This window comes from Sciurus vulgaris, assembly GCF_902686455.1.
Source record: "Sciurus vulgaris genome assembly, chromosome: 10".
NCBI classification, from domain to species: domain Eukaryota; kingdom Metazoa; phylum Chordata; class Mammalia; order Rodentia; family Sciuridae; genus Sciurus; species Sciurus vulgaris.
The window spans coordinates 114188907-114305809 of NC_136470.1; the positions used below are offsets into that span (position 1 = coordinate 114188907).

Sequence of the window (116903 nt, forward strand, 5' to 3'; positions counted from 1 at the left end):
GGCAGAGTTATCTGTCCTTGAGCACACATTCAGCACAGGAATGAAGTAATTCAGATTGAGGAATGGCACCAGAATGATCTAAGAACCAGAAGATCTAAGAACAAGTGAATTACAACTCAAGACAGAGAGAACATAGGGAATGTAGCCTTCGAATGACCTTAAAAAAAAAAAAAAAAAAAAAAAAAGCAAAACCCTGTTCCCCCTGATGGTTAGGATCACAGCCTTTGGGATGGGAGTCCCCTGTGTTTTTCCTTTGCTAGCAAAGCAATTAACTTCCTTTTTCTTTTTTTTTTTTTTTTTTTTTTGGGGGGGGGGTGCTGGGGATCGAACCCAGGGCATGCTTGCAAGGCAAGCACTCTACCGACTGAGCTATCTCCCCAGTCCCCCTTTTTCTAAAAACTGTCCTTATTATTGGATTGTCATAGGGGACAAGGACCAAGCTTTCAGTAACAGTCTTATATGTAGAAAACTACAAAGAATCCACAAAAAAATTACTAGACTTAATAAATGCATTCAGCAAAGTAGCAGGATATAAAATCAACACAATTTAATTGTATCTCTATACACTTGCAATGAGAAATATGAAAAGGAAATTTTTAGTAATCCATGTACAAAAAAATCCATGTACTATTGCTTCAAAAGATGATATAAATGGGAATAAGGGGAAAGCTTTCAGTTGTTTTTTTTTTTTTTTATCACTGAATATGAAGTTAGCTGTTTTTCATATTTTGCCTTTACTATGTTGAAGTAATTTCTATTTCTAGTTTATTGACTGCTTTTATTACCAAACAGCATTGAATTTTGTCAAATTCTTACATTATTTGTATAACAATAATATAGCCAATCTGGCTCTCTTCTGGTTACTATTTGCACGAAGTATCTTTTTCCATCCTTTTGTTTCAGGGAAACAGACTGGTAGAGAAGTAGCAAGCAAGCAGCATTCAGTTAGAAGAACTCCAAATTTTATGCAGGCGGGCCCACAGGAAAACAAAACTCCAAATCCTGAATACCCATCCACAGCTTCTCACAACATTTATAGGCTATCTATACATTTTCTAGTCTTCCTGATATACAGTTGTGCATGGGATTTCTAGCAGGACGCATGTTTACAGAAGCAGAACATGATGAGGGGGAAAACTGGCTCCTCTTACAAGGTTTTTTAATAACTTCTAGCCTTGAGCCCAGAGCCTCCACAAGTGCGTTTACATTTCAAAGGGGGAGTAGTCAGAATCCCAGGGGAAGTTATCTACGATCCAAAAGTTAGGGGCCCATGGTCAATCAGGCTTCCTGGAGAAAGGCTGAGAGAAGGGAACTGACCCCTCCCCCGGCATTGGTTTCTTAGCATAACGTTTTTATAAATTTCATTTTACAGCCAGGTCAGGTTTTGCCATCACACTATCTATCTATATACATATATATTATACCCTTTTTTTTTCTTTCTTTTTGGTACCAGGGATTGAACCAGGGGCACTTAACCACTGAGTCTCATCCCCAGCCCTTTTTAATGTTTTTATTTTGAGACAGGGTCTCACTAAGTGGATGAGGCTGGCTTTGAACTACAGGCGTGTACCACCACCCCCAGGTTTGTTTGTTTGTTTATACTGGAGATTGAACCCAGGGGCACTTAACCACTGAGCCACATCCCCAGCCTTTTTTTGTATATTATTTAAAGACAGGGTCTCACTGAATTGCATAGGGCCTCACTAATTTCCTGAGGTTGGCTTTGAACTCCTGCCTGAGCCTCCAGAGGTATTACAGGCATGCACCACCACACCTGGCCCAACTTTATTTTTATTTTGAGATACCCACAGAGCAGCCCAAAGAAAGGTCATGTACATTGATCTGTGAAGGAAGCCTTTATCATCAATGATAAAGAGGCTCCTGAACAACCAGACATGATGGTGTATATCTGTTATCCCAGCAATGCAGGAGGTTGAGGCAGGAAGATCTTAAGTTCAAGGTCAGCCTGGGCAACTTAGTGAAAATGTCTCAAAATATTGTTTGTTTGTTTGTTTTTTTCTTGTTGTTGTTTGGTACCAGGGATTGAACTCAGGGACACTTGACCACTGAGTCACACCCCCAGCCCTATTTTGTATTTTTATTTAGAGACAGGGTCTCAATGAATTGCTTAGTGCCTCACTTTTGCTGAGGCTGGTTTGAATTCACAATTCTGTCTCAGACTCCAGAGCCTCTGGATTACAGATATGTGCCACCACACTTAGCTTCAAAATAAAAATTTAAAAGGGGTGGGGTGAGAATGGAGCTCAGTGGTAATGTGTATGAAGCCCTAGGTTCAGCCCCCAGTATGAAAAAGAGAAACAGAGAGAGAGAGAGAAAACTGAATATGCCTTTAAGACTCCTAAGACTCCATGATCCTAAGCAATGGAGTATTTGGGATCCAATATCAATGGAATGTTCATAGGTTCCAGTCCTCCTCTTTCTTGGGCATTTTGATCCACATCAGATGACAGAAAAGAGAATCCCCAGCAATACCAATTACTAGTCAGTTGAGTTTCTTAAATTTGTGTACCCTATCCCTTGAAAGTGTAATCTCTGTAGGACACACAAAGATGAAGTTAAGAGGATAAAAAAAACAGCACATTTTCCTGTGGAGTCACATAGGTTGATATATTTGAACTGACTGGAAAAATACTGCAGCTTTGAAGTTGGGAGTAAGGGACCCAATTTTGGCGTTTTCTAAAGGCATTTTGTTATTAATCCTTACAGATCTCCCATTGTTCTCTTTGATTGCAAGATTATCTTTCCATCTCAAATAATTTTTCTTCCCCTTTCTTTATATTCTCATTCTAGAAATTCCATAATGGATATATTCTACTTAATAGTGTCCCATAGGTCCTTCAAGATCTGTTCATTCTTCTTCATTCTTATTGATCCTCAGACTTGATAATTACAATTGTCTTATCTTCCAGTTCAGTGCTCCTTTCTTCTGCCTGTTCCAGTTTGCTATGAACCTAGAAAATTTACTAGAGTAAATTTTTCATTTCAAACATCATATTCTTCAGTTCTAGAGTGTGTTTGATTTCTTCTTAAAATTTCTCTTAATATTCTCATAACTGGTATTCTGAAGTCCAGCACAGTGGTGCACACCTACAATCCCATCTATCTGGGTAGCTGAGGCAGGAAGGTTGCAAGTTGGAGGCCAACCTCAGCAATTTAGCAAGACCCTGTCTCAAAATAAAACATAAAAAGGGCTGGGGAATGTGGGTTGGTGGCTAAGTGCCCCTGAGTTCAAACCCTGGTATTAAAAAAAAAAAAAAGAACTGGTATTTTGAGTATTATGTGTGGTATCTTTGGAAATCCAATTATCTCACTCCTCAAGGATAGTTGATTTCTGCTTATTAAAAAGATGGGACCACCATCTTTTGTGACTTTCACATACTATTTTTGCAAAATGTATGTTATTTTTGTGTGTAGTCACTGAAATTTGTTCCATTGTCTTAGGTCAGTAAGTAACCTGATAAAGATATCCTAAAACATCCGGCTTCCAAAAAGAGAGAAATACTCTATCTTTAGATTTCCTGCAACTGGGAAGTCACTTCAGCTTCCCAGCTGCAGGGATTGAAACAGCGGAAACTCACTAAACTTTACCAATTTCTTTATCAAACTATCTCCTGGATGCTACCAGTGTTCATCTAGACTTCAGAGTTCCAAAAAGTTGGTTCAGGCAGTTTCTGCAAACTCAATACTTGTTTCTATGGAGGGAAAATTCATGAAGTTTTCTAGTCCACTCTCTTCTGTGACCTCACACCCCTCTTGCATATTACTCTTATCACTCAAAATGAAAAACCTGATGTTATTAGAATTGCATCAACTCCAACAATTTGGGGTGAAGTGCTTTCCTGGACAGTTGAATGACAGTTCCAATATCAAGTTCTAATTTCATTGGGTGTAACAGTTTCTTTCAATTTATATCCCTCTTCTTACAGTTACCATAAGTAGCAAGAATCCAGAGTGAGTGGACCTTCAACACTTTGCTTAGAAATCTATGCTGCTTTATATCCAAGTTTATAGTTTACAAATTCTACTTTCCACCCTACTATGGGATTCAATTCCACTAAACTTAACAAGGATTCTTTTTCCTATAACTTCTAAGCCCTCACCAGCAGAATCTTTAATATTCAGATTTCTTTTAACAGTTCATTGAAGGCAATCTTGGCTTTTTCCTGTTACGCTTCTCATTATTCTTCTGGCCTCTGCCAACTGCCCAGTTCCACCTTTTTGGGAATTTGTGTGTGTGTGTGTACCAGAGTTTGAACCCAGAGGCACTTAACCATTGAGCAACATTCCAGACCTTTTCATATTTTAAGGACACCTTTTCTTTTTTTTTTCAGTGCTGGGGATCGAACCCAGGGCCTTGTGCTTGTAAGGCAAGCATTCTAGCAACTGAGCTATACCCCCAGCCCCACTTTTTGTATTTTAGAGACAGGGTCTCACTGAGTTGCTTAGAGCCTTGCTAAATTGTTGAGGCCAACTTTGAACTCACAATCCTCCTGCCTCAGCCTCCTGAGCTGCTGGGGTTACAAGCGTGCACCACTGCACCAGCATGCTTTTGGAATGGTTACAGCAGTATCTTATCCTCTAATCTCAATTAGTTTTCTATTCCTACAATAACATATTACTCCTGGGTTGGGGGTGTAGCTCAATGTTAGAGCACTTGCCTAGCATGCACAAGGCCCTGGATTCAATCCCTATCGACATATATACACACATGCAAATTAACACAGTGACTTAGAACACAAATTTATATCACAACTCTGTCTCTGCAGGCTAGAAGTTCAACATGAGTTTCATTGGGCTAAAATCAATGTATCAGCAGGGATTCAATCCTTTCTGGAGGCTATTGGAGAAAATTTGCTCATTAAAGTTGTTGGCAGAATTCAATTACTAGTGGCTTTAGGAGTGAGGTTCCTATTTCTTTGCTGTCACCTGAGGGTCTTTTCCTGCTTGTAGAAGCCACCTGAATTCCTTGGATCCTTGGCCAATTGTGGAGGATCAAGTCCCTCTCATACTTTGAATTTCTGACCAACTCCTGCTTTTTCAACGTTTTCCAACTCTTCCACTTTCAGGCTCATGTGATTATATTGGGACCACCAAAATAACCCACAATGATCTCACTATATTAAAGTCCTTTCCCCTAACTTCATCTGCAAAGTACTGTAACATATTCAGAGGTTCCAGGGATTAGGATATGGACATTGTTAAGGGATCATTATTCTACCTATCATACCCTCTCTAGTAGACACCAATTCTTGCTCCTCCTTAGACCCCTCCTTCCTGCTTTCCAGAGCACCTTCTTTCCCTTGATCTCCTGATCACCTTAAAGTTCCTTTAACAGGTCAAGTTGTCTCCCCACTAGGCACTTGAATGTGTTTGTCCTTCTGAGTGGAACTCTCTTCCCTCCCTCTGGTCATTCTACTCATCCTTCAGGTCCCAGCTGTCAGCCCACCTCTGTACCACCCCAGCTGGGCAGCATACTTTACTTCAGAATAATTGCCTTTTCAAGTCTGTTTCATCAGCACTATACCTCTATTTGCAGTAGATAAGGGAGGAATCAGGTCTATTATGCACATTAGTATATACTCACATCCACACAGAGTCAGCAAACAGGAGGTGTTCATTAAACCTTTTTTTTTTTTTTCTTGAAGATTTTTTGTAATTTTTTTTTTTATTGTAAACAAATGGGATACATGTTGTTTCTCTGTACATGGCGTAAAGGCATACCATTTGTGTAATCATAAATTTACATAGAGTAATGTTGTTTGATTCATTCTGTTATTTTTTCCCTTCCCCCCACCCCTCCTTACCCTCTATACAGTCCTTCCTTCCTCCATACTTGCCCCCCTCCCGTTCATTAAACCTTGAGGAGTGCAGTGGTGGATCTCACAAGAGGCAAATGAAGTTTGGCCTTCAATGTCCTTTACTTTCAGGCCTTGAGAAGGGCCCCAGTAGTGTGTCCGGGGGCAAATATTTTTGGAAAACATACAAAATTAAGATAATCTAATTGCATTCATTTAGGACCTTTGTCCTTTCTGCTCAGACTTGTCTCTAGCCTCATGTGGTAGGACATTAGAGAAGCTGTGGCATTTTAGAGTAAATCCAAGAGGAAGGTGGGTTGGGGATTCCAGGTTGGGTTCCCTGGAAAGCTAGCTCTAAGAGGGAGATTAGCGTCCAAGATATTTACCAGAGCAGTCAACTGGGATCAGTACCTGAGGAAGAATAGGGTTGGGTAGAGGAAGAAATGTAGGCTCTCCATGGCTGAGGCAGACCTGTCTTCTGGTTGCCTTCCCAGTGGCAGGTAGTAGCCAGTCTTTTTTGAAGGGGACTTAAGTGGCACATCTGTCTACCACAAGGAAACACTTGGTTTGGGTTAGGAGGGACATATTTATGTGATTTGTTCCACTCCTGTGTAAAGTTAGCTTATTAATCCTCTTCTGGAATGTAGCCTGCAGGAACTCCTACAAGGTGAGAACTCCTGACAGAAGTACAAAGTCTTAATGCACTAAGAAAGTGCCCCACAGTTCCGAGCACTGGAAAAATCATGAGACATGAAGGAAAAATAAGGTTTGAAATATGTGGAGCCAGAAGTCCACCTATGGAAAATTCTTCCAAATCTTACAGTTCCTGTATGAAAAATGGATGAGTTTCCAAATTTGGCAGCAATCCTTATATCATCAGTTGTTGGGGGCTATGCCATGCGGACTACGCCAAGATGGCGCCTGGCAGCCAGCCAGAGGTTGTTTTGATCACATCGGTGGTGAGGAGGTTGATTAACATAAGCACACCCAGGTGATTTATCATTGGCCATATTCAATTAAGTCCATGCACACAACGTGCACAGGTGTTCCCCAGTGCTCCTGATTGTGCCTGCTCTTTTTTTGATCTTTACCGTGATTGGACAGCTAGCTCCTCGCCTAATCTTCGCATAATTGGCGTCAGCCCTACCCTTCACCTCCTGGAGGGGATATAAGCCGAGGAGAGCTGGGGTTCCCAGGTTTCCTGAATCAACAATAAACCATTCCTAAATCAAGAGCCTCGCTACTTGTTTGTCTCCCGCACCAAACTGACTCCGCTGGACGGCATCAATCAGTAACAGGTTAGAAAGTAAAATAACTTTCCTAAACTATCAAATAATTAAAACTCAAATTTTAATCAACCGTTAGAAGGAAGACTGAATTATCTTTCCCTTTTCTAGTAAAAAAATTCTCCCCCTAAATTACAAAATCCTTATTGTTTAGAGGCCATCAGAGTAAGAAGCCAGAAAACAGAGGGGAAAATTATAGGAATGTGTTATATAATATGTACCATAAAAGATATATTTCCAGATTCACTATTATAATTATCAACTTAAAACCATTTTTAATTTGTCATCATTTATTTTTTTTTTTCAATGCTGAGGATTGAACCCAGGGCCTTGTGCACATGCTCTGCTACTGAGCTAAGCTTTTTCACTTTCTAGTGTTCGATTTATTTTTTATTTATTTATTTTTGTTGTTCCTAGTATTCAATTTGCAATGGCATATTCTTTTTCTAAAACAGGGACCCCCAAAATGCATGTGTCTCAGGCCCAAATCCACATGGATCATCTTTAGTAGGACAGAGGGAAGGGAGTAAGTCTGGGGAAGTTTGACCCTTACTCCTCTTCCAGGGACCTTGGAGCAAGAGCCCTCAGGTATCGGAGAATGTTTGAGGTGGCTACAAAAACAAAGGTAACTAGGGCTGCCTACCTGGCTCCAGGTTGGTACTTTTGGGCCTGAGCTGGGGATGGGGACAGTGGGGGACCTGAATAGGTGCCAAGGATCTGGAGAGTGGCTGCTATAGGAGACTCAAGAGCAGTGACCCCACTGGAGTAAGGTTATGCCAAGTCCAGGGAAGAAGGAAAAAAAAGCCAGCTGCTTTCAGGTGGCAAGACTAAAAAGTCATGAGGACGTCTCCCCCACTGACCTCCCAAAGGTGATGATGAAGGTGGAGGAAGTAAAGGATTGGATGATACCCCAGAGACTGGGGGGTTCTCAGTCCCCATCAGAGATCCTTGGAATCTGGTTCTAGCCTCATCACTACCCTCCTCAGATGACCAGGCCCTTTCTCTGTACCCCATCTGCACTGGAGAAGCCTGGACCCTTCCTTGGCATATGAAGTCTTCCACTAACAACCACTTCCCATCCTGACAAGAAGCATGGAACACCAAACACAGCTCAGACTGAGGTCTCCACCTGGAGTAACCTTTCTCATACCCATTCCTCCACAGGACTCAGGCACTTTGTCATTTCCTAGACTCCACAGACCTGCTAGTTCTAAGAATAGAAAAGGGCCACAGGGTGAAGAGAGGCCGAGAGAGAACATTTGCACAGGCTTGAGTCCCAGCCAGGGACCTCAGATTATCCCCACCTTGGCTGGCCATCAGGCAGAGAGAAATGTGTTGGATCACCCATACTAGGTGGGAGTCTCCTTTATTTGAATTCGTTGCTGGGTAGCTAGACGCTGCAGGTGGCCCTCAATATGGATCAGGAGGGCATCCAGCATGTGAAGGACCCCAAGGAGTAGGGCACGATCTGAAATTGGAGTCCGCCGTTTCCAAGGTCCGTAGGAACCAGTGGTCACCTGTGGATGCTGGGAATAGGAGTGCAAGCCTTACTCCAAAAGGTAGGAGTGATTGGAGGGGGGGGAAGGGGGCCTAGAAAGTGGCAGCAAGGAGAAGGGTGTAGGGTTATGGGCTTGTGCCCCTAGGAGATGGGAGAGATGACTTACGGTGATAAATCCCTGAGGGTCTCCTATAGGCTAGCAGTTCATGGGACCTATGGGCCTGGATGAGAAATGGGTATACAAAAGGAGGACAAATTGGGCAGGGTACTGACCATGGGGAATAGTCAGGATGGATGGGTTCTAGACATGCATTTCATAGAGATGTGTGGACAGATGCAGGGACAATAGGGTATGGGGCTGGGTGATGTTGGGCAGGAGGCCCGTGAGACCTTATAAGGAAGACTTATTGGGGAGGGATGGGTGGAAGGTATGGGCCCATTGGGCATGAGTGGACAAAGGAGCTGTGGGGGAGGAGTACTGTGCTCACCTTACCCTTAGTGACCTGTGAACGCCACCGCTGCAGCATCGCACGGCTGATCACCAGCATCATGGTGGTGGTTATTGTGACTCCAGCCACAGGGTAGATGCGGTTCCCTCCCAGGCCCACCCAACTGCCAGGACAGCCCAGGCTGCTCCTGCAAGAGTCCAGGCTGTTTGGCTGGCAGCCCCAGGGCTGCAAGTCCAAACCCACCTGGTACCAGAGGGGCCGTGACCAGGCATGGGTGGGAGCAGGTATTGCCAAGAGGAGCAGTGACAACAGAAAATACAGTGAGTGCAGCATGGCTGTGGCCACTACCAGAAGTCGGAACCTCTGCGCTTGGCAACCACCAAACACCCCTCCCCCAAGAGCAGGCCCAGCTCTAAGGTAACAGGTTCCAGCAGGGCCCATAGCCTTTCATGACCAGCCTGGACAGAAAATGGAGGTGGGGGACTGGGTTCCAGGGCTGAGGGAGAATGGCAGGTCTGGGGCCTGGCAGGCCCAGGACAGAGGGAACATCTCTTATCTGCTACCTTCCCTGCTTCCACATCACCTATCATCCCTTGCTAAAATCTGAATACCCATGGCCACTATAGCCCTTTGTTCTTCACCAGAGACAACACTCCCAGGTCAATCAAGCAGTGTGTAACAGAGCTGCTCACTGACCATGTCCCAACCCAGCCCAGCTCCACCATCCATATTGCATGAGGGCTCAAAAACATGGTACCCCTCAGTGAAGTCTGAGGGTTTACACTGGCCTGTGAGATCTCCCTCCCACTCATTTGTGCTACACCTGACTCATGCACACATCTGCTATTCCCTATGTCAGGAGCAATCTGTCTCTTAGTCACCTCCTTCTGGCTAGAGTTTCAGTTCAACTGACACCTGCTCCCTAAGCCTCCCTCCCATGACCATCTTGAGTAACACAGCCCTTTCTAAGTGACCCCTACATTGTTAATGCTTCAAAGTCCTTCTACCTTCAATTTCATATTTGAGGTCTACCTTCCACTCCAGCATTCAAGTCTCCATTCAATCAATATTTACAGAGCACCAGTTCCTGGTACCAGAATGAAGTGTGACAGCAGACAAAAAGCTCTGATTTCCTGGACTGAGGTGAGGTTCTAGGGGGAGGACAGATGATTTGTAAATATAGTGCCAGGCACTGACATAGGCCATGATAAAAATAGGCCTGGGCAAGGGTGCCTGGGTGATTTGGAGGGCAGAGCAGTCTCTGTGGTCAGTAACTGATGAATGGCAAAGTTCACATGTTTTGAGCAGGTGATTCAAGTCCTGCACTCCTTTAAACATTTCCCCACATTTGTTCATTTAATATAGAGTAGTTCATGAGGTGAATGCTATTGCCACTCTACTCATACTGAGGCCCAGAAAGATCCTAGTGCCCCCATAGACACTCTGCCAATCTACTGTGTCAAAGTCCCCATCTGCTGGGTCATATGCCCTGATGTTGGCATTTACTGGCAGAAATCAACAAATGCTTCTTGGCTGACAGTACTCTGCCAAGTCCAATGATCTAATTATGTAAATAGGCAATCAATCACACTTATGGATGGGGAGAAACTTGAGCCTGGGATGTCCCCACATTGGGTCTGGCTCCATAGCTCCCCTACTTTGCATACTCTACCTGACCTTCCCCAACAACCCCTTTCCTCTTCAGTCTCTACCTCGGGGCATAAAAAGGTCAGAAGCCAGAACTGTGAACCATTCAACTCCCCAATCAAGCTCCTACCATGCCATTGCAAAGCCTGGAACTGGTTGAACAAATCTTTATTCCTGAGACTGAAAATAGACATTGGTTCCCTCCCCAAACCTGGCCAAGGCTAGTCTGACCATAGTACCCTCTCTCAGGCCTATAGCCTGAACTTGGATTCCTAAGACCTCCATCCCTGAGGATGTGTGCACCAAGGGGCTCCTGGGTGGACCAGGTGTAGGAGAGCTTCTTGACGGTCCTCTGTCACAACCTCCAGAGGTGAGCAGTCTTGGACAAGGTGGAAACACAGTCAGAGTTTGGTGGCCTGCGTAAATGGAGGAGGGGAGGTTCTAGTCAGTCTCCAGAGGATATATACCAAACACTTTCCCCAGGACAGCAACCCCTGCTCCCAGAAGCAGCTTAATCCAAAGGCAACAGGGGCAGGAAATGGTCCACTGAAGGCAGAGCCTGGTCAATAGATGGACTTCCTGGAGTTGGGGTCAGGTTGGGGACAAGCAACAAATTAACAAAATCAGCCTAGTAGGATAGAAACAAGCTTACCAAAACAGGGCTGACAGGGCCAGACCTGGAGTGTTGGAGGGCAAAGGTCACAGCATCATGAACAGAGACAAAGAGATGCTGTTTTGTTATAGATGCATCGAAGAACCGCCCAGCCTCAAGCTGGGTGACCACAGGACCTGTATGCAAGAAATAGGTCTCCTCTGACTCTCAGGACCACTACGAATTCCAGTCCTAGGCACCCATAGAATGTTCTGATGTCTGCCATACCATCTTCCACCCCAGACTGCAGCTAGACACCCAGTTGCTCCTTACACTTGACTCTTTCCTCCCAGGGCACCTTTTTTTTTTTTTAAATAAAGGTGCTGGGAACTGAACTCAGGGCCTTGTGCATGCAAGGCAAGCACTCTACCAACTGAGCTATATTCCCAGCCCCCAGGGTACTTTTTTTTTTAAATTGTTTTAGTTGTAGGTGGATACAATACCTTTATTTTATTTTTATGTGGTGTTGAGAATCAAACCCAGGGCCTCACATGCTAGGCGAGCATTCTACCACTGAGCCACAACCCCAGCCCTGTTGCTGGGGATTGAACCCAGGGCCCTGTGCTTATAAGGCAAGCACACTACCAACTGAGCTATCTCCCAAGCCCATCCCCAGGGCACTTTTGACCTCTAGTTTCACAGACTTTCTCCTTGCGATTTCTGGCAAACCTCTCAGCAAAGAGTCCTGACCTCTTCCTAGATCACCCTGTTAGCCCAAACAACGCACTGTGGCAGGATGCAATGTACACCTCCACTTCAATCTCCCGGAAGTCACGGAAAATCTGCAGCAACAAAAGAGGCTGAACTCAAGGAAGGCTCAGAGACTCAGAGGGGATACTTGGGTAGGTTTGGGAGAGCAATCTTTGAGGGTGAGATTGCAGGGTTTGGGGGCAAGCTCAGAGGGATCTCAGGGAAAGTTACGGAGTCAGCGTGGAGGCCAGGGGGGCCATGGTCTGCCTGCAGCTCCTTACATTCTTTAGGCTCTTGATGCACACAGTGTCTACAAAAGAGAGGGCACCCAGGTCCAGGATGAGGCTATGAAAGTCTGGCTGAGGCAGGCCCAGGGCCTTCAGCGTAGGTACTTCTGGAGCCTTGACATCTTCTTGACCACTAGCCACAACCTCCTCCAGCTCATTCTCTGGCCTTGCCTGCAGGGGAACCAGACATATGGAAGGATAGCCCATGAGGAAGTGAAAGCAGGGAACATACAAAGCACCTGGGGACACATGGGATCAGACATGACAGCATGCATGTAAACACCCACATATAGGGAAATGCAGGAAATACATGAGGACATAGACATGGGGGAGTCATGTATATATGCAAGGACAGGCAGTGTAGATACGTGGGGACATACAGGAGGGCATGCCCAGATATTCACATACAGCTGTTACCTCCTGGGTTCAGGCTTAAAAGGGACACGAGAAGGGAGGATGCTGGGAAACTATGTTCTATCATCAGCCAGACAGGGTGGAGTGGGTAGGGGTACAAGGACAGACCGGAACAGACAAATGCATTCATGTGCACACACTCACACAGACACCTTGGCAGCCCGTTCTGTTTGAGTCTCTAATTGAGCAGACCATCCCTGTTCCCTAGATTTTCCCCATATAGTCAAGCCCTTCCCTCTATCCATGAGCACAGACTGTGGGATCTATAAATTAAAGGTCTTTATCTAGGCCTGAGATTATAGACAAAGAGAACAACAAGCAGAATTCTGTTTTGCCAGCAGTCTTTCCACAGAGTGTCAGAGCCCTCACCCTAGTCCTGCCATTGTCATATCCTTGAACCCACCATTGGTGGAGTTCCATGAATTTCCTCAGATGTGTGGGCACCCACATCTCTGCAGCTCATGGCTGACCTCTCCTCTCCCACCTCTAGCCTCACCTTGGTCTTAGAGCCTTCTACATCATTGCTCTTGATGTCTCCAAGACTGGTGTTGACATTGGTGGAAAGTGAGTTGTCCCTGGAAGAAGTGGCCTACGCCAGGGAAGAGTGGAAACAGGAAAGAGTTATCCCAGCTGTCATATGACAACATGTCAGGCAGGTTTGGTGTTGATCCCAGGTTCTGGGCAAGTAAGTGGGCCAGGACTGGAAGCTGTGGGATCTGGGGCAGCCAGGCTGCAAGGCTCTGATCAATCCTGAGAACAACCACAGAAATGGAAGGATTATGATGGTACACACTGTCACTGGTATAGGAAGAACAACAAAAGACCACCAAGAGCCCTGCCAGGGAGTGAAACAGGGAGGCTGGAGAAAGGTTGGGGGAGGAACACTGGGGCAGGGACAGAGGTCAATAGTGAGATAAGTTGGCTGGGGTCAATAGCAGGAGGGGGCAGGGGCCAGCCCAGAGCAGGGCCAGGAGTCAGCCACTGGAAGGGGCCCTGCCTGTTCTTGGAGCAGCTTGTCTTTCTGCAGGTGCTTCATCTTCAGCTCCTGCTTCTTGAGCAATTTCTTCTTCTGGGAGATGAGGTGGTCAACATCCACACCACACTAGAGGTGAATGTAAAAGAAGATGGGGCACCCTGGGAAGGCAAGGGGCCCTCAGACAGTCCCCAGGGGCCCCAGTCTCACCCTTTGCTTCAGTGTGTCACTGTAGAGCTCAGCGTTGGCAAAGTATATGGTGGCTGAGGAGCGAAAGACCTTCACACCTGGGACCTCCCTGGCCTGAGGATGGGACAGGGTTGTAGGGGAGCTGAGTCCTCTTGCTCCACTGCATCCTCTTCTATCTTTCCTCCCCAAGGGTACTCAGTGCCTACTCTCACCTCCCACCCTCTGTCCCCAGCCTGTGACCAAAACCCTGCCCAGAGCTTGACTCCCCATCCTGCTTCTTCACCCCTGCCCAGGCCCTCTCCCCTCTCCTGCCTTTTGCCACTACCCAGGTCAGATTTTGGTGGTTCCTAGGCCTCCTCTTAGATCTCCAACTCCCATCATGTGGGGTTTTTTCCTGGGCGCAGACTCCTCTAAACTGTCACTCCAATCAGACCACCCTCAGTTCCCACCTCATTCACAACAGTCAGATCTTTGCTAGGCCTGTGCCACATGGTGCTCCCTCTCCATCCAGCTGAGTCAATCCCCTCATGTCCTCTCCCACACTTTGGATTCCTTGATCCCATCCTTTATTCTGCCTATCACTATGCTCACCCTTTAAGTCTCCATGTCAGGGGGAAGTAGCTTACTTTATTCCTGGCCCCATCAGCTGTTCCCGTCCTCACAGGAAGCAAATGAATGCTCAGAGATTTAGTAGATCAACTGATTAGATCAGGAAATAGCCTCTCCTACATTTGTGACCTAGGACACTGCCCCTCTATACTACTGACCCAGGGCTTCTCCTCAGGATGAGACTTACACTGTTAGCTCCAAGATTGACCCTTCACCAGACCCCTAGACCTATCTCTCTCCACTCCTTCTGTCCCTACCCAGCCCCTCACCCAGAGTGGGGGCTATAGACCCAAACTCCTCACTTGAAATTCCAAGGACCAAAGTCACAGTGCTCTCAGTCTGCTGGGTCCTTGCCAGTGTGGAAGGGATTGACAAGGGCCTGCTCTACCTGTCCCACCCAACTCATGCTGTCCTCCTACTCAGCCTCTGCCACTCACATCTGAGTACTCTGCCACATCTCTGTAAATATCCGTGTCTGACACCTGCCCCAGGACAGAGTAGTGAGGTCTGTGGAGGTGAGAGTGAGTATAAGAAGAGAAGAAAGGGAGACATGAGGGCACACTGAGGAGTCTATGGTTCCCCCTTTCCCAGAGATATGGGGAAAGCTGAGGGGAGCCAGTGTGCAACTTACTCCCTCCACAGCTGGAATGAGCGGGGGACCAAAAGGGTTGACTCACAGCTGTGTTCGGACCACTACAAGCAGCAGGGAGAAGCCTACTGCAACTGCCAGGCCAAGGTCCAGGTTCAGCAGGATGGTGGCCACAAAGGTCACCAGCCAGATGAGCTGAAAATAGAAGGGCAGGAGTTAAAGGGTCTAGAGAGGCTACTGGGGCTAAAGGCACCAATCCCATCTCTTGGCTCCCAGGCCTCTTACCAGGTCCACACGATTTGCCTTCCAGAGGGAACATATGTCAGAAAATTGCATCAACATGCCCTTTAGGTTCACGATAATGGTGGCTGCCAAGACTGCCTGAGGTAGAGGGAATATCACCAGGGCTACTGATAGGTGTCTAGATACTGACCTCAACCACCTAGGCATGATCCAGACTGATCACAAGAACCTGGTCAGAACTCACCGTGACTCTAACAACTTGGATTTGACTCTAAAAAATTCTAACACCTGACCCTAGAGGCCAAATCTCACCCCACCCTTGAAAACTAGGGCATGATCTTGTATCCCTGCTCCTTACTTGGGTATAAACCGAACTGAGACCCTGACCTCACCAAAGCCCTGAAAACTGGTTGGGTGGGATGGGGGCTCACCCTAGGTAGATCTTGGAAGAGTTCCCCAAGTTTGAGAATGATGAGGAGGATAAAAAGGGAAGAGACGGCTCCAGCAACCTATGGGAGAGGGGTGAGCAGTGGGTGGAGATGAGCAGGGGTAAACTACCCTGGCAAAACAATGTGCATGCATAGGTGTAAGTACACCCTCAAGCCCATACCCAAAACCCACCTGTGTGTTGCCCCCAGTGCCTTCCTGTACAAGGCTCCGGGACATAGAGCAACTCACAGGGAAGCATTGGAAGATACCCCCAATGAGGTTACTGAGGCCAAGGGCCACTAGCTCCTGTTGGGGGAACATGGGTTTAAGGAGACTTCCCAGAGATGCCTGGTCACTACCCCACTCTGTTTAGGCTGATGCATCTCCAATCCCCAACCCCACTTAAGGGCCTCCAAAGACTTGGCTGCTGTACCACACATCCTTTTCTTCCACCCTCAGTCCCACACAAATCCCACCAATCCTCCCTCCCCTCAGCTGCTGGGGACTCTCTATGTCCCCTATATGTCCCTCATCACCAAGACCTGGTTGCTGTCCACACGGTAGCCATGTCTCAGGGCAAAGATCTTCCCCAGTGAGATGGCAATGGCAAACCCAACCACAGCGATGGCGAAGGCATTTCCCACAAGCTTTACAAACAGCTGGGGGTTGGGAGCCACCGGGGGTACAAGTCTGAAAGAGGCATCTGTGAGGTCAGAGAAAAGTCATGTCCCTGGCTACCCAGCCTTTCCTTCCTTGACAGAGTCCAGAACTTACCCTGCAGGGATGTTGCCCACAACATCCACCCCAAATCTCTGCTTCAGGCCCACACCATAGGAAATGCCTGTGGCCCCAATGAGCTGTGGGGAGAGGAAAGAATCAGGGGAGGAAGGTGCAGGTATTATTGTCTGGGAGAATGGATAAACCCCCTTGGGAGAAAGAAGACATTGGAGCAAAATAATCTTCTGAGGGATGGGGGAGTTGACAGAGTGAAACAGACATCACCATTTTGGGAAGGGGAGATGCCATCAGGGGTAAGGAGAAGTCAATGGGTTTTTTTTGCTGAAATACTCAAGAACCCTCACAGTGACCACTTCAACCAGCTCTCAAATACATGGAGGCTTCCCACATAGCTGGGATCTATCCTCACTTGCCCTCTTCCCCACTGCCCTCTGACACCCAAACCGCAAGCAGTTCACCAGGAAACCCGAACCGTGAGCAATTCCCCAGGTATCGGCAGGGGCAGATACCGCTGCAGCTTGTCATTCAACAGCTTCACCACCACAAGTACCACCCCTGCCACAACTGCGGTGACCACGGTGCCGATGACACTCTGGGACAGCTTCCAGCAGACCTCCAGCACTGTCTGAGGAGAGGTGGGGTCACAGCCAGCACTCAAGTTCATGGGGCACATCTATTCACCCCTTATCCCACCCTTACTCACATAGATGAGGGACAGCGGCCCGGAGTGGCTCTCCAGCTGGAGACCAAACACATACTTGAGCTGTGAGACAAAGACCTGCACAGATGCAGCTGTGGTATAGCTGCGGACCAGAGGCTCTGACAGGTAGGTGACCACAAAGCCAAAGTGCACCAGGCCCAGTCCCACCTGTGGGATGACAGGGGAGAGTCAGGACAGGCAGGAGTCCTAGGGGTGGTCTAGGACAGATGGAATCAGAACCATAGGGGATAAATGAACGGGGAGGGGGGAAGGATGGTGATAGGAAATCTGGGGGCTGGGGAAACATACTTGGAAGAGCCCAACCAGGACACTGAGTGTGGAGGCCAACTGCACACGGGTGGCATCTCTGGCTGTTTCATTGACTGTGGAATTTGAGTCTAGCAGGAAGTCCTTATCTGGGGCTAGGGATTCTGTCACACTGCCCACCATCACAGACATGACAGCAAAGGTCCCTGCAGGGCAGAGCAGGGCAGGTTTGAAGAGAAGAGAATGCTGCCCTCCCCTGGAGCTTTGGTCTTAAGAGAGCCAGGGGACATCCAGTTCTAGACAAATGTCCTTAGAATAAGGCTGTGTAGATGAGGGCAGGTCAGGAGTCAACCCTGAGGCTCATGAGTTCTTAAGGGTATTAGAAATGCTGCCCTACATTATGTACCTTGCACCACTTGTGTCATTGGCCTAGAGAGACACAGGCTCTCCATGAATTGGGGAAGGGGAGACAGCCTGCATTGACTGCCCCACATTCCTGGCCCCTTGATCTGCCTCATCCACTCACATTCTCCTGGAGCCAGGGCTTTGAGGTACCCTGCATCTGTGCTCCCACAATCAATGGCCTAGTCCTGCCTAGGAATGACCCATGGGCCAGGCTCCTAGTGACCCAGCAGCCATGCTATTCTCTCCCCTACTTCCCTGCCCTGCTCAGCCCTTCCTCACCCTGTCCTCCATGAGGGATATGGGCATCCTCCTAGAAGTCTAGGTGTGACTCCACTTACCCACCGAGATATGTCGGGAAGTACCAAACAGGAAGTAGATGAAGACTGGGTAGAAGGAGCTATAGAGGCCAAACACAGGAGGCAATCCAGCCAGGAGGGCATAGGCTAAGCCTGGGTGTCAAAAGATAGCAAAGCAGGTTTGAAGATGAGGATCTAAAAGGTTGGGGGAATCCCAGCCCTGGTTAGGGCTGGATCAGAGATCATGTGTCCAGGTTTGGTATATCACAGATCACAGGGATTCCAGGTCAGGGCCTTGAATATGGCTCACCCTGTGGAAGCTGCATGATGGCAACACTCAAGCCAGATAACAGGTCACCCAGGAGCCAATCACGCACAGGATAATGGGGTAACCAGCCCAAGACGGGGAGATGTTGGGTCAGAAGGGCACGGGCCCGTGAATGGGAGCACCTGGGGATGTAAGGGGTCTATATGAGGGACAGGGGCTACCTGGGCCCTGCCAGAGTCCCCAGGCCTCTCTCCCTGGCCTTACTGCAACCACGTTCTCCAATGATGGGTCCTAGGTGCTGAGCCCCAGCGCCCCAGCTCTTCCAGTTGCTCCTGGTTCATTAGTGGTCGTTCCACATGATAATCTTGCTTCTGCAGCTCCATTGTCTGTGTTGCAGACAGGAGTGCCTGTGTGTCCTTTGGTCTGGGGTAGCAAGATCAGAGATACAGATAAGGATACCCCTTACCCAACCTTCCCTATACTTACACCTGGGACCAGAGTCACATACCTGATTTTTCCAGGCCCTAAGATCTAGGTAGATCCAGCCCCCAGCTGGTCCCTGCAGGCCCCATGCCCACACCCAGGCAGAGGCAGTACCTGAACTTTGGCTGGTGGAAACCTCTTTCTGGGCCAAAGTCCCTCATGAAGGGATGAACAAGACCCACACTTTCAGCCTAGGTGTGGCTGCCCAGCCCTGAGTACTGGTCCAGGTCTAGGTCCAGGTCTAGGTCCAGGTCCAGGTCCAGGTCCAGACTGATTGCTCTTATTAGCCCCTTCCTCCCAGTCCCTTACCCTCCCTGAGTCAATTCCTGAGTCCTCATCCAGCTGCCACATAAGCCCAGGCCTGGCTGGCAGAGAACAAGTTTAGGGAAGGAATCGAGCAAACCAGAGGTCCAAGTTTTCAAGCAATTCTGTCCAAGCTTTCAGGCCTCCAGATGAGACCCTCCCCTCGAAGGGAAGGACTACTTTCCCCTGGACCTCTAGCCCCAGGGTCGAAGTTGGGGCCTACTCGGAAAGTCAAAGGATGGCTCTCACCTGTGGGAATCTCTGAGGAGAAAGGGGTCTTTCCTGAATTTGGAAGGTCTCACTTGGGAGGAAACAGTCCCATCTGGAAAGCAAAGCTTTTCCCTTAAGTAGGGAAAGTAACCTTGGAATAGAAACTTTCAGGGGCCACTTAGAGGGAACTCTGACCTAACAGGAAAGCCTTCACCCATCAGGCAAATTCTAATCTGAGGTAAAGTTCTGACCTGGAAAGAATCTTTTATCTGCCTAATGGCTCCCCCTCTGAAGTGAAAGACCTTATCTGAGAATAGGAGATAGAGATGGGTGGGTAGGAGGGGGAAGTCTTATCTGGGAAATACTCTCACCTAGGAGAGGCCACACATGGCTTGGGAAAAGGGTCTCTTGGGAATAGCTCTCAACCCGGTAACGGTGGTAGAGGGGGTTCTGGGGCGGGAGGGGTTCTAGAATATTAGAAAAGTTTCCACCAGTCAGGAGAGTTTTGACCTAGGAGAAGCTCCAACCAGGGGAGAGGATCCCACCCGAGGAGCAGGAACTCACCTGGGAAAAGCTTCTAACCTAGATGTCCCTGTAGGAGGAGGGAGTAGAGCTGGTGCAAGTAAGATCCTCAGAGGGCTCCGCTGTTTCACGGAGATCTTAGAGACACCTCTCCCCTCCTCGGGAAGTCACTGAGGTCTTCTTAAAGGGCTCCCTCCCTCGCAACGCGTGTCGCTTGCCTAGAGGGCGGAGCCTTGATCCTTGGCCCCTCCCTCTGGGAGGGCACAGGGCCCTGTTAGGCCAGAGCTCTCATTCCCTGCTCAGTTATTCAGTTAGGCTGATTCGGGTCCCAGCTGATCCACAGGTCCCAGCCAGAAACTCTCTTGCAGCGATCTCCCAACCCCAACGCACCCCAGCCAGCACACCTCCTGGGCCGGGGCTCCTCTGTACGCAGCTACCTCCCTGCGGCCCCCTGTTAGCCCTCGGACAGAACTCCAGTGGCTTTACGCATAGCCCTCAGGGGCTGGGGTCGCGCCGGCTCCCGCCCCCATCCCTCGCTGCAGATGGGTAGCCACCTGTGGGAAATTGTCAAAGCAGTGAACCAGTGATTGGCAGAAGGAAAAGCCTACTAGGGACTTAGCGGTCTCTCTTCGGAAGCCCAGGCCGGGAGACCGCGAGAAGACCACGAGTCTACCCGCGCCTCTTGGACAAGCGGAACCCGGGCCATGTCCAGCACTCACCCCGAAGCATCCGACAGCCCCATGGCCCTCAGGCTGCTAAACCGACTGCTCCAGCAAAAGGCCGCTTGGGGCCGCAGGTGGCCCGCAGAGAAGGGCGAGGTGGGCCTCAAGCTCCCGAGGCTTATCCAGGGGCAGGGGCAGGATGGGGAAGGTTTGGGCCAATCAGCGTTCTGGGGGCAGGGACTGAGTCACGCTTTCTGGGCGGGGCGAGCCGGGAGAAGGGAATTTTAACCCCTTCTTCACCCGCGGCATGGCTCCTTGCTTGCTCCCCCTTGCGGCTTGCTTAACCGCCTGCCCCGAGCCTGATGGAACCGCAGAACTTGAACCAAGAACCGAGCAGGACTGGCAGCGCAGTACTGGCCATAGCCACGCCTCTAGGGCCCTGAGTGTGATGGAGCCGATCCTGGTGCTGATTTTGCCGAGGTTCGCTGGGTAGTGTGACCTAATGGGTATGTCCAGTGACCTCAACATTAACTCTGAGGAATGCAGGTCTTGTGGGGCCTCTCATATGTCCAAGCTAAGGGTGCCACCCTCAGGCTTTCCCTTGGAGACCAGAAGGCATGCTTCCGAGACCAGCAAAATGTCAAGTCCTCTTCAACTCTGGCTGCGAGGATCCCTCCGAAAGGTGCAGGAAGCACAACCTTCCTGATCCATGGAGGAACCCAACATTCTGCCAAAAGGCTGGTAGGGATTAGTGCTATAGTGAGCAAGGCTGCAACTGCAAGATGAGCTCCTAGGGTTAGTTGACAATTCCTGGTGCCTAGGGCCAGGGAGGATCCTGTAGCAGTGGTCCACTTTATGTTTTGAATATAGCCCTTGCTGCTCTGCCACTGTAGCCAGGGCTGCAGGCCCTGAACACTAAGGAAGTCCTGCCTTGATCAGGGAAGAGGTTTCCCTTGGCACCCTACTCCCAGCACCTGTACTCCAACTTACTTTTTAAATGGACATGTTTCTTTCTCTTCCTCTCTCCCTGCTCCTCCCTAATCTCAGGGGAAGCAGGATTACCTTTCTTCCCCATCCTAGACAGTTATCTGTCTCTGAGGAAAGAAGGAATCCAGATTTTGGGGATGGTACCAGAAGATCTCAGAAATGACTATCTCCTAAAATAACAGTGCTTTACAATTTCAGACACAGAACACATGGAATGTAGCCTTCGAATCACCTCTTTAAAAGCCCCCTGTCCTACTGATGGGCAAAATCACAGACTCTGGGACAGGAGTCCCTGTGTTTTTCCTTTGCTAGCAAAACATTAAACCTTTTTGCTTTTTCTCAAGACTGTGTCCTCATTATTGGTTTGGCACTTGGGACAAGGACTGAGCTTTCAGCAACACCCTGAGCAAAAAAGTGCTCAGTTGTTGGGCATGGTGATGCCTGCCTGTAATCCCAGAGGCTTGGGAGGTTGAGGCAGGAGGATCACAAAGTTCAAAGCCAGTCTCAGCAACTTAGCGAGGCACTAAGCAACTCAGCGAGACCCTGTTTCTATAAAAAGGACTGGAGATGTGGCTCAGTGGTTAAGCACCCCTGGGTTCAATCCCTAGTACCAAAAAAAAAAAAAAAAAAAAAAGTGCCCAACAAGGGTTGCAAGCCCTGAACACTAAGGAAGTCCTCATGCTGCTGCCTTGACCAAGAAGAGGTTCCCATTGACACCTACTCCCAGCACTTTTGCTCCAATTCCAGCCCCAAACACAAGGTAAGGGACCAGATTTCAAAGAGAAAAAGATGAGAACCTGGTCCAAATCTCCCATGAAATGAGCAAAAAAAAAAAAAAAAAAAGAAAGAAAGAAAGAAAACAAAACAAAACAAAACAAAAACAAAAATGCCCTAGATATTCTTGAGGGAGGAGGGCTTGGAGTCCTTCCAAAGATCAGTCTGACCTGAATCATTCACAGCCACCATCCTACCACCACCACCTCCAACAGAAAGAGGCAACAACTGTTTTCTATAGAAGTTTATTCCCAAAACAGAGCGCGGCTTCACGGAACAATTTACACAGACAGGAAAGAGGGCCGCTGGGCTTGAGAGGGGGAACCCCAGAGAGGGGAATCTACAGAACCTAGGACATAGCAAGGATACCCTCTCACCCACAGCAGGCCACTCAGCCCTTTGAGGGCTGGGGTCATTTTGGGTAAGAAGAGCTGGGGTCCTGGCTGGTGGGATTTGAAACCAGTCAGTGAAGTAGAAACTTTTAATCTAAGGAGATTAAACTGCCTCCAAGAGCATGCATGGAGTGGGGGGTGGGGAGGTGTCTGCACAGACCCAACCCAACACAACCACTGTTGATAATGGTATAAGGATGCCTACTCTCAGACCTTCTGGGCCTGCAGTCAAATTGGGGGCTCAGGATTGACCTTTGGCCTGGGAGAGCTAGGAGTTAGAAACCCCTTCAAGATGACCAGGCCCAGGATCTTCACAGGTGGGTCCTCTAAGCCCCTCTCCCACTTTCCCTACCTTTCACTTGTAAACAAAGGGGGAAAAAAATTCTCAACTGTAAACAAAATGTTAAAGTTCAAAATTTTAAGGTGTAAAAAAAAAAGTTTTTAAAAAAATCTCACCTGTAAACAAAGTAACAAAATTTTAAAGTCCCCAGTTCTGGACATCAGACAAAGTAACAAAAGTGAATTTTGTGAACAGAGTCCTAACAGTCATTTTTCCCTTTAAAAGGGAATAAAGGAGGGGTGGAACTGAGTCACTTCTGCAGCCCGGTGCCTAGGGCCAGGGAGAATCCTGTAAACATGGGAGGCAGTGGCACCTACATTCTGGGTCTTGAATTCCCTTGTTTCTGCTCCCTTTGTTCATTCTCCCACCCACCCCTCAGGGGGTAGTGCGGGGGAATCAAATGGCACCACAGACAACTTTTGCTTGGGCAGGGGCAGGTCAGTGACCCCTCAACCTACCCAATACTGGAATGTCTGAGTAGAGGCCTGGGCCCCTCCACAAGGGAGAAAGGGAAGCCTTGCTCTGTAAACATGACATCTGCTGCTCCACCAGTGCCCACAGCATCAGTCCTAGGTCATAAGGCAGTAAGTGGCAGGGACTCCATGTAATAAACACACACATCCACGGGGAGGGGTGGTATAAGCAAGCCCCCATGAGGGGATGAAAGGACCCTTGTTTCCAAGACCAACTCCCAACCCCAAAAGTTAGGCTAGTGGGGCATTTAAGAGAAAATGAAGATCAGTTCTGTACTTTGGGCCCTGACAATCCTCAGATCAAGCTGGGGGTGGGGTGGGGTGGGGGAAGGAGGGCATCTGTCCACCTCAGTAAGATGAGAGAAAAGAACATATGGTTTGCTAGGGACCCAAATGGGACCCAAATTCTGCAACTCTCTCTCTCTTTTCCCTTCCCTCTCCCAGCCCAGTCTCAAACCCCCAGGGGAGACAGAAAAGCTGAAAAATAACAAGCATATCTCTCTTGTTACAAAGGTACAAAATGTATAAAAGTCTTCCCTTCAGTCCCTTACCCACCCCGAACTTGTCACATTCATGCTTACTGACGCACATGGAACCTCCATACTGCAATAGAGGGAGCTGGAGGGAGGGCATATAGGATGCTGCCTTAGGATGGGCTCCCAACTCCTGGATTTTCTCCTGTTGCCCTGTTGTTCCTCATCTCACGTCATCCCTCAGGAGTGACCCTCACTTCTGGGAACCCTGCAGAGTTGAACATGGACATCAAAGTTAACTGCTGAAAGGACCCTAAGTCAGGTGTCTTCTGGCTTCTCTACCACACCTGACTTTCTCCACCTCCCCCATTACCCTTGCCTCTCAGTGTTCAGCCCTTCATGGCCTCTTTGGAGTCCTGAGTCCTCCACCCATTCTGAACACCTGAACTTGTCAATAAGTCTTCTTGACCACCTAGGTCTTTTCTCTTAGCTCTTAGCAAGCACCTACCATGTATAGACACTATGTTAAGCACTTGGCACACAATGTCTCACAAATCTCCACATCTCAAAGAATTTGTTACTATTGACCTTTCTACAGATGAGGAAACTGAGGCTCACAGAGGCTTATACCCTGCCCAAGGTCACACAGCTAGTGAGGTAAGAGAACTCAAACTCAGACTGTATATTCTAAAGCCTGAGTCCCTACTCAGTTCCCCAGTCCTCCTCCTAGACAGCCAGACCCTAAGGCCAAACTGTAGGGGGACCCAGGTGTAGGTCAGCTCCTTCTCATCCTCGCCCTTTAGTATCCTCTAGAGCCCTGGGTCCCCCAACCCCACTGCCTCTCCCTCCTTTGTCTTCTCCCAAATACTGGGTCCTGCTCAGTTCTGTTGGCCCCCTGTCCCACCCCCAGAAACCCCTCAAAGCCATCTCTCAGCCTATAGACTCCCCACTCCTCCAGAGCTTGACTGAGCTGTTCTCTTTGAAACACAACTCTCCTATTGGCATACAAGACCTGACATCTCCTGGTTTCTCCCCACCCTACCATTCCCCTTCAGGCTCTTGTGTATCCACCTATTTCTGGGCAGGTCTGCCATCTTCTACCCCACAAATGACTTGCAGGCTCCTGAGATGTACCAGATCCCAACTCAAGCCTCTAACCCTCACAGCCCATAGTGCCCAAAGGTAGGAGGAACTTAATATTGACTAAATACAACAATGAACGAATGATTTATACTCAAAGTTAGCTCTTCAGTCTGACGTATCTGGTATCCTAGGATATGACCCCTTAGGCAAAGCCTCCGAAGCAAAGCCTCCTTCACTCCTCTCTGCCATTTGAAAATATGGGGTTATCTTCTACTTCCAGGCCTTGACTCCTGCCTTGCCCCTCCAATAGCTCCAGCCCTTTAGAGGGCAACTATTTTTTCCTTAGCAATCATACAGCTGGTGAGTCCCTGGTAGTTACATTCCATTTCCATGCCAGACTTCTGTGCCTAGCCTGTGACCTCCTGGATGTACTGAGCCCACACCCATCTGTCAACCCCCACCCCATTCCATGCTGGAACCCAGGGTAGGAGGCTATCCTAAGCTAATAAGGGTGTGAGTGGATGGCTAGGTCATGCTTACTCTGAGTCTGGCGACAACTCTGAGATGCTGTGGGATGTGGCAGAGCGAGGTGTGGAGGGCCCAAGTGCAGAGGCTGTGGCAGACTGGGTGGCAGTGGTGTGAGGGCCAGAGGGCGTGCTTGAGGACTGCACAGAGGAAAGAGCTGAAGAGTTGAAGGAGGCGAGGATAGAGGAGAGAATGTCCAGTTGCTCTGTGGAGGGGCCATGGCTGGGGCCACTGGTTGGCTCCTCCCTAGCTCTGAGCAGCTGCAGGGGTGGTCCAAGGGCCTCTCGTGAGGAATGCCTACTAGGCACCTGGTCCAGCTGCTCCCGGGAGTTCAAGCTCCTGGACAGAGAGACCAGAGGCCGAGATGGCAAGAGGGGGTCCCTTGAGAGTTGCTGCTGGGGAGACAGGGGCAAAGTAGGGTGCTGTGGGTCAAGGTCTCGGGTGCGTCGGGGTGGGGGCAGTGTGCTCAGCCATTCTCGGGGTGCCCCTAAGTCAAGTGCATCCCGTGACCCAAAGCGACCAGCTGTGGCTCCAGGGTAGTCTCGGGGTGGCTGCCTCCGGGGTAGGGTACTGCCCCGATCTCTGGCCTCTAGGCGGCTTGATGCAGCATCCAGGTGTTCCTGGGAACCCGGCCTACTCAGGGGACGCAGTACAGGGACAGGGACTTCCTCCAGTCTCTCACGGCTCAGCTGCCGCCGTAGGAGCAGATCCAGTTGTTCTCGAGAAGAGTAGCGACTAGCTGGCTGTGAAAGGCTACCTGTGCCCCCACCAGCATAGATGCGACCATAAGAGGCAGCTGGCACAGCACGGTGACCCAAAGTAGCTGCACGGCACCAGGACAGCTCAGGAGCACCTCGGGTCTGTGGCACCAGTGGGTATTGCAACCGGTTCTTCAGGATGCCTACAGGAGAAACAAAATGGGGGGCAGGGTGGTATTCCCTTGGTCAAGAGATGGGGCAGCTGCTGAGACCCCTGTCAGAGTTGGGAATAGAAATCCCCTAGATTAGAGGATTAGAGGCAGGAGTAGAGGCAACCCTGGGGGTCTCAAAGATGCAGCAAGACAGGGGCCAGAATGGAGAGGTAGTAATCCTCTGGCTCAGGTGAGGGCAGTCAAACTTTCTTGCTGAGGTCAAAAGAGGGGCAGCAGCCAGGTACTGGAAATGAAGTGTTAGGTCAAAGAGGAAGTTCCCAGGGCTGGGGCAAAAGCAGTCCCCAGGGTCCCTGTAATGCAAAATTGAAGGTAGAAGTGTCTTGTGTTGTGCAGGAACAACCTCTGGGGGTTCCTATAAAGCAAAGTAGGGAGACAGAAACTTTCCAGATGAAAGGGGCTCTTGGATCTGGGGGGCAACAGCTCCTAGGATCTCCTAGACTTGGGAGTAGAGAAGAGAGAAATCCCTTGGGTTGGGGCAGCACTGGCCTCTGGATGTAGGATAGGGCACAGGAGGAAGGAATTGCCTAGGTCGGGATAGGTGCAGTTCCTGTGGACCATGAAGCAGAGTAGAGGAACAGAAACCTCCCAAATCAGAATCAGAGGAGTTCTCAGTTTGGAATCAGGAAGCTGCAATGGCTTGCATAAGGGCAAGAGTAGCCTCCAGGGTTCGTGCAATGAAGGCCAAAGGTCAGAGACCATACCTTTCCTTTGGCGCTGGGACTGGCCCAGGGATGTTTCATCACCACTGGTCAGGGCCAGATCTGGCTGGTTATTGTTGGCTGCATCTTTGCTGGTGTCCAGGCCTAGGCGTCTTTCAGAGCCCCATGTCTGCAGAGCACAGGGGGATACCTCACATTCCCCCAGGGCTGGCCAGTAGGATAGGAGGTCATTGCCATCCATGTCTGTGGAGCCAGGACAGGTTACATAACCCTCTGATTTGACCCCAGTGACTCATGACTTCTGTGACCCAGACTCAGTGACACTCAGTGATTCCTGACTTTTGGGACCTTTGGGACCTTTGGGAATCCTGGCTGTTCTCATTGAGTAGAGGTAAGAACAGGGAGGGGGTTACAATAAGGCCTCAACCCTAACTGAAAGTGGACAGATACTAGAGACAGGGTAGCCTAATGGCTGAGGGGTCAGGAAGACCAGATTGGGCCCCAACCCACAGGGACAGAGAGGCTGAAGGAATAACATGTCATTCTATAACATCCCTGACTTCATCATTCTATTGCTCAGGCTGTTCCTGTGTCATCCAGACACTGCTGGAAAACTGGATGGGGATGGTGCATGTGGTTCCCATGAAGACTCCAGAGGGTCCCCATGTGTCAGAGTCAGACATCCTGAGGAGATGACAGGGTCCCTGAATCACATCTAAGTGGAACACAGGGTATTCCTCAGTCACTCATGGGGTCAGAGTGTTCCCATAACCTTTGGGGTGAGTGAGGAGCCTCTCACTCTGGGCTGCCCGTCGGAGTGGACGCTGCAAACGACCTCGTGTCCGGCCATTGTCCTCGCTTTCTGAAGATGGGATAGACAGACTCCTCTCTTCCTCCAAGGACAGGTCACTGTCAGAGTCAGAGTCTGCACCTAGAGTTGGGAAGACCAGAAGGAGGAATATGTGGCCATAGCCTGGGGAGGCAAAGGACTTGGGGGGTAAGGAAGAGGCCTGGAGCTAAGGGTCTGGAGGTGGGCACAGCAAGGGAGTTGGGGACGGGGGACGCGGGTAGAACTTGAAAAGGGGATAACAGAAGGGCTAGAACTTATCAGGTATAAGCTGGGTTAGGAATGGGTTGGAAGAACCAGGGCTAGATGGGTAGGTGCCTCCTAAGACAGTGACCTGGGGAGAGCTCATCCCATCCCAGTCAACCACTGCTCTCAGTTTGGGGCAGTAGAAGGATCAGGAAGAGACCCTCTCCCTCCCTCCTTCCTTCCTGATCCAGGGCTCCAACTCCACCAGCATCTCGATGGAACATGGCCACATCCAGGTCAGTGGGGCCAGCATGAGCCTGGAGGCTGTGGTCAGTGTGGTCAGCAGCTGAGCCATGTCGAACCAGAACATTGTCCCTAGAAATACAGGAGACCCCACCAATCAAGGACAGATGTGATGGGGTGCTTTGGGAGCTGCAATATGTTCAAGGACATGGCCAGCTGAGAGTAGAATGGCTGAAGGTATCCCTGGATATGTAGCAGAAAACATCTGGGCAGAGGCAACAGCAAGACCCCAGGTGGCTGAGATGGATGAAGTCACCCGCCTTAGGATCTGGTATTGCCAACCCCCTGGTGAAGGGGGACTGGACTAAACCACATATGGCCACTCACCTGAGGTAGCTGCGGCCCCGCTGGCTGTCCTGGTCCTGGGTCCGGCCAGAGCGGGCACTACTCACTGAGGAGACGGTGGAAGCACCAAGAGTGATGCGGATGAGGCCACTCTCTTCGAAGAGGGCTGTGTTGTTGTAGGCCGCAGGTCCCTAAGGATGGTGGGTGGGACAGGGGTTTGAACCAGCCCTGAAGGAGCCTCAAACTCAGGCCTCCCAGAGTCCCCAGGCTGACTCCCCAATCTTGGAAACTCCTCACCGTCCCAGGTGCTGGCCTTATCTCCTCAGGTACTGCCTTCCTGCCCAGACAGGCTGGTGTCCAGGCAGCCCGAGCATCTGCATTCAGGACACAAAAGAGCAGCAGCACTGCCAGGCCCTGGAGGTGAGCAAGGACCAGGGTGGGGTCATTAAAAGTCACTAAGAGATCAAAAAAGTCAGACAAGGTCAGAAGAGGGTCACCAGATATGTGGGTCAACAAGGAGGGAGTCAGTTATTGCAGATTAGTTTGAGCCAGTGAGAAGTCCAAGTGGGGCTTAGAAAAGTCAGCAAGATCTGAGCAACAGGAGTTAACTAGAGTCAGCGAGGGACCAGGAACACAATGTTAGTGAAGGTCTATCCAGAATCAGCACCCAGCCTGATATCAATGTCTAGTTGAGAGTCTGCCCCAGGTCTGGAGCTCACAGTTAGGGCCAGTGTCTGGTCTGGAGTAAGCACCCAGCATAGCAATAATTGTTACCCGCTCAGAGTGAACTCCAGGCCTGGGGGCAATGCCTTCCCTGGAGCTAGGCCCAGCCTTCTGAAGCTCCATCTAGTTCTGGACAGAGGAAGGGTGCAAAAGGTACCTGAAGGCCACAGAGTCCAGCATGAAGGTAGTGGAAGGCCAGGATGCTGTGGTTGACTGCCAGGAGGCCAAAGAGCCAGGAGGCACTGACCAGCAGGAGGAGCAGAAAAGAGCTGCGAAGGGTCCTGCTGCAAGGACATGGGAGGATACAGGAGGACACAAAGGGGTCACACTGGAAGAAAAGGAACTTATACAGGAACATGGGAGGTCTCAGAAGAACACAGGGGAGATGGGAGGTCACACAAAGAACCAGAAGAGTACTTAGGGAGCCATGAGAGGACATGGGGAAAATGGAAGAGTGTAGGTGCCATGGAAAAAAACATGGGAACATATATGGGGCAGAGGGAAAAGTCAGTCACCCAAGCCATGGGAGACTCTGGGAAGGACAAGGAAACAAGGAGATGGTATAATGGAAGCACATGTGGGACCAAAGACAGACCACAGGGCAGGGCAGGCATGACTTCATCCAGAATTTAGAGCCCAACCTATACCAAGGATGCTCTGGGAGCTCCATATCTCATCCAGGAGGGGTCTTCCATCTGTGAACCCACCCTTTTCCCCTAGTCAGTCAACTCACAGCACAGAGGTCTTCTTGGCCTCCCTTTGTCCTGTGGAGCAGGATGTGCGGGCAGCAAGGAGAAACATAGTCCCATTCATCTGAACCCATGGCGGACATGTGGGGCCCAGAAGGGCAGAGAGAAAGAGACAGAGATAGTGAGAGATAGGAATGGAGAGAGACCGAGACTACGCAGAGAGGCAGAACCTCACACACACACACACACACACACACACACACACACACACACACACAAAGATACAGAGATCAGAAACATAAACAGAGAAGCTTAGAATCATGGAAAAGCTGGAGATAGGGAACCAGAGAGGGACTAAGAGATGGAGACAGAGATGCAGAAAGAAGCAGAGAGAGTACCCAAGTCTCTGACCTCATGCCCTTCATCTCCATGCCAGTTGAGTGGGGAATGGTCACTCTGTGACCAGACAACAGAAGTAAAGAGAACCCAGGAAGCCTGTGGACTGCCACCTCAACAGATTGTACCACACTTGCTGCAAAGTCCTCTCCCTTTGTCCTGGGAGGGAAGCACATGGTGGCATCAACTGCCGGGCACTCACCACAATGACCAGGACAACAGGGCCAGCAAAACTCCAGATGAGGGGTTCGTGGATGGAGATCCAGCAGAAATCAGGATTCCCATAGCCCTCGGGATCAAGGCCAACAGCAAGGCCTTGGAAAAAGAAGGGGAAGGACCAAAGGGGTGTCTTCTAGAACCACTGACAACCCCTCGTATGTGGGGAGTGGGGATGAACAGGTTTTTCCTTGAGTAGATGGCATTGGGGGGCTGGTCAGGGGTCATAATCAGGACTGGGGACATCGTCAGTTAGAACATGTGATAAATGGAGATTTTTGGGTCACATCCTTGAATAGACAAGTGGGCAGGGCCTCACCCAGCAGCACAGCAGGGACACCCCAGCCCAGGGTGTGGTAGAAGCGCATGGCACCACGGTCCACATTGCGGGGCTCAACCTGCATGCGATAGAGGTGCAGGCCCTGTACCAGGAGCCATGCAAAGGTGCTGAGGAAGAAGTAGTGCAGGAGGATGGCAACCACAGTGCACACCAGCTGAAGGCAGGAAAGGAGACATAAGCACATTTCCTGCCTTGCCCTACCTCTGACCCCACTGCAGGCATCTACTTCCCATCTCTGACTCTTAAACCATAGTATCTTACCCCAGCTTATTGTCTCAAACTGCCCACAACCTGAGCATCCCTGACCTCAGCTTCTGAACTTTGGCCCCAGGCCTTCCCAGATTAGGTGGGATCATCAGAACACAGGTCCCCTAACCCTGATTCTGCACCTGGTTATGGGTCCTGTGAATCCCCAGCAGGAAGAGAAGTTCTGCCACCCCCAGGGCGGCGGCTACATTGGCATGGATCCCACGCACATTGGACTTGAGACTGCGTAGGCTCAGCAAGACAGCTGCAGTCAGTACCAGTGCAGCCACAGACACTGCCACAACCACATGGGTGAACACAGCCAGAAGCTCCAAGTCACCTTCTAGCCGCTGTGGAGACAGAGATGGTTACTGGGGTATAAGGCAGAGCCTCCCTACCTTTCAACTTCCCGCTTCCTCAGAACCCAGAACAGAGCCCCACCTCACGGGGGGAGGCATCCATGAGGACACCAAAGGTGCCCGTCCGGCTGCAGCGACACCGTGCATGGGACCCATTCCTGTGCACCAGCTCACAGTCCCGTGCTGTCCACATGCCATGCTGGTCCACCCTGCAGCCACAGGACAGTTAGATCTACCTTTCCCAACAGGGAGTGCCCACTGCTAGGAATTGTAAAAGATGGTGGAAGGGGTGGAGGGTGCTTGAAGTTGGGGAGCAGCATTCCTCATGGGCCTACTTGCAAGGCAGCAAGGGTAGGGAGCTCAGGAGCAGGCTGGGATTATCAGTTGGCCTCCCAGAGGCTAAAAGAGGGATCAAGGGTTTCCAGAGCAGGGGTCCTCACAGGCCAGGTGGGTCCCACTGCACGCAGATCGCCTTGCTCCGATTCGCTGTCTGCAATAGGCGGAACTCAAGGCTGATGGGGGACTCCAGAACACCCCTTAGGAAATTGCGTCCATGGAAAACAGCCACGCTCACCACCGGGGAGTTCATAACAGGGTTCTGGGGGAGCCTGAGGAGATACCCCATTTAAGCTTGGTCACTGTTGACTGCTGATCTTTCCAAGCTCTAAATAGCTATCTCGCCCCATCTTCATACCACTTGCCATGGTTGATCTGGGGTCTAGGATGTCCCTAAAACAGATGCTGCTTCTAAGAATGCCTTCTTCCCTGGTCAGCATGCCAGGGGGCTTCAGATTCACTGCCCAGATTGGGGTCTGAGCAACTTTTGATGGTCTGCAACTGTTTGACTCAAACTTCTTCACTCTCACCTCCATCAGACCATCAATGCATCTGTCAATATATGTCCCAGTCAGTTGCCCTGTCTGTACCTGGCTCACATACCCCTCTTGTATAAATGACCCATCTGTGGCTCCATGCCGATCAGTCTTCACCTACTCTACTCTGCACAAGTCCAGAGAAAATTCACATCGTACCTAACTTGGATAGGTCTTGGAGCTGTGTACAGGGACATCTTTGTATATCTGTGAACTTACACATCATTCCACCAAAAAAGAGGGTACTAGGCTAGGTAGAAGCTCACAGCAAACTCAGAAGTAAGGGGCCTGAGAATAGTTCTACTCATAGTACCTGGCGCCCCGGCGCTCAGCTTGGAACTGAGCAGGCAGCAGTCCCCCCAAGGTGCGGTACATGAGGAGAATGACAATGGAGATCCCAGACTCAGGTTCAGGCTCTGGAGGGGCTGGTGGAGGGACCACACTTGAGGCAGTAGAGTTTTCTAAGTTGATACTTGTGGGAAGAACTGACAGAGGGGAGGAAAGAACCACTGTTGAGTGAACTCTAACCTATAGAATCCACAAACCCAACATTGAACCCAACCCAGCATCAAGCACAGGGATCTATTCCTTGCAGGTCCAGAACTGGGAAGTATGGGAGGCGGACACCCATGAATGAAACATTCAGGACTGTGAAGGATCAGCTGTGGTGAGGGAGAGGATCTGGCAAGTGAGATTGGCAACATGCAGGGTAGAAGGTTGACCTGGAAGGGTCATATTTAGGAGGTCTGAGACAGAGAAAGTCTAACAAGGGGAGAATCTGCAAGAGGGTAACATGGTGTCTGTCTTGAGAGAACAGGGAAACAGGACCTGGTCAGGGATTAACCAAAGGCTCTTACCTTCAGATAGGAATGGCTGTGGAGTCTGGGAAGGCAGCAGCACGTGGGTGTGAGGATCCCAGGCATCTTGGCCCCGAAAAAGGTTACTGTGGTAGCGGGGGTAGCGACGGGCCCCATGGGTTGAACTAGGGTGCTCCACACGGTCAATGCTGAGCACTGTCCAGGAGAAAGAAAGGTTACATCTATCAAGTAACTCCCATACCAAGAGTCTCATTTCCACCTACCCCAATCCTGCACCCAAGTTCCACAAGCCACATTTTCCTTGCCACTAGTATAGAGACTATCACCACAAAGCCTGATATAGCCTCCTGCTACTGTTGGCATTAGCATTTCTAGCCCCTCAGTACTCCAGGCCCCCTGCCTTTTGTAGCCCCAGCTATACCCTGCCCCACCCACCACGCACTGATATTGGGTGTCACCAGTCCCACAGGATTCAGGTATGTGAGTTCCATATTCCTTGCGAGTGTGGCTGCATATTCCTCCAGATGCTGCATCAGCCCTGCGCTGCCTGGGGAGTCCCCAGGGGCTCGCTGCCCCAGCGCTGCCCACAAGTCCCCTGTCTCTGGAGCAAGCAGTGCAGAGCCAGCCCACAGCAGATTCTGAGAGGATGGAGATAGAGTTGAGCTCAGCCAGATGGTGAGAATGTATGAAGGGAAAGGGCAGGCATGAGGGGTTTGGTAGGTGCTCAGAAGAACCCCAAGAGGTAAGAGGGCAGGGATTGGAGAAGGGAAGAGAGAATGTCCAGGTCCTTTACTTCCCCAATGATCAGGAGGGACTGAACTGGGGATCCAGGGCTGGAAGACTAGGGAGTCAGGGTACATAGAGCTGGGAAATAGGGCCAGGGATCTGGAAACATAACACACAGTCCTACCTCATTGAAATGGGCATCTTGCGTGGCTGTCAGCCCAAAGCCCTGCTGATGGCTTTCAAAGGCCAGTAGGTAGGCCAAGAGGCGGGCAGTGACTCGGACATCTTGGCTAAAGTAGTGGTCAGTGTGGCCAGTCACCTCCCGTAGCCGTTGAGCCAGTTTCTTGGCCTCTGCAGTATCCAGTGTTGTCTTGTTCAGCTCTAGGCCATCCAACTATCAGGACAAAATGGGAATGGTTGTTCTGTCATCCTGTAGGCTTTTCTCAAGTCTTATAGGGAGAAAGACTTGGCCAGATTAAAGGACAACTAGGAAAATCCCTGTAGGTCAATGACTTAAGATATGATATTTGGTGCCCACCACAGGCCTGGGGAAGTTGAGTCCAGGACCAGGGCCAGGGAAGGTCTAGGCAGTCTCACCAGCAGACTGAGCTCTCGAAAGGCAGGGGAGGTACAGTTGAAGAGGTCAGGCTCCAGCCAACCCCGATCCTCATCACATAGCCTCACAGCAGCACCTAAGGGCAGGCAATATTGGGTCAGGCCTGGGGCCTGGATACCTTTGCTGACGGGGTGACCATAGCACCCTCTTCTATCCCAGAGGAAACCCTGAGACAGAGTGATTGGCATCTATGGCTAGATGCCTGGATGTGGCAGCCCAAACCCAGGTGGGCCCCAGCTGTGTGTTGGTCAATTCCTGAGGGGTCTGTGGAACATTCTCACCACTAAGCACTTAAAGAAGAGCACAGGATGGGGCTGCAGACACACATGTACACACACACACACACACACACACAATTCTCATACAGGCCAGGTCAGGACACACATACTGGTCAACAATTCATACTCATACACTATTGCTTAGCTGCACATACAAGAGACATGTGGACCAGGACAAATGTGCAAATACTTGATGACCTCTCATACACACACAAACATACTGATTCAGACAAGGTCTTCCAGGAGTATAATGTAACACAAGTGAGATGGAGTTGGGGTTCTCACACAAGTTTTAACAGCCCCAGTGGTGACTTTACTGTCATCACTCTCCCTTAGGATGAAGTTGAATGAGAATTGACCTGGGTCTTAAGCAAGCTTATAGCCACGAACAAAAGGGACCCTAAATTAAATGTAGTACCCCATTCTCCCAAGACAGACTCACAGACACGTGCACAGGCACTGTAAGACACACACATGAGCATGCGTACACAAACAATCTCTATCCAGCCACTGCAGAGACCTCAAGCAGCAGAGAGGGTTCTGAGGGGCTCTCAGGCAACAGGAAAGAGCTACTGGATCCTCAGTTAGAGGGGAGGGGTATTTTGTGACCTCAGTCAGTACAGAGAGGCCTACAGGGACCTCAGGAAATGAGGAAAGGCCAGTACAAACCTTAGGAATTAGGGAAGGGTTGGCAAGGGTCTTAGGAAGTGGGAAGGGATCTCCAGGGTTTTCAGGTGACAGGGAAGGGTCTCTGAGGACCTCAGACATCCTCAAACAGCAGAACGGGGTTTAGACAGGTGGAAATAGATTTTAGAGACCTCAGGCAGCAGGGAGGGGTCTGCAGGGACCTTAAGCAGCAGGAAGGATCTGCAAAAGCTCAGGCAGTGGGAGGAGGCAGTGCACCTGAGCAAACACGTACCCCTTACCTGCACCCCGCAATCCTGCCCAGAAGCCAAGAGAAACAGATGAAGGCTTAATGAAGGTATAGGGAGGAACCCAGAGCCCTAGGAGGTAATAAGAGGCCCACCTGGACTTCCAACCCACTCCCACCTCTTTCCAGGTACAAGGTCACCCGACTAAGGAAAAGAAGTAGCTCTGATAGTCAGAGAATAGCCCCCCATCAGCAATGCCCCTATCTCCCATACTCACCTAGGGCCCCCCGGGGACAGGGCACTGTGGCCAAGACGCCAAACTTGGTTTGGGGCCACCACACACCCGATCTCAGGGACTTGGGGCAGGCATCATAGAGCACTAGGGAGAGAGGAAGCTCTGAGCCAGGCAGCCAGGGTCTAAGGAAAGTGACAACCACACCTACTACCCCTGTAGCACACAACATTGCAGACCCACCACTCCCCTGCTGACTTCTTAAGAGCTGGCCTATCACATTCTGTGACAGGTCAGCAAAGTACTTGGGGTAAATGTGGGGCTCCCTGGGTACAATTGGTCTCCCCCAGGGGAAGCTTCCCAGAGCCCCCCTACCCCAAAGTTAAGTGTGCCATTGATCCTTTGGTGGCAACTTGCTGGAACCAGCCCTCTACATGTGGAGCTGGGTGGAGCTTGCTTACCCCGGCAGCCACTGGCTGTCACCTCAGCAAAAGGACTGTCACAGCTGTTGCACTGGCGGCCAAGGGCTCCTGGGCGGCAGGGGCACTGCCCACTGTGGGGTGCACATGATCGCGAAGTGGAGCCCACCGGGTAGCAGTCACAAGGGAAGCATGAATCACTGCCCCGTGGTCGGTAGTGGAACTCCTGTTTGAAGAGGGGTCAGGGGCCTAAAGTCAGAGCTCAGGGCTTAAGGTCTTAGGTCAAGGCTTGGGGAACAAGTGGAATTAAGGGCAGATGGTAAAGACAATAGGAAAACTGGTCTCAAATGAAGATAAGGAAGAGATTGTGGGACAAGGATAAGAGATGAAAACTAGGTCACAGAATTCAGGTAGGAGGTTAGGGTCCAAATCAGGTGGCTGAGGTCAGCCAACTGGACAAGAATCATAGATCATATTTAAGGGTTAAAAGGTCAGGGTTAGGGGCCAGGCAAACCTTGCAGTGACACTGCCCATTTGTCTTGTTGCAGCTGGGATCAAAGCCCTTATGAACATCACAGTTGCAGGGGCCACAAGTTGGGCTCCCCCACCAGCCCCGTGGGCACTGCTGGTCCATCCTAAGGACGAGATGAGGTGAGAGATGCCTCCATAATACTTCAGTGACCTTCCCTGTCCCCACCAGATCTCTCCATCATCTCAGCCCCCAGACTCTCACCTGTGTTCACAATGGTGACCAAAATAGCCACTTGTACAGTCACAGGTATAGCCATGGGGGGCTCCTGGGAGGTGCCGGCATGAACCCTTGTTCTGACAAGGGTTCAAGAGGCAGGCATCCACACAGCCTGGGCCATAGTAACCTGAAAATTGGGTCAGGAAGTCCAGATCACTGGTCACAGAGCTTGGAAGGAAGTAGGCATTCTTCCTCTTAATTCCTGCCTCCTCCAGGCCCTGCAGCCTCCCAGTCTTTCCCATAGGCCCCTGACTCCTGCCCAAATGACCCTCTCAAGGCCCACCTGGCCAGCAGGTACAGGAAAAAGTCTGCCAGAGATCTCGGCAGTCAGCGTGGGGTGGGCAGGGCCCAGATGCACAGGCGTTGGTCACGATACAGCCAGGCTCTGCATTCACTCGGTGGCTTGGGGGTAACAAGGCTGGGGACCCCAAGGGTGTAGAGCCGAGCCACACCCCCTATGGACACAGCCAGCAAGGGATAAGACCCATGTCAAGGCACCTCAGCATTAAGTCCTGTAGAGCCAGCCACCCAGTCTGATGACCTCTGATATACAGTTTCCCTCAGGTCCCCCCAAATCCAAGGCCCCCCAAAAAACCCCAGTTTAGCCCCCCCCTACTGGGCCCCAAATTGTGCTATTTCTGATGGAGATCACTAATGATCCTTGATTATCTAACCTAGACTCTTACCTTCAACACCACAGAAAGACTTGACTAGTCTCTGAATGTTCTGGGTCATTTATCCCCCACCCCCCATGTCAACCCCTACTTGAATGCTATTTTTCAGCTCCACAGGAGCCCCTGATATCTGACCACTGACCCTAATGCCCCCATATCATGTTCCCATGCTGACCCCCACCTGGATACAGCCGACCAGACCCTGAGGAACCTCCTCCTTACTGCTGTGGGGCAGGCCTCCCACGTGGAGTTGCTTTACCTTCAGGCCTTGCAGCTCACTCCCCACTGCCATGGTGTCCTAGAGAAGGGGGACAGTCAGCACGGAGGGAAGGGGGTGACTAATGGACCCCTGCCATCCCCCAGAGTCAGTATTTGCCTTTTTCTAACTCATAACCATGCTTTGTCCTCCTAAACTAGGGGAATAGTGTGGGAATAAGCTACTCCTACATATGAAGAACCTGCTAGGGCATGGAGGATGCATAATAAAAAGGTTGCAGTCAAGAACTGGGCTCAGACAGGCCCCTTCCTCCTGGACCCTGAGCACACCTTGAAGTTCCATGATTTTGACCTGAAGTAAAGATTGGGGTGCAGACCAGAAGGACCTTTTAGGAATCAGGCAAAGTACTGACTACAGAGGTACCCCAAGACAAGAAATCTGGGTTGTCTCCCTGACATGAGGAGGGCCTTGACAGTGGCTGGTTGGGTGGACTTAGAACAAGGATATGAGCAGGGAGACAAACTAGGGGAAGAACATTAGATTTGGTGCAGTGGACGGAGTAGAGAGGCCTTGGATTCAAGGTGGGGTCAAATAAGGTAAATCTGATTGGAAGTCTGAGAATAGACTACATTGGGGTCAGGTCAGACCTGGAAGAGGCTGAAGTCCAGCGAGACCATGAAGACATGGTAGCCCCGGCGGCCACCTGGCTCCTCCTGCAATTCCAGTCGCAGATCATGCCACCGGCCATCACTGACAGTCACTTGGTCCAGCAGTAGGTGAGTAGCATGGCCTGAACCCCTGGTTACCATCACAGAGAGCAACCCTCGATCTAGCTGTGGGTAGAGATAAAAAGTCCTGAGGTTAGAATCCCAAACTGAATTAAGACTGGGAGATGAAATGAGATGAGAATATCAGAGGTCAGAAGAGAAAAGTCAAGTCTATACCTGCCACACAGGGGACACCTGTGCCAGGCGACACCATGTTGCTGACATGGGTCAGGGAGCAAAAGACAGGAACAGAGGGTCATGGATTGGAGCAGTTAACATAAGAAAAAGCTATGCTTGTACCCTGCACCTGCAGAGAATATTGTGGTAGGGAAGAGTCAAGGGTCAGGGTCCAGAGTAGGATCCAGTGTGATTAGGACATCTGGCAGAGAAGTATGCTATATGATCAGAACTGAACCCATAGGAATGTTGCTGGCAGCATCAGAAATTGATGGCTGAGGGTGTATAAAGGGATCAGAAGGACAGACACACCTGGCAGAGAAGCGTGCTGTGTGGCCCAACCTGTACTTGCATCAGGACCCCCTGTGTCGCCCGTGTCCGAAATGCTAGCCCCAGATACCATGGCACAGTCACAGCCATGTCACTTCCAAAGTCCCAACTCAGTGTGCCGTTGCCATGGAAATGGTAGGAATGGGCCATGGCTGAGGAGATAAGAGAAGCAGGGTCACAGACCCTATTCTAGGAAGAGACCTTACCCTGCAGACCCCTCCTGCCCTATGCTGCCCACTCACTGAGCCGACAGTCTTTGCCACCGAAGCCCACAGGGCAGTCACAACTGAAGCCACCCCAGCGCTCTGAGCAGAAGCCACTGTTCTTGCAGGGGCTTGAGTCACAAAAGTGCAGCTTGGCCTGGCAGCCTGGGAGAAAAAGGCATATGGAAGATATGAAACCATGGGGTGAGGGCATGAGTGCTAGGAAGGATAATTAGGTACAGAGGGATCAAAAACCAGCATGATCTCTGAATCATGTTTTCTGGTGGAGAAGGGGTTGGTAGGAGTAAGTCCCTAAAGACTGGGCTCCAGGAGCCTAGCCATAAAAGGAGACTGGTTGGGGTCAGATATGGAGCCACCTCATGCAGTCCTCCAGAACCCTCTTATGATAGGGACAGAGCCACAAGTGGGGTTAGTGGGAGCTTTGAACCTACCTGCCATGGTGCCATTGTTTGCAACGAAGGCTGCCATGTCCACTCGGCGGCCATCAATATGCAGGTCTCGCATACAGCCAATGAAGTCCTTGTGGGACACGGGGAAGTTCTCGGGGAGGTTGGGGACACCCCCCAAAAGCAGAGGGCCCGTCAGGTCCAGGGACCTGGGAGTCAGGGGCCTGGGTCATTGGTGGAACTGGGGCCAAAGTAGGATTGCTCCTGGGGGCCACATGAAGTACGGGATAGGACTCAGAGGAAAGGGTAAAAAGTAGGGAGGAAAAGGCCAGGCTGGGGAGGGAACAGGGACCTTACTTCAATTGTGGGGGTACAAAAAAGGAGATATGGTGTGAGGACAAATGGTGTGAGGAAAGATGGGAGAGATAGGGTCAAGGGTCATGATGAAGGAGTGAGACATCCAGGTGACTGGGGCAAGGGATGGAGAAGTGGGTTTGGAGGGTGAGATTAGCAAGTTCAGAGATCTGGAAAGCTGAATATGAGATTAAGGAGCTATAGATGATATGTGGCATTAGATACTTGGATGAGAGTAGAGACTTTTTAGAGGACTGGGTATCTGGGTACTTACGTGTGGGAGCAGGGAGTCAGGGATAGAATACAAGATTGGGGGCTAGGGTGAGTAGGCTTCTAAGGTCTTTAAAGGGAATGGGAAATCTGATGATTGGGAGAAAGGATGGAAAGTTTGGCTCTGACAGGATGGGTTGAGGAATGGGGTATATGAAGGGTTGGAGTGGGTTTTTGTAGTCAGAAGACAAGGGGATGGGGGCCTCACTTCTTGGAGCTTGTTTGCACACCAGCAGCAGCACATGAGTAGTTGCCAATCTCAGCACCAAACTGCAGAGCTATAGCCACATTGCAGTCATCCACGCTTAACACAGCCACCTTGTCCTTGGAGGGGCCCTGAGCACCCCCTAGGGCATCTGTCCGGGGCTATAGATGCAGGCACACCAGTCAGCTATGCCCAAGGATAACCCCTGAGAAGCGAACTCAGAATCACCCCCCACCACACACACACACACACACACACACACCAAGCCAGGGGTGGCACCTACCTTGTTGTAGTATTTTAGATGCACTGTATGCCACTGCCCATCACTCAGGCCCCCTGGAATTGTGGGGCTGACCACTGTGTTGGATTCACCTGTGGGGGATATGCACATGGAGTGTTGTTTGGAGTTGCTGAGCTGCTCTACCCCTAACTGGCTCATACAGCACATTCCCATAGTCATCACTGGATGCATCAGATCAGTATATCTCCTGGTGACCACACTGGTTGGAACAGAGTGGCCCTGAAGAGATAGGAGAAACACACACCTCTTGGAGAGATGGACCTTCACGCAGGGAATGGTCATGGAGATGGGTCCTTCACTATTGTCTGTTTGGCACTGAAGTGTGTTGAACAATGCCACAATGAAATAAACCTGAGGGGACCCATGGATTGCATTTTCCAGTCATTCTGTGCACACACTGTCACATACATTCCAGGGAAGCACCCACCAGTGGAATATGTGAGCCGCACTTGGCCAGCCACGAGCTCCAGGGCCAGAAAGTCATGCTTCTCGTTCAGGCGCCCATTATAGAACAGTAGCCCGCTGGGCTGCACTGTCGCAAACCTGGGTGGAGTGGGAGTGGGGGCATTAGGAGCTAAAATGATCTCACACCCACCATCCCTGAGAGGAGGTTTGCTGGTCACCCGCCCAAGCTGGAGCAAGAGAGGAAGACAAGAGATGCCAATGTACTAATGGCCAGCTAACTGATTCTCTGAGACACACTAGCTGGCTTCAGGGGAGGGGCAATGTCCTGTGGGGACTTCGGGATGGGGTAATCAGGAATCTGCGGGTCATGGAGGTAGGGACAGAATGGAGGTGCACAGAGACAGGGGCGGGCACCTACGAGAGGGACAGCGTGAGGTGGAAGCGCTGCCGCAGGCCACGGAACATGACGAACGAACTGGGCGGGAATGAGCGTGCAGCCACCTCACAGCGAGGGCCCTCGAAGGCGCCGCCTGCAGGGCACTGACAGCGGAAGCCACCAGTGGGTGCTTCGGTACAGGTGCCTCCATTGCGGCAGATGCCCGGCACGCAGCGTCCAGCTTCGGTGTCCAGCTCGCAGTCTTCTCCTGCAGAGCAAGACGCTGTCAGAGGCCATTACCGCCATGCTCTGTCCACACTGAAGCAGGATCAGCCCCTCCAAAGACTGTGAGCCTCAAGGCGGGTTCCAAGACCTCTGATGGATCGAGCTGCCTGAGCGCATGCCTTCATTCCATCTAGCCTCGACCCACTCTTCCAGCCCATATCTGGTCACACCCCTTGTTGCCTGGCCCTCGACCACACATCCTTCACAGCTCTTCCAGTCTAACGCTTTTATTTCTTGTGTTTTTAGGCCTTCTCTAGGTTGAACACTATGGTTGCAAATCTAACTGCGCCCACACCAACCCTATTGCCTCAAAAGTGATGTCCCGTCTACGCTTATACTGTAGTCCCACCCCAGGCTTTGCCAGTGTTCACCCAGCTCTGGTCCGACCTTCAGCCCTGTATGGGACTTACCAGTAAAGCGTGGGCGGCAGACGCAGGTGTAGCCTCCCTCGCGCCGCGCGCAGGCGCCACCATTCCGGCATGGGTTTGAGTAGCAGAGGTCCAACTCAGTCTCGCAGAAGTCACCAGTGAAGCCAGGTGGGCAGCGGCAGCGCAGGCCGGCAATAGGCTGGATGGGTCGGAAGAGCGTAGAGGCGGAAGCCAGGAAGGGCGCGGATGAATCAAAGCGGAGTACCGACACACATTTCATGTAGTTCTCACAGGGTTCACGCAGACACACGTTATCGTCGAAGGGCAGTACGTCCAGCAGAGAGCGGGCAGCAAGTGCAGCACGACGCACGTAAAGCTGCTCCTGAAGTTCCTCTGAGCTGAACCAGGGCCCTGCAGCGCCCGCCCCCGCCCCACGCGGTGCTAGCGCGGAGAAGCTCACATTAAGCACTGTGCCCCCGACATCTGTGTCGTTCTGGATGTTGAAGATGAAGACATCCTCGGTGGGTGTGGACAGCACTGCGGCCACGCCTTCAAGGAAGTGGCCCAGCAGCGGTGAAAGGAAGCGCTCCTGCCACATGTTCTCCAGACGTACAGTCAAGCTGTTAGCCAGTAATTCCTCAGTGATGATGACCACCCGCAGCACACACTGCGCTGTCACACTGTGTAGGCCATCTGTAGAAAAAGGCAGGGACAGTGGTCAGCCTGGGATCAGCAGTTGCCTTTCCCTGGGACACAAGAGGGCTATGGCTAGTGATTGCCTAGTCCCCAGCACCTCTGAGTCAACAGGTTGACCCCTACCAGGACACAAGTGAGTCTGGGACTAGTGACCAGCACCAAGGTGTCCGCAATTTGCTCCTTCCTCCCCAGCCCCAACACAGGAGGGGGATGGGTCAGCAATCAACTAGTGCCCAGGGGTTGGCAAGTCACTCCAACAACACACAAGATGGTCCCTAATGCTGGGCATGGTGGCACACCCCTGTAATTCCAGGGACTGACAAGGCTAAGGCAGGAGTATCTCAAATTCAAGAACAGCCTGGGCAACTTAGTCAGACCCCCATCTCTCAAAATGAAAATAAAAAGGGCTGGGGATATAGCTCAGGAGTAGAGCACCCTGGGTTCAATCCCCAGTATTGGAGAGGGGCAGGGAGGAGAAAGCAGGTCCCTAAGTGCTCACGCCCTTATTCCTGTAAAGATCAGTAGCCTACTCCATTCAGGACACAAAGAGAAGCAAACTTCAATGACTACCCATTTCCAACTTTCTCCCTCACCTATTTCCCAGCATGAGAGAACCAGCAAAATACCCACTCCAAGAAACAAGTAAGGTTCCAAGCCAGGGATCACCCACTACCTCTGGTCAGCAAACTTGAAGGAACTCTGACTCTGGGAACACTGACTGCCACTCCCCAGAATCATGGGTCAACAAGCTGGACCCTGACACATCTACACCTCCCCCTACAAACACAAACACACCCCAACATTCTTCAGTTAGCAAGCTGCCCACCACCCTAGACTTGGTTTAAGTGCACAGCCCCAGAGATGAAGGTAAGGTGCTTATCTGCCTTGTGCATTTTGGTCCCAGACCCTGGCACGTGTTGGGTGATCAATAAAGATTGGTTGTTGAGTGAACTATGAGTAAATGAAGGCTATGCTTTCTCTACAATGCCAGGACTCCCACCTCCAGAATTGAGGAATGAGCATTACTAAAGCCTGCCTTCCAATCTCTGCAGCCTCCAGTAGGTAGGACTTCAAGAGCCTCTTCAACTTGTTCTCCCTTCCTAATAGGAGGGGTTCATGAAAGTCTGGAGCAGTGGAGACAAGAAAGAGGCAGGTAGGTCTCTGGACATTTCCCCAAAGACAAGGGCCTTAAGCAGCCAATCCAATGTGGGCCCACTCTCTGCTTGAAGCTGCCATAGTAAGCTGCTATTCCCAACTATTAAAAGTACTGGTCTCTTTTTCCTAAACAAATTGGGTAAGGGTCAGTCTGAATCCAAAGTAATCATTCATCTAAACGTGGGCATGGTATGGACTAACTGATATTCTGGCTCTGCCTGGGACCTCTAGAGCATTATTTGAGGACCTCCACTGCCCTTTAGGAATAGCAGAACTATCCCTAGGGTAGCAGACAGTTGTTTACAACATGTATGGTGTCTACTAGATGCCTTAGAATTTGGGTAGTTTTTTTTGGATTGAACCCAGGGCTTTGTGCTTGCAAGGCAAGCACTCTACCAACTGAGCTATATCCCCAGCCCGAATCTGAGTAGTTCTTAGGATACTGTCCAAGAACCTAAGCAGAGTTCTTGTGAGGTCTATGGCAGATCTGTGGGGCACAGGAACTTGGAAGACTTGGAATTACTATTTGATTTGAGGGACTTTGGAGTTCCTGAGGCCATGACAGGTTAGGATCACTGGGTCACTAGCCTGTCCCCTGCCCCTCACCTGTGACAGTCACCAACATGGAGGCCACTAGTGGACGGTTGTTGTCTAGCTTTCGGCTGAGTCGCAGTTCCCCACTTGTTTGGTTGACCATCAGCAGCTGCAGCTCATTGCCACGCTCAAAGGAGTAGAAGAGGTGATCAGAGACATCAGGATCATAAGCTGGGATGCGCCCAATGATGCCTGAGGGGAAGGTGTCTGAGTGGTTTGATACATAGTTGTTGAAGAGGATCTGGAAGTTGTTGAGCACAGGACTGTTGTCATTCTGGTCAACCAGGCAGACATGAACAGTGGCCCTGCTGACCAGAGGAGCAGATGTGGCCTGCACCACAATCACATATTCCTGACGAGCCTCATAGTCCAAGTCAATGAGTGCTGTCAGCTCTCCAGAAAAGATGTCCATTTGGAACAGCTCAGGGATGTTCCCCTCTACAATCTGGTACATTATATGGGCATTGGGCCCTTCATCGGGGTCTACTGCAGTGATCTGGGCCACCACTGAGCCCACAATACTATTCTCCTTCACGTGCACTTCAAATTCCTCAGCTGGAAAGACAGGTGCATTGTCATTCACATCTTGCACTGTCACCTGGATACTGACTGGAGTCCTCAGTGGAGGCACACCACGGTCCACTGCATAAGCAGTCAACTCATACACTGGCACTGCCTCTCGGTCCAGCCGCCTCACAGTCCGGACAATGCCAGAGGTGGGCTCAATAGTAAAATCTCCATCCCCATCTTCCCCATTCTGGAAAGTGTATTGGACCCGGCCATTGGCATGAGCATCCCGATCAGTGGCTGAGATCTGCAGGACACTGGTGAAAGGTGGAGCATCCTCAGAGACCAACCCTGTGTAGTGGGAGGCCACAAACTGTGGTGCATTATCATTCACATCATTAACCATCACCTCCACATAAGTGGTGTCTGCTTTCTGTGGGATGCCATTGTCCCGAGCAGTAATGGCCAGTGTATAGGTCACCTGGTCCTCATAGTCCAATGGAGCCTGTAGTGTAATGGCCCCTGAATCTGCATCAATACGGAACTGGGGCAGGTTGTCCTCCAGAAGATAGGTGATACGAGCATTCTCACCCACATCATCATCAGAGGCACTGATGACCACCACAGTACTACCCACTGGCCGATCCTCATTCATACTCACTGAGTAGTGAGCACTTTGAAAGACAGGCCTGTGAGTATTGGCATCTGTGATATTAACGTGCACATAACAATGGTCATGAAGGGCACGGTCAGATGCAGTAAGCACCAGCTTGAAATAGCGTTCCTGTTTGTAATCCAGTGGCAGAGCCAGTGTCACCAGACCCACACCCCCTTGGGTGCTGATAGCAAAACGATTCCGGGTGTTACCACCCGTGATCTGGTAGCTGATGGCACTGTTGGCATCCCGATCTACAGCAGTCACGCTGACCACACTGGTGCCCACAGCTGCATCCTCATTTAGCCGAAGGTGGTACTCTTTCATGGTGAATTCAGGCCGATTGTCATTAACATCTAGCACAGTCACTGTGACACTGGCTGAGGCAGACAGCGGGGGTGAGCCATGGTCTCGGGCCTCTACGCCAAAAAAGTAATGCTCCACAGACTCACGGTCCAGGGGACCACTCACAGAGACCCAGCCAGTGGCGCTGTTTATTACAAATGGTGTATCAGGTGCCACACCAGTTAGGGAATACTCCAATCTGGCGTTTTCCCCATGGTCTGCATCCACCGCCTGAATGTGGATGACTGAATGGCCCAGGGGTGCATTTTCCAGAACAGAGACCTGGAAGGGTGTGCTGACAAAGATAGGAGTATGGTCATTGATGTCTACCACCTGGATGCTGGCCAGGCCTGTGTTGTTGGACAAGGGTGGCCGGCCTGCATCTTGCGCCCGAATACGCAAGGCATACTCTCTCTCTGCCTCGAAGTCCAGAGGTGCCACTACCTGAATCTCGCCGGTGAGGCTGTCAATGGCAAAGTGGCCACGGCTGTTGCCACTGATGATGTTGTAGTGCACCAAACCATTGGCGTCCTTGTCCTTATCTGTGGCAGTGACACGTAACACCACCGTATGGGGGCGCACATCTTCCCGTACCTGCGCCACGTAGCGCTTCTCACTGAATTGGGGCGCGTTGTCATTCTCATCCAGCACAGTTATATGTACACGAACGGTGGCCGAGCGTGGCCCTGGCTCCTGGCCCTGGTCGCTGGCCTCCACCACCAGTTCGTAGCTTTCCATGTGCTCGCGGTCTACACGGCCGCTGGTGCTGATGAGGCCAGAGCGCGGATCAATCTCAAAAGCGGCTGGTGCTGCAGTGTGAGCAGCCGGCGACCCCACGAAGCGGTAGCGCAGGTTGGCGTTGGGGGGCGCATCGCCGTCCGTGGCACGCAACTGCAGGATGGGGTAGCCCTCTTCCACATTCTCACGAAGTGTTTCCCGGTACTGCGCCTGCTCAAACACTGGCGCATGGTCATTGCGGTCGGCTACTGTCACTGCTACCATGGTGGTGGCCGAAAGGCGTGGTGAGCCGTGATCCTGTGCAGTCACACGCAGGTAGTGGCGCTCCATACTCTCCCGGTCCAGAGCGGCAGCTGTGCGGATGAGGCCACTCTGCGGGTCAATGCTGAAAAGTTCCAGCGAGCGGCTATTCATGAGTGCTGCCAGCGAGTACACTAGGCGCCCGGCCTCACCCATATCCGGGTCCTGCGCCACCACTCGTAGCACTGTGGTGCCTGCTGCCTCATTCTCGGGCACCAGGGTCTGGTAGTTGTACTGCGGAAACTGCGGGTGGCGGTTTGCCGCACGACGACGGCGTGACCTGTTCGTTGAAGGTATTCGCCAAGTTTCAGAGCCCGCCGGCAGTCCCGGGGGGCGCGGCCCGGGGCGCTGCGGAAGGAAGCGGCGGCGGAAGACTCCCCCGGAGCGCATGCGCTCGGGCGGCAGCTCGGGAGCTGTCCGAGACTTGTGGGGTGCTGAACCCACTGTAGGAGCTGTCCTCGCCGCACGCGGTGCTGAATCCAGTCCAGGCCCAGAACCCATAGCCCCGGGAAGACAGTCCCGCCGAGGGGCTGCCCTCTCAGTTCGGGATGCTGTGGCTCTCTCGCCCTGACCCCTGCGCCCTGGTGCCCACAATCCCCCGCAGCAGCGTAAGGTTCCCACTCTTTTGCGGGCGCCTCTCCTAGCGTTACGCTGGGAGGATACTGGCTTGGGACCACCAGGCTGGGCCAGAAGGTCCAAAGGGAGGGGCAAGTTGTTCCCTAGACCTGACCCCCCTGGGGACAGAGCCTCTGTCGGCTGACTATCTCTCCGCCCGCAAGAGGAGACCTCTGAGCGCCAGCATAACAGAGGCCCTGGTCCCTGACCTGTCTCCCGCTGCTCAGGGGGCCCTCGGGCGCCCCAGGCGCTTTGCTTTCCCCCTCGGAGCCCCAGGAAGACAGGCTCTCTAACTCCCAAGCCAGACCCCCCATTCGCCCGGACCCCAGGCGACTCGGGACAAAGAGCCAAGGCTCCGCCGCCGATCTGTGCCCTTCGTCCTGTAGCAGGAGCTATCCCCGGGTCCCAGCCCTGGTCCCCGCCGCCCCCCAGCTCCTCCTGGCTGAGGGGGAACAAAGAGAGGAGGAGAAGGAGCAGGAGTACCGGGGCCAACGGTCCCCTGAGACTCTGCCACAGCGGCCACCTCGCCATCACCCCCCTCCTCCCTGCACGGCCTCCACCTCCCCCCGTCCCGGTCCGGGCCATGGGCTCGCCCCGCCGCTCCGGCCCCCTCCCGGGCCCCTGCCGCCGCCCCGGCCCCCTGCCCCTCGGCCTGTCGCTCCGCGCCGCTGCCTCCTTCTGGGCACCATCTACTCCGCGGCCTGAGCCCCTTTGACATACGGCCCCGGCTTTTGCCGCCCCCACCACAGCATCCCCGACGCTGCTGCCACCTCCCGCTGCACCAACATGGCTCCCGGACGCCCCAATGGTTCGCTCCACCTCCGCCCCGACGCCCCAAACCCTGTGGTACATCCCGTTGCGCATGGCAGCTCCGACTGTCGAAGCTGTTGCCGCCATCTTTTTTGAGGACCCAAGTGCTGCCCACAGTGTTGAACTGAACACAGAGGTTCGCGGTTGTTAGGTCCGCCCTCCCGGCTCTTGGCCGCCGCCCTCTTCTCCCTCTCTCCTTCTGGGGCGCTATCCCGCCTCCTTGTTCTAGCCTTTCTTCTGCTTGTGGATATCTTGTCCCCCTTCCTGAACCCTATGTCCGTTTTTGATCTGAAAATTCGGTGCCCATGACGTGGTGAGAAAGTGTTCTTACAGATGGGCAGGGATACCATGTGGAATCCTGGGGCAGAGGAGAAGGCCGAACCGCGGCCGGGAGCCCCTGCAGCCTGAACAATAGCTTTAACTACCTGATCCCAAGTTTAACTTCTGAGACACATCGCGACTGCTTATTAGGAGCAACCCTACGTAATAGAGACTGGGGATGAACCTCCTGACCAGGAACAGAAGTGAAACTCTTCCCTGTCTCGCCCGCCTCCAGCAATCTCCCGGGCTCGGTTTCCTCCCCTGGAAGCTACATTTCCTCTTCAGGACACAGGTCCCAAGTGTTCTGGGATGCCACGTGGAGCCCAGTGCTGCCCCATAGCTGTAAGCCCAAGCTTCCTCAGATCCCCGCCCCTCTCATACGACGATCGTTTCCCTTAACCCCTTCATGCGACTGACAGCAGCTTAGTTCTCCAGGGTCCTGGTTCAATCGAACTCTCGGCGCGGTCCAAGTCCTGGCACACGCGGGTCTCGACTGGCCAATAGCTGGACGCGGCGCAGCAGACATCACAGAAAACCAGGGGAGGCAGGGGTAAAAGCAGAGCATTCCAATCAGCGAGTCATTGTTTCTATTGGCACAATGGAAAGCCCCACCCCTCACCCTCACGGCCGACTCATTGTAAGGGGGAGGAGGCTTCGCAGGTTCCAAGCTAGGTGGGAGAGAGAACCCAGGAGGCTCTATACCACCAGCCTCCACAGATGGCAGCGATAACAGGCTGCAGCGTCAGGCGTAGAGCACGCAGGCATCCTGGCACCTAGGAGAGGGTCAGGGCCAGGATCCGGAACGCTCCCCTGGGTGCGGGTCTCCCAACTGGGTGGATCCTGCCTGCTTCAAACTGTCCAAGAACTCCAGGCCCAAGACCTCCAGCCCTCCCAGGACTGTACCTATGACATCATTACCAACCAATCAGACAGGGCATTCTGTCGACCTTAGACTTCTTCGTTTCCAGGAGGCGGGTCTTACGCCGGTTAAACCTTTCAAACGCCCCACTTGGCTGCTGGCAGAGGGGCTTCAGCTGTGACCCCCGCCCCCCACCTAACACCCTCCCCAGGATCAGAGCTCCGTACCAGTTGCACACTCTAGGTTCCTACAGGTTTGTGTGCCTAGAGGTGTAGTAGAGGTGCTGAAGGCAGAACTTCTTTGAATGAGGACCAGCAGGTGCGGGAAACAGAGGAGTGAGAGCCAAGATATGGCTTTAATAGCACCCACTGCTCTTTGGGTTCACGGCATAACGAGTGGAGGGCACAAAACCTGATACCGAGGAAGGATAAAGGAGGTAGAGTGCTGGTGGGAAAGAAAGCGAGGAGTTCCTGAGAAGTGATGCACCTGAGCCACCTTGGTGGTTTGGGAATGCTTCCCGCAGAAGATGCCTGAGTAGTGCCTTGAATGACCATCTTTGAGGAAAGGGGTATCCATCCTAGATCTCAGAGGCCCTATGGGCAAATGTGCAGAGACATTTGCCCATAACGGGCGGGTGACTGAGGGAAATCAAACCTTGCCCTATCACCTAAGAGGGTTAGTTCTGGTTTCTGTGGGTACTCCGAGTGCAGAGAAGTGCTCCTTGACACCTCTGAGCAGGTTATCCACAGCAGGTGGCTCTCTGTGTTGCTCCCTGACTTACCTTCCTTCACTGTTTTCCTCCTTTTGTGGCTGCTGTTCTATGAAGGCCACCTGCTGGCCTTGCCATCCTATCTGCACTCACCTCTGTGCCCCCATCCCCAGTGATATCTCCCAATGCACTCCCTGTAAAGTCAAAAATCAAGTGTCAATGATAATTCCTCCCTCCACCTCAAAGTTCAGCCTTGCCCCTACATTCCAGGAGCAATAATAAGACCCCTATATGGTTCATCCTCATCCTTTTCTCATCAGCTTCAAACTAGAAGGTGCATCCAGGACCCAGAGACTTTAAGATTTGAGGCTGCTGTAGAGGAAATGGACATAAGGCCAAAAGACCAAGAAGGTAAAGGTGTAGCCTTCTCAGCTCCTCACCTTTACCTCATACAATTCAATGCCTTATAGAATCCATACTATAGTGCATGCCCTGGGTTCAATCCCTAAACACACACACACACACACACATATATGCTAGAACCCAGCACTATAACTGGCCAGCTCTTTGCTGGGCTAAAATGTAACCCTACTTAAAACAGACTATTCATGTATTCCTCACTTCTGGAGTGGCAGAACACTGCTAAAGAAAAATATACAACCCTGATTATTAGCTTAATTTTACATTTGTGATCAAAAGCCTCAGTATTATATTGAAGAGCCAATGTAATGAAGTAAGGCAAGAAAAATAATAAAAAGAGATGAAGATTTGAAAGGAAAAAATATGAAAACTCATTCACAAGCAACAGGATTGTGGATGTAATAAAAATCCAAAGAAACTACAAATAAATCATTAAAAGTGAGTTTAGAAAGTTGTTGAACAGAGTCCATATAGAAAAACCAGCCTGGCACCGTGGCCCATACCTATAATCCCAGCGGCTCCAGAGGCTGGAGGGAGAAAGATCGCAAGTTCAAAGCCAGCTTCAGCAACTTAGTAAGGCCCTAAGCAACTTAGTGAGACCCTATCTCATAAAAAAGCATAAGAAGAGCTGGGAATGTGGCTCAGTGGAGAGAGAAGAAAGAAAAATATGTTGTAATTTCTGTTATGTTGGCAACAGAAAATAAAACTTTTTAAAAACTTTTTAAAATACTATTTACAATAGCATTAAGTAATAGCATATGCCAAGGAATAAATCTAATGGAAGATCTGTAAAGACTCTACAAATACATATATAAAAAACTATAAAACCTTATTGAAAGAAAATAAATGGAATTAAAACTGGAAGATTAAATATTGTAAAGGCACTATATTTCTCCCCAATTGACAAATTTGAGTTCAAACAACTCCAAATGAAATCCCAACAGATTGTGTATGTGTAAACTGGCAAACTAGATTCTAAAATATAAGAGGGCCAGGAATACCCAAGACAGTCTTAAAGGAAAACAAGATAACAAGATTTAAAAAGCAACAGAAATCAAGACTGTAGGGTGCTGGCACAGAGATGGGTGCACTAATGGAACAAATCCAAGGACAGGCCTAAAGATTTGTGTAAACTTTAATTTTGAAAACAGTGGCTCTACAAAGCTAACACAAGGAAAGGATGGACTTTTCAGTAAATGGCCATTTGGATATCCATATAGAAAAAATTAAGTGAGAACACTACCTTCATAACAACTGCATAATCAATTCCAGATAGATCTGACATCTAGATATGAAAGGAAAGACCATACAACTCCAAGAATAGAGTGCAGGAGACAATCCTAACAATAACTTAGAGCAAAGATTTTTTAACAGGACATAAAATGCACCAAATAAACCAGGTGAGGTAGCACACACTTATAATCCAAGAAATTTAGGAGACTAAGGCAGAAGGATCTCACCCTGAAGGCCACCCTCAGCAACTTAGTGAGATCCTGAATCAAAATAAAAATCACTGGGGGCTGGGGAGATAGCTCAGTCAGTAGAGTGCTTGCCTTGTAAGCACAAGGCCCTGGGTTTGATCCCCAGCACCCAAAAAAAAAAAAAAAAAAAAAAAATGACTAGGGATGTAGATCAATGGTAAAGAGCCTCTGGATTTAGTCCTCATACCAACAAAAAGTACTAAAAACTGATAAATTCAATTACAATTAGCTACTTCCTTTTATCCAATGACAAACATTAACAATGGGAACCACCCTGGTTCTATTCCAGCTACTTTGGAGGCTAAGGCTGGAAGATCACTTTAGCTCAGGGCTTTGAGACCATTCTGAGTCACATAGGAGACCCTGTCTCTTTATGGCTTTTTTTTTTTTTTTTTTTTAATTTGCGGTGCTGGGGATTGAAACCAGGGCCCTTGTGCTTACAAGGCAAGCACTCTACCAACTGAGCCATATCCCCAGCCCAGAGACCCTGTCTCAACATATAAATGAATAAAAAAGATATTATAAAATATAAAACCTAAGGACTCATATCCTGAATACCTATTACAAATCAATGAAGACAAACTAATATATAAGCAGTCAAGAGGATTTGAATAAGCACATCACAAAAGAAAATATCCAAATGGAAAATAACAAAACCTAATGAAAAGGAGATCATCTTCTTTAGTCATCAGGGAACTACAAATGAAAAAAATATCAGTGGGGCAGGGTGGGCTATAATCCATGCCTGTAATCCAGCCACTCAGGAGACTGAAGTAGTTGTATCACAAGTTCAAGGTCAGTCTCAGTAACTTAACAAGACTGTCTCAAAATAAGAAATTAAAAAGAAATGGGCATGTAGCTCAGTGAGAGCACTTGACTAGCATATGTAACCCTGGGGTTCAGTACTGCAAAAATATATACCACTATACTAGAATGACTAAAATAAAAATGGCTGAAATACCAAGTTTTGGAAAAAATATATTTGTGTGTGTGTGTGTATATATATGTGTGTGTGTGTGTTTGTGTGAAATTTTGGTGCTATGGATTGAACTTAGGCAGTGCTCTACCACTGAACATGCCCAGTCATACCAAGTTCTGGGAAAGACAGGAGGAGCATAAATTGGTAGAAATATTTGGAAAACATGGGCTAGGGTATAGCTTAGTAGTAGAACACTTGCCTAACAAGTTAAATGTCCTGAGTTCCATCCCCAGCACCATAAAGAAAGAAAATTATTTGGCAGTATCTGCCAGTATCTTGTAATTCTACTCTTGGCAATAGGCCCTCTCAAATAACACACATGAGCTACAAGGAAACATGTACAACAATGCTCCTCATAGCACTATTTATATAGAAATTGAAAACATATAATATAAATGAAAATAGAATTGAAAGGTCACCAACAATGGATGGATAAATATGGATATTGTTCATAGAGCTTGGGAATGAACAAACTGCAACCAAATAACTATGGCAGATGAATCTCAGACATTTAAGGGTAACAGAAGCAAGACACTAGAGTTTATACCATATGATTCCAAGCTGGGGGTGTAGTTTAGTGGTAGAGTGCTTGCCTCTGATGTACTAGGCCCTGAGTTTGACCCCCAGTACTGAAAAAAATCTGTATACTATATGATTCCATAGCAAAATCTATTTACTCCAGGCAGGAGGGAGGAGTCAGTGACTGAATGATTAAATGAGTTTGGGGACTGTTAACATTCTATTTCTTTGCTCAAATGGTAGTTACATCAGCATTTTCACTGTCTAGGTTCATTGTCACTCTTTAAATATTTTTTCATAGTATATTATTCTTCAACAAAATCTCAGTCTGCATCTTTTGGGGATTGAACAGGCAGGTGATCTCTCCACCTCTTAACCTGGAATTGCCTCCTGCATATGGCTTGTAGTCCAGTCATGTCCAATAGATACAGTGCCAGCACCTTTAAGCACCCATTTCTAGGTGCCATTTCTAACCCAGAAGTCAGCCCCAAACTTCTTCACAAACTCCTGCAATTTTTTGAGTTAATCTTCTCAACCTCACCTAAACACTCCCCTTTGAATACTCTCCCTCATTGCTCCCTTTCCTAGTCACATTCCACATTTACAACCTTTCAAGTAAGTAGCCTAAGAGATGTTATCTCAGACAATTCCCTCCTTGAAAAGAATTCTCTGGTTGATCATAATCTTTCTTTATGGTGTAATTTTGTGTTGTGAGACTGTCATCAGGGTATTTGCTGAGGGGGTCCTGGACTCCACGGACTCCTCACAGCATGTTTGCTATCAGGACCCAGCATTTACATAACTTGTTAGTTAAGATTTCTGCATCCCTTACAAACACATGCCAGGGTCCCTTAGATGATCCTGCAAAAATGGGGAAGGGCTTCGGCCATGGGGCCTCCCTTTGTTCATTCTAGGAGCCAGCACTGGGATAGATAGTACAGCATAGCCCTGCTCTTCCCACAAGGTTAGTGCATCTTCACAGGATATGCAGTAAAAGTCACAAGTGCATCAGAAGTTCCTGCCTCAGCTTCCCAAGGTCCTGTGTTTTTTACTGTATTACACTTTGAGAAGAATGGTTCTCTGCCTTCAACATTCCAGTGAGAAAGGAGTCATTATTGGAAGTCAGTGTCATTGATACTAGATGTGAAAGGGAATATAGAATGTCTCCAGGATGAAGACAAGTAACCAGGTTGTAACCCCAGAGCCTATGTGCTCAACATTTTAACAATACTTAAGGCCATCTCCTCAGCAGCCTCCAATGCTGGGTTTCCCAGTAAATAAATGTTCCTACCTCAGCTTCCTGAGAACCTGTTGCCAAAGTTCCATCCCAAGCCTGCTTTGTGCTGCTGCTGCATTATACCTTTATTGGGAGAAAAAAAGGGCCCCCACCTAAGCAATAGGTCTCCTGCAAAAGATGAAGGGAACTTAAGAACATCACTGCTGCCTGCTGTTTGCCTATAGGGTATTGACTTTCCCACTTTGAGTGAGAATCTTTTTGCTAGCCCAGGAAGAATAACAGTATTTGCCAAAATCTGGAGTCTCATCACTCTAAAACAGAAGTGCAAACCAAACCCCACCCCTATTAACCTACTCTTTTGCCCTACCAAAATGAGGGCACTATATTGACTCCATGACAAGGGAAACAGGGCTGGATGAGGTCATGCATTCAGGGAGACCAGATATGAGAGATCCTTCTTTACCTGAAAACAACTATGTAGGACAAGACGGCTTAAACAGGGAAAAGAATGACTTTCAGAGAAAAAAGGAAGATATTAGAGAAGGCTGGAAGCACAACAATTTCCAAAGAGGCACAGGGGTACGAGTAGGCCTGGGGGAAAGGGGAACTCAGGGAATGGAGGCCGAAACAGGGCCCCCAGGTCTCAGAGGCCAGGCCTGTCAGGGCCTATCACCTCTTCAGGCTGCAGACATCAGTGCAAGCTAGACTGATGGATCCTGAGACCCAGTCCTCCACTCATCCTCTCCCACCCTAGGATCATAGAGGGAAGCCCAATTCCAGATGCCTGTGATTTATTTCCAAAGGTGAGCTGCAGCACATAGGAAAATACACATGGCTTTTCAGTCTACATTTTTAGAGAAAATAGATTCTGTCATTGGCTTTCTCAACCATCATCCGGTTCCTTGAGGCTCTAGAACGAATGGCTTGTCTCCAAGATCCCGCTTTAAAGCAGCAGCTTGGTCAAGGTCTCTGGGCGCAGAAAGCAAGGGGCAACAACCCCTATGGGGGTCAGGGGAACACATGAGCAGCACTCACTGCAAAGCTAAGGCAAAGAACAGAGCTGGTTGGAGGTACCTCCCCTCACCCCAAGGACATTGCTTGCTGAGGCCCAGGACACAGATCAGGTGGGGTGGGGATGGGGGGTCTGGCCCAGCCTGGAGCAGCAGCGGGACTTTAAGTGTGTATGAGGGAATGGAGCGGAGTGGGGGCATGCTGAAGAGGCAGCCTACCAGGGGATAGAGGGGCTTGCATATTTCCTCTGCCCCAGTTTAACTCCCAGACAATGGTCCCCAATCCTGTACTTGGCCCCTTGTATTAGCTATACTTCAGATGGAGGGCCCTGCTCAGAAACCTTCTACCCCCTTATCCCCTCACAATATCAGTGCAAAACATTCTTTGGGCAAAGCCCCTGGACCCCTGCACCCTAACCAGGGCTGCAGGGAAGGAGGAAAGGGAAGGTGCTAGCTGGGGCCCTCCCCCAATACTGGGAATTCCTTGCACATCTCTCGGACAATCATGCGGTCCATCTGGCACTGGGGGGAGGCTTCCTCCTCAGTCAGGATGCGCCGCAGTGTGGCCTGCAGGTCGGGTAGCCGATGTCGGTGCTGCAGGTAGGGCGTGGAGCGGATCACAGCATGCATCAGGGAGAGGTATTCCATGCGCAGCTGTGGGAAGAGGAGGCCAGCTCAGGGACCCCAAGTACTGTGACCACCACCAGAAAGGGACAGGTCACTACTGCCCCATGGATCCCAAGGCTACTGACCAGCTTACACTATTTGAACATCAGGGCTGCATTCCCAGCACCCAAAATGCACCTGGCCTTCAACAGTTGCTAAATAAGTGAACAGATGAATCATCTCACCCACAAAGAGTCCCAGAATGTGGCCTGCCCAGGGAAGTCCTGAAAATTCTTTAGAGCTGAGCTCTTGAGGTATCATGTCTGTCATTGGGAGGCCCTCTGATTCTCACCCTATCCCTCTCCTTCCCTGGAAGATGTCACAGCTTAAAACAGTGACCCACCTCTACCTATTGCCTAGACTGCTTCTGTGAGTACCAGATAAGAATATCCAACTGCAAGCTTGTCATCTCCTGTATATACCAAAAACCTCACATTCACCATCAAACTCAAGATCTTCCCCAGTCTCTCCAAGCTAAAAGATTTCTCATGTTCTTTATTGTAAGATAAAACAACACTACTCTCAATTCAGAAGCACAGGCCTGAAATGAAGGCATCTGTTTGATTCCTATCTTCCATATACCCCATATCCAGTTCATCTCCAAGACCTGGCCATCTTACTTTCTATGTATACCCTGAACACATCTCCAACACTTCTCCCCCCACAGCCCATACTCCCAGTACCTGTGGCTTAAGCAAGTCTAACAGCCTTGCAATTTAACACCCAAGCTCTTCCTTGTCCTGAGACTCTAAATCCTTTGGCCTGACCCCACTTTTTCTTTTCCCCATCAATATCCCTCATTATCTTTGATTAGAGAAACTGATACCAAAACCACCTTTAGACAGCATCACCCTACTAATTCCCAATCCTGAGAGCTAGACCAAGGTGCCTGCACATCAAAATGCCTGAGTCTAAGTATTACACAAGTACAGTGGTTTTCAGGCCTGAACTTCACTCACTACCACAAAACTCAAAAGGACAAGTGGCACTACTGGAGACTCCCACTGCTTTTCTTTGCTGTGTTTGCTCTCCTTATAGTATCACTGTTCCCCTTCTCTGTCTTCCAAACCTAAATTGCCAAACCTAAAGGCCAGTTGGACTTGTGCTTCATGGAGAAAACAGAAGCAATCTTTTTCGTTGTTGTTGCATTACTAGGGATTGAACCCAAGGGACTCTACATCTGAGCTACATCCCAGCCCTTTTTATTTTGAGACAGTCTTAAGTTGTTGAGGCTGGCCTTGAACTTGTGATTCTCCTGCTTCAGTCACTCAGGTAGTGAGGATTACTGCACCCAGCTCAGAAGCAATCTTTTAGAAATCTCTTGTCTTTTGCTCTCAGCATTCACATCACACCTGTCTCTACCTGCTGTGACTCCTGCTCATGTGGTCCTGGACACCCCTCACCCCCTACCTCATCTACCTGCCTCCTGAAGTGGTCTCCTCTCCCCAACATGTCAACCATTTTTCAATGCTTACTAAATCACCCCCTCTGGCTCAGGATATGCATCAGTACTTACTACCTATAAAACACTACTACCCCACCATTTTTCTGTTCCCGTCACAGAAAATTTATAAGAGTTGTTTCCATTCCAACCCTCCCTCATTTTTACTCCCCAATAACTTCAAATTCTCTTAAACTTTCCATTCAGACTCTTACCCCAACTCCATCAGCACTGCTTGTCAATCAACTCCTGACCTCCAGGTGACAAATTCAATGGCCAGTTTTCAGCCCTGTCTTAGACTCTTGACTGTGTGGTGACAGCAGAGCTGCTTCTTCCCAAAATGTGACTCTGAGGCTCCTGCTCGATTGGTTTTGTTCCTGGGTTTCTCCTTACTCATCCCTGATGAAGTCTGAGCTCCCAGCTGACCCTGTCCATCCATCTCATTTTCTAAGGGACTGTACTATTTCAGGTTTCCCATCACATCTCTGCATGGACAACTCCAAAACATCCCTCTAGTTCCAACTTGCTCCTCATTGCATCCCTGATGCCTTCAGCCTGGCAGGTAGATCCTTAATCTTTTTTTTTTTTTAATTTTTAGTTGTAGATGGTATTGACCTTTAATTTATTTATGTGGTGCTGAGGATTGAACCCAGTGCCTCACATGTGCTAGGCAAGTGCTCTACCACTGAGTTACAACCCAGGCCCTCCTTAATCCTGACCCAGTCAAAACACAACTCTATTTTCCCAAAGTTATCCCCATATCAATAATCAGCACTGCATTCAACTGGTTGCTCAAGATAAATCCAGCAAGCTCTGCCAGATCCATATCCATCATACCCCAAATCTGACCTCTTTTCACCACCACCATGGCCTTTCCCTGTCTCTTTATCTCCATTTGATGTCATGTCCCCTCATTTGGTTCAGAATCCACTCAGATCCCATCCCTATTGTGATAACCACCAGGCACCTTGTCACCAGGCGACAGATCTGCAATGTGCCGCACAGTGATGTCAATGAGTGCCATCATGTCTGTGTGGTAGAAGATGGAAGCCGTGGTAGAGCTGCTGAACACATCCTGCAGGAACTTCAGGATAGAATGTGGTGGTTGTGGTTCATGTTTGAAGATGCGCACAGGGTCATCTAGGATGCAGGAGTCATGGGGGTCAGAGTGGTCCTTCCAGGGTCCAAGAACCACCCTAGGAGTTAGAGGAGTCAAAGCAAGGGATCATAACATTACAGGGTATCAAAGGGGTACACACGTGGATTCCTGGGCCCTCACCCCCTCTGTTCAGAAGCAACAGCAGCTTCTCAGAGAAGATCTTGACATTGGCATGTTTGCTCAGGGCAGCCATGATGACATTCTGGTCAGGTGCTAAGGAAGGACATGGGTGTAGACAAGACCACAGGTATAGAGCTTAGAAGCCTCCACTTCGGTCAGCCCCCCCCCCCAGCTGGGCCCCAACCTCACCTGGGAGGTGCAGGTTGAGAGCCAGAAGCAGGTTCATGCAGAGGTCCGGCAGCTGCTCTGTGGTGTCCGATGGCAGCCCATCCTCAACAATGCTCAGCAGGAACTGGGCAAAGGGTGTGCCTAGGTGTTCTGGAGGAGGGTTACACAGAAGTCTGCAATCTATCCCTTCCAACACCACCCAGCTTCCTGGTCTTTGAGTCTTGGGGACACTCTTATCTCTGCAAGGCTGTGGTCTGCAGGTTCCCAGGCCTTTGGACCATGTGTCCTACCCCTGGAACCTGTGGTCAGTTGGTCAAATATTTGCATTCTTACCATAGTGTGCATAGGGCACTGCCTCCCCCATGGAGAAGACCATGGCCAAGATGAGAGCAGAGTAACAGAGCTTCTGGTGGTCTAGTGGGGGGGGGGGGAAGGTAGGTGGTCAGAATTCCCGAAGATGGCAGAAACCCTCAGCAGAAAATACGTATACCCTCCAGATGGCAAGAAACAGCCCTCACCCCTGCCTCACCCTGTGTGTCTGTCTGCATGTCCCGTGCCAGCTCCACAGGCAGCACAGATGTCACAAGCGTAGAGATGATGGCTGCATCTAGGCTGCACATAGCACCGAAGCACTTCAGTAGCAGCAGCCGCAGTGATGCACGGTGTTCCTGTCAGAGGACCTTACATGCTCAGTTCCTGGAACCCCAACCCTACCTACATCCCTCCATTCCCCTTCCCTTCTGTTTTGCACACACCATTTGGTAATAGGCCACCAAGGCCAAGACAGACTCAAACTCATTCCTCTTGCACATTTTCTTGCAAACTTCAGGGTCTGCATCAGTCTGTAGGGAGGAGGAAGTAAAAGAGTCACCCAGTTTGAGCCAAGCTGTATGGCCACATGGGGGTAAGTTAAGTATGTTCGTGTAGGGGAGACTCGTAAGCATTAAAGAGAGATGGTGCAGTGTGGGGGTCACTGCTCCACATGATGGGTAACACATGTGGGCCCCCACCCCGCACCAATATATGCAGCAACTCCTCCAGATAGCAGCGGATGACATCTTCGTCTTCATACAGGGCCCAGCTGCGCTGCTGAGCATCATCTTTCCTCCGGGCAAGGTCTGCAAAGATCACCTCCAGTCTCTGCTGGTCATGGCAGACCTGCCCTGAGGGCAGGGCTGAGCTCAGATCCTGGGGAGAGAGGGCAAGGTGCAGCTCAGTACACTCCCTGCTTGTCTTCATCTCCAGGAAGCCCTCAACCCTGGATCTGTGGTCTACATGCTGTGAGCTCAAGTCCTACATTACCTACACTGGGCAGGGGGGCTCAACTTTGGTCTTGGTGACCTCTTAGGACAGAATTTTGCATGAGACATGTCTGCGGATTTTCCTTTACTTGTCTCTCACCTTACACCTGGATAAATACCCTCAATGAGAAGGGTCATGGACTCTGTCATTATCTGAATGTGACTCTGACACTCCATGCTCCCATTCCACACAAAGTGACACCAGGCCTGTCACTGACCCACCTCTCACATAATCCTCAAATTCTGTTAACCAGGCACTGGTTGCTGTGCCCAACACAGTGTTGTGAGTGGCCCACTACCTCCTCCACATCTAGAACTGTAAAAGGGGCTTAATGGCACCTTTCCCTCATCTAGGCCCCATGATGTAGTCTGGGCTCACTGCCCCAATCCTGGGCCTGACCAGTACCCCAACCTTGGCAAGGGACCACACCCATCCCATGATGCCCACACACCTCACTCTCTCTCGTTCAAGTCAGCACTTAAACCTCCAACATAGCTCTACCAAGCACCCATTTCTCTCCACTGCCAAGGCAAACAAGGCAAGGCTTCACCCATACCCGTATCCATTCCTTCCCTATAGCCAGAGAAAACTCCTGCCTACCCACATCTGGTCTCATTTGTCACCTGCCCCAGATCTCACCTCCTCCCTCATTGCCTGTGTTCCAGTCATGCTGGTCTTCTACTCTCTCCTGTAAGCCATGCTTAGTCCTGTTCATGGCCCTTGTCCAGGCTAAGTCTCTCATTTGAATGCTCTTTCTCCCTTTCTCCTTCATGGGTCAGCTCAAATGACCCCTGTACCCAACACAATGAAAGCCCAAATAATGAGCTTGACAATAACGCCACTTACAGGCTGGACTAACGTGTGAGGGTGGGACAGGGTGGGGGTAGCAGGGTGGCCTGAGGGTGGGGAGGCTCCTGGCCCACCCTCACCTTGCCCTCTACCAGCGAGAGGAGGACCTGCTCCATGACAGGTGAACTGGCTGGCACGGAGGCCTGGATGTGGCCCACTACGACACCAATGGCCACACGGCATAATTCGTGGCTCAGGCCGGTGTTTCTCCGCACGAGTTCCATCAGCTCTGCCCCAATGGTTCTCGGCACAATGGTCTCAGCCTCAGCCTTCTCCTCTGTGGTACCCAGGCTCAAAGCTCCCAGGGCCTCCAGGTCATCAGGGACTGAGGTTGTACCAACTGCCATCTCCTCTGCAGGGGGTTCAGGGGCTGGTGCCTTGGAGGGAGAGAGCTGGGCTTGGGACACAGTGGTGTGGGTGCCTCTGCGGGGCACAGGTGGAGGCGTAGGTGAGCAACTGGGACCCAGATCAGAGGGGCTGGAGCCTGTATGGAGCGTGTCCAAGGAAGTGCTGCCGACAGAAGAACCACTGGACACAGAACTACCCCCAGAGGGCATGGTGTTACGACCACCTGTGAGCAGAGAGTAGATGCTATGCTGGGGCAGCCTCCTGAGGGACCCCACCCCTCCTAGCCCAGAGTCACTATTCCCCCAATACAGGACACAGTTCCTCTGAGAGGTCCTGTCTCCCCACCAAGTCCAAAACTTCCATCTGCCCCAATAGAGAGCCCTATCTTCTCTGACAGAACAACCATTTCAAGCAAAGTGTACCCCCACCCCAATTCCCCCAATCCTGCCTTCTCACCACTCCCGCAGACCACCACTGCCTCACAATCTCGGCGCTTCACAGGTGGGGGTGGTGTGGTGGGTGCTGCTCGGCGAGGCTGTGGTGGGATCTGGGAGGACAGAAGAGAGATCTTGAGGGGACAGGTTGAAGGCTGAGACCCTGAACCCTGGACATGGGCAAGACTATGCTCTGGCTGCAAGTGATCCAAGTGGACCCCTTGATGAAGCCTCTGGATGAAGCCTTCAGTTCCACCCACCTTCTTCTCCAGGATGCCCTCACCATGTACCTGGTAGAGGCCTCCATCTGTCCCAAGATGCTCAGAACTGGGCAGGCTGTGCTGCCGTTCAAACCCAATTCGGCACACTCCATTGGGCTGCCGAGCAGCAGCAGTATCCAAATGGTGGTCACTGGTAGACGGGGTCATAACCGCAGCACTGGAAGCTGAGGGGCCTCTACGAGACAGGGTCTCTTTCCGATGGTAGATCAGCTTCCTAATGGAGGGACAGGGAGACTATGGGGGAGAAGCACCTCCCAATTCTCAAAGTCCTTTCCTGGTTCCTGTGGGATGCTGGAACCCCAGAGCCCTGGTCCCTTATCATCTCTGCCATGACCTACCCCAGTCTTGCCTCTACACATCTCTGATCCTCCCTGAAGGACCCCACCCCTCCATGTTCATGGGAGGATCCACCCCCACATCCCCCACACTCACTGGAGGACTCCGCGCTGTTCCAAGCTGTACTTGCCACCATCTCGCATGGCTGTGTTGTGCACAGCCTCTATGGCTCGGTCAATGGCCTGGAGGACATCCTGTTCCAGGCCCTAAGTGGGGGAGGGGGTAGTAGTGATCAGTTAAACCTGGAGCTCAAGTGGGGGAGCTCAATCCAGACCCAGCCCAGGATAGAACCCAGGTGGAGGACCACTACAGCTGGAGTCTAAAATCACAGACAAGAGCAGAGACCCAAACAGGACTATGGTATGGGGTTCTCAAACTACATTATCAGGTGGCCCCATGATGCCAGCTTACATACTAAGGATCTTGGCTAAGATGCCTCAAAACCATGGATATAAAGCAAAATCATAGCCCAGGGGTCCCCAACTTGGGACTAGGAGTATATACAGAATCTATTTCTGGGTTTGGCTCAGAGTCCCAGATTGAGATGCTAAGCAGGACACCTCCAGTGTCTAAAATCCTTAATAAGTCACTCTGGACCTTGCTGACCCTTCACAAAAGCAAGGTCACATCCCACAACAGCCTTGTCTTCACAGAGCCCTTCACAGGCCCTGAGAGCTGAGAGTGGACCAAAGGAACCTCCCCTCCCCATCCCTGCTACCAGCTCTCATCCTCCCAAGCTGTCCCAGTAATCTTGTCATACCTGCCCTGGGAAGCAGCTCTGTTTGTGGTAAAGGAAGAACATTAGCAATGGACCTGGATCCTGCTCTAGGCTCTGTGTTGTCATGCCTAGAAACACAGGGGTCCAGTCTATCTCACTGCATGTTATAAGTGGGGTGTGGGCAACAGCTGCAGGACTAGCCACCTCCACCTCTTCCCTGTCCCTAGAACACATGGTGCGTCAGGCGACACAGGAGCCACAGAGCTAAAGTGAACTCATCACATGGTTGATTTAGGAAGCTTCTCTGATGGAGACAGACAGATGGATGTAAAGGTCAGCAAAGCCCTCAGGATGGCATGGGGCATGCCAGGGTATAGGTAGAAGGAAAGGGGAATAGAAACAGAACAACACACAGACAGCGATCAGACCTGGAGAGAGAGGGACTTGGGCAGGCAGAGGGAAATAATGCAGGAAGACTGAGAATCAGAAACAGAGTGGGAGAATTGGAGGAAGAAAGGAAAACATCCAATTGGAGAGTTAGAATGAGACAGAGATGCACAGAGTCAGGGAAACTGAGACACAGGGAGTATTTAGAAAGAAAATGAGAAACAGTGAGAGTGAAGATGGTTGCCTTTCTGCCCTTCCCAAACAACCATCTCCATTGGTCCTGGTTGAGGCAGGGGCTTCACAAACCCTTGACCTATGCCCAGTAGGGAAGAGGCAGGACTCCCATAGAGGCTTCCAATGAGACCCCATCTCCAAAGCTGGGTCTGACACACTCCAGACCTAGTAGGGTTCCCCATTCTCACAAGCACAGCTAGATGGGATCAACCAAGGGTCTGTGAGGAAACCTCTAAGGCCCAGGGCCCATCCTCTCTGGTCTGGTCAGACCAGATGACATTTCCAAATTTATCCTGTTATTTCTGTCTTGAACTGGACGGGTACAGATTATTTCCTAAAGACTAGGGACAAAGACAAGATAGGAGTATCTGACACAAGCCAGGTGTCTCTGTGCCTTCCTTCCTCCTGTGGTCAGAACAGACCAGCCAGAGACACTACACCCCAGTCCCTGCAACAGGGCTACTCTTGGGGAACAGGAACTGGGACTGCAGCCTCCACTGGAAAGAAATGGGGAAATGGGGTCAGACCAGGGGAAGTCAGAGGGAGAATTCATTTCCTCACAATGGGAACAGCCCCCATTCTTGGCTGGGGACAAGAGGGACAAAGCTCCATCAATTTCAGAGGAAGTCTAAGTCAGGGCCTAAAGCTTGTGAGGGGGCATTGCCAGATAGTTTTTACAAGAGCTGTAGTCCGGGGCTGGGGAGATAGCTCAGTCGGTAGAGTGCTTGCTTTGTAAGCACAAGGCCCTGGGTTCGATCCCCAGCAACCCCCCCCCCCAAAAAAAAAAAAAAAAAAAAAAGAGCTGTAGTCCTTGGTTCAGAGAGTGTTGGTGGGGCTGGGGCTGGGGGTGGGGGAGTCTTGGAAAGAGCTTAGGGGGTAACTGAGTACAAGAAAGTGAAATACACTGAGATTCCAGGGTTTGGAGGCATCTAGGAGATGGGGATGATTATGACTCTAGGGTTCAAATGGAAGGGGGTTGAGGGCCTGGAGGATGGTTGAGGAACAGGTGGTATTCTAAGGTGGCTCAGTCTCAGTGATTCCAATAGGTGGTGGATGGGGGGCGGGGCGGGAAGAGTGCAGGAATCCTAGAGATCCAGGGAAGGGGTATAATAAGGTTGTGGGGGGGTCTCAGGGATTTGGTGACTAGAGTTTCTGAGTCTCGCTCTAGAATTCTATTCAGATGGAGGTCTCAATACTAGGGAATATGCATGGGGAATATGGGGTTCCAAGCAGTCTCAGTCCCAGAGTTAAGTTTTTGATAGCTTAAGCTTTTGGTAGGCCTGGGCTAGGATGTCAAGGGCCTGGTCTCTTGCAGGGGTTGCTAGCCCTCGGAGTTTCAGTCTTCACGGGTCTTGGGAGTCAGGGTCAGGTTTTCAAATTTCCTGTCTGCTAGAGGTCCAGGCCTCGAGTCCTGAAGGATCTGGGGTCCCTGGATCGGTTCTGCCAGCCTATGAAAGGGCCCACTCTCAGGGGCCACTGAAGCGATCAGGGGAGGGGCACACTCACCTGAAGGCGATGCAGATAGGCAGGCGGCACGTAGCCTGTCTCTCCACTGCGCGCCCGCGCCGCTAGCCACCAGTGCGTGCTGCTACGCTCCAAGACCAAGAAGGTCTCGCCTGCGGCAAACGCTAGCGCGTTGGGCTCCGCCGAACGGAACGCGTACAGAGCACGGTACATGAGGCCGAGGTGGGCTGCGCCGGTGCAATGTATGCGGCGGACTGCTGAGCTAGGACACCAGGCCTGGGAGTGCCGCGCCCGCCTGCCCGCCCCGCCCCGTGACACCACGCGTACGCGTGCGCGCGCACGCCCGTTCTCCGCAGCTCAGACCCAGGAGTGTCATCCCACGCACTGGAGCTCAGCGCCCTCTGGCGGCCCCAGAAGCGCGGCGAGGAGGGGCTTAAGAGATCACCCTCTCAGTGGTGATCTTCTCCATTCAAGGCCGATTCAAGGCCGGTGATCCCAGGCCCCAGCTCAGTCACCCAGAGCCCGGATCAGGGCTTCCCTTACCCGGCCCTTGCACTCCCATTTCGCTCAAATCCCAACGCTACGGCCCTTCCTACATCCGGATGAAGACTGGGCCTGTGCGCCCTGACAGCCCCGGGGAAGTGGGTACCAACCTACTAAGGACGGTAACTTGGACTGGGTGCTTTCATTATAAGCTTCAGGGCACCTCATCACCAAGTCCCTGCTTCGGTGGGTGGACAAATAAGCATGTGTGATGATGGAAGATATGAGACTATATACCAGTTCAAAATCTTCCCCTTTGCTCTCCCTGCCCCACCACACCACCCGAGTCCTCAAGCTTCCACCCCTATCAATCATTATCATCTTGCTTTTTAAGCTTTTTTAGGATTTAAACCCCTGGATTATCTTACTTCTGATGCCCCTTTCTGAAGGCAGACAGGAGAGTTGAAGAAGGTGGGTAGTGGAATGGAATGACACGCTGTAAAGAATGTTTGCCCCACCCAACTTTCAGTCAGCCCAAACCTCCAGTTTTTTTTTTTTTTTTTTTTTTAATACCAGGAATTGAACTCAGGGGCACTCAACCACTGAGCCACATCCCCGGCCCTGTTTTGTATCTTATTTAGAGACAGGGTCTCACTGAGTTGCTTAGCCAGCGCCTTGCTTTTGCTGAGGCTGGCTTTGAACTCTAGAGGATGTCCCCCTTTGTCAGCCTCCCAAGACACTGGGATTAAGACATGCGCTCAGCTTCAGGCTGGACCTTCAAAACTTTGAAATCCTCAGTGAGTTCCTCTTAGGTACTCAGGCTGAGGGAAGATGCCCTGAAGTGTTCTGAGGATATACTTTCCACTGGAAACCAAGCCCTGGGAGCAGGTGTAGACACAAGGCTAGTATGTGCAGCTGACCTGTTTCTAGGAATGGAAGGCCGGGAAGTTCAGGTGAGGGACAGAGCTGCTAGAACTTGACAATCAGACCCTGGCCTGCACCAGATCTGGCTCTGAATTCCAAGACCTCCCTTGGCTCCTCCTCCCACCAGAAACCCTCCACACAGAGCAGTAGTAGCTGTCAGGGGCTGCACTGGCTGAACTTTGAGTAGGAGGAGACTGGTTAATTGCAGTGGAGCTCAGGGGTGAGTAGAAGTAGTGACAGGTGGTGTAGTTAGGAAGAACAACCCCTTTTATTGTGCCCCCAACTCCTAGGCCCCCTTTCCACACAGCCTATGGCTTCCACAGCCTAGTGTTACTTGAAACCCCAGTATTGGCTCCAATATATCTGACATCACAATGTTGAGCTGATTAGCTGATGCCAGTGGCACAGGAGGAATCAAAAGCTAGTCCTAAAGTTTGGAGCCTCTGTTGCCTAACTTCAGCTTTTTAAGCTGCTACATAGGGCCACAGAAGTAGTAGTTTCCGTGTAGGGATGATGAGAAAGAGCCAGGACAGAGCAGAGAGACTTGGCTAAGGTAGGTTTCTTTTTGGGTGACCTCAGGGTGCTAGGTTGGGCACTGAAGACCAAGGCAATACAATGGTGACTTTAGAATCCATGGGGTGTAGAAGTAGCCAGAATACTTGCAGGGCCAGGGAAGAGGTTACAGCACATGATAAGCTTCTGAGGATTAGGAGGGGTGCTGCATGCCCTTGGAAAGAATGACAATAACATGGATACAATAAACAAAAAGATCTGTATTAGAACATTTACACTTGGGGAACAAAGAGGTATCTGCATCATCAAATGTGGAATGTTGAAGAAATAGTTAAAATAAATAAAGACTCCGAGGGCAGCTGGGGCTGGCTCGGGTTGGGGCTCACAGAGGCCACTGCGCATCAGCTCCAGGCTACAGGGGCCACTACCTGGCCATACTGGCCTCCTCCCTGACACAGCACAGCTATGCCTGGGACACAGAGTCTCTCTCAAGTACTGGAAAAACCAGCAGCTCACTCTCCACTCTCCTCACTTATCTCTGTGACAATGTCTATCAGGCTCTGGAGCCCAAAGATATAGCCAGCATCCTGGCCCTCATGCACCACACTGTCCTCGCCGTACAGCCTGCAAGTGGTGTGAGCAAAGTCAATCATGCGCACATCCACTGAGCTGGCACCAATGGGCTTGTAGGCATAGGCACCAGCAGACTCGTCAGCTGACTCCTCTGATAGGTCCTCCAAGTCCTCCGCATCAGAGTCCAGGGCCACTTCAGGCCACTCTTTGCCATCATAGATAACCAGTAGGGAGCTTGAGTAGAAGCGGTAGGATTCCTGTCGTTCCAACACTGCCTTGAGCTCAGCCAGCTTCTTGAGCACAGGGCCCAGGAGCTCTCGGCGCAGGTATCGCCCATTGTGGAAGAATTGGAAAAGCGCCTCCTTGAAGCCCTGTACTGACAGCTTCCGCCCATGGTACTTGTTCATGAACATAAGCTGCCCAGTGCCTGCCTGGTACACCTGTGGGAAGACCAACAAGTCAGTGGCAAAGCCTGGACACTGGGGTGGGGAAAGGTGATGGTGATGTGATAGCTGGGATCTGATCCTATTTTCTGTTTTGTAGTACTGGGGATTGAACCCAGGATCCCATGCATACCAGGCAAGCACTATACCATGAATTACATTCCCAGCTCTTTTTAAAATTTTGAGACATGGGTCTCACCAAGCTGAGCAGGCTGGCCTCCAACTTGGAATTCTCCTGCTTCAGTCTCCTGAACAGCTGGGAACACAGTGTGTACCACTGAGCCAGGCTCTGGACCTGATCCTTTGTTAGTAAGTACACCAAGTCACACATGAGCTGCTGTCTTCTCTGATCAGCACCAACCTGTAATGCAGCCGTCTGACCAGGGTTAAGTCATTGTGCTTTTGGGTCAGTGGAGACAGGTTAACCCTCTTGTCTTCTTCCCTACTCCTGTCTATAGGCTCTGGACTTGGCCAACCAGAACAGTCTCAGAAGACTCAACCAGCATACCATATGAGATTTCTTTTCTTTTTTTAACCAGAAAGCAACACATTCATGTAGCGTTACTCTGAAATCTTTAAAGCAAATAAGACTACGCTACAGTGGGAAAGCGGCAGCCATTGGATTCCCTAGCTAGCTCTCATCTTGCACCAGCACGCTACTCACCTGCATGCCACACACACGCACACCAATGACTGCAGATGTGCTCTGCTGACATTTTCGGATCTGGTTAGCTGCTTTCTCCTCTGAAGCATCATCACCATGCTGGCGTGTGCCCATCTTAAGGTCCAGTACACAAGGCACCTCGTAGCGGCAAGTCAGGTTCTCCAGTAAGATAAATTCTAAGTGGTTAAGAACTATACCCTCAAGAGAAAGTGCTACTACACGATACCTTGGCACTCCCAAGAAATGTGTCTGAATGCAGTGACCCAGAGAGGCCTAAGCCCACAGGGGACTCCATTAGTTGTGCTGTCTCTCATACAGAGCCCACAGCTAACTAAAGAGCTTTGCTTCTTGTCAGGGAACTGGCATGAGAGCAGCTAGTGTCTACACTCAATACAGGCCTGATATATGACAGCCTAGGATACACAATTTCCTGAATTCATCTAGGTGTGGGACTAGAGTACACAATATCATACTGTCCTCAATTATACAGAATAGCAAATAAGCTCAGTAAATCCTGCAGCCTTAGATATGAACTGTAAATACCAATACAAATTCATGAAAATATTTCTCTTTAAAAAACCTCTTCCCAGTTGTGTGCATTGAAAATGTATAGAAACAATGACCAGAAATAATAAACACCCCTGATATTGTCTATTTCCCATTAGCAGAAACCAGTGGTCCTTAGAGTAAGAGATGATAAACTATAGTTCACTGCACACTGTTGTACAATCTATGAGCTAGTAATGGTTTTTCCATCTTTAAGAGAACAAAAAATACATGTAAGTTTATGATCCATGAAAATTAAGTGATATTCAATTGAGAGTGACCATAAAATTTTACTGGAACACAACACACTCCCTTCATTTAAATACTCTTTATGGCTGCTCTCATGCTATAGCGGCAGAGTTGTAACAAACTATATGGCCTACAGCACCTAAATAAACTTGGTAAAGGTAACAAATGCAATGGACTAAAACACATCAAATATATTTACATCCATGCATTGACAATCTAAATTCTAAAAAATCTCACTGGCCTCCTCTGGAGGATATTGGGGAACCCATCCAGTATTAAAAATACCAAGTAAATAAAGTATAGTAAACATTTAACCTGTCTCTTCTCCTATGTAAACTGTACCTCAAGCACATAGTGGATGAGGAAAAGTTGTGTTTTATAGAAGGTTTCCAACTGGTGACTGACAAAATTAGAAAACTGCCTAATGAATAGATCTAAGGCAATGATGATCCAAAAAAGAAAGACAACTAGACGGTTTCCCAATGGACATGTACAATATCATTTCTCAAGGATTATTGCTCCCACTCCCAAGAACTGAACCTGAATCTGATCAAGCCTTTAGATCAAATTATCAACTTACTGAAGACAGTAGAATGAATCAGACATGACTTTCCTATGTTCATATATAAATAGACAACCAGGGTATCTCCATGTCATGTGCAACCACAAAAATGGGAAGTTATACTCCATGTATGACATGACAAGATACATTCTGTCAAGTATAACTAAAATAAATAAAAAATAAAATAAAATAAATAAATAAATAAATAAATAGTGGAAACAGAGGAGACACAGTAAACATGTAAAAGACACCTATGGACTGCAATCAGTAAAATCCAGATCATAGAAAATCTGTAGGACCCAGTTTCTTTGACATTAAAAAAAAAAAAAAGAAGGCAGCAGTGCATTATGGAACATACCTATAATTCCAGCTACTCCAGAGTTAAAGTTAAGAGGCCAACCTGTGCAATTAGTGAGACCCGACCTCAAATTTTAAAAGTCTAGTGGGGCTGGGGTTGTAGCTCAGTGGGAGAATGCTTGTCTAGGATGTGTGAGGCACTGGGTTCAATCCTTAGCACCACATAAAAATAAATAAAAGGTATCGTGTCCATCTACAAGAAGTCTAGAGATACAGCACAGTGGAAGAGTGCTCCTGGGTTCAATCTCCAGCACAGAAAGGAAGGAATTATTTAATTAATTTCCAAGAAAAGAGTGGATTTAAAGATTTAATCATTTCAATCCAATGCAATGTACGTGGATCCTCATACTAACAAACCAACAATAATAAAAACACACTGAGACAATCAGGAAAATGTGAACATGAATTAGGTAGTTTATAGTTAGGAATACCAATTTTTAAGAAATGAGAATGGTGTTTGAGTGTTAAAATAGTCTCATCTTTTAAAGATTCATGCTAAGGTACACACAGATGAAATTATGTAGCTACAATTTACTTCAAAAAGAGTCCAGTTGGAGGGCTGGGGTTGTGGCTCAGTGGTAGAGCACTTGCCTAGCATGTGTGAGGCACTGGGTTCGATTCTTAGCACCACATATAAATAAATAAAATAAAGGTCCATTGACAATCAAAAAAATTAGAGAGTCCAGGTGGGAAAAAACTGTTGTTTAAAAATTGTAATCTCAGTGATAAGAGCACTTGCTTAGCATGCACAAGGCCCTGGTTCCATTCAACCCCCAACACAGCAAAAAGTCCAAGTATGGGAAATACTGAGTATATAGAGAAAGCCATGACACGAGACTGACATAAGTGGGTTAAATGCCAAAACTGGATGACATATGTTCTGTCAATGCATTATTCTAAGATGTTTTCCTTACTAAAAGTTAAAAATAAATACAACATCAATTCTAAGAAATTTCAACCCATAAGATTATAAGGTTAAAAAAAAATTGAAAATAGCTTAAAGTTAAGAAGGGGGGGAAAAATGAAGGACACTAGCATAGCTCATATGCCAGACTGGTGAGCCAGAACTGAAAGGTTAGTTCCCACTTCTTAATCTCTTTTTAGTTGAAAACGATTTGGGAACCTTCTGCAGGAATCTGAAAACAGGGACCAGCTCTGTGCCATCTTCCCTAGGCTATCTAGGTTTAAAGCCCACCTGATGCAAGGTGGCAGGCACCTTTCTGAGACATCCTTCACTCCCAGAAACCTTTTACTCCCCATTCCCTACCACCTGCACTCAGAGGCCTGTCCCTAGCCCTTAGGGAAGTAATACCTATCCATGAGCATCACAAAAGTATCCTGGCACAACTCCAGTAAATTCAATTATGACTAAATAAACCCAACCTCTCTCTTTATGCATTCTTTACTTCCCCTCCCCAACAAGGTAGGGATGTCCCATAAACAAAGGATACTGTACTGGTTCCGATGCTTTGCATTCTCCTTCATTCTCTGTAACTGTTGCTGGTGACATTTCATGCTCCAAGGGTTATAGTGTTTAAGCTGGGAACTTATATTCCCCTTTTTTTCTACACTGTAGTATAAGACTTCAGATTTCTTTAGCCACTCAAATTCTTCTTCTAACTTATGGCTATGAAGAGATAAGGTTCCAATAAATCATAATATCTTAATAAAATTCAGTGTCAAAGATGCATGAAGGAGTTTTCTGGAGCGATGAAAAACTGGATATTTTGATATGATGATTGTTACAGACTCATTAAACACTTCAAGCAAGTGCATCTTATCATTGTGTCTTATTATCATGAGGTATATTATATCATGAAAGTAGATTAAGGGGCCATGCCACCACAATTTTCTATAACAAGGGAAACCTAAGAAGCAAGATCAGCTTCTGCCACTCAACCCCTAAGGTAGCTTCTACTCCCCTATTCCAGGCAATACCCCGAATCCTGCCTCTGGTACACAGGTTCATCTGACTTCCCATCTGGAGACTGGGAAAATCTTGGGTGAAATCTCATACAAATACATTCCTCTACTTGACCACATTAGACATACTTTATATTTTAACAAGCTTTACTAAGGTATGGTACTTGGAAGCCCTACCCAAATGGATCCTTGAGTTTCACAAATGTCCAACTATTCTGCCCCCCACTATTAGTAAGCAACCTGAGGTAAAGGGGCAGTTCCTGTCATATCCACAGGACCCAGGATATAGCCTGGCACACAGTAGCAGTAGAAGGAATGTAGACTAAATCTCTTCTTCAGCTGCTGCTTTGGCTGTTTACCAAAAATGGCATGACCTAACCCACAGTCAATTAAAGAGATGTTGGGGATGCCATGTGGGAACTAACCATTGAAAGACAAAGCACCTGTACATCCACCATGAATTTTTACCTCTAGGCAATCCAGCTATAACCAAGAATCCCAACACTTATCTCCCCACAGAGCCCAAGGATTCCCCACTGAGTATACCCACCTCTTCATCTTCTCCTCTTTCCGGTGCTGTCGCACCCAGTCCTTGGGGACCTTTTCCATTTCTAGCATGTGATGTTTTTTGTTTGTCCACCTTAGAAGCTTACTTTTTGGTTCACAGTCTGAATTGTCTACAAAGTCCACAGTTCCATGGTCCCCTTTTAATGGATACGCTATTAAACACAAGTTCCTGTCTTCATCTTCTTCAAAGCGCACAGACACCACACCTGGAAGTGGGGTGAGGAGCAGAAGGAGCTTTAATTCCACAGAAAGATGCATTCTAAATAACATGATTGTAACATTTGTTGTTTTTCTTACCCTGTTCCTTAGTCTCTATGTTGCCACAGGCCCCAAACTCATCTGCAAACCTAACAAATATCAAAACAGCTAGAAAAAAATGACACCATACAAGACAAGCGATTAGGGAGCAAACATGGCCGAGAGTCTTCCTCTCTAATGCACTCAACAAGGCAAGAGCCAAAGAATTACAAGACACATTTTTCCATCATTGAAAATGTTTATTAATCTTTACGTACTCTTCTAATACTAAGAGAGATGCAAAAACATTGCTCTTTATATCTTGTGGGAATATTTAATGCCCTGAACAGAAACTCCAACAGCCTGGAAGCTTGCTTTAAGACAGAACCTGAACGCAGGGAAACACAAGTTTGTCACAGGGTAAGAAGCATCTAAAAGTAAGGAAGACTGGGTAAACAAAGCAAAATAAAGGGGCAAACAAAACAAACCACACAGCACAACAGACACCCTAGCAAAGGCTTACTGTAGCACCCCCAACTTAGGTAGGTGCCCAAGCCTTTTGCCTTTTGTCCTTCTCAATTATGCTTTTATTAGTCTTCAGTTTGTCACAAAAAAAAAAAAAAAAAAAAAAAAAAATACAAGGTAGATAGGGTTGGACCAGGAGGACAGACACATCGTGGCCTTGAAAGCAGTTCTCCACCCTTGAGTCTCTAGAACCTGCCATGTGTAATTAGACAGTCTTTGAGGAGGGGGCTGTCAGTAGGAGCATTTCAGCAGGTGCCGATGAGTGCCTTACAACCGACTGGCTGAACACCTTTCCTCCCAGGCCTCTCTGCCCCAGGATCACTCAATCTGCTCAGTCCTTGCTGCCCGCCCGCTTGCTTGCTTGCTGCAGGGGAATGCGTGCTCAGAGAGATGACACTTCTGAGGTGGCCCCCAGCTCTGGGTGCAGAGGAGCCAGGGTGGGGATTTCAGGGGACCACACTTCCCTGTGGTCATAGGGAAAAGGACCAGAGGAAAAAAGGGGGCAGGGGTGGCCAGCTAACAAGGGAACTCTGGCTTTGTCCTGGAAAAAACAAGAGAAGGACCAAGTGAGGGCCCACAATTCCCCCACCCCCGCCCTAACACACATGCATTTCAGAGTACAGAGAGGTGCCCAGAACATTCTGTTTTTAAAAAACAATGTTTCAACAGTCCCAGAAGAACCTAAGTTGTTCCAGTCTTTTAATACCCACTTAAAATTAATTTCTTTAACTGTGTTCTCCTTTGATTTACAAAAGCCCCATCCAGACCATTCCATGCTGGTGGCTGCTTATGTCCCCCCCCAAAAAAATGTATTATAAAAGCAAAAGCTACAATATGTGAATCAACTGTTTGCCTTCATGTAGCAATCTGGGGGATTTCCCTGATAGCAAAGGGCTTCAGCTAATCAGCACAGTCCTCCCGCTCCTGCATTCCATCTGACTCAACCCTGCTCCCAGCCTACCTAATCACCAGGGCTTCTGGTTTCCTGGAGGACAAAAAGCAGGCGGCAAGAATTCTGGGTAAAATCCTCCCAAAGTCTTCCCCCACTGTCCCCACCGTGGGGACTATGGGTTACTGTGCTCAAGAGATACCTGAATGTAAAACACAACTAAACTCCCACCAAAAATAAACTCAAAACAAATCCATAAAAAAGAATTGAGCAATCTTACCAGGGCTTGAAAACTGAGGGTGTGAGGTGCTGGGCTGAGGACCAGGAGGAGGGAAAACAGAGTGAGTGAGAGGGGGTGAGGGTTCCCAGGATGGCTGCCGGGGCCTTCCATGGCCATTATCCCTCACATCTCCTCACCAGCCTGGAGACCACTCCAGCAGCTGGGGGCTCACCTTTGTACTGGGGAGTGAATTTGCGCATCTCAGCTGGGAGGGTCTCGTAGAACTGATGCTCCCTCGGGACCAGGGGCTTGCACAGGGTCGTCTCATTGAAGCGTAGAACACAAGAGTGCCCCCCAACCTGGTGGACAAAGGGCTCCAGCAGGATGCCCTTGGTGCGGGGCTCCACATCCATTGCCCTGAAGGCTGGGCTCATCCTCCGGACCCAGGCGGCAGGGAAAAGGGGGAGGCAGCGGGGTCCAGTGGCCAGCACGTCCTCAGTCTCTTGTTTGTCTGATGGTCCTTCTGTTTGGTCTTCACTCCTAGGTTTGTGCAGGCCAGTATGCTCTGCTGGAAACAAACACATTGATTCGTGGGTTGGAAGCAACCTGGGAACCGCCTTAGGGCCACTCGCCCTTCTCCAGCAGAAAGGCAAACAGTACAAGCTCACTTAGGTTTCGCCCACACTGCCCACCCCAGCCCCACCTCTTCCCTCAGAAAGATAAACACCCTGAGCTGAGAGGGGAGAGGGGAGGACATGGAAGGGCAGAAACTGGGCTCCATTGGCCCCTAACTAGCCAGGGTCCTCCACCACAGCATTAGAAAAGCCACCATAACAGACAAAACACAAAGCCACGACAGGGTAAAGCTCACAATTTCAAACATTATCTTTAGATTAAATCTTACCATTGTCAAACAAGATACACAAACTTAAGGTGAATGGTGCTCAAATCTATCCATTAATGAAATTTTTACAGGGAAAACCAACTTAAGTCATCTAGGACTTATCTGCCCAAGATGTCCACACATACTGCCCCAGTCCAAGGCCAAAGACAAGCCCCACTAAACTTATTAGCAGTGGAGCTTGGGACCAGCTTTAATGATTAACGTCTGTATCTAAAAACAACTGATCAAAGCTGGTTAACTTCATTTAAAAAGATACACAGTGTTCTAGGTCAACCGACTATTTTTATCAGTTCTATCCTGATCACCAAAAGCTGGAGCATACCTTTAAGCCAAAGTTGTGCTCCTGGGGCAGTCAGGACTCTTATCTACCATAAGTCCAGGACCTTAGTTCTGATTGTGCATCCAGAGCCACAATTAGACCTCAGCAAAGCATATCTTTTTACATACCCTATTAACCTAGCATGTCAAGCTAGGTCTGTTTTCTGGCTATAATTTATAGACAATGTAGACTCTACTAGCATTCCTTACAGGGCTTAAATTACCATATGTACATGTACAAGGATCTTACTAGGAACTCCTGCACCATTTGAGATGGCGGGAGTGAGGGATGGTATGCTGATGTGTCCTCAAACACAGGTAAAATGTCCTCTAACACAGGTAAAAGCACCTACTGTATGCTGGGTTCATTACAGGAACTTCTTACTTGGTCCTCAGGTTACTTTTTATGAGGTAGACACTACTCTCACTGTTGCAAGCAACGAAGCCAATTTTGGGAGGTTAGGAAACACACCCACAGCCACAGTTCCCAAATGAAACTTAAAACCCTAGACTGGTGGATGCCCCCATACAACTGCTTCTAGGGTCTGTGGTCTCTAGTACTTCTGCCTTAATATAGTATTTCTGCTGTGTACATGGGACATTTAGTTTGTCCCATAAAAGTGCTTTCAGAGTGACAGTGGCCAAATTATATTGTTATGTTGTGTGCATATATGACTATGTAACAAATTCCACCATTTGTACAACTATAAGGTACCAAAAAAGTGAAAAAAAAGTGCTTTCACCACAAATTTATATCTTCTATAATAGTCTTTTTAAAGAGTTTAAGTTGGTGCTAATCTTTTCTTTTCAGAAAACCTGACTATGCACCCCAGCTGGACTTGAGGATTAGGAAGCTTTATTATATGCAAAGAACAGAGACCCCCAAAACCCTGATTTCTCACCTGATGCTACTTTCTCATTACCACAGAAGCCCTCTCAGGGGACAGGTACTGAGAAGAGTCCCCAAATCACACAGGCAATGTGACTTTAAGGATGAATGAATACATGCTAGTCATTTCAGACTCACTCCAGAAGATGGAGCTCTGAGGTGCCTAGTTACACAAGCCCTTTTACTTAGCAACTTAGCGAGAAACAGTGTCAAAAAAAAAAAATTTTTTTTAAAGGACTGGAGCAGGAGTGCAAGCCTGTGAATCCCTCAGCTCTGGAAGCTGAGGCAGGAGGATTGCTCAAAGTCAGCCTCAGCCACTTAGTGAGGCCCTAAGGAACTTAGTAAGACCCTATCTCAAAAAAAGGGGGGGGCTGGGGAGATAGCTCTGTCGGTAGAGTGCTTGCCTCTCAAGCACAAGGCCCTGAGTTCGATTCCCAGCACTGCAAAAAAAAAAAAAAAAAAAAAAAAAAAAAAAAGGGGGGGGGGTGGGCTGGGACATGGCTCAGTGGCAGAGTCCCTGGGTTCAATCCCCAGTACCAACAAACAAACAGGGCTGATTTTATTTCCCCAACATCAAATCTGCTCTAAATTACAGTTCATACAAATCTACTGAAAAGATCTCTCCAGTAAGTAATACCAAAGGAAAGCTACTGATTCATGGTCAGCCTGACAGTACCAACACATAAGTCAGGCACCATAATTTTTCTAAATGTGAAAGTACAAGATGTTCCTGATATAAATGTGAAAGTACAAGATGCCAGGCTTTAGAAACAGAATCCAAAGTCTTTTTTTTTTTTTTTAACTAAAATTTTTTTAAAAAAATTTTACAGATTGCATTTTATTTAATTGTACACAAACGGTGTATAACTCTTCATTTCTATTTTTATACACAGTGTAGATTCACACCATTTGTGTAATCATACATGTACAAGGGGTAAAGATGTCTGTCTCAATCTACTATCATTCCTTCCCCCACCCCCTCTCCCCCCTCATTTCCCTCTACACAATCCAAAATTCCTCCATTCCCAAAGTCTTATTAATAAAAGTGTAGAACAGCTTTTGCTATCGGAGCAATGATAACGATGATGCAAATCCCTTTTAATTCTGCTCTGAATTCCAGAAATTTATTCAACTAAGTAGAACATTCTCTTTTTCCAGGCATCTATCTTACCCATTACCACCTCAACTGAAAAACCAAACAAAAACTAGTCCCTCATGGCCTCCCTCTGGACTGTGGTTCATGGGTGCAAATGGAGGCCAAAAGGGCCAGCAAAGATTTCCACCTTGGGCTGGGGAGATAGCTCAGTCGGTACAGTACTTGCCTTGCACGCGCAAGGCCCTGGTTCGATCCCCAGCACCGCAAAAAAAAAAAAAAAAAAGAGAGAAAAAAAAAAAAATTTCCACCTCTTCCTCCTCCCTGGTCCCAGGGTGTTCATTAGCTGCTAGACATGTCATGGCACCTTGTTACCCCTCCACCCTGCCCTGATCTCTGGCAGTTCATAGTTTGCTGCTCCCAGAAGAATCCCCATCATCTTGGGTACAGAAAATAGGGCTCATTCATGCCTAAGTCAAGTTTGCTGAAAGAAAAAAACCTCCAAAATCTGCGGTTGAATTAGAAGGACATTAGCCTGTGGTGAAGTGGAGCCAGATTCTCTGCCACTCAACTGCTTGGAGAGAGATCCCCAAGTCTCTGGTTCTGTCACTCTAAATTTACAGTTTTCTGGTTTGTGAGACAGAGGAGAGAGGCTTGCTACTCTTTGGATTTTAAGTGGTAACTAGTATTTTTTGTTTTTGTGGTACTGTGAATTGAACCTAAGGCCTTGCACATGTGCTCTACCACTGGAGCTAGTCTTTTTTTTTTTTTTTTTTTTAATCTTGAGACATCTCACTAAGTTGTCCAGTTGGGCTTGAATAGTGATTTTCCTGCTTCAGCTGCAACAATAGATAGAAATACAGACGTGCCACCATGCCCTACTCTTTCAACAGTAGCTTTTTGGTTTTGGTTTTAAATAAACAGGACAGCTGAATTACACACCTATAATCCCAGCTATTAGGGAGGCTGAGACAGGAGGATTGCAAGCTTGAGATTAGCCTGTGTAACTTTGAGAAACCTTGTCTCAAAATTAAAAAAAAAAAAATTAAGCTTTTGGTCTCTTTCATGTTGGCAGCAGAAGACGGAGAGAACATCATCATTTGGATAGTGTCATGATAAGACACACATGTTGTACCACCATTGTGGCTTTAAGACCTACCACTTTCAGAAGTCGACTTGTGGCAAATGTAGCTATCCTGCCAACTGCAAGAGAAAGTATAACTGCAGTGCCGAGGCTAAAAGATGAAATACAACCAGGACCAGTCAAATAAGGCACCTAAATATTGTGGAACACAGATTCAGGCATGGATTCCATGAAGAAACTCCTAAACCCAAGAGGGCAGTTGTTGCAGAATCCAGTTCATCTTGAAAGTTTCAACAATTAGCTACCCAACAAATATTCTGGCTTTAAAAAAAAAAAAAAAAAGGCACGGTGGTGCATGCCTGTAATCCCAGGTACCATAAATACATACATAAAAACAAAAAAAAAGATGCATTCCTGCAATTGTTTTTTAAAAATATTTTTAGTTGCAGATGCACACGATACCTTTATTTAGTTTTATGTGATGCTGATGAGCAAACCCAGTGCCTCAAAGGTGCTAGGCAAGTGCTCTAATACTGAGCTACAACCACAGCCCCACATTCCTGCAATTCTTGTTTCAATTATATTCAACCTCTCAATATGAACCTAAGATGGCCTCACTGTGAAGATACATCTCACATTTCAAGGGGCAAAGAAGTGGAGCTTCTAATCTCCAGTCTCTTACAGATCCTATCCCTGTGAAAGAATAAAGGATCAACTTTCTCCCTAAGAGTCTTAGGTCTGAAGAAACAAGAGCCCCAAAGCACCTGCTCTTTTCTTTCTTTTACCTATTTCTGTGTGTATGTGTTTGTGTATGTGTGTTTTTTACATGCAGTTTGAGCAGTGGGATCTCTTTAATTGTTTTTAAATATCCAAAGACTAAGGTACAGGTTCTCAGTAATCCTGAATTATTTATGGTTAAAGTTCAAGAAACATGTGGACTATATACCTAGGGAGATTAGGAATGACTGCAAAATACTGACTTCAGATTCAGCATCTGTTTTAGCTTTCCACATTGCCTCACAGTTATTCAGGAAATTATGAACAGAAAAGGAACATTTGAGCATGATCCTAGGCTAGGTAACAATTTTCCCACAACTGATTCCCAAGATCTACAAAAAACTGTTAAAGAGGATCTGCTGGAAACAATGCCTTAATATTCTTAACTTTTTAAAATATGCAAATAAAACAGCTATAACTCATGAAAGTCTTTGGGCCCTTTAGCTCACTCATCCAGAATTTAGTTAATGAGGCTACAAATGGGATCCACTGGGGCCACTTACTTTGCCTCAAGTCCCAGGGTTAGGTAGTCAAAAAGAATGGCTTGAGTCATGGCAGAAAAACAACCTTCATCACTCAAACCTTCTCCCCAGTGAGCCCTAGAATCACTGCTCAGTGCACATACTTACACAACCCAAGATTATACCACCAGGGTCAGTCACTGAAACTCTCAAATATAGTTAGGTACTACAGATGTGTACTACCATTCCTATGTGTATACTTAGTTTTATAAGAAACTGCTAAACAACTTTCCAAAGTGGCTATACCTTTTTGCACTCCTACCAGCTCTAGGAAAAGGTGGGAAAATTGCTTAAGCGCAGGAATTCAATATTAGCTTAGGCAACGCAACAAGAACTCATCTCAAGGGAAAGGGAAAGGCAAGGGGGAAAAAAAGTTAAACATGACAGGCATGGTGACACATGCCTGCAATCCCAACTATTCAGGAAGGTGACACAGGAGGATCCCAAGTTCAATTCCAGCCTGAAAAACTCAGTTAGCTCCTGTTTCAAAATTAAAAAATTTTTTAAAGACTAAAGATGTAGCTCAGGGACACAAAGCTCCTGAGTTTAATTCCCAGTACCTGCCCCCAAAATTAAAAATATACTTACTATTATATAGCAATTCCATTCCTAGGTTTTCACCTAATGTGCCTATACAAAGATCGTACACAAATGTTTGTAGCAGCACTATTTACAATAGTCAAAAGGTAGAAACGACAACCCAGACGTCTACAAAATAGATTAATGGATAAATTCTGGCATATTGAGCTGGGGATATAGCTTGGTTGGTTGGGTGCGCCCTGGGTTCAATCCTCAGTACCACCAAAAAAAAAAAAAAAAAATCTGACATATCCATACAATGGCATATTATTCAGCAACAAAAAAGAACCTACTGATACATGCAACAGTATATACTGATCATAAAAGTATTATGTTAAGGAAAAGAAGCTACATCACAAAAGACTTTATAACTCCATTTATATGAAATTAGAAAATTAGCAAAACTATAGTGGCAGAGAACAGATAAGCACTGCAAAAAGGCCAAAGAGAGGTACGGGATTGACTGCCAATAGGCCCAAGAGAACTTTTAGGGGTGATAAAAACATTTTATGCCGTGACTGGAAGAGTGATAGTATGATTGTATAAATCTGCCCAAACTCATCAAATTATAGACTTGAAATTGTTGAATTTTACTGTATATTAATTATACTTCAAGCTGGGCAGTGGCACACATCTCTAATCCCAGCATTTTAGGAAGCTGAGGCAGGAGGATTGCAGGTTCAAAGCATTCTCAGCAACTTAGCGGGACCTTGTCTCAAAATAAAAAATATTTAAAAAGGGCTGGGAATGGGGCTGGTGTTGTAGCTCAGTGGTAGAGCGCTTACCTAGCATGTGTATGGCACCGAGTTCAATTCTCAGCACCACATATAAGTAAATAAAATAAAAATAAAAGGAAAAAAAAAAAAAGGCTGGGAATGTAGTTCAGTGGTTGGAAGTCTCTGGGTTCAATTCCTGGTACCAAAACAAGACAAAACACCCATTTATATGTCATATGTGTATGTGTGTATGTGTGCACAAACTTTATTGGGTAAATTTCCCTTCCTGTTACAGTTTGGATTTGGAATGCCCTCCAAGTGATCATGTGTTAGGCAATGCTGCAATATCCAGAGGTGGAGCTTTTCAGAAATGATGGGATCATGAGGGTTCTGACTCCATCAGTGGATTAATTCACTTGATGTAGCATCACAATTCAAAAATAGTCAAATTCATTTGTAATGGGGTAATAATGTGAGTGGACTTACTGAAAGGTTGATGAAAATTATAAGCAGGTGGGACTTAGCTGGATTAAGAAGTAGGTCACTAGGGACATGACCTTGTGGACTGTTACCTGTTCCTTCCAGTCTGTTTCCCTGCTGCTATTAGCTGAGCAGCTTTCTTCCATCACACCTTTCTGCCACGATGTTCTGCCTAACCTTGGGTGCAGTGTAATGGAGTCACTGACCGTGAGGCTTCTGAAACCATGAGCTACAATAAAACTTTTCCTCTAATAATTTGTTCTAGTCAGGTATTTGTCACAGTGACAAAAGGCTGACTAACACACTGTCCATTTTAACTAGCTCATTTGCTTTACTCTGATCATCTTCGGGCACTCAAGTAAAGGTCAGCCTAGGTTGCTATCATGGTAGGGCTTTTCCCTCCCTGCGGTAAAGTCACCCCCTGATGGTAGTCTTTCAAGGATAGCCAAGTTTCCCACATAAATCCTTTAAATTCACTGCTTCAGGATGGCAACAAATCCTAAATTCAACTACTCACTTTGAAAGTCTAATTTATTTTTTTATTTCTGGTACTGGGGATTGAACCCAGGGGTGCTTGAACACTAACCTACATGCTTGAACAATAAGCTACATTATTTTTTATTTTAAGGCAAGGTCTTCCTAAATTATTGAGGGTCTTGCTAAGTTTCTGTGGCTGGCCTCAAATTGGTGATCTTCTGCCTCACCCTCCCAAGTTGGGTTTACAGGTATTTGACAGTGCAACCAGCTAAAAGCCTAATTTTTATTGGGTTTTCAACACTAACAGACTTGTACCAGTTGCATGGTCATTTTCTTTTCAATTTTTTTTTTTTTTTTTTTGCGGTGCTGGGGATTGAACTCAGGACCTTGTACTTGCAAGGCAAGCACTCTTACCAACTGAGCTATCTCCCCAGCCCTCTTTTCAATTTTGTAAAGCCAAAGCAAAAGCATCTTTCTTACATAAAATAACAGACTGCCTAGTATGGTGGCTCAAGCCCATAATCCCAGGTACTCAAGTGGTTCAGGCAAGAGGATTGCAAATTTGAGGCCTGTCTGGCCAATTGAGACCCTGTCTCAAAATAAAAAAGGGCTGAAGATGTAGCTTACTGGTGAAGTGTCCCTGGGTTCAATCCCTAATATAGGGGGAGGGGACAGAACTAAAAAGTTTCCATAAGCCTTTCCTTAACACACCCATGAGAAAAATAAAAATCAACATTCAATCTGTTCCAATTACACCAGTTTTCTTCTTATTTCTCAAATGTGCCTAAAATGCACTTATTTCAGGGCCTTTGAAATAACTATTCCTTTTGCTTGGTACACTCTTCCTCATGTATTTCCCCTTGGCTGACTCCCTTAATCTTTCAACTCCTTTTGCAAATGTCACTTCTTCCACCATAACCTACCTTCACTGACACATGTTACTTTTTTTTTTTTTTTTAATAGTGTCTTGCCAGATTGACCATGCTGGCCTCAAACTCCTGGGGCTCAATGAGTCCTCCTGCTGCAGCCTCCCAAATAGCTATAACCAGCTCAAATACCACCTCTTTAATAAGGTCTGAGTCACTCTGTCATTTTCCCAGACACACTTCTGATGTACACCTCCTTTATTTTCTCCTTAGTTTTTATCATCATCTAACATAGTATGTTTCTTATTGGCCTTGTTTGTTGCCTGTCTCCTCCTATCCCACCTCCACTTATTTTTGACTCTCCTGTTCACAGAGGAATCTCAGAATCCAAAAGAGCATCGGCACAGAGAAGGCGGTCCACAGAACACACCTCAAATCATTAATGCATCTTGAATACCTGCTGCATACAGATCATCAGAGAAAACAAAAGGCACCCATTGCCGTTATCATCTAAACCCACACCACTCATATAGTAAGTGTAATTACTAAAATAAATGATGCACACTTCAAAATAAAGCATTCCAAGTACTGTCTAGTGTTTATTTTGCATTTAGTACTGCCCACCTTATCAACTCTGCATTAACTTGGGAGTATAAATGAGGGGCAATGCACCTAAATACTCCTTTGGGACCTGCTAGTGTGGAAAAAATATCATATAAACAAACCCAAAACTCTTACTGTGATGACAACTAACGTTCTGGAAAGTTCTTATGGAAAAATGAAGTGAGAGACTGGTCACTTAAGGATAAACTATTTCTTTTTCTTTTTCTTTTTTTGGTAACGGGGATTGAACCCAGAGCTGCTTAATCACTGAGCCACATCCACCAGCCCCTTTTTTATATTTTCTTTCTTTTTTTAAAAAAAAAATTTTTAGTTGTAAATGGACACAATGACTTTATTAATTTACTTTTTATGTGGTGCTGAGGATCAAACCCAGTGCCTCACACATGCTAAATCACTGGGCCACAGCCCAGCTCTTAAATTTTCTTGAGACAGGTCCCCCTGAGTCTCTTAGGGCCTTGTTTGGGCCTTGCTAAGTTGCTGAGGTTGGCTTTGAACTCCTGATGCTCCTGCCTCAGTCTCCCAAGCTGCTGGGATTACAGATGTGGTCCACTGCGCTCTACTGAACAATAAACTTCTAAAATGTGACTAGGACAACATTTAAATCCTATCATCATTTAAAGCAAATATATTAACTAGACTTCAGAAATTCTGTGTTGATATTGAGGTCACATCCCAAAGACCTAAGGTGTTCGGGTTGCCAAACTGTCTCTGAGTAATTATTCCTTTCTTTTGCAGGCAAAGCAAAGAAAGATCATGAGTTGGTCCTGAAAATATACAGAACACCTCTTCAGAATGGATCTGCCAAACCAGGCTTAAAGTGTCTCAGCAAGATGATGCCAAAGGAAAACCATTCTCTCAATACCTGAACTTCTAAGGCAATAAATAGGGTACAATCCTTAGTGATAAAATAAATATGTATTTTTAAAAAAGAACTTTAGGCAAAATAAAACCAGGAAGCAAAGAAGAAAGCCATCAATATTTGCTTGGGGAGCATTAGACTGACCCACCTGGGTACACAGCAACAAAGTACCATGATCTTCAGAAAATGCCACAAAACCCAAGTTCACTGCTCCATAAAATCAAGTCTCATTAGAACACCTTTCATCCTCTAACATAAAGGTACTAACCTTCACATTCAGTAATAGAAGAGGCATGAAACAAAAGTAATTATTTTTTACTCGACTGCATTATGTACAAAATAAGTATGCTAATTTATTTTGTGGGTTTTTAAAAGTTTTTTTCCTATTACTCTGATTTATTTTTTAACGGATACATGATTTTTAACAGTTTGAGAAAATGCTCATATTATTTAAGCAAAAGAATAAGATACAAGAGGATGTGGGGAAAAGGGTACACTCATACATTGTTGGTGGGGCTGCAAATTAGTGCAGCTACTCTGGAAAGCAGTGTGGAGATTCCTTAGAAAACTTGGAATGGACCTACCATTTGATCCAGCTATCCTACTCCTCGGTCTATACCCAAGGACTTAAAATCAGCATACTAGAGATACAGCCCATCAATGTTCATAGCTGCTCAATTCGCAATAGCCAGACTGTGGAACCAACCTAGATTCCCTTCAATTGATGAATGGATTAAAAAAACTATGATATATATATATATATGAGATATATAGATATACACAATGGAATATTACTCAGCTATAAAGAATAATAAAATTATGGTTAAGTGAGATAAGCCAAGCTCAAAAATCCAAAAGATGAATGATCTCACTGATAAGCAGATAATGACACATAATGGGGGGTGAGAGGGGGGCAAGAATGGAGGAAGGAGGGACTGTATAGAGAGAAAAGAGAGGTGGGAGGGGTGGGGGGGGTAGGAAAAAAATAACAATGAATCAAACATCATTACACTACGTAAATGTATGATTATGCAAATGGTATGCTGTTACTCCATGTACAAACAGAAACAACATGTATCCCATTTGTTTACAATAAAAATAAATTTAAAAAAAGAATAAGATACAAGATTGTATAATCTACATAGTCTGGATTATAAAGACAAAAACTGATGAAAAGTACCAACTATACCACTGAATTATTCACTTAAAATTGATTAAGATGGTGCTGGGGTTGTGGCTCAGTGGTAGGGCACTTGCCTAGCATGTGGGAGGCACTGGGTTCGATTCTCAACACCACATAAAATAAATAAAATAAAGGTATTGTGTTATTTACAACTAAAAAATATATTTTAAAAAATGGTTAAGGGGCTAGGGAGATAGCTCAGTCGATAAGAGTGCTTGCCTTATAAGCACAAGGCCCTGGGTTCGATCCCCAGCACCCCCAAAAAAAGATTAAGATGGTCAATTTAGTGTTATGTATGTGTCCACACTGACAATCTCTAGAAGAAAGTACCAGCTACTCACAGGGGCCATGTCTACCTGTCCTCTAAGTCCTGCAGCAACTACATAAATGGCCTATTTATAAGAAGCCAGGCACAGTGGCACATGCCTATAATCCCAGTGACTCAGGAAGCTGAGGTGGGAGGACTGGCAAGTTTGAGGCCAAGCTGGGCAACTCAGCAAGACCCTGTCTCAAAATAAAATAAAAAGGGCTGGGCTAGGGATATAGCTCAGAGGTAGAGCACTTGCTTAGCAAGTGCAAGGATCTGGGTTCAATACCCAGTACCCACAAAACACACACACACACACACACAGAAATAACAACAAAACAAACTTGAATGCCTTGAAGTCTCAAATACCTTGAAGTGAAAAAAAAAAAAAAAAAAAAACACCTGATATAGGTCTCCCAAATAACACAACATATAAAAATTAAAACAACATATGAATTATGAAGCTGAAAGAAACTTTTTTTTAAGTGTGGGGAACCTAGGGCCTCATGCATGTAGACAAACATTCTACTCTTGAGCCCTGAAAGAAACTTTTCAGAGTTGTCAGTAATAGAAAGCAGATGGATCACCACCTTAGAGGAGTGACTGTATAACCCTTCTATTCTCTCTACAGAAAGTTGTACACTGCTGTTAAGAGTCAAAATAATGCCCAAAAGTGTAGGGTAAAAGTACTGTAGTTGTAGAAATGTTTACTTTTTAAAATGTGTAAATTTTTTGTGATTTTCTTTCTACTCTAAATCTATAAATAACAACCATTTTCAATATCAACATTCATTTCTTATCTAATAGTCTTCATATTGTAAATTCTTTTATTTAGAGATGGCATTTGTAATTATTTATTTATATGTACACTACATATTCTATTAACTTTTGGTGTCACAAAACCTGCCCTATAGTAGGTGATAAGATCATTATTCCCTCCTTGTCAGTTTCTGAACGTTTCTAACTTCTTGAAACATTTTTAAACTCTGAACATACATTGGTTTTGCAATGGGAAGAGAAAACAGGACAGGGGAGGATTCATGGGACAGAAATAAGAAAACAGATGGTTGCCCTGGTTGCCCTGTTCTTGAAGGTTTTAAATCCATCTACAAGCAAGCACTCATGCAGTCACTAAATGCCAAGAGTTTCACTCCATGATGGAGACTCTGGGAGATGGATCACACATAAATAAGTAAGGATAACTACCCAACAAGGAATGTCCTCAAGGCATATACAAGGCACCAGAAAGTCAGAGGAAGAAGTGACCAAACTCCTCACCTTCAACAATAATGGGATATGACTGTGCCAGAAATGAGAAGTCCTGTTTACCAAGCACTTACTGTTTAAGTTGCTTCTCCATTCTCACAAATATCTAGAGTAGATCCTATGATTACTGTCCTTGTGAGTACACTGAAGCACCACATCACCTAGGCCTTGTTGCAGGAAAACAACAGGTGCCTGAGATTAAAGAATTACTGCTAAGTATGCTGGAACAACAGGTCTAATCTTAAAGGAGCTGCAGCTCATCTGGCTATGAAGGTCCCCCAAGTCAAAAGAGGCAGTGAACCTACCAAAGCAGCAGGACCAGAAAAACAAGGCACAAAAGCCCTATATAAACTTGACTCCTGGGCTCCAACAATAGGTGTTCATTTTCACCCTAAACAGCGTGTCATTCTAGTTATAATTTAAATAAAAGAAACCACAAGTTGTATTACTGGAACTATTTCATTAAAGTGATACAGTCGTGAAGATCCTTTCCCCAAAGGCAAAGGGAAAAAATAAAACAGCAATATCAGTTACCAAAAACTGAACAAGCTTTTCTGTAAGGGGCACAGCAGCCTCTCAGCTGCTGCTCCTCTCTATCTCTAAGTACCAGCACAAACACATTACCCCATCTCTGAATTATCGGACTAGATATGCGAATGATAGATTAAAAGGCCTCAAGATCAAGGGAGGCAGGTTGAAGGCACTTTTGGCCTACCAAACAATATGTTTATCAAAATTGCCTGCAAGAGTTAACAGCATTTTAATAATTTAAACACTATCAGCTAAAAAAAAATCAATTTAACTTCAAAATTATTTTTAAAAATTCAGCAATGAGAAAACATGTATGTTTTTTTAAACCCCCTCAAATTATTTTAACCAACCCAAAAAAATCTCCTAAAACTGTAGCATCACTCCAAGTAAATCTAAATTATTCATTCTGAGGTGTCATATGTCCCCCTTATCAAAACATCAAATTTTCTTGTAAATAGCTAAATGTATTCTATATAACATCAAGAATTTTCAGTCTTCCTTAAAAAGTCAGTTATCAGGCTGGGGATTTAGCTCAGTTGGTAGAATGCTTGCCTTGCAAACAAGAGGCCCTGGGTTCAATCCTCAGCACCCCCCCCCCCAAAAAAAAAAAAAAGAGTTATCCTTCTTTAAGGGCGATTCTCTCTTCAGTATCCTGCTAGGTAAGAATGTATACAGCAGAACTTATAGAAGCAACTCTCTCAGATTGGCCAAAATTGTAACGTCTCAATCTATGAGGATTTTGCTACCTCTGGATATTTTTCTCTCATGATGGTCCATTAGCTTCAGGCAAGATTATATGCTCCTGGGACTGGGGCTGTAGCTCAGTGGTAGTGCTTACCTTGAGCACATGTGAGGCACTGGGTTCGATCCTTAGCACAATAAAAATAAATTAAATAAAAGCAACAACAACAACAAAAAAAAAGATTATGTGCTCCATTACCTCCTGCACAGCTCTTAGCCTGCTGCCAATTCAAATGATACAAATTCATTCTTGGAAGACAAAATGTATTAAAAATAATTCAGGAGCTGGAGATACAGCTCAGTTGGTAAAGTGCTTGCCTTGCAAGCACAAGGCCCTGGGTTCAATCCCCAGCACAGCAACAACAACAACAACAAAAAAAAAAAAAAAGAAAAAAAAAAAAAAGACTCAGGACTCATGGGGAGCCACAGAAGCAAGGCAGTCCCAACATGCCTTGACCAGCATCCCTAAGTGCTCTACCCACTGGATGAAGGACCAAAGTGTACCCTATGCTGTACCAGGTCCTGTGCCCAGGATAGCTCTGACAATTTTCTCTGAATCTTTTCAACACCTTATGTAGCCTCCAAATTAAAAGCATATCTAAACAAATGGGCAGTTTGGGGTCAGGTTAATCCCAAAACAAAAGAGGTTTTTGCAGTATTAGCAAAAACCTTGAATCTCTATATAAATGGGGTCTGTGTGTCTCTCTGTGTCTGTGTGTGTGTTACTGAAGACTGAACTCAGATGCACTCTACCAATAAGATATGCTTCCATCTCTTTTTTATTTTTTATTTTTTATTTATTTATTTATTTATTTATTTATTTTTTTTTTGGTGCTGGGGATCAAACCCAGGGCCTTGTGCTTACAAGGCAAGCACTCTACCGACTGAGCTATCTCCCCAGCCCCCCCATCTCTTTTTTAAAAAATAGTTTTCACTGAGTCAAAAAACATCCTCTTACCACTTCAGCTTGAACTAAAAGGCATTTTGGTACAATAAAACAAGACACTTTCTTGTTACTAGAATGTTAACTTTTTGCTACCATATATTGATAATGCTGGTGGGAGAATGAAAGAAGTGTTATTCTTTTGCTTACCATAGCTTAATTCTTAATTATAAGATCAAATTTCCTTAACTTCCATTAGAAGAGAACTCTATTAAAGAACAGAAACATGAATCCAAGGCATCCCCAAACAGGCTGTGGGCCATAGTACTGTTGAATGAATAAATGTTCTGCCACCACTACCCCCCACCCACCTCCCAAAATACCCATGTAGAAACCACCAAAATGGCTATGTGCTGCAGTGCAGCCTCCCTGGTCACAGGAAAACCACCTGCAGGACAATATGGACACAATGGAAATGGACAATAGAATCAGCTAGATAGCACAGACCTTTTCCCCTCCTCCATTCCCCTGGTCTGGGCTCTAATTCAATACCTCTTAACAACTGTAGTGATGGCCTTTAAAACATGCCAGAGTAAGGAATTTCAGGAAGAATGATGGGCCATTAGTGAGGGGAGTCATAACCAGGAGGGGGATACAGAATTTCTGGGGGTGTACATTATATGGTATGTGAACTAAAAAAAAAAATGTTTTTTGAGACAGGGTTTTGCTAAATTGCCCCAGTTGGCCTTGAACTTGCAATCTTCTTGCCTCAACCTCCCTCAAAGATGGAATTACAGACATGCACCAATGTGCACAAAGCCTGTGGATATAAATTAATACATATTTTTAAAATCAATGCTGCAAAATGGTTACACTACAGAAATAACAACTAATTTAGGCTGAGGGTTCCAGAGAATGTCACATCTCCCATCACTGAGAGGTAAGGAAGTTGTGTTCAGGAAAGCATCAATTGTCTCCAGAGGTGGCCAAGGGAATGACAAGGATGCATGCAGGTGAGATGGAGCAGAACTAATTCATAAGATGTGTAAAAAGCATAATTGTTTTTCATTATGAGAAATCCAACTTCATCTTATGTATCTATAAGTTGATACACTTTTGAATTATACCCAAATAATTCTAAAATCTTTACACTGGTAAGCTGGGGGCTGCTTTATATTTGGGCATAAATAGTACTTTATCTACTCTCAGCATGTTTTCATATATAAACACATGCAGTACAATTAATTACATAGAGCTGCATATGGTGGGAACAAAGATTAAATATCTAGCCTACTACCAATCATGTATGTCAAGCATTCCCCAAATATGAACTTTCCTCAAGTCCCAGTACACATTTCTTCCAAAGAGTTCAATGGAAGATGAAGGTCAAAGGGTGAACTTGATAGGATATATAAAGTTTGGACTTGTGGAAGGAGGATAAAGAAAGGAAGCTTCACAACAGGAAAAGGAATGGAGTGCCAAAGTACATGCCAGTCTTTTAAAAACACTGACATTATTATTTGTTGTACTGGTTATAAGTATGAGAAAATGACCATTATTAGTTTGGGATCTCTCCATCCTACAGATTTTCTTCCACGTGTTTTCTATTCCTTACATAAATAAGATTAGGCTGTGAGTTTGTCTTTTAACCCCAGTAAAATCAGCTTTATGTTCCTCTCCCCACCTTTCTGTTTGCAGTGCTGTGGATTAAACCCAAAGCTTTGTACATAGATAAGCACTCTACTACTAAGCTACATCTGAACTTTTTTTGTTCCCTGAGGTAAAGTACACATAATGTAAAACCTACCATTTTAACTATTTTGGGGTACACAGGTCAGCAGCATTAAGTATTTCCACACTGTTGGGAATCATTACCATTATCCCTTTTCAGAACTTTTTTTTTTCCTAAATTGAAACTGTATCCATGAAATGGTATATCTCCACTCCCCTCTTCCTCTAGCCCCTGGCAATCACCATTCTACTTTCTGTCTGTATAAATTAAAACACTGGAGGCATCTTATAAGTGGAATCATTCAATATTTGTCCCTTGTTTTGGCATTTTTGTCCTACTAAATTTCACACTTTCATCTTCTTTCCATATCTCTGTGATTCCTTTTAAAGGTTGTATTATATTCATTCATAATCATAATTTACTGTCAGTCACATGCTATTTCCAATTTTTAAATTACAACAATAATGCAAATGAGCATCCTTGTATTTGTCTTCACATACTTGTACAAGTATTTCTTTTTTTTTTGAATTAATTTTTTTTATTGTAAACAAATGGGATACATGTTGTTTCTCTGTTTGTACATGGCACAAAGGCATACCATTTGTGTAATCATAAATTTACATAGAGTAATGTTGTTTGATCCATTCTGTTATTTTTTCCCTTCCCCCCACCCCTCCCACCCCTCTTTACCCTCTATACAGTCCTTCCTTCCTCCATACTTGCCCCCCTCCCTAACCCTAACTCTAACCCTAACACTAACCCTTCCCTCCCCCCATTATGTGTCATCCTCCACTTATTAGCGATATCATTCGTCCTTTGGCTTTTTGAGATTGGCTTATCTCACTTAGCATGATATTCTCCAATTTCATCCATTTGCCTGCAAATGCCATAATTTTATCATTCTTTATGGTGTACAAGTATTTCTATAGGAAAAAAATTCCAGAACTGAAATGCTAGGAAAGAACATATATTAAAAAGACTGGGGCCGGGTATACAGTTCAATTGTTGGTAGAGTGATTGCCTTGCAAGCACAAGGCCCTGGGTTCAATCCCCAGCACCACAGGAAAAAAAAAAGATTGTACCTTGTTTCACTGTGACCTATAATGTATGTGGAACTGCAGATTCTGAAGCACAGTGGTGACATTTTACAATAGAAAAATTAGCCAGGAGAAAAGAGGAGGGAAAAACCTGGTTTTAAGAGGTCCTGAAAGTTTGGGTAAAGGGATTTCTGGCAGCAGGAATAAGCATTTATTCAGTCTTCTTTGTGCTAACAGCCTTCTTTGGCTATATTACTGAGAGGGCAAAGAAGAGATGTAATTCCTATACATATTAGAAACACATGCAAAAATGGAAATAGTGGGAACAAAAATTTATAAGAAAAACTGTGATTGAGAACTCTCTCAAACCATCCAGGTGTAGTGGTACACACCTGTAATCCCAGTGACTTGGGAAGCTGAGGCAGGAGGATTACAAGGTCAAGGCCAGTCTCAGCAACTTGGTGAAACCCTGTCTCAAAATCAAAAAGAAAGGGGCTGCAGAATGCCCCTGGGTTAAATGTCTAGTATCAAAACAAATGAAAACTCTCAAGCTTCTTTCCTGTTTCTTATCACAAGCTTCTTTCTTAGTTCCTTATCACAGAAATGTTTTAGGCATCCTAGCAAGCTCGTGAATTTAATATCTGGTTATTTGAAGATGTCAAAACCAAGTGGTGGCACACACCTGTAATCCAACTACTCAGGAGGCTCAGGGAGAAGGAAGAGAGGTTTGAGGCCAGCATGGGCAACCTAGCAAGAACCTGTCTCAAAATAAAAAATAAAAAGGGCGTGAATGTAGCTCAATGGTGGGTTTAATCCCCAGTACCCACCCCGCCTTCACAAATTAGAACAAAAATGTTTTGTTCATGATGTCAGAAATAACTGAGTAGATACTGAATTAAGCTGCAGACAATTAGGGAATGGTTAAGCACTCAAGAGAAAATGTTCACCAGATGGCTGGAAGCAGTGGGACTGGAGCTGACATGAATCTAAACAGAAATCATATTTGGGCCAGGTGTGTGGGTCATGCCTGTAACCCCAGCAATTCCAGAAGCAGGAGGATCACAAGGTCAAAGCTAGCCTCAGCCTCATTCATTCTCTCTCTCTCTCTCTCTCTCTCTCTCTCTCTCTCTCTCTCTCTCTCTCTCTCGCGCGCGCGCGCGCGCACGCACACACACACAAAATATACTCTGGCAATGTTAAGCGCCCCTGGGTTCAATCCCAGTATGAAAGAAAAGAAAGGAAGAAAATGAAGAAAGAAAAAATATATTTGGGAACCACCTACAAAGCGTCAAGGCCTCTCTAAAAGTAAGCCTCCTATGAGCAAAGGGTACAACAACACAAGAGGCAAGATGTCTATACCCTCCTGGAAGCCAAGAGGCAGAAACTCCTCTCAGTTCCACACAGAGAGGTAGCATTCAGACTTATTTGAACCACATAACATGGAAGAGGAGGATTTCTTCCTATGTGACCCTTCAGGTCCCCAATACCCATCAGAGTTCAGCTTTTTTTTTTTTTTTTTTTTTTTTTTAAAGGCAGGGTCTCACTAAGCTGCTCAGGCTGGGCTTAAACTAATAATCATCCTGTCTCAGTATCTCTAGGAACTAGTTTAAAGGCATATACCACAATCAGCACGGGGCTCATTACCAAATGAGACCTGGTAGTTTCTTAACTTCTCTGCCAAAATGATAAACAAGAATGAATTCTTGGGCTGGGGAGATAGATCAGTTGGTAGAGTGCTCGCCTCGCAAGCACAAGGCCCTGGGTTCAATCCCCAGCACCACAAAAAAAAAAAAAAAAAAAAAAAGAAAGAAAGAAAGAAAGAAAGAATGAATTCTTCAAAGCAGGTACCAGAGCCAAAAGGTCTCAAGCAGAGAGACTGATCAGCAAAAGACAGCATATGGGAAATTCCACCACAAAGTTGCTTTAACAGATAAAATTACAAGGAAAAATAGACCAGGTACATATAAATTTGAAAGACAAGAGCCATTTCAATCAAATGCCATGTGCAGTTCTTATCTGAATTGTGATTTGGGCTAATCAACTGTTAAAAACTATTCAGGCTGGGCACCCTGATCCAGGCCTGCATTCCTAGCACCTCTGGAGGCTGAGGCAGGAGGATCACCTTAGCAAAAACAAGGTGCTAAGCAATTCAGTGAGATCCTGTCTCTAAATAAAATACAAATAGGGCTGGGGATGTGGCTCAGTGGTCAAACGCCCTTTAGTTCAATCCCTGGTACGCCCCCACCACAAAAAAACACAACTATTCAGACAACTGAGAACATTTGAACATCAAAACCTGAAAAAAATAATTAAGGAATTATCACTTTTTAGAAAGAATAATAGTAGATTCCATGGCTTTTTGTCTTTTAGAAATACACACAGAAACAGGATATTTATGGATAAAGTTAACTTCTTTTTGGTACTGGGGAATGAATTCAGGGATGCTTTACCACTGAGCTACCTCCCCAACCTTTTATTTGAGATAAGTCTGCTGAGGCTGGCCTGGAACTTGCAATTCTGCCTCAGATTCCTAAGTCAGGATTACAGGCATATACCTCTGTGCCCAGAGATGAAATAACATTTCTGAGGGCAGGGGTTATAGCTCAGTGGCACAGCACTTGCACAAGACCCTGGGCATAGCGAAACAGAAAGACAAAAACATTTCTGGGAAAAATGGAATTAGACAAAAACACAAGTTTTCTTTCTTTTTTTTTTTTTTTTTTAAGATGAGGCAGTGAGGGCTGGGGATACAGCTCAGCAGTACAGCACTCGCCTAGAATGGGCAAAGCCAACAGATTTACTTCCCAGTACCACCACATACATACACAGAGACAGTGAGGGAGGTGAGTGCACAGTACATTCGAAATAACACTGGCCAGAAACTGGTTAACTGCTGAAACTGGTGATGAGTGACAGATTCAAAGCAAATATGCATCATCTTGGCAGATTGTCCTTCAAACTATGAATGAACCTACACTCAATTTTTTGGGAAAAGGGCATTTTATTGTCATCAAAATCTATTGCAAAACACTACCTCTATTACACTGCATGCGAAAAGGCAAAACCACAATTTATTTAAAAAACAAAAACATGCTTTAAAATGTAATCACGTGAGACTGATCATCTGCTTACTTTCTACAGCCCAAAAATGGGTTCAATTTGTTTAAGACGATCGCCTCATTAGGTCAAATAACTTCATTTAAAGGAAAAATTTTTCTCCAAAGCATCCTCTTTATGAGCCAAACAATGGAAAATTTTCACCTGGCAAACTGGCCTCAGGGAGGCTCATGCTCATCCCTGTTGCCTAGATACAAGTGACATCTCAGGAGCTTACACTGCTCTGGCATCCTTTTTGCAAGGGAGAATGGCTAGCATTCAACAGTGGGAGATTGCTCCTTCCAGGCACATTCCAGCTCACCCGCCAAATCCAGAGGGGAGCTTCTCTTCCCGGTGACCCGATACGATGCTTCTCGCAAATGGCCAGAGAAAATATGGCTCCGCGAACACCCGGGGAGACCTCCCACACAATGACAGAAAAATGCAGGGCTGATCTACAGTGATCAGTCTGTCTCCTATGAAGCTTCCAAGCAAAAAAGAAGTATATTACATCTGCTAAACTGGTTTCTACAATGATATCAACTCTAATCCCAGTTCTTATCCACTTGATTTCTAATAATGCCTGTGAATTCTACTTTAATATCACAATGCAGGTAAACCAATCTGAACAACAGTTCAACAGACTTTTTCTTAAAAGAAAAACTGCTAGGCAATCAACTGACCTATTAATGTCAAATATTATAAAGTATTCATTTGCCATTTCAAATTCTGACGGTGGTTAAAGTTAAAACACCACCCTGAAATTTCTCTTTAAATGCTCAAGGCCAAGTTACAAGATACAATTATACAAACCCCACAGCAACAAACTACACAAATAAGCATATTAACTTCCCGCTAAAAATGCAAATAACAGGGCTGGGGATATAGCTCAGTTGGTAGAGTGCTTGCCTTGCAAGCACAAGGCCCTGGGGTCAATCCCAAGCACCGCAAAAGAAAAAAAAAATGCAAATAACATTTTAAATCTACAAAATTACTGTAATCATGATCCTTTATTAAAAAATAAAACTATTAACCTCCAGTATTTTTGTTGCTCTTCTAAAGTTTCAGTAATTTTTCTTAAACTATTATTCCATATGATTTTAGTTTATTCTTGCTCTGAACGCATTTTGCTAACGTTTAATTCCAAGCAGTGACTAGCTCCTGGTACTAAAAAGCACTAAACTTTATTGGTTTCTACATTTTCTTTTCACTCACTTTTCTGCTAGTACAACTTTCTTAATACTTGAGAGCCAATAAAATCTTAAAATAAGTCATTAGAATAAACAAAAGGTGTCTAGATTTGAAATTAAAGCTCCACTCATTGTGGAAACGTCAGTATAAAGCCTTCCTCTGATAGACTTCAAGACATTTTAAAAATAATGTTAGGTGTGCTGATTCCCCCCAACAAATACGAGCTGTCGGACCCAACTGGCATTCAACACCCAAAATGGCTGCACGTTTGCCAGCCCCAGGTAACAGTATCTGAAGCGTTGGGCTGACCCCTGCACTCAAAGATTAAAGACCACATCCTCAATAACTTGGGATATCATGATCACTAACGATCTGGGGACATATCTCAACACCACGGGAAGTTCTCACCCACCCAAAAAAACTCGGAAGATCTCCTCAAAGACGGGGGAAGACACTAGCCGACACACAAAATTCCAGAAGATCCCTCTCCAATGACTAGCAAAGACCCAGTCCACCCGCCAAATCCAGAGGGGAGCTTCTCTTCCCGGTGACCCAAAGATACGATGCTTCTCGCAAATGGCCAGAGAAAATATGGCTCCACGAAGACCCGTGGAGACCTCCCGTACAATGACAGCGAGAGGCCACCTCCCCAAATAATGTGGAAAAACACCCACCGACCAGAGACCCTGTCCCCTAACAGCCAGAAAAAACCTTCCCTAAAGTTCCTGGGGCGACAGGACTACAGGTACCGCGAGACGGGCGTTACCTGCGGCCACAAACCGGTCCCGCGGCGCTTCCGTCCTATTGTTTCTCTTCTACCAAAATGGCGGCGGCCACTCAGAGCCCCGCCCCCTGCACCTCGATCCCAGCGCCCCTCGCTATTGGCTTGTACTGGAAGCCGCGCACGCGGACTGGGCAGCCTGAAATGCGCTGTTGCTAGGGCGCCGGGATTCGTTGCTGCTGCTTCCGGAAGAAGTGGGGAAATGGGGCGGAGCCAACCAGGGGGCGGAGCTTTTCCTTTAGGCTGGACGGGTGGCCAGCGGGTCTCAGACCTCTTTGGATTGAAAGATGGCTGCGAAACAACGGGTCGACTGTAGGATGCCTGGAAGACGGATGGGTCAACCAACCATTTTGGTTTGCCCTGCAAAACTGGGAACTTGGTCATTCTAGCAAATGGATGGATAGGACTGGATGCAAATAGTCGCTAAGATAGATGAAAGAGGGTTTTATAGAGTAGACAGAAGTGACTGACAGCCGACAAAGGAATGGTTTTATATAGACAGGTGAAGAGATGACTGCATGCATGGGTGCACAAACGAAGACATAGACACAGGAGAGGCAGTAGAGTCTTGTGTGGACTGGCGGATGACCCAGTACCTGACCCAGGTCCACCAAGCTCCACAGGGGTTGTCTAATACTCATTTGTTCTGGGGCCTTTGTTGGCCAGAAAGACTCTCTCCTGAGTAAATGTTGATGTAGCTGGGAAAGGTAAAGGAGAAGGTGCTTGGCACCAAGAGTGGGCAGATCTCTCTACTTGATCTTTGCTCTTTCTGTAAAGGAGACTAATGTTGCTGCCTTATATCCTGGGCATTTGCAAAGGTTTGGATTCACCCATGCACTTTTTAACTCAATAAATTTTTCTTAAGCACCTATACTCTTCTAGAAATTTGGCAGTAAACAAAAACAGTAAAATAATAGACAAAAAGATAATATAAAACAAAAATCTGGTGTTGGGGCTGTAGCGTAGTAGTAGAGTACTTGCCTAGCATGCACAAGACCCTGGGTTCTGTCCCAACACAGGAAAAAATATCCATCCCCTTATGGACCTGATTAGGAGAGACTTGCTATATGACCAGCAGATCTCTCCTCTCGGGATCACCTTCACTGTGTGACTTCCAGGTTCCATGTCTGCCAATTTCTTGTGATTTACCAATTTTTCATTGTTACCTCTTTTCTCTGTTGATACTCACTTCCTACTTATTTCATCCAGGCTTATTGCTTTAAATGTCACCAATATATCAATCACTCCTAAAGATGTTTATTCAGTCCAGACTCTTTCTGAGCACCAGATACAATGTCTGGTTGTCAATTAGACATCTTCGAATGAATGAATGAATGAGTTGCAGACATCAGCATCTCAAATTCAACTTGTGCCACCCTAGCTCATCCCCCAAACCTTTTCTACCCTACCACCCCATTCCCACAGATGAAGTAATGGCAGCTTAGTTTTGTTTGTTTGTTTGTTTGCTTGCTTGTTTGTTTGTTTTTGGTACTGGGCATTGAACCCAGGGGTGATTTAACCACTGAGCCACATTCCCTTTTTATTTTTATTTTTTTTTATTTTTTTTTGTGGTACTGGGGATTGAACTCAGGGCCTTGTGCTTGCAAGGCAAGCACTCTACCAGCTGAGCTATCTCCCCAGCCCTATTTTTAATTTTTACTTCTTTTTAATTTATTTTAAGTTACCAATGGACTTTATTTATATGTACTGCTGAGAATCAAACCCAGTGCCTCACACATGCTAGGTAAGCGCTCTACCACTGAGCCACAACCGCAGGTCTTTATTTCTATTTTTTATTTTTCATTTTGAGACAGGGTCTTACTGAGTTTCTGAGGCTGGCTTTGAACTTCCAATCCTCCTGCTTCAGCCTCCTGAGTCACTGGAATTACAATTGTGCACCACTACGCCTAACAAAATTCATCCTTATTGCTCAGGACAAACACCTCATAGTAACCTTGACTAATTTCTTTCATACCTAAAAAAATGGGCCAGGAAATTCTGCCACCTCCATTAGCATCATCTACTCAGAATAAGATCACTTCTTGCCATGACCATGGCTTCCAACAAGTCCAAACTGCCACCAAACTCTCACAGCCCTCTCCCAGTCTCCTACTACTACTGCCCCTGTTGTCTTCAGTCCATTCTCCACATATCAGCCTGTGAGTAAGTCAGATCCCTTCACACCCTTAAGGAAAAGAGGAGTTGGCAAGACCCTCATGATTCCTGTTACCTCCCCAACTGCAGACTGAATCTCCTCTTCTGGTCTCTATTCCCACTGCTCAAAGTTCCTCACACATCACACCCTGTGCACTCTCCAGCTCAGAAGCTGAGTGACAGTTATTCGCCATGTCTGGAATATTCAGGTTTCCACAGGGTTGTACTCCAGCACTCTCATAGCCCTTTTTTCAGACTGTTAATTACTCCTTCAGCATACGGGATCACTTTTATCCCCTTATCCTGTTTCACTGCTTCCTATAGCAGTTACCACCTTCTCACATACTTTTTTTTTTAAATATTTTTAGTTGTAGATGGACACAGTAGCTTTATTTTGCTTATTTAATTTCTTATGTGGTGCTGGGGCACAAACCCAGCACCTTGAGTGCTCTAGGTAAACACTGTACCACTGAGCCACAACCCCAGCCCATCACATACTTTAAAAAATATTTTTAGTTGTAGATGGACATAATTCCTTTATTTATTTATGTTTATGTGGTGCCTCACATGTGCTCGGCAAGTGCTCTATCACTGAACTACAATTCCAGCCCTTTTCACATACTTTTATTTACCTATTTATTTATTTATATATTTATTTGGGGGGGGGGTGCTGGGGATTAAACTCAGGGGCATTTAACTACTTAGCAACATCCCCATTCCTATTTTGTATTTTATTTAGAGATGTGTTCTCACTGAGTTGTTTAGTGCCTTGCTGTTGCTGAGCTGGTTTTGAACTTGTGATCCTCCTGCCTCAGCCTCCCAAACTGCTGGGATTACAGGCATGTACCACCACACCTGGCCTCACATACTTTTAAAAGTAGGACCAGATCTCTGGGAGGTGGAATCTCTGTTTTGTTCAAGGATGTACCATGAGTGCTTCATACACCAAGTAATCTCCAGAAATATCTGTAGACTGATTGGATAAAAAGAAGTCATGTGGTAATAAGAAAAATAAAATGGGGCAGTGAGAGGTTGAGGCACGGTGGGAACACCCCTAGTCAAGGCTAGAGGTCCCTTACACTGGGCAGGATTGCTGGAAAGCCTAGCCCAGTTCCTGCTCTTGTTCCCTGCCTGTGGCTTCAGGACCTGTGACTGCCGAAAAAAGCCCCCAAAGGCACCAGACATTCAGATCCTCACAGATAGGACAGTGTTTTACCTTCTTCTGTCCACCCAATCTTCCATTCCAAAGGTCTTCCTACATGTGGGGTAGGAGGCTGGACAATGTGGTCCTAGTGTAAGGCCCCCAAAAAAGGAAACCCCAACTCTGTCCCATGGATGGACGGCAACCCCAATCAACCGCAGGAGGCGTCACTTGATGCAAACCGCAAGAGGTGTTTATTCCAGCGCGCTGGGACCCAACTCGAGGAGTCGAGTCCCTAGCAGAAAATCTTGTAGGTTTATAAAGGCAGAAACCACACATCGGGAGGAGTCACACATGAAAGGGGGAAAAGGGGGGACAAAGCTGCCGGGAAATTTCAAAGGGGGGTCTGGGTTTGCTGATAACATACAACATGTTTCACAATGTTTTACAATAGGGCGTAGATTCTGGTCAATAGTTTCTGGTAATCATTCTGTTTGATCACTATCTGGCTATCTGGCTCAATTTATCCTTTTATTCTCTGTTTGGGGCTGTTTCTTGGAACAGCTTTAAGGGCTTTGTTTCCATTCCTGGGAGGGTGACCTTAGGGAGTTGAGATGACTGGGAGGGTGACCTTAGGGAGTTAAGATAACTGGGAGGGTAACCTCAGACAGCTTAAAAAAATGTCCATTCTTTCATTTCCCCATTTTCTTTTCTGGTAAGTTCTAATCATGGAACTTCTGTCTCTATATACTCTTCTCCAAAGCTATTTCCTTGGCGGAGGGACTGGTATTGTTGCCTAAGCATTAGTACCTGTACAGCACTTATTCTTTCCCTGATGAAGGTGACTAGGCGATTTCAGGCAGGCAAGAGCCGAGGGGGCGGGCAACCAATTAGCAGCCCCTTGTTTGCAGTCCTTGATAAACAGTCCTTGATAAAGGCAGGTAAATTTGGTAATCAATGGCCTCCGGAGATCCTTGACATTCCATTCTTCCAGGGGCAGTCTCCAACTTGCAGAGGCAAATGACCTCATGGTTTCATTTCCTCGATTTGACCCGATCCCCTATTTCTACACTAACTACCTATTCCCAATTCTGGCTTCATTCCCCCCTTTAGCTTTAGGAACCCATAACTGCTTGTTAAGAAAATGAAAAGGGGCGTCGGTCATTCTGGCTGCTTCGAAGCTGAATGGGGGCAGCGAGGGGCAAGCAGTTTGGAGTTCCTTCTTTTTAAAAAATCGGGTCAATCGAGGGGTCCCAGGAAGAAGCCTGGTTGGAGAAGAGCAGGTTGTAAAGTCGTCTGGGGGTGGCTGCTTCTATGATAGAAGAACAAAAAGACATGAGTACTGAAATGAGATTAGCACAAAGTAAATGTTGCAGCATCTGAAATATGCCACTGAGTATCATGAAAATGACAGAAGTTAATCTCTCACCAGGAGGTGGAAGAACTGAGAAATTGTTCCCATAACTAGGCCTAGCAAAGGCTGGAGAGGACAAGGCCTTTATTTGGGGACTTTAACATTGCCATAGATGTCCCCAAAAAATATAGTTAAGCTACTTAATGTCATCTGATTTTGTAAAATATCCCTTTATTGGTATAACCTGTGTTTAGTAGAGATCTCTATACTTCTGTTACTTAGAAATAGATAATCATACTGGCAAACATAGATTAAGTCTACCTGTGTAGCTTAGGAAGGTCTGCAGGCCTTAAACTGACTAAAAACTTCTGACTCTGGCAGTTTCTCTGATAGTTATCAGGCTACATCTAAAGTTACATTTAACTATTATTTCCTTTAAATGCCCAAGAATGGCTGTACTTTGGTTTTAACTGTTTTGCTGGGTGTCTAAGATCAAGCTGGTCAAATTGACCTGGTTCCTGTCTTGTTAAAGAGTCAGCTGAGTCCCACAGGGGTCACTCGTACAGAACTTAAGAGCGGCTCCTCAGCTCCACCAGTGACTTTGGTTAGGCAGGGTCTCTTGATGGGGTGACTTCCTTTAGAAACATCAAGGGATGTTTCCCCTTTTCCATGACCCTCCTCTGCAGCAGATGCACTGGATGATTTTTCATCCTCTAGTCAACAATCTCCTTGATCGGGAGGTTGTGTGACCCAGAGTTGCAACGCTCCTTAGAGAAGTTCTCTTATTCCCTGGGTTCAGGCTAATGTTGAGGGCAAGACCCAAATATGGACTTTTCTTGACCTCTGTATTTAACTCCAATTTCTAAGTTTGATCTTAATTATCCAGCAAGCCAGTCTCACCAGTCATAAATTAAGAGTAATGGGCTTTAACTTTAATGTCCATAACTTTACAGTTATTTACCCTTTTATCTAACTGGAGACTGCATTAGTACTGGAAGTTACCACTATCTATTCTATAGGTGATGGCTTATTATCACAAGTTACCTAGGTTGTTTGTTCTTGGAGCAGCTACTTCTGCAAAACATTAACAGGTAACAGTTTTACAAAATGAAATTAGCAAGAGTAAAAATATATTCAGCTTGTATAATAGCTATCTTGAATTTTGATTGAGAACTATATTCTATCCCCTATTTGAGATCACAGTACTTTTACAACAAGAACCAATCTTTTGACTATAACTTTAAATAAGCTGAAGTCTGGCTTATTTTGGAGTCACTCTAACATGCAGTAAGGTGGGAGGCAGAGCCTTATCTCAGGTAAGGCAGGGCTCTTTACAGATCTTAAGTGTTCTAATTCTGATGTTGATCTTTGCTTCTTCCTTAAATATCATTAAGTAGTTTACATATACTGTTTCCTGAGTCTATATAAACTTTATAATTAACACAATTTAACATAGTATCTAAAACATGAATCAAAGAAAGGCTGAAAGAACTTTTGTTATTTCCACAATCCGAGAGTGCTGGGACTCGAACCCAGGCCTCCCGCTTGAGAGTCAGGAACTCTACGTACGAGATGAGCTAAATGGCCTGCACTGAGAGAGCTTTTAACTTTCCTTTTGTGATTAAATGGCAAAATGTTTTCATGTTTCTTTCATGTTTCACAATATTAACCTTTAAACAATCAGACTCTAATGTTTAGAAATACATTTACATTTGAAATTCTTTATCCCAGTGTAAAAAGTAACAAATTTTACACATACCCTATTGATAGCAGGTCCTATAATAGAACATTAAATGATAGAAATAAATCCCCAATAAAATTTACTCTTTATAAGATTAAGATTACCATTACAGACAAGTTTAATCTGGAGGATAGCAGAGCTTAATAAATTAGTTGCTTTAAAAACTTGTGGTCCTGAAAAATATGAACACATTTAATATACAACTAGTGACCATTTCACAAATACCTTGACACTTTTATCTTACCAAATTGAGTTTTTAAAGAGAAATGTATACTCTGTAACAAAGTACAATACTCTATAATAGTTGTTTAATCATAATTGTATACACCCCAATTTTTAAGACTAATTGTTCTAAAGAATAAAACTTAATAGACACAAAGTTAAGAGTAAATTAGTGTTTCAAATCCTTGTCATTTTACCATGTCATTCTACCATATAGATTAAACTTTGGTTTATATCAGAACGTTAGTATTTCACCTTAGGAAAAACCTTCAATAGTTTTAGCTGTCTCACATACATATAACCAACTTAGTTACACACAAACTTGTTGAAACTTGCCCTTTACTTACATAGACTTTCTTAGCACTTACTTAGACCCTCATGTATTTCATCACACAAGCACTTTCTTACCCAGAAACATTTCCTTTTTCCTTTTACTAAATATATTTCCATACCCAGAACCTTTTATTTTCTCTTTCCTACTTGTTGTCCCCTTTTTGTTCACATTCTGAAACAACTCTTATGAAATTTCTGAATTTAGATAAATTACTCTATTTTAATAAGATTAAATATTCTGTTGTTTATAGTACTCTAATTGAAACACAGTTGAAACTTTTGGGACCCTTTGTATATAGAATTGCACTTGTTAGGACATAACTCTTAGTAACCTTGTTTTTAGTTTAGTGATGACACAAAGCAAGTTTAAACCCTTTTATTTACCAACCTATGAAAACACAAATAATGTTTAAGTATGATACCCCATGGAATTTAAGGAGTTAAAAGTACTCGATGTTATTTAACAATTAGCATTTTAACTTTGTAAATTAATCAGATGTCTCTACAAACACATTAGAGTAATCCCATACATGTTAACTCTAATTCACTTATTCTGTAAAAAACCAAGATATCAGATAAGTGTCCTGAACAGTATTTGCTGTCTCTTCCCTGTTGAAGAAAAGTCCTAGAAACAATTGATATTAGACATTTTATTAACATCAATATTTTATTAGCTTGACCACCTAGAGACTTGCAAGTTATTTTCAAAGACATTTTACTCTTATTAGTTTACCCAATTTGAACCTTTTTAAATCACGTGAATTAAAAGTATCTGGATCCATTTTTAAATCTTAATTTTAGGAGCGCTCAGTTTTGATACAGACAAAACATGACATCAGACAGCACAACATACAAATAACACAAAATCAAGCCCTTGTAACTTCATAGGTGAATCTCCATTGCAGTGTAACAGATGTTCAAAAACTCTAGTTGAATAAAAAATAGAACTGGTCAAAAAAATCATGAGCTCAAAAAAACATATAATTAAAAAAAACCAAGAGTCCTGGAAAAAAATCATACGGCCGTTAATTACTTTAGTAAAGTACCATAAAATTTACTTTGCTGGAGTTTTAAAGACTCTTTTTACCTTTTCTTTCCCTGGGTTTGAGACCGGTCTCCTACTGAGCCTTTAGGCTTCTTTTATTTATATTTCAATGTAAGCCTTGACTGAGATCTGGAAGGATCTAACAGGTTTTAACAGAAACTCTGTGTCTAAGGCATTTTAGCCATCTCATCAGGACAGGTTGGATGTTAAAATTATGAGACCTTATTTTTCATTACTTTTGAGACTGAAGCTACTTTGCTAAGTTACCCTTCAGGGCTGTTGGGAGCGGGAGTCCAGAGAAGGAACCTTTGGGGTCCACCCGAGAGTAGCCCGGGCCGAGAACCCCCCAGTTGTTCCAACCCTTCCTCCACCTCCGCTACAAACACACAACAGAACCAGATACAGACGGGCGCCAATCTCTGATCCACCAATTGAACCCCATCAGCGCCCTTACCGACGGAGACTACCAGGCGTCCCTGGCTCTCCTTCCACCCTTAGGGCGTCCCCCAGGGCTGCAACCTGTGGCCCCCCAGGCACGTCTGCCGGCCACTGTTCGGCCACCCTCACGGGTCACCGAACGGCTGCCACCGAAACCGAAAGCGCGCTCGCAGAACCAGATCAACTAACAAAACAAAACACAAGACAACGACAGACAACTTCGGGGTACCCCTTCTTACCTCCAAGGTCGACTCCGCGGATGAGGGGGGGCCATCTTATCCCGGACGAGCCCCCAAATGTAAGGCCCCCAAAAAAGGAAACCCCAACTCTGTCCCATGGATGGACGGCAACCCCAATCAACCGCAGGAGGCGTCACTTGATGCAAACCGCAAGAGGTGTTTATTCCAGCGCGCTGGGACCCAACTCGAGGAGTCGAGTCCCTAGCAGAAAATCTTGTAGGTTTATAAAGGCAGAAACCACACATCGGGAGGAGTCACACATGAAAGGGGGAAAAGGGGGGACAAAGCTGCCGGGAAATTTCAAAGGGGGGTCTGGGTTTGCTGATAACATACAACATGTTTCACAATGTTTTACAATAGGGCGTAGATTCTGGTCAATAGTTTCTGGTAATCATTCTGTTTGATCACTATCTGGCTATCTGGCTCAATTTATCCTTTTATTCTCTGTTTGGGGCTGTTTCTTGGAACAGCTTTAAGGGCTTTGTTTCCATTCCTGGGAGGGTGACCTTAGGGAGTTGAGATGACTGGGAGGGTGACCTTAGGGAGTTAAGATAACTGGGAGGGTAACCTCAGACAGCTTAAAAAAATGTCCATTCTTTCACTAGAACTAATTCACTCTTTTGTTCTTTCCATAAGTGTTTACCAAGGGCTGACCTGGACTAGACACTGTGGATGTGTCAAGGATGGACATGACTGGACTGGGGTTGTAGCTCAGCAGTAGAGCACTTGCCTAACATGTGTGAGGCGCTGGGTTCAATTCTCAGCACCACATATAAATAAATAAAATAAAGGTCCATTAACAACTAAAAAAAATTTTAAAAAAAAGAATGACATGGTAAGAAAAACTGATATATAGGGCTTTTGCCCTGTGGGGGTGGGGTGAGGGACAAGAGTTGGATATGACAAACAGAAGAAGACAAATAATTATAGGCAGTGTGACTATAATGAAGAAAAGGAAATCAGCCAATATACAGAATATGGCATCTATGCCCTAGGCAGCAGGAAATATGGATCTGAGAAAGGGATATCTGAGATAAGATTAACCCAAAGGTATTGGCTGAGTAGAAGATCCAAGAAGAGTCATTCCTGGTAAAAAGCACAGCATGTGCAAAGACCATGAATAAAGAACAAATTTGGCATGTTGAGGGAATATGGAAGCAATTGAGCCTAGTGGAAGAGATTGCTCAGAATTCAAGGGAAAGATTCACAAAGCTGAAAAGTGTAAGATCAGCTATCGGAAGGGCAAGTCCAGGAATTCTGATGTGCAAACCACAGGAGTCCCAGAAGGAGAAAAAGGGACCACTAGAATAGAGGCATCAACTAGCTAAATTACAGAGGAAAAGTTTTATTATGTGAAGAAAAAACCTGTGTTTATGATGGGATATGCTGACCACATTCCCAGGTAAGAAAGAAGGGAAAGATTACAGTAAAATTATTTTAATTATTTTTTTCTTTTGTGGTATTAGGGATTGAACCCAGGTTCTTGCACATGCTAGGCAAACACAATATCACTGAGCTATATTCCTAGCCCAAGTCCTATTTATTTATTTATTTATTTAGTACCAGGGATTGAACTCAGGGGCACTCAACCACTGAGTCACATCCCCAGCCCTTTTCTGTATTATATTTAGAGACAGGGTGGTGAGTTGCTTAGGGCCTTGCTAAACTCACAATAGGCATGCACCACCATACCCAGCCCAAGTCCTTTTTATTTTTGAGACAGGATCTCACTAAGTTGCCTGGGTTGGGCTTGAAATTTCAGTCCTCCTGCCTCAGCCTTCCAAATACCAAATACACCACCATACCCAGCCACAAAATCTTATTAAATGACATGAATAATTGGATATTATTAAAGGATAAAATGAATAAATGGACAGATACTAAATTCATGGTGTGGTGTGTGATCCAGATATCAGCTCTCAGCTGTGGCAGGAAAGGTCTTCAGCAGAAGGCAGCCATCTCACCAAAGGTTAACCATACCCTGAAGGTAAAATCATGTCCTCCCAATTACTATCCCTCCCACAGAGGTAGTTACTATTATGTCTTCTGTTGCCACAGATAAATCTCACCCATTTTATATAAATGGAGCCATATAATATGCTTTTTCATTCTTTTTTTTTTGAGATGAGATGTTGCCTAGGCTGGTCCCACATCTCTGAGCTCAAATTCGTGGGCTCAAGCAATACTCCTGTCTCTAATGTAAGGCCCCCAAAAAGGAAACCCCAACTCTGTCCCATGGATCCATGGCAACCCCAATCAACCGCAGGAGGCGTCACTTGATGCAAACCGCAAGAGGTGTTTATTCCAGCGCGCTGGGACCCAACTCGAGGAGTCGAGTCCCTAGCAGAAAATCTTGTAGGTTTATAAAGGCAGAAACCACACATCGGGAGGGGTCGCACATGAAAGGGAAAAGGGGGACAAAGCTGCCGGGAAATTTCAAAGGGGGTCTGGGTTTGCTGACAACATGTTTCACAATGTTTTACAACAGGGTGTAGATTCTGGTCAATAGTTTCTGGTAATCCTACTGTTTGAGCACTATCTGGCTATCAGGCTCAATTTACTCTTTTACTCTCTGTTTGGGGCTGTTTCCTGGAACAGCTTTAAGGGCTTTGTTCCCATTACTGGGAGGGAAACCTTAGGGAGTTGAGATGACTGGGAGGGTGACCTTAGGGAGTTAAGATAACTGGGAGGGTGACCTCAGACAGCTTAAAAAAATGTCCATTCTTTCACTACCACCAAGTAGCCAGGACCATAACCTCATATCACTGAGCATGGCATGTCTGACTTTTTAAATTTGACATCATGTCTATAAGATTCATGCATGTTATTCTGTAGAGTGATAATTGGCTCTTTTTCATTTCTAATATTCTATTATCTGACTATATTATAAATTATTGATACCCATCTAGATATTGGGCACTTAGGTTGACTTTAGATTTTGGTTCTCATGAATACAGCTGCCATAGATGTTCTCTTACATATCTTTTGGTAGACATATCACTTATTTCTATTGTATATAACCTAGGCTCTTAGGATCCTTATACCACAATCACTAATAGACGGGCTTTGCCTTCACACTGTGAGCCCCAGCAGGAGGTAGCTGCATCTTCTCCAAACATCACATCAACATTCAGTCAAGACGTAGGAGGGAACAGGCCACATCTATCCATCCTTTTGTGTGTGTTTATGTGTGTATGTATGTGGCACAGGGAATAAAACTCAGGAGTGCTTCACTGAGCTAAAATCCCAACCCATTTTAATTTTATTTTATTTTGAGACAGGGTCTTGCTAAATTGCAGAGGTTGGCCTTAAAATCATAATCCTTCTGCCTCAGCCTTCTAAGTAGCTGGAATTACAGGCATATGTCGTCGCACCTGGCCACATCTATCCCTTTTATGGGTAAGCAAACATATTCTCAGAATCTCCAGGAGGCTTCCATTTATTTTTCACTGACCAAACTTTGGGTTACTTGTGACTGCCCCTACATATGAGGAAGCCAAGAAGTCAAGGAATGGGTTGGGATTGGTCCATTACTTGTGATAAGACGCTTGCTATCCTGGACAAAATTTGGGTTAATAAAAAACAAGGTAGAAAAAAATCATTAGTAGACAACGGACAGAATCTAACAGCACAAAAAGATGTTCAAGCTCATCAGAAAACGAGGGACGAAAATCAGAGTGAAAACTCTAACAATGAGACCGTCGGCATGGTGGTGAGAAAAAGATTTAAGATGAGATATATGGCACTAGGGATTGAACCCAGGGAAAGTTATCCACTGAGCCATTGCCCCAGCCCTTTTCAATTTTTATTTTGAGATAGGATCTTGCTAAATTTCTGAGAGCCTCACTAAGTTGCTGAGTCTGGCTTTGAACTTACACTCCTCCTGCTTCAGCCTCCCAAGCCACTGGGATTACAGGCGAGCACCATAGGACCCTGCCTTTTAACTTTTTGAGATAGGGTCTTCCTATGTTGCCCAGACTAGCCTTGAATTCGCAATTCACCTGCCTCCCTCTGTCCTTGGAATTGCTGGAATTATAAGCATATACCACCGGGCCCCATTGCACTAAAGTCACAGCTAGAAGCAATCTTTGAGCCAGGAAATGGACCTTCACTAGACAACAGATCACCTTTGTAATGTATAAAGCTGCTCTCCCCGCCCTTTCTGGTGCAGCCATTTCCCCTGCCTCCCAACCACTTGTCAATCTGTGAACATCCTAGCTAGCTATTGGTTCATCAGCCAGCTTGCAAGTATCCTTCTCCGATACTGGTACCCGGTTAGCCCGGCAGAATTCAACTGCCATCTTTCCTCTCTTGCTTCTCTCTCCTACACACTTGCTTTTCCTCCTCCTCGCTTTCCACTCTCTCTAGCGCGCACCCTTTCTCTTTTCCTCTTATTTTCTCTGTTACCCTGCAGGGAGACACTCTGTTTGCTTAATAATTCCCTTATGTGATTTCCCGTGTCTGGCGTGGTTTCGTGGGATTTCCTTACGACCTTGATCTTGGACTTTACTGCTGCCAGACAGTGACAGATAAGTTTCTGTTGTTTATAAGCTGCTCAGCCCATGGTATTTTGCTGTCACAGCCTGAATAGAATAAGACAATGCATAACACAAAGAATGGTCCCTATGCGAACTGGATTTGGGATGAGGATCTGTCAACACTGGTTTACTGATTTTAACAAGTGCACCACTGTGTGTGGGTGTGTGTGTGTGTAAAAGCATTCTGGAAACTTGGTACTTTCCATTCAATTTTGCTGTATCCCTAAGATTGTTCTAAAAACTAAAGTCTATTAATTAAAAAAAAAAAAAAAAAAAAGTAACAATGAGGTAAGTCCCTTGGTATGTTAACAACCTAGCAAAAGTTAGAGTCATACCAACTCTTGCTTTAAGGTATGTAAAGAAAAGGATAGCTTCCAAATATTATTGACAGAAGTGAGATCAGCTATCACAATTTGGCAAAGTCCAGTAAAATTAAAATCACGTACTTTTAGGCCCTACAATCCTAATCTTGGGATTCTCATTTATAAAATTAAAAGTACTGAAGAATGGGAAAGCTCAGTGGGAGAACACTTGTCTATCATACCCAAAGCCCTGAATTCAATCCCCAGTAAAACACACACACAGGCACACACGCACACGAATCAAGAATTAAAAGCACTGAAAGTGAGCTAACTGGTCTAATGTATAATGAGAAAAAACCTGCAAAGTGATTGATCATCCATCCACAAGGACATGGTTACAGACATTTTGGGACCTCCACATTATTCTGGTTACTATGCTGTGTAATAAATTACTCCAGATGTAATGGCTTAAAACGATATTCATTTTTTTGTTGTTGTTTTGCAATGCTGAGGATTGACTTCAGAGCCTAGTGCATGCTAGGCAAGCACTCTGCCACCATATAACAACCCCAGTCCTCAAAACAGTATTTATTATGCTCACAAATCTATCATTTGATCAGGATTTGGAGACAACTTTGCTATATCATCTGGCACATCTTAAAGGCTAGGGCTGAAATCATTTGAAGGTTCCTCACTCAAAATCTGGCATTTTAGGCTAGGTGACATTGGAGACCTTAATTGGGACCTGAACACCCACATGTGACCTCTCCATGTACCCTTGGCTTCCTCACAACACGGTGGCTAGGTTCCAAGGATTGTTGTCTCAAGAGGGAACAAGCCCAGTGGAAGCTGTTATTACCTTTTCTTTTTTTGGTACAGGGGGTTGAACCCAGAGGCACTTAACTACTGAGCCACATCTCCAGACCTTTTTATTTTTTTATTTGGAGGCAGAGTCTTGCCAAGTTGCCTAGGGCCTCACTAAACTGCTGAGTCTGGTCTTGAACTTGCTATCCTCCTGCCTCAGCCTCCCAAGTTGCTGGGATCACAGGTGTGCACCACTGTGCTCAGCTAGTTATTGCCTTTACTACTTATATTCAGATATCACAGTCATTCCAATAGAAGCAACGTCACTAAGGTTGGCCCATATTTAAGGAGAGGGAAATTAGAGTCCAAATCTTATCAAAGGAGGATAAAAAACCAGTGGATAGGTTTTGTGTTGCCATTAAAAAGAAGCTATTGGGCTGGGGTTGTGGCTCAGTGGTAGAGTGCTTGCCCTGGGTTCCATACTCAGCACCACATAAAAATAAATAAATAAAATAAAGGTATTGTGTCTATATATAACTAAAAATATTTTTAAAAAGAAAGTTATTGGAATAATACCACTTAATTTGGAGGACCTCTGAAAAGGTTGAGTAAAGATGCAGAAAACTATATGCAAAATGATTTAAATGTGTACAAAAAATCACTGTGTGAATGTGCATCTTTATTTTTATGATCATATAAGAAAGGAGAAAAATAGGGAATGTTATATTTTGTAAACATCAGTTGCAGAGAGTGAGGGTGATAGAAGGGAAATGAATAGAAAACAGAAGAGGAAAAGAAAAATAATTGAGCTAAAATAATTATAGGCAGATGTATGAAGGAAGAGATTCTTTGGGGAGGCATCCTGAAGTGATAAAAAAGATCAAGGTTGGGCTGGAAGATAGCTCAGTTGGTAGAGTGCTTGCCTCGCAAGCACAAGGCTGTGGGTTCAATCCCCAGCACCGCAAAAAAAAAAAAAAAAAAAAATCAAGGAAATGAAGGAGGTGATGAACACCTTACTTTAAAACTCAGGACAAGATAGGGAGGGATGATTGGTGGTTCACAGGAAGGCTACAGGGACGGGTAACGTTCATCATCTGGATTGAGTTTTGTGAGTGTTTAGTCTATGATAAATCATTGATCAGGGCTGGGGTGTAGCTGAGTGGTAGAGCATGTGCTTTGAATGTGTGAATGCATGAAGCTCTGTGTTCAATCCTCAGTACCTCTAGCCGCCCAAAAAAACAAAATCATAGAGAACTTTTTTTTTTTTTTTACCGTTACTTGGATCAAACCCAGCACCACACAGATGCTAGGCAAGTGCCTTACCATTTGACCTACATCCTCCAAACCTTTTTTATAATCTATCTATCTATCTATCTATCTATCTATCTATGTATCTAACTTTGGTACCAAGGATTGAAACTAGGGGCACTTAACCAATGAGTCACATCCCTGGTGTAAGGTATAAAGCCGCCGCCTCTCCCATTACAGGAATTTCCCACCTCCCAACCACTTGTCAATCAGCGGCAATCGGCCTGCCTCTTATGTTACAGGAATTTCTGGCCTATGCTGTCGCCATCTTCCTGCCTCCCACGTTATGTCCTAACATGCTATTGGTTCATCAGTCAGCCTGCAAGAATTCTCCTCCGCGATTGGTTCCTCCCAGCCTGTGAGATTCCAATATCTGGGAGAAGCCACACACCATCTTTCTCTCTTTCTCCCCTTCTTTTCTCCCTGAGCAGACCGCATAAGTAAAGTCCTTTGTGTGAGATCTCGTGTCTGCGGAGCGTTTTTCTGGGAGCTATCAGCGAGCCACAACTGCCCCTAACATCTGGTGATGCATTTTTGCATTTTTTATTTTTCCTAACACCTGGCCCTTTTTATTTTTTTATTTTGAAACAGGATCTTGGTAAGTTACCCAGGTTGGCCTCAAACTTGGATCTTTCCAGTAGAGTGCCCCTGGGTTCCATCCAAGTGAAGCCAGAATTAAGGACAGGAAGTTAGTGTAGAAATAGGGGATCGGGTCAAATCGAGGAAAGGAAGGTCATGAAAGACAACTGCCTCTGGAAGTTGGAGACTGCCCCTGGGAGAATGGAATGTCAAAGATCTCCGGAGCCCATTGATTACCAAATTTACCTGCATTTATCAAGGACTGCAAGCAAGGAGATGCTAATTAATGCCCCTTGGGCCCTTACCTGCCCAAATCACCTTGGCCCTCCTCCTGCCCATGGCTTCTCACTTTATGCAAAACCAGGCCTAGTCATGTAGGCAGGAAGGAGAGATAAGGGGGAGAGAACCAACCGGAGAACAAAAGAGACCTTAACCTATAGAAGATGTAGGGTACGCTTACTTCTTGGGACTTTAGAACATCAGCCCTGGCCCCCTTCTCCCTCCCTAAAACCTGCTTAATATTTTTTGCCTTGGCGTGCTTCTCTAGTGTTCAAACTTCAACATTAGAGGGAGCAGAACTCATCATAGAGGGAGCAGAACAACATTCGAGGGAGCAGATACTCCGGTAAACGGTGGTATCACAAGTACTACTGAAAGAATGGACATTTTTTTAAGCTGTTTTATCTCAACTCCCTAAGGTTTCCCTCCCAGTAATGGGAACAAAGCCCTTAAAGCTGTTCCAGGAAACAGTCCCAAACAGAGAATAAAAGAGTAAATTGAGCCAGATAGCTAGGTAGTGCTCAAACAGTAGGATTACCCAGAAACTATTGACCAGAATCTAAACCCTGTTGTAAAACATTGTGAAACATGTTGTATGTTATCAGCAAACCCAGACCCCCTTTGAAATTTTCCGGCAGCTTTGTTCCCCATTTTTCCTTTTTTCCCCTCTTTTCCCTTTCATGTGCGACCCCTCCCGATGTGTGGTTTTTGCCTTTATAAACCTACAAGATTTTCTGCTAGGGACTCACTCCTCGAGTTGGGTCCCAGCGCGCTGGAATAAACACCTCTTGTGGTTTGCATCAAGTGACGCCTCCTGTGGTTGATTGGGGTTGCCGTCGATCCATGGGACACAGTTGGGGTTTCCTTTTTGGGGGCCTTACACTACCAGAAAAAAAATTAAATAAAACAAAAGGCAATTCTACAGAAGCTTCACAGTGGTTAGATTAAATGCATGACAGATGGGCCCCAGCACTACTACTTTGCAGGGCAGATATACACTTACATTAGGACTCTGCCTGAGGGTGTGAGTTGGAGGCTGATGTGGCAAAATTTGCACTTTGAAAATAAGACTGGCTGGGCAAGGTGGTGCACACCTTTAATCCCACCTACTTGGGGTAAACAGCAGGGGATCAATAAGTAGCAAAAACTGCCCCGCCAAGAAACAGCTATCCTCTGCAGCCTCCCTC

The 116903-nt window shown here is 46.7% G+C and overlaps 5 protein-coding genes across 20 annotated transcripts; all 5 read right to left on the reverse strand.

Annotated features, from left to right (window-relative positions):
- Positions 1-3289: 3289 nt before the first annotated feature.
- Positions 3290-10638, reverse strand: TMEM89 (transmembrane protein 89). The gene is made up of 3 exons (XM_079101506.1): positions 9089-10638; positions 5879-8619; positions 3290-5644 (listed from the first exon to the last, which is right to left on the reverse strand). Exons 1-2 carry the CDS (start codon positions 9488-9490, stop codon positions 8452-8454), a joined length of 570 nt encoding a protein of 189 aa, XP_078957632.1. The 5' UTR covers positions 9491-10638; the 3' UTR covers positions 3290-5644; positions 5879-8451.
- Positions 10639-10796: 158 nt separating this feature from the next.
- On the reverse strand, positions 10797-20831 carry SLC26A6 (solute carrier family 26 member 6). Of its 7 annotated transcripts, XM_079101505.1 has the most exons (21): positions 19481-19553; positions 18710-18868; positions 18488-18627; positions 18220-18330; positions 17519-17682; positions 17213-17377; positions 16982-17134; positions 16546-16628; positions 16314-16461; positions 15964-16077; positions 15774-15851; positions 15385-15480; positions 15188-15294; positions 14948-15017; positions 13923-14015; positions 13737-13841; positions 13236-13328; positions 12320-12496; positions 12076-12130; positions 11349-11485; positions 10797-11112 (listed from the first exon to the last, which is right to left on the reverse strand). In XM_079101505.1, exons 2-21 carry the CDS (start codon positions 18826-18828, stop codon positions 11098-11100), a joined length of 2223 nt encoding a protein of 740 aa, XP_078957631.1. In that variant the 5' UTR covers positions 18829-18868; positions 19481-19553; the 3' UTR covers positions 10797-11097. The 7 variants fall into 7 exon arrangements, 1 of the variants encoding a protein (XP_078957631.1); XR_013757447.1 differs by lacking the exons at positions 10797-11112; positions 11349-11485; positions 12076-12130 and adding an exon at positions 20006-20829 and having other exon boundaries at positions 12358-12496; positions 13236-13841; XR_013757448.1 differs by lacking the exons at positions 10797-11112; positions 11349-11485; positions 12076-12130 and adding an exon at positions 20006-20829 and having other exon boundaries at positions 12358-12496; positions 13236-13841; positions 19043-19553.
- Positions 20832-22504: 1673 nt separating this feature from the next.
- On the reverse strand, positions 22505-48923 carry CELSR3 (cadherin EGF LAG seven-pass G-type receptor 3). 5 transcript variants are annotated; one of them, XM_079155427.1, is made up of 36 exons: positions 45230-48916; positions 42815-43465; positions 42245-42387; positions 41766-41865; positions 41321-41409; positions 41041-41198; positions 40254-40417; positions 39841-39966; positions 39581-39750; positions 38972-39157; positions 38289-38405; positions 37717-37888; positions 37419-37560; positions 37200-37320; positions 36728-36911; positions 36312-36413; positions 36089-36103; positions 34866-34960; positions 34453-34662; positions 33985-34180; positions 33582-33737; positions 33038-33209; positions 32293-32460; positions 31935-32061; positions 31637-31843; positions 31227-31401; positions 30894-31006; positions 30340-30419; positions 29764-29890; positions 29181-29297; positions 28926-29074; positions 28561-28670; positions 28035-28193; positions 27305-27505; positions 25688-26573; positions 22505-24332 (listed from the first exon to the last, which is right to left on the reverse strand). In XM_079155427.1, exons 1-36 carry the CDS (start codon positions 48906-48908, stop codon positions 24305-24307), a joined length of 9795 nt encoding a protein of 3264 aa, XP_079011553.1. In that variant the 5' UTR covers positions 48909-48916; the 3' UTR covers positions 22505-24304. The 5 variants fall into 5 exon arrangements, 4 of the variants coding, with proteins under 4 accessions (XP_079011553.1, XP_079011552.1, XP_079011551.1 ...); XM_079155426.1 differs by having other exon boundaries at positions 41766-41881; positions 42162-42387; XM_079155425.1 differs by lacking the exon at positions 36089-36103 and having other exon boundaries at positions 29764-29887; positions 41766-41881; positions 42162-42387; positions 45230-48923.
- A 7372-nt stretch (positions 48924-56295) lies between these two features.
- NCKIPSD (NCK interacting protein with SH3 domain) lies at positions 56296-66897 on the reverse strand. Its single transcript, XM_079155538.1, has 13 exons — positions 66672-66897; positions 63923-64032; positions 63500-63704; positions 63232-63322; positions 62508-62998; positions 61294-61464; positions 61032-61118; positions 60806-60944; positions 60610-60690; positions 60298-60426; positions 60109-60201; positions 59797-59969; positions 56296-57376 (listed from the first exon to the last, which is right to left on the reverse strand). The coding sequence occupies exons 1-13, from the start codon at positions 66840-66842 to the stop codon at positions 57173-57175; spliced, it is 2145 nt and encodes a 714-aa protein (XP_079011664.1). The 5' UTR covers positions 66843-66897; the 3' UTR covers positions 56296-57172.
- A 1892-nt stretch (positions 66898-68789) lies between these two features.
- IP6K2 (inositol hexakisphosphate kinase 2) lies at positions 68790-99369 on the reverse strand. Of its 6 annotated transcripts, none has more exons than XM_079155573.1 (7): positions 99225-99369; positions 76537-76869; positions 74731-74799; positions 74417-74639; positions 73395-73570; positions 70230-70405; positions 68790-69562 (listed from the first exon to the last, which is right to left on the reverse strand). In XM_079155573.1, the coding sequence occupies exons 2-7, from the start codon at positions 76736-76738 to the stop codon at positions 69062-69064; spliced, it is 1347 nt and encodes a 448-aa protein (XP_079011699.1). In that variant the 5' UTR covers positions 76739-76869; positions 99225-99369; the 3' UTR covers positions 68790-69061. The 6 variants fall into 6 exon arrangements, with proteins under 6 accessions (XP_079011699.1, XP_079011698.1, XP_079011701.1 ...); XM_079155572.1 differs by having other exon boundaries at positions 76537-76872; positions 99225-99357; XM_079155575.1 differs by lacking the exon at positions 99225-99369 and adding an exon at positions 77209-77841.
- Positions 99370-116903: the final 17534 nt, after the last annotated feature.

Bases quoted from the DNA above. Each gene is read 5' to 3' on its own strand.
- NCKIPSD (XM_079155538.1), bottom strand. From the start codon at position 66,842: ATGTACCGTGCTCTGTACGCGTTCCGTTCGGCGGAGCCCAACGCGCTA. The intron at 63,323-63,499 runs GTACATGGTGAG...CTGTCCTCCCAG, and splicing joins CAGATGGAGGCCTCTACCAG to ATCCCACCACAGCCTCGCCG. The intron at 61,119-61,293 runs GTGCGGGGTGGG...TCCTCCCTACAG, and splicing joins AGGAGTTGCTGCATATATTG to ACTGATGCAGACCCTGAAGT.
- SLC26A6 (XM_079101505.1), bottom strand. From the start codon at position 18,828: ATGGAGCTGCAGAAGCAAGATTATCATGTGGAACGACCACTAATGAAC. The intron at 15,481-15,773 runs GTGAGCCCCCAT...CCTCTACCTCAG, and splicing joins TCTTCCAAGATCTACCTAGG to GCAGTCTTGGCAGCCACCAT. The intron at 12,131-12,319 runs GTAAGGAGCTGC...TTGTTGCTGCAG, and splicing joins GCATCAAGAGCCTAAAGAAT to ATTTTCCGTGACTTCCGGGA.
- TMEM89 (XM_079101506.1), bottom strand. From the start codon at position 9,490: ATGGGCCCTGCTGGAACCTGTTACCTTAGAGCTGGGCCTGCTCTTGGG. The intron at 8,620-9,088 runs GTGAGCACAGTA...CAGCATCCACAG, and splicing joins CACAGGTCACTAAGGGTAAG to GTGACCACTGGTTCCTACGG.
- IP6K2 (XM_079155573.1), bottom strand. From the start codon at position 76,738: ATGAGCCCAGCCTTCAGGGCAATGGATGTGGAGCCCCGCACCAAGGGC. The intron at 73,571-74,416 runs GTGGGTATACTC...ATCTCTTCATAG, and splicing joins AAAGAGGAGAAGATGAAGAG to CCATAAGTTAGAAGAAGAAT. The intron at 69,563-70,229 runs GTGAGTAGCGTG...GTCTTCCCACAG, and splicing joins TGCGTGTGTGTGGCATGCAG to GTGTACCAGGCAGGCACTGG.
- CELSR3 (XM_079155426.1), bottom strand. From the start codon at position 48,908: ATGGCGAGGTGGCCGCTGTGGCAGAGTCTCAGGGGACCGTTGGCCCCG. The intron at 37,889-38,288 runs GTGGGGGTCAGC...CTGTGTCCATAG, and splicing joins GTCTGGTCGGCTGTATCCAG to GGGGTGTGGCTCGGCTCTAC. The intron at 32,461-33,037 runs GTACTATGAGTA...GTATCTCCTCAG, and splicing joins GCTGAGCGCCGGGGCGCCAG to GCTCCCCCAGAACCCTGTTA.